The sequence below is a fragment of the Lemur catta genome, unplaced genomic scaffold, assembly GCF_020740605.2.
Source record: "Lemur catta isolate mLemCat1 unplaced genomic scaffold, mLemCat1.pri scaffold_65_ctg1, whole genome shotgun sequence".
Taxonomy (NCBI): domain Eukaryota; kingdom Metazoa; phylum Chordata; class Mammalia; order Primates; family Lemuridae; genus Lemur; species Lemur catta.
The window spans coordinates 744,449-888,627 of NW_025423864.1; the positions used below are offsets into that span (position 1 = coordinate 744,449).

Sequence of the window (144,179 nt, forward strand, 5' to 3'; positions counted from 1 at the left end):
AATAATAGTAATCAATAGAAATTATAAGCCATGGACTCATTGCAAATGAAGGTCATGGGGCAGGCGACAACTCCCTCTTTTCTTGATGGCTCCACTCTTCGGAAAGACTGACACTAAATAAATCATTCATCACCTTGCCCAAGGGCTCAAAAATAAAGATGGCCTTTGTCCTGAACTGTAAAAATAGCAAAGAGGAAATGTGAAGGTTCAAGGTCCTCATCATTTGGTGTCCTCCAATCATTCCATCAAGTACCATGGCCCCTCTCTCTCAACTTCTGTTGCACTTTTTTTTAGGGACAGAGTCTTGCTCTATCACCCAAGCTATCATAGTCACTGCAGCCTTAAACTCCTGGGTTCAAGCGATCCTCCTACCTCAGCCTCCCGAGTAGCTAGACCTACAGGAACATGCCACCATACCCAGCTATTTTTTTTTTTATTTTTATAGAGATGGAGTTGCACTATGTTGCTCAGGCTGGTCTCAAGCTCTTGGGCTCAAGTGATCCTCTCACCTCGGCCTCCCAAAGTGCTGGAATTACAGGCATGAGCCACTGTGCCCAACCTAAATTTCTGTTGCATGTACACTCTGTGCCACTTATTGTCACAGTTAACCATTCCGTCTTTTCTTTCTCTCATGTTTTTGTCTTCCTGCCACATTCTTATGTGGAATTGCTAAAGCCAGGAACCATAGAGTATATTAACCACTCTTGGCAACTTGGCATTAGTACAATGCAAATGGGAGGTACGTTAATGCATTGAAGACACACCTACTACGTGCCAGGCACTGAGTGGGGTCCTAGAGATACAATGGTAAATGAGACACTGTCTTGTTTTCAGAGGACTGAAATCTAGTGGGATAGAGACACACAAGCAAATGGACAAGTACCATAAAATATGTGTGGGGGCTAATGGGAAACTTCCCCTTTATCCTCTGAAGGTTTGCTAAAAATCAACTGATGAAAGGCAGATGAATAGGAGAAATGGCAGACACATTTATTAGCATGCACGGAGGAAATTAGAGTGATTACTCCACCATGCAATGGGGTACAGATAGCTTTATCTTAGGGAAAAGGGAGATGGGAAGTGTGGATGATTTTAGGGGAGTAATAAATTATCTTTAGGAGGATTCAATGGGCTTGAAGAACATACAATGGCCTGAGACCCACAGGGAAACAAAACTGTCCTGGAGGGTGTTGACAGACTTCAGTCTTTCTTCCTGCAATATGAGTTTGGTTCATGAAAACTCAGGAAAGGGACTAGAGCTAATTATTTTCTTCTTTGGTGGGTCTGGACTTTCAGCAGAGAAGGGAACTTCAGAGAACAACTTCATCCTGTGCTTTGGGAGAGAAGGAGGATGGAGAGACTGAGAGACAGGGGATTCAGGTGGGTGGGTAGGGGGATGTGGGGTGCAGGTGTCAGAGAGACCTTGAGGTTTATTCTTCAGTTGAGCATGTCAAAGCACCATATTTTGGAGTATTGGTTTCTGGGCCCAACATGTGGTAGGTGCAATTGGAGCCAAAATTAGGGGTCCTGAGAACACACTTGGAGGAACTTGAGCTGTTCATTAAAAGTCCAGGATGAGCTCCTGGATGAAGTGACTTCTAATCTGCAGTCTGAAGAGGGATGGGACTTAGCACAGTACATAAGGGTGGAGGGGGAACAGAAAAGTTTTCCAGACCATGTTAATGGCATCCCCAGAGGTGAGAAAGACTAGAGAGCACACTAAAAGGACAATAAATATTAATAAGTCCCTCAGTATATTTGGAGTTTCTAACAGTGGTGGTGTGATTTATGTATCTGTGGATACATATTATATATTAATAAAATTAAACAAGTTTCAGCATCAACTCTATTCAAATTTTTCTTTTTATTAAAGTACTTTTTAAAAAAAACCAAACATCTTGTTCATATAATAAGTGGAGGGACTACAGGGAGTTTTACTGAGGCAATTGTATTTAATGCTCTTAACTCCTTCTAGGATATATTCCAAAATAGCATAGAATGACCTATCTTCAAAAATGTTTAGTGATCTAGATTCCTTCCTGCAATTCTGTTGAAAGCAAAGAAGTCAAAATAACCTGACTTGCAATGGGATTTGCTACTCAATCTTTGAAGTTATCAGAAATTTTTATGAGAGATGTAATGTACAAGCAGGCAATGGCCAGACCATATATGACAGTAGAACTCTGACCCACAGCTTCTACAGCAACTAGTCCAGGATGCCAACCAAACCACCACCTCTGCAGCAATTGCTCAATGGTAAGTGACTACCAGCTTCCCTATCCCCTCTCCACGCCCCTCTACTGAGTGCTACCATCTACCTTCTCATAGCAGGCTCCTCCTTGTGTTCACATCCTACCATAAATGTCATTTCTTCAGAGGAGCTTCTTTGACCACCCTCTCTTAAGTAGCTACCTAGTCCATTATAGATTCTCAGCATGGCATGCTCTACTGTCTGACATTTCCCCTTCCTCTGCTTCCTTCCCTCTTTTCCTCATTATTTCTCTTTTCATCTCTTCCCAAATGAATGTCAACTTCATGACCACTGGAACCATTTTATCTGAAAACTTAGAACAGTGCTCAGTCCATAGTTTGACACTGAATGTATATTTGCTGAATAAATAAATAGGAGGAAAAAAGAGAATGTCAAGAAGTTGAGGACATTCTTACCTGGTGGCTTGTGAATTTCTCTGTGAAGTAGGAGGCTAAGTTACCTATTGAGACTAAAAGTAGAGTTTTGTAAGGGGTGTGAATGGAAGACAGTGATGAAAAAAAGAGCATAGATTAATTATGGAGAGCAATTAGACCCCAGCATACTAAAGATACAGTGAATGGATGAATGAGAGCATGTCATTCAGCTGTCATTATTTTGAAATGGGTTTCTGAGAAATTGAGCTATGTTTAGTCACATGGTATCTTTGGTAGATGGAATGATAGCCCTGAAAGATGTCCATAATCTAATCCCCAGAACCTGTGAGCATGTTACTTTATATGATGGACCCTTTTGTAGAAATGAGTAAAGTTTAAGGATCTTGAGATGGGAAGATTATCTTGGTTTATCTAGGCAGACTGAATGCAATCAAAAGGGTATTTATTAGTGAAAATGGAGACAGGAAAGTCAGAGTGAAAAAAGGAGATCTGAAGACAAAAGCAGTGGTCAGAATGAAGGAAGGGAGGAACCACAAGCCAAGGACTACAGGTGGCTTTTAGAATCCAGAAAAGGTAAGGACACGAATTCTTCCCTAGAGCCCCAAGAAAGAACACAGCCCTGTGACACCTTGATTTTACGACTTCTGATCTCTAGAACTGTAAGATAATACCTTTGTGCATTTTAAGGCACTAAGTTTGTGTTGACTTATTTCAGTGGCAATAAGAAATTAATACACCTTCAGTTCTATGTAGACTGTACTTCTTTCTCAAACTGTAATGTGCAATGCTGTGGGACCTTGTTAAAATGCAGCCCCTGATTCAGTAGTTTTGTGGTGGTGAGGACTGAGATTCTGCATATTTAACAATTTCCCAGGTGAGACCAGTCCTGTTGGTCCACAAACCACACTTGAAAGAGGAAAGATCTAGATGGTACTGTCAAGACAAATGAGAGAAATAGTCATCATGGGCATACAGCATGTATGTCTTTTGTCTGTGTAGTTCTTGCAAGTTTATAAATTATTTTTGCATTTTATAAACATGGAAATGCAGTAAGGAAGATATTGATATTTCCTTTCCCTGCCAAGGATAAGGATATTCAGAAAGGGTAAGTGATCAGCCTAGGCTGCACAGATGGTCATTATATTAGGCTTATGACAAAAATCAGGCCTTAAGCTCAAGTTTTTGTTTCCAAATTCTTTTAATTTTACAAAGTTAATGTTTGAAATCAAGATCTGGTGTCAATGAATTCGGAAGCATCAGCGTTACTCAAGGATGGGAAGTACAAAGTACCTGCCATTAAAGGACCAACAGAGACAACTTCCTGTTTCCTGAGTGGACTTTGGCTCAGGGTTTGATGAAACCAAGAGCTTTCTCCCCTTAGGGTGGCTGTTTCTCCTTGTTTCCTTGATGGGGAATCTTTCAAAAAGCCAGAAAGGTATCACAAAGTGGCTTACAGGTGCTGGAACATCTCATTCTCTTCTCCCTCCCCCATCCGTAGAGTTCACGTACAACGTGACCCCTCTTGGATCCAGGTCAGGATGAAAGCAATTATATTTGACAAACCGTATGCATACCCTGGTGAAGGATGCCCTGTCACCAAGGGGCTAGAAGATTCCTATGAATTTTTCTACAGCATTTATCAACATGGCATTGAAACAATTCTCCCAGGGAATATTCTGCCATGTAAAACTAACATCAAGTAGTTTTATGAACCACCTCAAACAACCAAATCAACACACCTGTGATCTGTCTTTCCCCATCCAGGTGAGTAAGGCAGGAAAAATCCAAAGAAAAGAGGATTCTATAAGATTTGATTTGGCACACAAAATGAAGAAAACTTCAACAAGCCTAAACAAAAAAGAGGGTGAAGAGATTAATTCTGAAAGATGACTGAGGAAGCTGAAATAGGTCATTGGATCATTCACTTGTGCATCAGATGCTGTGACCTCTCTTCCACGAGGGAAGAAATCTGGTCCTCCTTGTATACTCTGGAATTTGACATCAATTTCTGTAGCTGCTTAAGGATTGTGCATCAGATGTGCTACTTAGTAGCTTTCAGGAACCAGGGACTAATTATACCATATTCTATTTTCTATTTTAGAAGATAACTAACTTTTAAATGAAATGGCCAAGAACCTTCTCATAATCCCTTCGTAGCGGGCACTCTCTTTGTTTTTAACTTTATATGAAGTAATGTTTATGAATAAAGCTTATTTTGTCTTAAAAAAAAAGAAAGGACCAATAGGAACTCCTGTGGAATTTAACTGACATAAGAATGGATGGAAAACAGAGATAAACTGTTACATGAGTTTTGCATTTTGAGACTTGACCAAAATGGGAATCATGTTTCAGATCATCTTGGACATGCACGTGAGACAATTTGCTTTGATCCAGCTAACTTGATAGTGAATAAGTATAAATTTGAGACTTTTTGTCACTCTACTATCTCTCTTTTCCCTGATACTTTGTATTGTGTTCAGTCAGCATGTATCGAGCACCTACTGTGTGCCAAGGCACCATGCCAGATATGACAAAAGCGAATACAAATAAGATGTTGTCCCTGCGGTCTGGGATTTCACTGGATGGTAGAAAGGAGAAATAAATACAAAAAAAGCAAAAGTAAATTTTTATATATACTATTCTAGAAAAACTTTGAAAGATTGGAGGAAGGGTTTATTAATTCTAGAAAAAGAGGATTTAAATATGAGGGGTTATGTTTTATATTGTATCAGGGGCAATGTTGTATATACCAAAAAGTCTATTGAGATTTGTGAAAAATTAATGTTCAATTTATTAAAGTCACGAATTCAAAGATCCTAATTCTTCCTGAAGTGTTAAAGTCCTTAATATGATACAGCATTTTTATTCTATTTTGAGAAATTGTTCACTGTCACTTCTAGGGAGCCTGTTATTAATGCTAAATCTGGCCTCATTTATAATCTTTATGCCTTTAAACCTTAAACTGCATTTGCAAATTTAATATATTCCATTTCCTTCAAAAGCATTTTGATCTAGTAAACAAAACCTCCCTGAATACTCAGTAATTCTTATAAATGTAATAAATTGAATTTACAAATACAGTGAAATTTAAGTTCACATAAATGTTCCAAGTCAGGAAGATTTCATCTTAAAATCACAAGTCTAAATCAATTGCTCCATCTCTGATTTTAGAGTTACAAAGCTGAAGTTCTAGTAGACAATTTATTTTACACATAAGAAAGAAATTTATGAATATTTTTTAACATAAAAGTATTAATCGTATGGTCTTGATTTTCCTAAACATTTAGCATCTTCCTGAAGCTGAGAAGATGCTTACTCACTAAGAAAGACAGTTACATATGTCAAGGTAGAGTAGACCAAACTTATAATAAAACATTGGGCATTAACTTTAACAAAGCCTATATGTTATTTATTCTCTCAGTTAATTGTTAAATAAACTACATGTGGTTCTGATTCCTTAGTCCCCATCTATTCTGTTGTCATTCAAATGCCTCAAATTGATGAACTACTCTGTATATGATGTTATATAGATGTCTGGTTAGCTATACTGCAAATTCACAACTGCAATCAAGATTCTCATGCCCAACACAAAAAACAAGATACCAGCACCTTTTCCCAATAGTCCCTTTTTTTTTTTTTTTTTTTTTTGAGACAGAGTCTCACTCTGTCACCCTGGCTAGAGTACAGTGGTGTCATCATAGCTCACTGCAACCCCAAACTCCTGGGTTTAAGTGATCCTCCTGCCTCAGCCTTCTAAGTAGCTGGAACTACAGGCACAGGCCATGATACCCGGCTGATTTTTCCATTTTTAATAGAGACAAGGTCTTGCTCTTGCTCAGGCTGGTCTTGAACTTTTGAGCTCAGGAGATCCTGCCACCTTGGCCTCCCAGAGTGCTAGGATCACAGGCATGAGCCACCACGCCCAGCCCCCAGTAGTCTCTTAATGGGACATTTTCCTAGGTTTGCTAATGAGCAAGGCCGGAAGCCTAAATTTGAAGTCCTTCTGAGGATAATCCATTCAACATAGACATTCATTCTTTTTGTTTTCTAATGCTGCTGTAATAAATTACCACAAATTTAGTGGTAATAAATTACCACAAATTTAAAACAACATGCCTTACAGATCTGGAGGTCAGACGTGTTAAAACCAGAGTGTCAGGAGGGCTCTGTCCTTTCTGGAGGCTCCATGGGAGCCTTTGTTTCCCTGCCTTTCCCAGCCTTGGCAGGCTACCCACAGTCCTTGGCTCATGGCCCCTTTCTCATAGCGCCCTGCCTTCTGCTTCTGTCTTTGCATCTTTTACTCAGACTCTTCTGCCTCCCTTTCAATTATAAGGACCCTTGTGATTACACTGAGCTCACCTGGGTTGTCCAAGCCACTCTCCCCATCTCAAGGTCAGCTGATTAGCAACCTAAATTCCCCACTGCCGTGTAACATAGTTATTAATATTCACAGGTGCTGGGGATTAGGACACTGACATCTTTGGGGGCTGTCATTCTGCCTTCCAGTGTGGGCCCATGTAACCATGACAGACCCTGTGACCCTCCTATGCTGGCCACAGCTGGTTGGGTCAGGGCGGAACTAGAAATTGGTGGCACAGTCTGTAGTTGGAATGAGTCGGACATTGCTGAGTGCTCGGAGTGTAAAGTCATGTAAACCTGGCCTTGCTCAGCCATTTTGGGCCATATACACACTGTTTAGTAAACAGAGAAAGCAGGACATGGCAGATACAAAGAGAGGTAGAGGCAAGAGACAGAGCAGAGACAGAGGAAGCAGCTGCCTGCTGATGTCTGGGTCACGGGATAGAGCCCAGGGTCCTTTGTTTCCTGTCCACAGAGCTCCATGCACATATGTACCATATCCTTGGATGAAAACCCTTTTGCCTGGACCCTGAGTGGATTTTGGCTCCTCCTAAGTACATGTTCCCTGTCTCAGACTATTTATACATATGCAAAGGAATTAATCATTGATTACGGAATTGGGAAATAGAAAACAGTTAAAACTTGGGTTCGAATTGAGTTTCCCGCTCTGCAATTTTCTTTCCAATGTATCTTTCAGACCAGTGATAAGGGGGTAAAAGACTCATGAAGAAGAGCTTCCTTGCTGAAGACTGAGGTGTCTGATGCTCCCTGTCCCTCCCACTGGCAGTTAATACATTTTTGGTTCATTTTTGCAGCTTAGCAATTTAAAACAAAAAACAAAACATTTTATTCTCTTTAGCTCATCTCTTTTGAAAAAGAAAAATTAAGGTTTTTGGGGCCAAGGGATATTTGAAATTTCTAGTGTGTACAGTAGCTGGCCAGTTCCTGTGAATAAAACATGACAATTAAATCCCGACTAGAGGCCCTTTCCTTCCTCATCTTGCCCAGCGAGACAAGCTCATTCCTGAGCTGCCGCACCCTACGTGACCTCGGAACATTCATCCCTGGAACCACTTTGGTTTTGCTTTTGGACCGGAGAGGTGAGTTGGATTTGGACACACAGACTGATGCTGCAGAGTGACAGGATTTAGGCCATTTCCCATCAGGAAATCACTGCCTCTGAGCTGAGGCTTAAAGTGAGAACTATTGATTTTTTAAATGATACTTTTTAATAAAGGGTTTTGTGGAGATATAATGTACAAATCGTACATTCACCTGTTTTAATTTAGTAATTTTTAGTATATTTATAGAGTTGCGTAACCATCACCACCATCTCATTTTAGACTATTTCCACCCCAGCCCCCCAAACTAAACTCATGTCCATTTACACTCACTTTTCCATTCCTACCCCCCGCCCTGGGCCACCCCTTGTCCACTCTCTGTCTCTATTCATTTGCCTTTTCTGGGCATTTCATATAAACGGAATCATAAAAGATAGGGAGATAGGGTCATTTTTTGTCTTTTTCCTTTTTTACTTCACATAATGTCTTTGAGGTTTATCCATGTGGCAGCATGTATCAGTATTCCCTTTTTATTGAGAAATAGTACCCCATTGCACAGATATACCACATTTGGTTTATCCATTCACTAAAATTATGGATTTTTATTATTAGATCATGCCCAGAAAATGAATTTTGAGGAATGTGCCAGAGATAGTCAGATTTGGGGTATCCAGTATGGATGTATGTTTCCCTTTGTTATATTTGGGGATTCTCAGATAAGCATTCCTTCCCTGCAGTGGACTCAAGGTGGAGCTCAGCTTGAATCTTGTAGTTAGGGGTCCTGGGTACACTGACTCAGGACGATCTTTCGTAGCTCACCTCTCTGAGGCTGTGGTAGTGAAATCATCATTTAAAGGCAGGAAAATCCCGGAGCAATCAGAACAATGCTTACCCCTTGGCATTCATCTGAGGATGGCATCAGTAGAGGGTCTCTGCTGACAAGGCGACAGTTCCTTACACTCAGCAACAAAGCTTGAGAATGTCTAGCTCCTCACGCCCGGCAGGCTTCCTTTGGGTTTGGTGAATTAACAATTCTGCCTTTCTGCATTTCCAGGGTGCCTTGGTTATAAGAGGCCTGGAAATATTTGGGTTATGTAACTGGCTCTTATTTCCTCTGCTTCACATTCATTGAGCAGCTAATATGCGCCAGGCCATTTGCATACATTGTCTATGGCCTTGCAATGATCTTGTAGTGTAGCTGCTATTATATTTATTTTTCAAATGGGGAAATGGAACCTCACAGAGATTATGGGAAGAGGAGCCCACCTGTTCAGTCTGAAGGTGCTCCCAGGGTGATTTCGTGCGCCTCTGTTACTATACTCCATACCATTGCTTGCCTCACACCCTAGCTACATAAATAGTTGCTAGGATCAGACAGTCCTTAAAAGGTATTAAATAATTAATATTCCATTCTGTTATATTGAAAATAGGTGATAAATGGAAATATAAAATATTAAGAGACTACCCAGGATCTTCGATGCTGTGAAAATAGGGGAATAGATTCCGAGGCATAGAACTACCTTACCATTTGCTCTTATCGATAAACTACTTGGCTTCCTAACTTTGATTCCCACTTTTTTCTCTGCCCAAATATTTGTCACACGTTTTGCTTGCATGAATCCTTCTCACCTCCGTTTCTTAACATGAATATCAGGGTCTCCAAGAGGCTTCCTCTGACCACCCTCATTAAAGTAGGTTATTCCCTTTCTTAGAGCATCCATTCTTACCCTCCAAAGCCTTGATCACAATTTGTAATGATGTGTTTATTTATTGTCTTGTTCATTGTCTGTCTTGGCCTTGGCCAGTTGTACTCCAAGTTCCCTGAGGACAGGGAGCAAGTGTGTTTTGATCACCCATATAACCACTTGCTAGCGTAGTATTTAGTACTTAAATAATCTCAATGGATCATGAACCAAATCAGCAGTAAAACAAAGAGGTTGGGCTTTAAGCAGTGCCTTCTAAGCCCCCTCTCAAGTTCTTCAAATACCGAAAGGAATCGCCACTTTGTGGAAGTTAAGATAACACATCTTACAGACCAGCAGGTTGTTGGGTACAAAGGGATTGAGGTGTACCCTGCCCACTTCATCCCTGCAGCTGAGACTAACTGAGTTGGAAGCTCTCTAACCTATCACTGCATGAGGCCTGTAAAGCTATGGCCTCTATGGAGAGAAGTTAGCATATCCTGGGTCTTTCTCCCGAGGACCCCAGAGTCAACAACTCTAAAAGGTCCAAAGAAGGAACATTTTAAACTGTAAAAGAAACAACCCACTGTTCAACCACTCTTTTTGTTTTCTTTTTCCTTTTTATTTCAGAGTATTATGGAGGTACTAACGCTTTAGTGACATAAATTGCCCAAGCGTGCCCATCCCCCAAACAGCATGCACCGCACCCGTTAGGTGTGAGTTTACCCATCCCCTGCGCCCCCTCCCACCTGCCTGACACACTATGAATGTTACTTCCATATGTGCACAAAAGTTTTGATCGAAGAGTACTGATTTGATGGTGAGTACATGTTCAACCACTCTTTTTATTTTATTGTCATTTTTAAATCTTGTATTTATATCTTCCTCGGATGAAGTTCAGGAGCTTTTGTGGGGCAGAGGAAGAAATGGCTAGAATATATTTCCTTGGCTAGGAAGCATCTAGAAGACTAGATGAGCATTAAAGCACTAAAGTGCTGTAGCAATCTTAAATGCATTACCCTGAGTGAAGAAAGGCAGACTTCCAAATCAGTTTTCTTATCCTGCCGTCCTAATCTCTGAGAGAGGAAATGTTTTAAAGTGTTGTCATAGGTACTGATAAATTAATTCCAGTAAGTGAATAATGCAATCACTTTTCCCTGAAACTCTGGAGATGGATGTTTCTATACTATTAAGAGAAATACTAGTTAGGTTACGTACAGTAAAATTGTCCAACAAATTTTTTTCTAAAATACACACCACATCTGAATTTCCTACTTGAAACATTTTACTGACCATATACACCAAGGCACACAGCTTCAAGATACTATCCAAAATCTCTGGTGTGGCTGGCAGAGTCCTGAGTGATCTGATGTCTGTTTACATCTTGAGTGTCATCTCTTGACTCAATCTGTCTTGAATTCCAGGCTTCCAGCCTGTCTGGAGTACTTTTTGGGCTTATTTTCTCTCAACTATGCACCTTTCCTCACATTTTCCCTCAGCTCGATGCATTCCCAACCTTTTTATCTGGTTAACTAATACTTGCATCTGAGTTTAGAAGTCACTTGCATCCAAGACATCTCTTGACACTGGTGTCCCCAGCTCCTTGCACAAAACAGACACTCATACATGTTTATGGGTTAAGGCAAAATGGGAGTGTTGACTATGCCAAATGCTTCAGGACACAAGCAAGTTGAGGACTGAAAAATGTCCCTTCGCTGAAAAAGAGTAGTGGTAAAGACTAAGGGAAATGTTAAGGAAGGAAGTAGAAAGGAGAGACTCCATTGAGATTAATTATAATTAATGAAGACATTTTAATAGCTCCAAGCTAGGAAGACATTTCTGTCATTTGAGAAACCTTATGCTTTGAGTTTAAAATTGGAATTTTCCCTTTGTTTCCAAATGGAAAAATAAAATATATTTTCAAAAGTATAGATACAGCATGGGGCAGGGGGTGGGGAAGGGAGTGAGAGTGCACAAGCAACAGAGATCTCTCTGCAAGGTAGGGAGAACTAATCATGCCCCATCTGCAGAGGGAAGCCAAGCCAGGCTCCCTACCAGAGATGTGGGGCTTCTCACCTACCAGGGAGAGTCAACTGGAAACAGCTGCAGTGGATACCAGATGATGTGGCCAACACAGACCAGCACGTGTATGGTGGCAGGAGAAAGCAGACCAACCTGGGCCAGCCGACTTCTTGGCCCAAGTCTCTATCTGCAATATCTCCAATGTCACTGCCACGCAGGAGCTCAGTGCCACCAGAAAAGGCTGGTTCTGGACTAGGAATGGGTGGACATGATAGAAAAATTACTAGATAGAGAGGGAAGAGGAAAAAGAGTGTGAGCACCCTCTCAAGACAACTCTGCAAAACACAGCTCCAAAGCACAGGAGAAAAACATCAAGAAGAAAGAAAAAATCAACCCAATAAATGGCAAAATGAATTCACCTTCAAAAAATGCAAATAATAACACAAACTTCAAATAATTTAATAATTCTATTTAGTATCTACAAAGAAACTTGAAATATATAATTCACTGAGATAGAAAAAATTATAAGCTAAATGAATTCTAGGTGGATACAAATTAAGAGAAAACAATTTGGAAGATGGGACTAAAGGAATTTAAGAAGAGTGTGCAGCAGAGAGAAACAATATTTTTAAATGTGTTAGAGAAGTTAAAAGAGATACAGGAAAGATGGAGAGACTCCAATTTAAGAGGCATCCCATAAGGAGAAACTAAAGGAAATTGTAGAGAAGCCAGATAACAATAGCTTGAAGAAACAATGTTGAGAATTTTCTAGGATTGAAAAAAGACATACTCTCTGTTTAAACATGTGTGACAAGTGCCAGGCCAGATGAGTATCAATAAATTTGCACCTACAAAGGTCAAAGTGAATCTCTAGTTAGGAAAACACAAAATATCAAAACGTCCTGAAAGAAAGGACACATCACCTACAATAAAATTAGTTACCCCAAAGCAGGCTTTATTTCAGCAGCAATATATGTTAGAAAATAGTAGTGTCTTCAAATTGTGGAAGGGAAAAAGTGAATCGACCATTCTACCAAGTTGAAGTATCATTCATATGGGAGGGGAGAGAGAGAATTTCAGACGTATGAAAACTACACCAGTTTACTACCCCAAAACCTTACTGAACAGTCTGCTAAGGGCACATGTCAGCAAGGAAAATAGATGCCAAGTGAAGGATTGTGATATAAGAAATCACAGACAGCAAAGAAGTTCATGAAATAAATCAACTCTAGATTGTAAACAATGGCAACTACAATTTTTGTGTTTACACAGGGAACTAAAATTTTAGATAACAACATGGGTGAGAGAAATTCAGGGAATAATTCAAACATGCTAAGAGGCTTGCCCTATTCCCTTCATTCATTCAATTCAACAAATGTTCATGCACTCCAGGAACTATTGTAGGCTTTGGGAGTGATGGACAAACAGAAAATACCCCATCCTTGTGGAATTTACATTCTAATGGGAGAGATGAAAAGTGAACAAACAATGATGTAAAATAATACCAGGAAATATGATATTTAAGTAGAGTCAAACCAGAATGCTATCGAGAGTGGAAGTGGGTGCTACCATGCCTGGAAAACCTCCATAAATTGATACAGTACCCAGATGAACTCTGGTTGCCCTCCATATACATAGTAGGTGAGCTTTTAAGTGTTAAGAAGAAAAGAAGACAAAAGATAGTGATAAAGAATATGTTTAGCACAATGAGATACCACTTAACTCTGGTGAGAATGGCCTTTATCAAAAAATCCCAAAACAACACATGTTGGCGTGGATGCGAAGAGACAGGAACACTCATACACTGCTGGTGGGAATGCAAACTAGTGCAACCCCTGTGGAAAGCATTATGGAGATACCTTAAACAGATTCAAGTAGACCTACCATTCGATCCAGCATTCCCATTATTGGGCATATACCCAGAAGAACAAAAGTCATTCTACAACAAAGACACCTGTACCCGAATGTTTATAGCAGCACAATTCACAATCACAAAGATGTGGAAACAACCCAAGTGCCCATCAATCCATGAATGGATTAGTAAACTGTGGTATATGTATACAATGGAGTATTACTCAGCTATAAGAAATAACGGTGATATGACATCTCTTTGGTTCTCCTGGAGAGAGCTGGAACCCACTATATTAAGTGATGTATCCAAAGAATGGAAAAACAAGCATCACATGTACTCACCAGAAAATTGGTTTCCCTGATCATCACCTACCTGCACATCGGGGAAGGATACCAATTGCATATCAGACTGAGACGGGGGGGGGGTGGGGGGAGGGGATGGGTGTATGCCTACATGATGAGTGCGTTGTGCACCGTCTGGGGAATGGTCATGCTTGAAGGTGCTGACTCGGGGAGGTGGGGGGTGGGGGGAGGGGATGGAGGTATGACTACATGGTGAGTGCCAGGCACAGTCTGGAGAATGGACATGCTTGAGGCTCTGACTCAGGGGGATGGGCGGGACACGGACAGTGTATATAACCTGAGCTTTTGTACCCCCATGAAGAGCTGAAATTAAAAAAATAAAAGAATATGTTTAGGCTTTGTTACAAGAATATGAAAGTAAATATAAATTAAAATTTTAGGGCTATTCATTAAAAGAACAAAAATAAAACAGAAGGAATTAAAAAAAAATAACCTTATCAATCCAATTAAAGGCCAGAAAGTTAAGGAAAAGCAAAGCAAAACAAAGTATGGTAAAAAGAGAAGTGATTGTGGGTGGTGGACGGAAGAATTTGGGGGGAAGAAAGGAATTGTTACTCACAAGCTCTGAAAATCCTGTGCAATCATTCCTCGAGTTACGCTAGCTTGTCATTGTCATCGCCACTTCCCAGACAATTAGCGAACTCAGACTTTTCGAGGTTGCATTTTTTTTTAAATTTTTGGTTCCCATAAAACACATCTTAGTTATATAATCAAAAGCAATAGAAAGAGGTTTAATGTTTTAAAATAGTGTGAGAAAGGGGGCATTTACCCCTTCTCCTCTCAGAAATCATTCCCAAGCAACAAGGAACAAAAATGCATCATCTTTGATTCATCTTTGATTAAAATGAGAGGTATCGAAAACCCAAACCACAAAATATATAGAAGATCTTCCAAATGTGGGGGTTGGGGGAAAGCAGAGAAAGGATACTGGGATTCTCATGGAGACACGTCTCAGAAAAAGCCGGCAGAGTCTCCTTCTCCGAGGTGAAGCCATACCCCTAGGTGACATCTCAAACTCCTATGTTTGCAATAATGGACCTGGTACACCAATTGGTATTAGAAACTTCCCTGAATGTGGTTTATTATATTTTTAAGGCCAAAAGGATTGCCTACATGAGAAATCAGACAGACAAGTCATATTTGCAGGAAGATGTGTATCCATAAGACTAGGGTAAGGGAAGAGAGGCTGAATCAGAGTAGTCAAGGCCAGATGTGCTCACCACCCTGCTTCATAATGAAACATTTAATAGCTGCATACACAGCCCTACTCTCTCCCCAACACACACAACTTCATATAGCTGGTGAACATAATGCTGCTACCAAACCAACAAAGATTATTCAAGAAAGAATACTATCGGCCAACTTACTGAAAAATAGCAATGTGAAAATACTAAACATGATGTTAGCAAACATCAGAAAGATCATGAAGCAGAGGGCATTATCCTGGAAGACTAGGATGATCATTTGTGTTTGGCCTTGAATATGATAACATACATGCATTTGAAAATATACATGTGTTGGGAAAAATTATATGACTTCCTGTGAATGCTAAAAAATCATTTAAGTATCTTTTGAAGAAAAGGTCTGTATAATATGGATACGTCCTTAAATGATCAAATACCTCAAGATAAAGTTGACCTGGGGCATAATGGGGAAGCATTAGAAGTGATCCCATTAAAAATCAGGACCAAGACCAGGATGTCTACTTTCACCATTGGTATTTATCACTGTTCTGGTGATGAGAAAACAAAAAAAGGTATACAATTGAAAGGGAAAGGGTAAAGTAATTTTTATTTGCTATTTATTAGACTATCTACTCAGAAAATTGAAAATAATCAACCAAACAACTGTTGGAGACAATAATAGAAGTTGTAAGTTGACTAGGCCAAAAATTAATATACAGAAATCAAGAACTTTCATGTATACAAACAATATCCAGTGGAAAGATTAGAAAAGTACCCCCATTGAACACAGCAACCAAAAAAGATAAATAACACAGAATAAATTTCATAAGAAATATAAAGATCTATATGAAAATAATTGAGATAGAAAGGAACTGACAATGTCAGTACTCCCTAAACAAATGTATACATTTAATGCAATCCAAATAAAAATACCAACGGAACGTTTTTTCTTTTCTTTTCTGTTTTTTTTTTTTTTTTGAGGAGAGTGAGAACTAAAGAAGCTGACTTCAAAGTTCCTACATAAAAATAAATAAGAACAGTCAGAAAAATTGGAGGGAAAAAGACTAGTTGAAAAAGGAACTGGCCCAACCATGTATTAAACATATTAGGAAGTGACAACAAGTAGCAAAATATTGGAAATGTCTAAATAATGAAATAATATTTGGACTTTACAAGAGAAAGAGTAAAGGGCACTTTACTGATATAGAAGATGTACAACATTTTGTTAAGGGGAATAGAATCCATGGAAAAGCTTGTATCTTTGTCATTTTTGTATGGAAAAAAAAATCAAGAAGCAAAACAGTAGGTATAGTGAGCTCCCATATAGATAAAAATGGGGGCAATGTGAGTGTTGAATTTCCAGAAATTAACAAAACTAGACCATCTCTGGAGGCATTCACCAGTCACTGGTATCAGTTGCTTCTGCAGAAGAGAAAGTGGGAAAATTTGACATGGGAAGAGAGAATTTTTCACTATTACTTCCTTTGATTCTTTTGGATTTTGTACAATGTGAAACATAAGTCAATATAGAAATATGTTCCAGTTGACTTTTGGGAATTTATCTCATTTTAAATATCAAATATGACATCTGTCTGGTCAATTCTGTTGAACCAAGGAGACAATATGCTTAAGCACATTACCGTAGCAACCCTATCAGATGTCCTCCCCAAGGAAGACCAGGACATTCTCACCCTAGACCACTGCGCAGAGCTATTTAGGAAGGGTGGCAAGCCAACCATGTTTATCTAAAAATGAAAAAAAAAAATCAGGGTGGTCTGTAGGCCGCTGGTCATATTTGTTCCTATGGTGGTCTGATTATTTTAGTAACATTTGGCTTTGTATTTCACAATAGGCCCATATGGTACTACTTATGCAAAACTTCCTTTCACCTCAATTTTGGAGTTGCTCCACATCACCCTCATTGACTACATAAATCTTTCTGATTTACAGCTATACTCCTATCATACATTCTAAGGTTTTCTAGAGATTAACATCACTTTCTAATCCATGCAATGGACCATAGGACCAATTTACACTTTACAGGTTAATCAACAGCAAGAATTATTATTTGTTTGTTTTAGGCTTGTGGAGTCAGAACCCATCAATATACTTACACCATGTCCCAGCAAGCGATATGGTTATGGGCTCAATCTAAATATGGCCCCACAGCAATTATTTTATGTCCACATATTTTGCTTTATAAGTGATGTCTGTAATTTGTCAGCATATTCATAAATTAGCAAGCTCATATTTTCCAAGTAAGGAGTGAGAATCAAAAATTTGAATATTTAGCTTACAGAATTCCAGGATAGAGCTAGAAATAGACTCCATCCACAGAGTGCCTTCCAGCACATGGAAAATCAGACGTGTGGTGCCTATGGTAACACAAATTGTATATTCTTTGGTTCTTCAAATAAAACAAAAATTAAAATATATCTATATATACACACACACACACAAACACGCACACATCATGGCAAAAACAAAAACAGAAAGCAAGAAACTCCAGATGTAAATATTTGGATAACTCTCAAACCATTTTTGCTAAAGTTTCAAACATAAAATGTAAAGTTTCCAGCTTTGATTAGACACCCCATTCATAATTTGGTATCCAGGACCTCCTTCCCATAAATGAGCAATTCCATCTTGTTAAATAGCTATGGTCTTGTTAGAGGAAGAAGGTCCTGGCAGCAGAATGTGACAGATGAAGGTGGTAGCTCGAGACTTTATGTGTGCCTAGTTGATTAAACATGCTCTTTCCCTTCAGGAATGAGTCAGGGGTGGGATTCAGGCCACCAGTACTTCATCAGAAAGAAGTAGCATTGCCCAAAGAGCAGAGCAAGGTGGGTCACCACTAGGGAGGTGAGGAGGAGCTGAAATTCTCTGTGGCAGCAGAGACGCCCGGGGGGGAGGAGGGGAGGCTCAGAAGCACTGTGTACAGCAAGAGAAAGACCGTGACATGAAGCATTGGAAGGTCCCACTTTTATGTCATGCAGTGGGCAGACATGGCCTGAGGACTGCTATTCATGTCTTCTGATGTTCCCTCTTCTTTCCATTATTTAATTTTGTTTTAAATTTGACACATAATAATTGTATATATTCATGGAGTACACAGATGTCACAGCACATCTGATGTATAGTGATCAGGATTAGGATAGGATAATTAACATATCCATCATCTCAAACATTTAGCATTTCCTTGTGTTGGGAATTCAGTGGCCTCCTTCTAGCTATTTGAAACTATATAATATATTATTGTTAATTTCCTATTCTTTTAAAGGAGTGTTTTCTAAGGTTACTTTGCCCTCTATTCCTCTATTCTCCCTCTCTGTTAGAATTGTCATATATGTTCATGGATTTAGTTGCTATCTTTTTGCTCCTATACCAGTTTCTCTAGAACTAGCTTCTCACTCAAATTCCAGTTCCATGTCTTCAAATGAGGGAAAAGATTTTCATATTGTTTCACTATCACTGCAGACCCAACATCTATGAAGACCCACATTAGTACAATATCTTCTGATACCAGATCCTCACTCACATTGGGTTCCCCATGTCTTGCACTAACATGTCTTTTTCATCACCGTATTCTGCAAATATTTCACATATTTGTCTCCTCCTTTCAGATACAATGCTATTACCTAGTCTGGCCCTAATGTTCAGCTTACATCCTTGCAAGAGAGCCCCTGGGCTGGCCTATCTGGATCTGATTCTGCTCCGTCCAATCACCTTCCATTTTGGGGCTAGGGTAACCCTTGATCGGATCTGTCAATGGTTTTCTATTTCCTACACAATCAAGTGGAACTTCTCAGCTTCTCTTTCAAGGCCCTCCATATTCGTTACTCTCTCTGTCTACTCCTTCCTCCCATTTCCACCCTGGCCCCTGACCCCTAACACACACAGAAAGGTGGCTATTATGGTGCTGTGCCCAGACATCTTCTTTAGGCCTGATGCACCCATTGCATTGCACCCTGAGCCCCGCTGAAAATAAGGGCTGGATCCCTCACCGGGAGTTGTCCTTAGTGAAGGGAAATCCATGCCCCCTCCTGAGATGGCCTGTGGGCAGTGACTGACTGATGTGGGTTACAAAGGCTGACCCCGTTGCTTCAATGTGGGACAACTCTAAAATGCCATCCAGGTCCAGAACTCCCCATAAGATCAGACAAGACCTCAGTTGTGACCAGATTGTTTTTCCTGCTGCACAATTCTGTTTTCCTCACACCCTTATGGGTCTCTGTTCTGCAATATTCCCCCATAAACCTGCTGACAACCCTTTCTCAGAGTTTGGGAAACCAGTCTAAGACAGGCAGGTCCAGGAGCAGCCCGAGGAAGGACACTCCAACCAGATGTGGAGATGGCTCACTCGCTGGCCAGCCCCTGGCAGGCTGTCGCAGTATATGTTAAAACTTCACCCGGGGCTAAACTAGGATGGGATGATGGTGGGGAGGACTCACTGACTGGTGCAATATCTTTGGTGTTTTAAAATTATGAGGGACAGAGTGAGCATAAGGACTTTGGGATTGGATACCTATTTCCAAGTGGCACTGGTTTGTTGAAGAGATAATAAAAGACTCAGGGTAATTAATCAATCATCAATTCAGGTGGAGCGTGAAAGCCACAGATAGGGTCTCTTTGGCAGCATTTAGTCAGGCCCTAGTCTCCTGCAGTCAGAGAAGGACTCAGTTATAAAAGGGGTGCTGTTTCAGAGAAAGTTGGATTCTCATCTCCAGCAAGTCTCCTGTGCCAAGGTTAGAACCCTAATAGGGAAGGAGTAGAAGCCCTGAAATTGGGAGGGAATACCCAAGTAGTTGCACTTGAGACTCCAAAATCCCAAATTTCCTTGAACCCACTTAGGCCTGTTGTTAAGCTCTCCCTCTACTGCGGCTGTGTGGGGTGGGCTAAGGAAGGAGAGGGGGTGTACAGTGAAGTTGCAGCAGGAGCCAGGAGAAGCAGCAGGAGAATGTGTCCTGGGTCTGCAGGATCAAGGAAGGGGAGCAGGACATTCAGTTGGATAAGGGATACTTATCACCGTGGGAGCACTCTCCTGTGATTATCACTGTGGCACATCCCCCAGGGATGGTGGTAATAAGCTGCTAGGATGATTCTTGGAGGGCCACAAATGCTATGATCTACACTCAATGAAACAGAAATGCAAAACTTTCGTGACGCATGGTAGATAAAAGGATCCAAAGGCTCAGAGAAGTGGGCATGCTAAAGTGCATTTGCTATGTAAAGCTAAACAAAACAAAAACAAAAAAACCCCACTAGCCAACTATGTTCTAGTAAAGTCTCTGTTTCCCAAAGCAATGACGCCTGTGCTCCTGAGAAGGGCAGCAGCATTAGTGAGCAGCTCAGTAGTGCTGTCATCTGTCGGCCAGGGACAACTGTAGGAAGAGATGCTGTTATAAAACTAGGCTCCCTGATGGACACGAGAGTAGCAAGATCTCAAAATAATATAAGCCAGGTAGCGATGCTCAGCTTCCAGAAGTAATGTGAGCACAGGTGTTGCAAAACGTGATAGGACTGTAATGGCTTCCAGTGAAAGGACTGTTGGAGATGTGAACAGAACATGGTGTTCCTGGAGACAAGATAGACACGGGGTCAACAAGGGTATTGCTTAATTTACACAGTCAAAAGAAACCAATAACGGATAATCAGAAGCAGAGGGCAGCAGGTCAATAAAAAGCACAATCTCTTGCCTAGTTTCCAGATCAGACTTGGATTCCACTGGCTGAAGGAGTGGGTGATTCCTACAACCTTGCAATAACAGGGCAAATCTATTAATTTATTATTTTCCCACTCCTTAATCAGGGAACTTAGGACCACTTATTCAGATCAATATGCTTTGGAGAAAAGAATACTCAAGACTTTTGAGAATTACTGAACACCAGGTCTGAACTGACACTAATAACCTGGTGCCCCAGTGAACCACCATGGCTCCCTGCTAATTTGGGGACCCACAGGGCTGCTAGAGTCCTAGCTAAAGTCTGGCTCTCAGTGGGCTCACCGGTCCATGGACCATCCTGGTGATTCTTCCCCCGATTTCTAATTTCCAAACACATGATTGGAAGGGACAGTCTTGGCAGTTTGAAGAACCCTCATATTGACTCTTGGAGTTGTTAAGTAAGAAATACTGCAGTAGTGAGGAACATGTGGAAGCTTCCAAAGCTGCTCCTCACCACAGCAAAATGAGTAAATCAGAAAAACAATGCTGAACTACAGAAGGAATGGAGGAAATTAACAAAACTCTCAAAGACTTTAATATTGTAGCCCCTGTCATATTTTGCTGGCTCTGACAAAAATCAAATGGAACATGGCAGGAGATACTGTAGCTACAGTATTCAATGTGTTCTTTTTGTTAGAGCAGATTAAAACAACCTCCAGAACTTGATCTGGAAAATGTGAGGGTTTTTGCCGTACCTATAGGAAGGAGAACTAGATGCACTCTGCATTCCCATGGGATGAACAAGTTTATGTTTACGGTCTTGCCCCAGCCTAGGTAAGTTCTTACACCTGAGGGACCTGGATTTTATGGACATTCTGTAAAACACTACCCTGATTCACCATATGATTATCAGATGAGACCAGATGAGAGATATGGGGTATGTTGGAGGTCTTGGCAATTGCACACTCTATACACCTTAGCAAGTGGCTGATAAAACTTATAAAGATTCAGGGGTATTCTGATTCTGGGCAAGATGGAGTAGACACATTTTCTCTATTCCTCCCACTAAAATCTCTAGGCATTGTATATATACATATATAAAACAAACATAAGAAGATCCTAAAAGGTGGAGAAAAGGATGCAGACCAGGTAGGAAACTCAGGATTCAAGGAACAATACGGCAGTAAGTTCCCTGGTTTTGTTTGTTTTGCCCCATATTCTAGACTGAATACTGGAGAAGCCAGAAACACAAATGAATACAAAGGACAACAATAAAAACTGCATGGTTTCCTGTATTTGGCTTTTGGTCAAGTGGATAGGCTGCCTGCTGTGCATGAGGCCTAGTGGCTGTGGAACTGGGCAGAGAGGGAAGCAAGGTTGGAGATTAAGTAGGATTCAGAAGATAACATGATAATCAATAAGTTTTAATTGCATTATTTATGATTTGGTCTTACTGCTATCTCCTATGCAGACATTAATAATCAGTGGTGCTAGATTAATCATTAGGTAAGCTTTCAAGGAATACATACATTCTATGTTGTTTGAGCAATAGCAAAAATTCACTTTCCTCAACTTTATAAATTAAAAGTTAGTCAGCCAACTTCAAAAATAAGCGAATTAGAATCCCAAAGTGGACTATTCTGTCCCATTTACTAATTGAGATGAATTATTTATTAGTAAGTTAAATTTAATTCGTTTGAAGTCCACACAGTGAATCAACCATATGCAATGTTCTTAAGGTTTTTATTTTTTATTGATAATTGAGTTACTTGAATGGCAGATAAGTCAATTAGTAGAAAAATGGAGACATTGTGAAACTAACAAGTACTTAAATTAAGAAATGTTGAAACCCGTGAGAAGTCAATGAGGAAAGGAACAAAACTGAGGACACATTCTGGCTTGTTGAAGAGACGGGTGCGGTGTGCACCGGCTGCTAAACGGAAGAGGAGCGTAACAGTGCAGACGTCTATTTGCAGGAATTTCCCAAGGCTTCCTTGTTCAGTGTTCCTTATTCAGAGAGCACAGCGAGAATATTCTGTCTTCAGGCGGCGGGAGATCTGGAAGAGCCCTGGAGGCTCCCAAGGACCAGGCTTGAGAGCCCCACCCACCACCTCTGCTCCTTGGATGCCTGATTCTGACTCTCGTTGCTGATGCCGGCACCCAAAGGAGACGGGGTGACAGCTGGCTAGGGCTTGAACTCACTGTGTCAGACAAAAGCGCTCTGAACGCACGGGGCTCCTTCACTGTTCATTGCAACAAGTTCAGAATTCCACTTTCATGGCACGTAACACCGGGATCACATATAACCCTAAAGTACCTTTATTTGTTCTATAATTTAATAGTATACCTATAAAATAATTACATTATACTTACAGCTTTTCTTCATTTATAAAGAGAACAAAAAAACCAATTAAATACAATTTGAGCCATCAGAAGGTAAACTTTGTCCACACAACAGCCTCCAGAGGGAGCCTCACACTGCAGCATACCATATTGCTCTCATTGCTACACCCACGGCTGGGTTTAACAGAGAGTGTGCTCATGTTTGCGTTCTGCAAATTCTCAGCTTCGTCTTCCCCCTATCTGGGTGGGTTCTGTGTTAGTAACATGATAGGGGCTGGCTTTGCAGTTGGGGCAGACACTCCCCTCCAGTCCCCTCCTACTGCACCCCCTTAGCCTCCAGTCTGATCACGTGTTACGTGATCACACTGCCTCCCTCGCAGTGCTCCTGCTGCGCATTCTGCCACGGAGTCTGACTTGGGGTTTTCCGCTAAATGCAAAAATCAATTCTGCCCTTGGACACCCTCTCTACTTTTTCTCTCCATTCCCAGGTTCCAGCCCTTCAAGATTTCTTATTTCTGCCTCCTTGTTTCAGGCTGTGTTTACCCATTTACGAGGCCAAGCGCTTTCCAACAGCACAGGCTGCTCGGGTCTCATGGTGTTACAGAAGGGACAGGAAAGAGCCTTGCAGTGCAGAGACCTGAAATAGATCCACCAACACACCCATGCCCAATCGTGCTCTCTGGGTGAGTGTCTCTAGATCTACTGCCACTGCCTAGTGTCAGGAAGCTTCAGTCCCCAGAGACGCTGGGAGAGGGTCTCTCTCACATACTAGGGAACCGCTCCCTTGGCAGGAGCCCCCTTGGCTAGGGAGACACCAGGGAAAAGTTTGCAAAGCATGCTGACTCCCAGCAGGGGCATCTCGGTCACATTAGTCAGATTCCATACACACTACTCACAGGGAAGCCTTCCTAGGACATTTTAGCAAAGGGACCCAAAGAAAGTATCATTTTGCTGGAAAATAAACTATCTCTACTTTTTTATATCAAGAGTCCACAACACGGAAACTTCAACAATCCCTTATTAAAGTGAAAGGGACCTTGGTACAGTCTATACTTTGAAAAGGAAGAGAGTTGTTTTCTGCAGGACAGTTCAACTAGATTGCTATTCTACATATTATAGTCCACCCTTCCTCCTATACCACAAAGTGACCTGACTCCTTATATTGTTAAATATCTCTTTCTTTTAACAGGATTTTTTTTTTTTTTTTTTTTGCTTAGTGTCATGGCAGTGAAAATAGCAGGCCTTCTCACCCCGCGTGGGCAGGCTTTTGAGTTTTGGGTTAAAACGACTCCCCTCCCGACACCCATCTGTCCCAACCCGATTTCTACATTGTGCTGCAATGCTTTAGTAGCTTCCGTGACGTAATATTCAAAGTCAAATCCGATTCCTCCCATCTCCCTGCCCGATCTAAACTAGGTGCATGGCAGTGAACTGCTGACCAGGCATTATTTCTGAGTTAAAAACATCTCTGGGTAGATCATCACCTGCTGTTCTCCTTACTCAGAATTGTGCTGCAAAGCCAGAGGCAAAACATGTGAAACAATATATGGATAGGTCTATAATACTTTTTTTTTAAACAGCTCTTTACAATATAGGTCAATTATAAAACCAGCGTTAATACATAGACTTTTGTGCGTGATAATATTCTAACTGCAGCGGTAATAGCATGCACACCAGAGTTCGTCTTCAGTCCACAAAGGGGTTGGGGGGGACAGTGAGGAAGAAGGGGTGATGGTGGCTCAGGGTGGGGGAGGGTGTGGCCTGCTGTGAGCAAGGTCCCCAGGGAAGGCCACTTCGGGATCCAAGTGGCTCAAGTTGTCTTCTTGGTATCAGGTTTGCGAAGAGACCCCCTGTCCATGGACATCTTCATGTGACTTGTCCACAGCCGCGTGACAGTGGAGGCCCAGGGCAGCCTCCGGATCACAGAGGGAGCACGCCCAGCCCAGCCAGAGGTCCAGGGACCCGCAGGAGAGGTCTGGGGACAGCTCAGCAGAGTGACGCATCCTTCGCCCTCCGCTGCCCGCGGGAGGGGGCGGGCCGGAGTGTCGGGGGAGGCCAGGGAACTACTCGCTTTTCCACACGGTGGAAACATCACTGCCGGACTGGCAGCGCATCACCTGCAAGGTCACTCCGACGGCTGGGTGGCGGGTGGCGGTGGTTTTCCAGCCTTTTCCTTCGGGCCTGATCCACAACCCGGTTCCGGAGGCTCTGGTGGGGCCGGGGTCGGTCAGGGACACATCGGCAAAGCTCCACTTGCGGTGGGTCCATGTGCTGGACAAGGACACCGTCAGCCCCAAGAGACGTGCTTGCCGCTGCGGGGGTGGGGACACCAGGCAGCGCGTGAGTGGGCTCGGAGGACAGGGACGGGGACAGGGACGGGGACGGGGACGGGGGCGGCGCGACCCGCGGCGGGGGGCGCGTGCAGAGCGGCCTGCGCCCTCGGGGACGCTCACTGCTTGGCCCAGTCGCTCGGGTTCACGGGGACGCACCTGCGCTGCTTCACCTTCTGGAGTTTTCTGAGTCGGAAGGGCGGGTCCAGGCCGGGGCACTCAGCTCCGCGAGGAGGGAGGTGACGCGCTGGGCCTGGCAGAAGGCGCAGGACGGGAAGGACTCCTCCTCCTCCACGTGCCGCGGGATGTTAGGAGTCGCCCTGGCCCGGCAGAGCGGGGGAGGACGGCGGCTGCCCCAGCCCTGCTCGCCACCGCCTGCCGCAGTGGCTGCGTCCTGCACCAGTCACTCTTGAGGTACTTGCTCTCGGTGACCACCAGGGCCTCCTGGCTGGAGGCCAGCACCTCCTGATCCGGTGCTGCCATCGCTCCGAGTTGTCGCTGCTGCCGTCCTTGGAAGGAGAGGGGATGGCGCCCGCCGGCCGGTTCTCCCGGGCTCCCGCCACCCTCGCCAGCACGGCCACCAGGAACAAGGACAGGAGAAGCCTCCGAACATCCTGCAACCAGAAGAATAGTCAGAGGGGTTGGTTGGGATGGACGATGGAGTGCGCGATCCGCGGTTTTCCTTTTAGTGCTGTAGAGTTGTTTTATTTCGAGAGGTGACAGGCGGGGCGGGGCTGACTACTGGTTGCCCAGCGGCAGGTGGAGGCGAGAAGTGACTAAATAGTACATTTGTGTACTGCTGTTGATGGCACCCAGATAATGCCCCAAGACAAGGAGAGGGACAAAATGGTCAGCAAGTAATTTATAATACAGTTAGGAAACACACACATGTTGAACAATCACAGAATTGCAAAGCAAATGCTGTCAAGAGATAGCTCGAGCCAGTTTGCAGAAGTACCAATAATAGTTAATAACCAACATTTACTGTGTTTTAGTATGTTCTAGGTGATAGATATTTCATTTGATCCTAAAAACAGCCTGAAGTGGGAGGTGGTATTATTATCCTTACTCTATAATGAAGGAAACTGAGGCCCACAGAGGTTGAGTTATTTGCCCAAGGTCACACGACCACTGAGCAATGGCCCAGGATTTAAAGCCAGGCATTTACCTCCAGAGCCATCAAAATTAACCACTAGACATGGATATGATTAGAAAAATTAATAAGTAAAAAGTAGAAGGAAGGTGGGTGTGGTTCGCAAGTTTCTTAAAGACCAGTATTCAGGCTAGAAATGGACACAGACTAGGAAAATTGTTGCGTCTCTGCTTAGCATGACTTATAAATAATATATAACATTTAGCACGGGACATCTGCACACAGATATTCAAATCATTCAAATGAGTCATAAATTAGATTCTCATAGTGAAAACCAATTCCTGGTAGTGAACAGAGACATTTTCCAGGTTGCATTAAAACTGTCTGATGCCAATGCAAAGCTTGCTTACAGGAATGTATTATATTTTCAGTCTTTGTGTTAGGACACTATCACACAAGTTCAACGGGGATGGGAATCGCAGAGCAATGAGTCTTACTCTGTCTGAAATGTGTCTTGTAGGAGGCAAACCGAGGTCTGACTAAAGGGAAAGATGGACTTCAAAGTTTAATTCCCACTTTCAATGTTTGTAGTTTCTTGAGTGGCCTCAAGGCACACTAGCAGTTACCCAGCAACAGAGATGACAACCGTCTCGTCTCACAGCTGTAGCTCCCGACACAGCTGTTGTCATCAGCACCGTCTTCATGTTTATTCACTCCCTCTCTGCGTATTTACCACTTACAGAGCTGAATAAACTCCCATTCCTTTTACATACACCCCCTAAAGTGGACATGCAACAATAATCTCCCTATATGTCACTATATAGTTATAATAGCGAATATTAGTTATAATATTATATTAATCAGCCCAAAGTATAGAGAATGACTAAAATTTAATATTAAGCATGTTGAATTCCTCAAATTGTTAATAAATGTCATAAATTTATCCATGCTAATGTTAGTAGCACATATTTATTAGTTCTCAAAGCACATCAGACACTGATAGCTTCCCTTCTTGTATGAACCTATTTAATTATCAGAGTTCTATGAAGTAGGTTCTACTGTTTTCTGCATTTTATGGATGAGGACTGGTTATGCGATCTTGGCAATGAGAGATTGCCAAGATCATATAACCAGTAGTATGTAAAATACTTAAATCCAGGCATCCTGGCTGTGAAATCTGAGCTGCGGGTGAGCACCGCTGCCTCTTGGCTAAAAACAGCAGCAATGGCCTAGGTTCGCACAGTCGTGGTCCTGCCAGCAACAACATCTGAATCGCCTGCGGTGCTTTAGAATGCAGACTCCAGGGTCCACCCCAAAGCATTCTGAATCAGTAGGTTGGGTGAGATCTGAGATCCGTATTTTTAAGAATTGTCTCAGGTAACTTTGATGAACACCAGTGACCCCAAATGACAGTAAGGGTGCAAAGCAAAAGCATTGGGTCTGCCTGGAGAGGGAACAGGAAGAGCATAGAAAGTGACAACTAAGCGGGTCCCTTAAAATCCTAATGGGATTCCTTAGGATGATGACACTGGCGAAAGCACGGGAGTTAGGTCACAGAGATGACAATGGGCAGTTGAGAGCAGAGAGCGGGGACAAAAAGAAAGTTTTTTTTCTCTCTCTCTTTTTTTTTTTTAAAACAGTTTGTCCAACACAATTATTGCACTTTTAAGGCCTAGTTTTTAGAAGGCTCTTCTCATTCCTCCTTAGTTCCACACACGAGGTGTCATATGAAAATGGCCACGCTTCCAGCTGGCTCATGGCAAGTGTCGAGTATTGGACACGCTCAGCTTACACAGCTTATTATATTTGCGGAATGACTTGTGATCTCAGTAGCCTCTTAAAAAGAAAGTATTTTGGTTCCATTTTAATGATTTCCAAAATTATTAACATCCTGGGTAAACACAACCAAGAGTTTGCGAGTCCCAGCCAGGAAAGATTGACAGAGTCAGCCGGGTCCTCAAATCCTGGTTCCAGGAACAGCTTCCCACGCGGGGTGGACGGGCTCAGAAATGCGTGCGGCCACTCAGCAGGTCCGCCTCGTCGTCGGAGAGAACGTGCTCAGACTCATTTGGGACCAAAGCTCCTATAGTCAACAGTAGTAGATGCGGCGGTTTAACAACATGCGTCCTTTGAACGCTTTCAAACTTTTCAAAGCATCACCTTTAAAAGTTGTGTCTCCCAGGAACCTAAGAAGAAAAGCAAACCTCCAATTTTCAGGAAAGGGAAGAGAGGCTGCTGAAATCTAGATGACTGGGACCACCTCAGGCTCTTCTATCCTTTCCTGTGTCTCCTTTCTTTCCTCCTTCACACCCAGCAGCAGTAACGTGGCATCTCAGTGTCCAAACAGGCAAACAGGCCAGAGGCGTTCTGCCCTGGTGTCCATGAGGCTGCAGCCTCTTTTCTTCAGGGCGTTAAAGCAATGAAGCCAAGCTCCTCCTCTGCCGGCCCTTGGTGGCGTAGGGTTCCTGGGGGAGAGAACAAACGTGCATGCCTCTGTCTCCAGTTCACCAACTGTCCCTGTGTGCATACGTCACCGGGCCCCTCCAGGACCTGAATTTAGTACTTTAGCATCCTGCTCTGTCCTGAATCACTTTGCTACTCAGAAAAATGGTTGGCGTACAATTAACTTCTCAAGAATGTTGTGACAACTGCCAGGAACGACAGCATGAGGATACTTCATTTTACCCTCACATCTTGTAGTTGGCTTCTAGCAGAAGAAACTCATAAATAAATGCTGTTGGTTTTATGAACCATCCTTCTGGCCTGGCGATGTTGTCACTTGGCAAGGGGTGTCAGGACTGTGAATGCTGATGGCCTGAGCAGACTGGGTTGGCCAAAGCTGGTGGTGCAGAGAGAGAGGCGGTGGAAGTGTTTTTCTCTTAAGTGAACGCCCTTGGGCCTGGCCATGGTAGATACCAGAACAGGGGCTGCAGAGGCCAAAGCAGTCGAGTATCTAGGCAGCTAAAGCATCCCAGGGCCCTTCTATCAGCCCTTCTTAGAAGTGTCAAGACCTGAAGAGGGTTCTGCCAACAGGAGCTTGAGCAATACAGTTTCCTGATTTCTAGGAAAGGCTACAGCAGTGCTGAGTCATCCTTCCTGACAGGTGAACGCAAGTGACCAAAGGCCAAGGGTACAGCTAAGCTGATGAGCTCCCTCCCAGGGTGACCTTACTGAGTTGTAGAAGTCAGGTCAAGGCAGTACGGGGCTATGCAGGAATGGGGATCGGGATGGGGCTGAGACATTTTCTGTGACCTAAGAATTCCCGGGCATCCTTGGAAGGTTGAAGGGAGGCTCCCAGGGCTGAATATTGATAGGCACACCTGGCATAAACTTGCTGTCACCACCAAAGTGAAGAAAGACTCAAACAGAAACCTCCAAAGCAAAATCCCCAACAATGTTAAACTTCAGAGATTATTTTTACGAGTTCTAATACTGCCACAGCCTCCGCTACTAAAGATACTGCATTGATGATTTGGGTTCTTAGACTGGGACAGTAATGGTCTATCTGCCCAAATAACTCTCTAGAAAAAGATCCGGATGTTCCCTGGCCCCAGCATCACCCTTGTAGCCTAAGATGGCTTGTCTGCTGAAACCAGTTACCTCTAGAAACCATAAACTGAGGCAAACCATGGCCCATGGATCAAACCCAACCTGAGGTCTGTTTTTGTAAATAAAGCTGTATTGGAACATAGCCACACCCCTTCATTTATGTTTTGTCCAAGGCTGCCTTGTCTCAAAAGCAGAGTGGGTGAGTAGTGGAGACAGTGACCTAACACCTGCAGTCTAAAATATGGACTTTCTGTCCATTTACAGAAAACCAGTGCCAAGTCCTGCTCCAGACTTTTTCTATCTGATTTAGTCATCACCTTCCCTTTACTGCTGGGCTCTTTTGCCAGAACAGGAGCGTTCAATTTTAACATGTATAACTATGAAATATTTCAAATGTAGAGCAAGACAGAGAATATAACACACCCTATGTACTCAACAGCAAGATGAAAACAGTGTTGATAGTTCTCATTTTTATTTTGCAATCTTTCAATTTTGCAAAAAAATAATATAGAGACTGTTAAAATATCATTCTGTTCTCATCACTTCTCATACCCTCCGTGACATGACCAGCATCCTAAAGTCAGTCTATATCATCCCTGTTGATGTTTTCAGTGTGTATGTTTTGTGTATGAGAGTCTGTTTGTATGTGTGTAATTCATTTTTTCCTAAACAGTACCACACTCTTCTTTTGCAACTTTTCTTTTTTTTTTTTTTTTTGAGACAGAGTGTCACTCTGTTGCCCAGGCTAGAGTCAGTGTCATGGCGTCAGCCTCGCTCACAGCAACCTCAAACTCCTGGGCTTAAGCGATCCTACTGCCTCAGCCTCCCGAGTTGCTGGGACTACAGGCATGTGCCATCATGCCCGGCTAATTTTTTTCTATATATATATTTTTAGCTGTCCATATAGTTTCTTTCTATTTTTTTAGTAGAGACGGGGTCTCGCTCTTGCTCAGGCTGGTCTCGAACTCCTGAGCTCACACAATCCGCCCGCCTCGGCCTCCCAAGTGCTAGGATTACAGGCTTGAGCCACCGCGCCCGGCCCTTTTGCAACTTTTCTATCCAAAAAGAATGTGTTTGAGATCATCTGCACATGGATATTTGTAGGAGTCTCTACTGTCCACTGCTGAATATGAAACACAGTCAATCCATTCATCTTCCTGAGGAACAGTTGGGTTCCTTCTACTTTTTCACTATTGCTAATAGGCCTGCACTGAATATTTCTGTATGTGTTTATTTATGTCCATCTGTTAAGAGTTATTCTAGAGGAAACACCAAGAAGTGGAAATGCCGGGTCATAGGATCTGTATCACTTGAGCTTGACTAAGTTTTGTCAAGTTGCTTTCCGAGTGCTTGTACCAGCCTCCTCTGCCCTGGGTAACATGTGAGTCCCTGCTACAGCACATACGTCTAACACTCGGTGTTACCAGATTTATTACTCTTTGCCTACCTGAAACATTTGAAATGGCATCTTATGATTATTTTAATTCGCGTCTCTCTGATTACATGGGGTTGTATATTAAGCTCAAATGCAGCCATCTTGTGACTGAAAAAGAATGATTGCAACTTATTCTGAATGAGAGAAATTAAAATATTAGGAAAGGAAAAATAAGAAGTTCTAACAGTAAATCTTCTGAACTGTCATAAAAAGAATAGGAAGTGGCTCACAATTTCAAAGCAGAGAGATCAGGGGATCCCAAATGACTCAGAAGTTTGAAATCCAAATGGATTCATTGACTTTTCCAAGTGGCATTTTCTGAATGGAACATTGACTATCATTTTGTTCCAGGAGAAGCTTCATTTCATCTGGAAAAATTATATTATTATTATTTTTTTAAAGAACGTTTTCCATTTCCAAAGAAGAAATGATATTATCATTATTTACTTTGACTCTGGATAGCCAGTGTATCATTAGGGAATTTATAATCGAAGTTCTAAGTCTTTGAAGGAATGGTTGGGATAAGTTCAAGATAGGAAATATAACACTGTGGCAAGATTGTGGCAAAGCCTTAAATTAAATAAGGAAATGGATGGGAAAGGTCTTTGAAAGCTGTGGGTTTACCCACATATAGGTTGTTTCTCTCTAGGTCACATCCACTGGGGAATTGGAGGGAGAACATGGTTTCTGGGCCCTGAGCTGGCCATGCCGTGACCCTATGTGGCTCACTCCCAGGCTTCTCCGGGTTCCCCCATGTAGAATGGTGTTAATGGCACTTGCCACCCGCTGTCTTGTGTTGCTGTCATGAGGAATGTGGCACTGAAATCAAGTCATAATCCAAGAACTCTCTGAGCAAAAAGAACCATGAGTTTTATTTGAAGGGAAGGAAGAAATTATGAGCCACCCATTAAAGATTTTATAGCCACTGACATTGTTCTCTGCAGCCATTAGGCAGCACCTAACTTTTTTTCAAATAAAGATTTTAGACTGTTGCCCAAGTCACCAATGATACTGCAGGGATTCTGCACTCTCCAGTCCCCTTCCTCCACCTTTCTAGAACAGCACTGTGTGTTCAAGGAAAGCTATGATAGCAGGCTTCCCCTTTCCTGGGAGCAGAGAATAGATTTTCTGTCTATGTATATATAATAGGCCTGTCTAAATGATTTGTGCAAAATCAAAAACATTCTGCCCATGTACTCCATCAATTTTTCCTGTTCACTCTTACTTCCGGCTACTTCATTATTCTCATTGTGTGACAGTTCATAGGCATGGTGGCAAAGCCCATAATAAAGTCTGACAAAACTATGCACTGTCATCCCTTTGTTCTTCCTCTAGAATTCAAGAGAAAATATCTTTTTCCTCTTTCAATCTCAGTCTTTCAACCTCTTTTCTTGATTTTTCTTTCTCTGTTCTCCTCTTAAAGATGAATCTTCCTCAAGGATTTCTCATAACCCTGTCTTCTCATTGCTGGTATTTCTACCAAGAATTCTATTCATGCCTATGACTTCACCTACCAGCACTCTGCTCATGACTCCCAGACCCTATACTCAACTGCCTAGCAAACATTCCCCAAATGTCCCACAGGCACCCCAAATTCTGTATGTTCCAAATCTCGCCATAATTTCCCACACATCTGCTCCTCCTCTGATGGATCCTGTCTCAATGAAGAGTACAACATTTATCCTTTCACCTAAGCCAGAGAGCTGAGAGTTCAGGCAGACTCTGTTAATTTACTACCTGAGAGTCAATATCCCATTTTTCCTTTCCAACAGAACCACAATTTTGTCCAGGTATTGAGTTTCAAGTTCTTCATAGACTTTTCTACACACAATGCAGTTGAAAGTTGGTTGGTCCAACCCAATTGATCATCCTACTCTTCTTGTAAGTGATTGATTCAGGCATGGGCAATAATGCAACTGTGATGTAAGATCCAGTCTCCTGGGAAAGGGTTTTATTCCCCGACAAGAAGAGACACACCAGGAGAAATGGCTGTTCTGGTTTTGATTGTGTTTATGCAAGGATTGTGTTTATGCAAGGATTGGATGACTGAGGCTATGGCAGCCTCCATAAGGGTGGGCACATGGGATGAAAGTCAAATCTTTGCAGGGTAGACCCCAAATGGAAAGCAACTGGGTTCTTGAGTATGTTTTTAAGCCATTGAACTAAGCATTCCTGGAACTGCTTACCCTTGGACTTCATGTTTGTGAGTTAAACTCATTAGTATTTAAAGCACTTTTGTTGAGTTACTGGAGAGTATCCTAGCTTATCTTCTAACATATTAAATCCATCAACAAGACCTCATTGTCTTCCCTGCCTCATTTTTTTTTTTTTGGAGACAGAGTCTCCCTCTGTCACCTGGGCTAGAGTGGTGGTGTCGTCATAGCTCACAGCAACCTCAAAATACTGGGCTGAAGTGATCCTCCTGCCTCAGCCTCCAGAGTAGCTGGAACTACAGGCACACACCACCATACCTGGCTAATTTTTTTCTATTTTTTTTTTTTTGTAGTATAGACAGGGTCTCACTCTTGCTCAGGCTGGTCTCGAACTCCTGACCCCCAGTGATCCTCTTGCCTCAGCCTCTCAGAGTGCTAGGATTACAGGCATGAGCCACCACATCTGACCCCTGCCTGAAATGTTTCTCTGACCACTGTTAGTCATTTAGGTTTCATTCCAATGCTGTTTCCTTTGTGAAACCTGCATGTTTCCTCTGCCCCTCACTTTTGCCATCGACATACCTGACTGCCTTGCTGTAGCCAGTGGACGCCGTGTAGCCACTGGGAGCCATGTAGCTCCATGTAGCTCCACATAGGGAGCTGTGTTTGCTCCCTACTGTGGTGTCAGAAATTGGAAGACACCGGTATTCAATCTTTGTTTAAAGTGATTTATGGTGGGTCTAGAGAATAGTTTTGAACGTTTATTTTTTTATTTTTATTTTTTTGAGACACAGTCTTGCTCTGTTGCCGGGGCTAAAGTGCCGTGGCATCAGCCTAGCTCACGGCAACCTCAAACTCCTGGGCTCAAGCGATCCTCCTGCCTCAGCCTCCCAAGTAGCTGGGACTACAGGCATGTGCCACCATGCCCAGCTAATATTTTCTATATATTTTTTAGTTGTCTGGTTAATTTCTTTCTATTTTTAGTAGAGACGGGGTCTCGCTCTTGCTCAGGCTGGTCTCGAACTCCTGACCTTGAGCGAGCCTCCTGCCTTGGCCTCCCAGAGTGCTAGGATTACAGGCATGAGCCACCGTGCCTGGCCTAGTTTTGAATGTTTATTAAGGTATGAATGAATGAAAGACTGGATGATTGAATATGTTTTACCTACACTGGCAGAGATGTGATTTTTTTTTTATTTTTAAAAACTATCAATAAGAGCTTAAAACTGGGTTAACTTTTCAGTAGGTGTGATACTTTCAGTAGGTGTGAGCCTTTCATCATAATGATTTAATACACATCTAGGCTCAAAATCCGAAGTAAACATAAGGATTAAAAATGGAATATTTGAAAAAATCAAATGAACCATTGCGTATGATTCAGCAACAATAATTTTTGCAGGTCCTTATCTTCCTTCTCTTCCCCAGGTTGTCTGCTCCTCTTTATTTCTTCAACCACCAACTCAATACTCTTTCCTATCTCTCATCTTAACTAGGCCAGCAATTCTCTGTGGTAAATGGTCTTCAAACTAGCATACGTCTATCCCTGGGGGTTACAGACAGGCTTTCCAAGGAGTGTGTGTTCAAGTGTAGTATTAGAGGAATCAGTGTATAAACCCTCAACCTCTGTGTGTTCCTTCGCTTCCAAGAGATCAGCTAGGGAAGGTGCCCACCATGGGACAAACAGGTTCTCCTTTCCTGCCTCGTTCGTGTTCTCTTCTTTCGCTTTACAAAAGAGAGGGGCAGCTGCCATCCCACCCACTCTTATGGGGGTGTACAGCCTGAGATACGACAAAGGCTTTAGGGTGCAAAGCAAAGGGACAATTCTAAGCATTGTTACCCTCACTAAAAAGTAAATGACAAATAAATCTTTTTGCTAGTCATTTCTAATAATTTGCTTTAAATCAAAATTGAAAAAGAATCTAATTACATTCACAGGTGATATCTCATCAATGATCTATATGTGATTTTTCACATGTAAGTTTGAAGGATTTTAAGAAATCAAGACATTGCTCTTAGGAAAACACATTTCTATGCCTATAATCCCAGTGCTTTGGAAAGCCAAGGTGGGAGGATCGCTTGAGGCCAGGAGTTCAAGACCAGCCTGGCAACATAGTGAGACCCCTGTCTCTACAAAAAACTGAAAAAAAAAAAAAAAAAAAAAAAAAAAAAGGTCAGGTGTGATGACACACACCTGTAGTCCTAAGTATTGGGGAGGCTGAGGCAGAAGGCTTGTTTCAGCCCAGGTGTTTGAGGCTGCAGTGAGCATTATCGCACCAGTGCATCCAGTGTGGAAGACAGAGTGAGACCCTGTCCTAAAAAATCAAAAAAAGAAAGAAAGAAAAAAGACAACACATTTCATTACAATTTACTTATGTGAATACATCTCCTTAGTATATATTACATATGTAATTATATATTAATGTATATAAAATATAATATATTAATAAAATACACTATGTATATTATATAATCATATACACACAGAGAGTAAAGAATTTCTGCTGAACCCTGCCTCTTTCTAGGAATAAGTAGTATTCCTCTATGAAAGCATAAATAACAATAAAATATCTCCATTCATGAGGCATCTTTTTTTTTTTTTTTTTTTTGAGACAGAGTCTCGCTCTGTTGCCCAGGCTAGAGTGAGTGCCGTGACATCAGCCTAGCTCACAGCAACCTCAAACTCCTGGGCTTAAGCGATCCTACTGCCTCAGCCTCCCGGGTAGCTGGGACTACGGGCATGCGCCATCATGCCCGGCTAATTTTTTTTTTCTATATATGTTTTAGTTGGCCAGATAATTTCTTTCTATTTTTAGTAGAGACAGGGTCTCACTCTTGCTCAGGCTGGTCTCGAACTCCTGACCTTGAGTGATCCACCCACCTTGGCCTCCCAGAGTGCTAGGATTACAGGCGTGAGCCACCGCGCCCAGCCGAGGCATCTTTTTAAGAGAGGAAAATAATTGAAATTTACCTTTTTTGTGTTTAATAATTATTTATCAACTTTGTGACATCCACTTATGCTATTTTGATCAAATACTGTTGTTCACTCTAATGAGTAATCAATCCCAGGAAACACATAAAGCTGGCCACAGAATTCAAATTAAAATTTACATGCACACTTTTTGTCATAGTAAAGAATGAGGAGAAATAAAAGACTTTCCAGTACAAAACCTACTAGGAAAAACTTCTGTGGTTGGAACTAGTGTGAAATATGAATTTAAGGAGAAAAAGATACAATGTAAAATTTCCTTTAAAGGAGTATTTCTACATTTTTTTTAAATGTACAGCAGTGGGCATAAAATAGCCATGGTATTTAGATTCCTCTGGAAACATTAAAAAATGTTGTCACCATTTTATTTTAAAACATCCAGTTTGCAATATTTTTTAAATAATATATCCACTGCAAATTTTAGATGTCAATTGAAAAGTTTGTGAGAGGTCATAGATTTAGAATTAAAAATGTTTGCAGAACAGTCCACTGAAGTATATTAGAGTACATTATTATATTATATTATTATTTGCAAGCATGAGGATTGCATTAATGATGCTGTACAAGAAGAATAAGTCACTCTTGAGTTCTCTGATAGATAAAAATTTTATGTCCACGTGTAAATGTTATGAAGAAAGACCTCAGGCTTCATTCCTCTCCTAATCACCACTCACTTCTTGAATTCTGCAACCTCTCTTTCCTGACAGTTTTTCAAAACACTCTGTTGGCTAATGGGTCCATAGAGGACTGGAAAGACCCATATTAAGTAATTTAATTGAAACAAGAAGTCTGCTTTGGTCGCTGTTAAGTCTTATGCACCCTACTTTTTTCAAGTTAACTCCTATTGACAACTGATGTAGAATTCAGACAAATTAGAGGGCAAATTCAAGGCTCTCGACCAAGGAAAACAAACATAATCAGAGAAAACCAGGAGACTTAAAACATGCCAGTGGATATGGAGTTATGGAAAAAGTGAAGAAAAAGTGTTGAAAACATATTACAAATGAAAACCAATACCAAAACCATTCTCCATTTATGGGCCTGTAACAGGCAGCAGTTTTATTAAAGTTGTGTGCATGAATCGACCCATTCATTCATTCATTCTACATGTTCCATGCATTTTCCTGGGGGTTGAGATACAAAGAGGAATAAGACGTTGATTTCATTCATAAATAAACAGAAAGGGACAATAACCCTGATTATAGGAAAATAGTTAATTGCTCTTTGAGTAACCCATGAAAGAAATGGTGTGGGTCTGAGCTAAGGGGTGGTGGGAATAGAAATGGATGCAACATTTTAGATATTTGGGCTTTAATGTGTTGAAATAATTGAATGGACACAGGATGTGGAATGGGGAGAAATCTAGGTACCTGCTTCAGGCAACTGGGTGACGGGTCTGGGGCTGGTTTTCACCAGCTTAGGGAAGATCAGAGGAAGAGCTGGTTGTTGGGGACAGGCAGTTTCTATGGCACAAGGAAAGAAAGACGTCTCGGAGACAGCTGTGTGGGGTAATAAGATCACTCAGCGTTTGGGTAAGAAAAGTGTGTGAGTGAAACTCTGAGGACCACCAGCTTCTCAAGGGAGAAAGGAAAGGAAACTGACAAAGGCAGACAAGGAAAAGCAGGAACAGCAAAGGCTGGAAGAAGGCAGGTGGGGAAAAGACAGAAAAGTCTTTACTGCATGGATAGGAGTCACCTTGGGGGAAGAATCTCCCCTGGGTGGGGGTGAGTGGGAACAAGAAGACAGTGAGGGAGAAGTGAAGATACTGTGTACTAAATCCTGTTTGTTATGCTTTAAACCATTGCTGATAAACTGTAATTCATCTAGCCTTCCAAATATTTAAGGATCTGCTGAGTGAAGTAAATGGAATCATGAGGAGAGGATAAAATGTATTTTCTGAACTTCAACATCAGGAGCCCAAAATACCCTGAAAAGCTAAACGTAATGAGGCACGTACCAAGCTGGTGCCTGGGTTTGAGGCTCCCTCTACTTTTTCCAAGATTTCCCTTGTTTGTCAGATAATTAATCTTTTCCCAAAATACCTAACTTACTACTCCTCTGTGATGGAAAATTCCATCAGGGTAGAGACCAAGTCTGTTTTGTTCATCACCATTTCCCTGGAACTCAGCACAGACCCCAGCACATAGTAGATGACCAATAAATAGTTATTGAATAAATGAAAGAATATCTAATGTTTCAGAGAAATGACAGAAGCTATATTTGAGAAGGGGAAAGCCTGGGAGATTAGAGGAATCATTCCTTTGCCTTTTATTTGGGAAATAAAGCAAATTTAAGTGTACCATTCATCCAGCAAATATTTACTGAGTGAACATGTGCTCGTAATGTTGGGTGTCCATTCTGCCTTTTATAACTCCGTTTAGGTCTTTCCTTGGATCAGCCTAACTGCACAAGGATTGGCACATTTTCCCATAGAGCGAGTTCTAGTAATAATATCTATTATTTGTACGCAACACAAATTCAATAAAGGCTTTCTTTTTCTTTTATTAATATAAGCGGACCTCAACCTTCCTTATAGACAAGACACACCTGGGAACTTGTTAAAAATGCAGAACCCAGGTCCACACACTGTGGAAATTCCGATACTCAAGATCTGAGCTGGAACATGAGAAATGACATGTTTAGCAAGCACCCCATACTCTAAAAAACAAAGCCTAAATTATTTGTCTAGAATATAATTATCTAGGCTCTGGTCCATTGCCCAGGGCACACTTCATTAATTATATCCTCATTAATAAGGACCAGAGACTAATGCAGTCATATGTAGCAATCAGCGTTAACGTTAATTGAAATTTAGATCTGATGTCTCTCCTTTCTTTGAGCAGTTTTCCCATGTTTAGCATAGAGGACTTCATTAATGATTTGTGACAGGAAGATGTGAGGGAGATGATTTGCAAGTAATTGTGACGTGTGTTTCCACTTAGGATGCCTTTCTTCCCAAGCCTGCGCGCTGTGGCTTCCGAGCTCTGTGGACGGCATTGCAGGGAGAGGGCCCCAGCTCACTGCGACTCAGCCATAGCGAAGGTTGACATTCACTTCTGTGCAGTGATAAGTCTGCCCAGGAACCTGCTCATTTGATTCTCATGACCTCTTTGCACCCTCTCCTTTCCAATTTTCCACGAAGTTTGGATCTCTTTCAGTCAATGTGCATTGAGCAGGAGGTTGAAAAGTTGAAGAGAATCTACAGGCAGTATCTATTATGGCGGAAGGGGTCATAGAAGGAATTCTGCGTGTTCGACATAAAGAAAATTATATGTATTTGGTGGAAGTCCCGGGGATGGGAAGGATGCAGTGTCAAGGGACCACGATTCCTCAGAGTTGCAGCCAAATATTTGAAGGGCTGTCATGTGGAAGCCACAGTTAAGCCCCCCTGGGCTACTCCAGAGCCAAGCTAGGGCCAACAAACAGACAGGCAGGGAGAAGTATTCTTACTCAATATGTGAATTTTTAAAAATAACAACTATAGCCCTTTAAAAGGCGAATGGTTAATTTTCCTGACTTTTATACAGATTCTAGTTATCAGCCCTTTATTGGATGTGTAGCATGGAAATATTTTCTCCCATTATGTAGGTTGTCTATTTGCTTTAATGATTGTTTCTTTCCTTGGCTGTGCAGAAGCTTTTTAATTTGATCAGGTCACACTTAGTTATTTTTGTTGTTGCTGTGATTGTCTTTGGGGTCTTGTTCATACATTCTTTGTGTAGGCCGATATATAAAAGAGTGTTTCCAATATTTTCTTCTAAAATTCTTTGTGGTTTCATGTCTTAGGTTTAAGCTTGCTACCGATCATGAGTTGATTTTTGTGAGAGGTAAGATCCTGTTTCAGTCTTCTACATGTGGCTATCCAGTTTTCCCAGCACCATTTATTGAATAGGGATTCTTTTCCCCAATGTATGTTTTTGTCTGCTTTGTCAAAGGTCAGACTGCTATATGAGGATGATTTCATATCTTGGGATTAAAAAGTGGGCAAAGGACATAAACAGAAACTATTCAAAAGAAGACAGACTAATGGCCAACAAACATATGAAAAATTGCTTAACATCTCTAATCATCAGGGAAATGCAAATCAAAACCACAATGAGATATCACTTAACTCCAATGAGAATGACTTTTATCAAAAAGTCCCAAAACAACAAATGTTGGCCTGGATACAGGGAGATAGGAACACTCATACACTGCTGGTGGGACAGCAAACTAGTGCAACCTCTGTGGAAAGCAATATGGAGACACCTCAAAAAAACAAAAGTAGAACTATTAATACTATTTAATCCAACAATCCCACTACTGGTATTTACTCAAAGGAAGAAAAGACATTCTATAATAAAGACATCTACCCCTAAATGTTTATAGCTGCACAATTCACAATTGCAAAGATGTGGAAACAATCCAAGTGCCCACCAATACATGAGTGGATTAATAAAATGTGGTCTATGTATACCATGGAGTACTACTCAGCCATAAAAAATGATGAACTACCTACTCTATTATCATGGATGGAGCTGGAGGAGATTCTTCTAAGTGAAGTATCACAAAAATGGAAAAACAAGCCCCACATGTACTCACCATTAAATTGGCACCAATTGATCAACATTTATGGGCACATACGGAAGTAACATTCATCAGGTGTCAGGCAGGTGGGAGGGGTGAGGAGGGGATGGGTAAATCACACTTAATGGGTGCAGTGCACGCTTTCTGGGGGATGGGCATGCTTGTAGCTCTGACTTGGGCAATGCAAAGGCAATATACATAACCAAAGTGTGTGTACCCCCATAATATTCTGAAACTTAAATTTTAAAAATTTAAACATAAAATCAAATAAATTTAAAACACACACACACACACACACACACACACACACACAGAAGATGAACAGTATCCAGAATGCATAACTCCACAGAGACATTGCAGATTGGTAGTTGGTGGGGGCTGGGGGTGGAGGGAGGAAGGGGCAATGACTCATTTTAATGAGTACACGGTTGCTTTTAGGGGGCAATAAAAATGTTTTGGAACTAGATAGAACTGGTAGTTGCAAAACTTTGTGAAGGTACTGAAGGCCACTGAATTGTGCCCTTAAAATGGTTAATTTTATGTTGTGTGAATTTCACCTCAATTAAAAGAAATGAATTAGCAGAGGAATTATTTGAAATGGAGATTTAAAAAAATTCTACTTGATTTAAAACTATTTGATGAGTGAATTCAGTTCGTGGTTAAGTCTAAATCAACAAAAATCAAACATTATTCTCATAAACAAAAAAGTGCATGGATTGATTCATAGCCTATTAGGCTCATTATCTCTGAGAAAATATGTCAATGAAGGTTTTGTGATTATTCTTCAAGGAGAGAAAAAAGAGACATCTGCATTGGGTGGAAAGTGGCACTATAGTATGATCCAAGTGAATTTGCTTTTCTTTAAAAAAAACTTAATCTGTTTTCCTTAAAATAATTTCAATTTTGTTACAAAATTTCTGTTGCTATTTGTAGAACATTTGGAGAGAAATCAGAAAACATTAATGAGAAATATAAACAACTTTCAATGACTATACAATGTAACACATATGTGTGTTCAGAGTACTTAACTATTCTTTTCCTTAGGTTGCTTCTAATCTTCAATTTTATAAGGAATACTGCTATGAAACTTGTGTACATGTTCATTTTACATTATTGCAATAAGATAGGTAACTAGAAGTAGAATTAGTTTGTCACCAAGAGACCTTTGAACTCTAATATTTAGTCAGTTTGAGTATAGTTGGCCCTTTATATCCATGGGTTCTATGTCAGTGGATTCAACCAACGGCTTATCAAAAATATTTGGGGAAAAATGCTAAACAATAAAAAATAATACAATAAAAATAATGCAAAAAATACAATATAACAACTATTTATGTGGCCTTTACCTTGTATTAGGTATTATAAGTGATATAGAGATGACAGAGTATACAGAAGGATGTACACAGGTTTTATGCAAATGTACGCCATTTTATATTAGAGACTTGAGCATCTGTGGATTTTGGTATCTGCAGGGGGTCCTGGAACCAATTGCCCTTGGATCCTTAGGGGCGACTGTATCTGTTTGGGAAATCAAGTGTCCGTGGTCCAGGGAAAGACGGATGAGGAAGCCGCTGCAGCCCCTAATAAGAATGAGTGTGGAAACTGACACTTCAAAACTCCTGACCCAGCGGAGGAGCCAGCAAACCAGACGGAAGTTGAGCAGCGGCAGAGAAAAGAGCATTGATCAGCTTTCCATCTTCTCAGGACACCTATCCAACCATTTCATGGTGATCTTTGCTCAGGCAAATGGTTTTTAAGCATAATAGATTTTTGCTGAAGACCCAGTTGCTGTTTCAATGCAAGGGAACAGTGAGAGGCAAAGGAAGGTTATGTGAGGTTGGTTCTTCTCAACATAAATACAGAGAAGAATTTGCTGGTGCAGAATGAAGAACACATGTGAATAGAGCATTAGGATGAAAACCTCTGACGGTGTGTGAAATAGATACCTACTAGTTAGGGAAACGTCTTAGCATCAAATAGGATAATATCCTTCAATATTAATACAAAATTATAAAATGTAAAGAAATGATTTGTTTGGATAACTTAGGAACAAGGTAGTGGAATAATTCTGGAGGTAATAACTACACCTGTTTTCCTACTACTAAGGCCCTTTTCCTCCTTTCACAGCTGCTATTAATCTTGATCAGAGTTTCCCAAAGGGAGGTTCCCTGACTAATAGCATCAACATCACCTGGGAGGAAATGCAAATGTTTGCACCCTCCCTCCTACTCCACTACCCAGACCTACTGAATTAGAAACTCTGAGAAGGAGATAGGGTGCTTTGGAGCCCAGCAATCTGGTTTTTAACAAGCCCTCACAATAATTCTGGGTTTTTGTACATGAGCTTTCTGTTACATGACACATAGACAGAGAACTTTAATGATAAGACTTTAATAATTCAATACAATTTGCTCTCCATTAAATGAAATACATTTTTACTTCCCTGAGACATTGATTTTAAAGAAAAATGATAAAAGCAATATAACATCTGAGATCCTACATGTTTTAAGCACTATATATAAAAAAGTCTTAAAAATCATTCCATATAAAATTTTCATGTAACACACATTCATAGTTCAGTTTATTGGTAGGAATTTGTTAAAAATTTCCCTTAAAATTTGAAAAGTTAATGGCCTCATATTAGTAGACATTTAATATTCTCTATAATCCCAATCACTGTTCCTGAGCTCTCCATTTTAAAGTACTCCACTTCAGCACTTCCAACTAGACATAAATTAATTCGTTCTCAACAAATACTTATTGTGAACCTACCATGTGCCAGGTATGTTGCAGGCACTAGGAATACAGCAGAGATGGCCCCACCTTTCCTAGAAGTTACATTCTAATAATGGTATACAGATAATAAAATCGTAAATGACATAAAAGTAAGATATTTTCAGGTAGCAGGAAGTACTATGAAGAACATAAAACAAGATAATGGGAGAGACAATGATTTGGGCTAGGAAGTCATTAGATTGAGAGGTTGGGGGCACCTTTCTAAGGAGGAGGATACAACCTGAGACCCCAATAGCAAGAAGGGATGATTTCTTGGAAGAGGGAACAGGTAGCATAGGGATGAACCGGGATGGGGACAAACTTGTCCAGCCCTTAGAAGACAAAGGCCAATGTGGCTAGAGCCTAGTGGACTAGCAGGACAGTACCAAGAGATGAGAATGAGGCAGATGGAGACCAGTTCATGAATGGCCCACTGAGCTATGATAAAGTGTTTGAATTCTATTGAATTCTATTGTATGTTTAGTGAGAAGCCATTACAGGGTTTAAAGTAGCAAATTGACATGATCTAATTTTATGTCTCGAAAACTTAGAACAGTTACTGCTTTACAGAGAAAGGAAGGTATACTGGTAAGAATGGAAGTGGAAGACCATTTAGGAGGCTATTGGAATAATCTATAAATGAAAAGTCATGGTGGATTGGGCTAGGGTGAGAACAGTGGGGAAGAAGAGAGGAAAATGCCTTTAGGACACTTTTCAGGGATAAAAGAACAGGATGAATATTCCATTAGATGTGAGAGTGAAGCAAAGTTTTTGAAGTAAGAAAGACTAGAGGAACAGGGAGTTTGGGGTAGAAATCAAGGATTTAATTTTGGCCACATTAAGTTTGAGATGTCTATCAGATATCCAAGTGGAAAACTCAGGTAAGTTGTTGAATATAAGTCTAAAGTTGAGGTGAGAGCGAGATGTAAACATCGGGTGAGCAACAATGTTTAAAGTTAGGGATGCAGATGAACATATTTAGACAGAACTGGAGAAGAACGAGAGCTAAGGACACAGCTCTGGGGCCCTCCAACCTTAGAGTCACACAGAGAAGGAGGAACCAGAAGAGAAGAATGAGAAGAAACAGCCAGAAGTGAATAGGTTAAACGAGGAGGGAGTGGTGTCACATAAGCCAAGAGAAGAAGGTGTTAGAGGAAAGACTGGGCAGCTGTTTGGAATGTGATTGAGATCAAGTAGGCGGAGAGACAAAATGGCTGAGGGATCTAGCAACACGGAGGTCACGGTGGACTTATCAAGAGTGACTTCAGTGATGTTCAACAAGGAAGCCATTCTCAACGAGGATGAGGAGAGAACAAGAGGCATGGAAGTAGGAACAGTAACTCAGTAACTATAAGCGACACTTTTTTGGAAATTTTGCTGCAGACTGAAAGGGTAGCAGGAAGGGGGAGGGGAGCAGACGGTGAGGTTAGGGAAGGGGTGTGGATTATTTCAGCGCAAGTCCTGCAGTTGTGCTGTTAATCTTGTTTTTCAATGAAACAACAACAGATGATTCCAACGAATCCTATAAGTCCTCAAACATATCATATTCTCCCCAGTCTAATCAATTGGATCATAACTTCCTCCACTCACAGTCTTGAGTATTTTACTAAATGATTGTTATTAAATGGCCGTGTTAGTCCAGCACCTTTTTGCCTCACTATCCCTCTCCATGGTTTAAAATATTAATCTGTTACTGTCCTCCCTGTTAATGAGGCCGAAATACATCAGAATTAGATAACATCTCAGAAGTGCTGTAAGTCTCCTGGAAGTACCCTGTATCAGTGAGGCTTTTATTATTTTTTCCTCATTCACTCATTTCCTTTCTCTCTCTGGGAGGGCACTTTTGAGATTACATGAGGTTGGAATTTATGAGTTAAACAACACAAATACTTAACACAGTACTAGCACTTAAGGAAAAAGGGGTAGGGATCATTGGAAAATATTGTAAATTTTGGGACTAACAATTTGGTTTTGTGGGCTTTCTTCCTGAGGCTGTGTTCCAGAGAGGGCAATAAAGGGTAAAACTCGTTAGTGCATCATTATCTTTTGTCTGAAGGAAACAATGTGTGGTTTCTGGGCAGCCCACTTGGTGTTTGCATTGGTCCTGGAAACATTTCAAAACAAATATATTGTTTGAACAATTCCCCTTCTTGAACATGAAAAGACCACCACTAAACCACAGAGTTGATGCTAAATTACTAGATGATGACTCCTCTGGCTCCTAAAGGTTTCTAGATCTCAGTCATTGAACTCATGGATTTTTCTAATGTGAAAGATCTAAGCCTTTATGGTAGATCTCCCATGCAGTCCGCCACCCCATGCCACCCCCCACCCCCCGTATGCTCCATGGACTTCTGAGAAGTTTGGTTTGCAATCAAGGTCATTGAGCTCTCTCCACCCCTATTTTTCCCCTAAGAGATGGGGTCTTGCTATGTTGCCCAGGTTGGCCTTGAACTCTTGGACTTAAGTGGTCCTCCCCCCAGACCTCCTTGACTAGCTGGGACTATAGGCATGTGCCACTGTGCCTGGCTTAACCCTGACTTCTAATAGCAATTCTGTAGGAACTGCAAAATAGTCTTAGATCAAATCTGCAAATTCACAGTTATGAGTAACCATATAATTCATTAATAGATTTGATAATGAAAATCCAGTCTGATTTCTCTTTATCAAAATGAAGCATTAAATGGATGTTGGCGATTTTATTTGTAATCTGTTATTCTCTAACCTTACGTACCTTCCATGGCTTCCTTGGTGATTTCATTGGACTCTTTTTCTTTTTTTTGTTTCTTTTTTTGATTGGTGATAATCAGAAGAGCATTTATGAGGAAACCGTAAAACCACATTTGGGGCCATCTGGGAAGAAAACTCCTTTCATAAGGAATTCCAGTAAGTATAATGCCATATATGGTGTCTCTCCAAAAGAGTATTATTTGATTTGTTGCTTCTTGTAATCAGTTGTCTAGATTTAAACAACAACAGAAATAATTACCTATCTCCTGGTTTGTATTATTGCCCAATTATGAGAAAGTTCCGGGGTTGTACTGTCAGAGACCTAGAAAACTCTAAGTGCCAGAAGAGTCATCGTATAGTAACAGAGCCTTGATTCTGAGCCTGAATTGTGGGTTTTAATTTTTGTTATTATTATTATTCTACAATCCAATGATGCATTAATAACATATATTAGAAGATGGTAGTCAGGCAGGGTGATTTTGAGTGTGAGCCCTGGAGCTAGATCACCTGGGCTCTAGCCCCGTTTCAGATACTTACTATTATACTAATGAACACGTTAGCAAGTTTTTAAACCTCTTTGTGCCAGGATTTTCTCATATATTAATTGGGGAAAAGAATACCACCTGCTCATGATGTTATGGTGAGGATTAAATAATATAAATCTTCCAGAATAAGTAGGTTTGTCAATAAATATTTGTCAAAAAAATGAAGTCCCATTTTTCAGATAAGAAAACTGAGCTTCCACCACTATTAAGAGCCAGGATTCAAACTTATAACTTTCTGACTAGAAGTTTCTTGCTTTTTTCCTAATATATCACAATCACTTCCCTTTACCTTTTTATAGTTTAACAATTTCCTTTCCTATTGCATCATTTTAAGTATCTAAGGAAAACTGTAAACTAAATAATATTTAAAAATTGACACAATCCATTGTTGGGTCATCTTGAAATTCTTAGTAAATTTTGTGCAAAGAGACCCACACTTTTGGTTGTCACTGAGTCCTACAAATTATAGAGATGATCCTTCATGTAATCTTATTTATTTGGAAGGTTTATCTCACAGACTTCCTGGCCCTCTAGATTGGAATTATATTAGTGATGCTAGGATAAGCCATAGCATAGATTCTTACTTCTTTTTGGGCTAAGAGACTACATAGGCTAATATTTTAAGGAAATGAATAGTATAAACAATGAACAATGAATGACAGACAATGGAGACTCGGAAGGTGGGGGAGGAGGAGGGTGGATGATGAGAAAATACAATACCCTAAAGCAATCTACACATGTAACAAAATTGCACTTGTGCCCCATAAATTTATATAAATAAAAAGAAAATGAGCACTAAAATTCTCTTAAATCCATTCATCAGACCATACTTATTTAAGAGTTTACTATATGCTCAAAGAAGTGGTTCCCAAATTAATTGCGCACGTCATGGCACATGTGCACAAGCACAGAGATGGGAACACGCAAATCAAAGGGCTCCTGGGGGTCCATACATGAGCACGTTCAAGCCTCAAGGCCAAGAATTCTGGGGCTTGGCTCCAGGCCTCTCCTGGCCATCCCTGATTTCTGAGGCACATTTATAATGTCTGGCATGTGGATTAGCAAACCCTTCAATAAATTCAAGAGACATTCCATGATTTTCAAAACAATTATGAATGTGTTGAAAATAACAAAAATTCTGAAATGTGACATTATAGCTAGGAACACCCATAGTGCCAGCCAAAAATAGGAATCCTACTATATAGACTCACAACGTACCCTCAGCTTGCAAAAGCCCAAATCCTATGTGGCATCAATAAAATGCATTTTGGAGATGCTGAGAAAGTGAGGATGCTACTTTACAAAGCACCAACTTTCACCAGCAATGTTACCTCTATTCAGTTTCACAGTAAGGACAAAATTTTGTAATGCCTGCAAATCATGCCCGTTAAACTCGTTTCACAGCAGCCAAAGAGTTGGTTTTCACGTATCTAAAGATATCAATTTCTCCCAACTAAACTGGGGTATCATTGACCTACTTGTGCTCTGGGAAGGCACGTATATTCTTGGAAGGGCAAGGGAATAAAGAGATGCCGGTGTAGAAGCAAAAATCACAAAATCACAAATTTGGATAAAAATTTGCATGCATGGTTTGGCACTGCTAAACATTGCAAATTGGAAAACAAAAACTCTCAAAGTATGTATGGTCTTTACAAATGACAGCTTGCTTATATTTCTTGATGAATTTATTTCTTGACAGAAGGTCAGTTAATTCTAAAGACCAGTGTTCTTATGGGTTTTCAGGGTGCATTAAATTTTTGTTCTTATTGAGAGTATGCTGCTTTTTCCAGGTTTCCTGAATTTAGGGAAGGAATAAAGCTGATTGTCAGCTTCAAGATACATCGTCTTGGTGGAAGCCAAATATTAGGAATTGATTCATTTTTATATGTGTTAGGCTGAAAGCTCATAACTATGTGAAGGAATCTTACAATGGTTCTTTTAAAAAGCTGATATTTTTGGAAGGTGAAGATTCACTCCCTAAATTTTCTAACTGTACAATTCACATACTAGTTTAAGGAAAAACAAAGATTAATGATAACGTATGGGGCTACTTGCTTGCACAGTGAATGGTCGTAGATTGGGGGTAATTGGTATTTATTCTCACCCTGTCCATGATAATACAGGTAGCTCCGTGCTGATGTCACTGTTTGGAGACAGGGAGGGACAATAACTGAAATTTCAAAGAAAACCCTGAAATGAAGAGGAAAAGATTATTAGAGAAAGAGCCCATACTAAAATGAAAGAGGAAGTATAGAGCACAGACTCCTGAAATGACTCTGCCAGGCAAAGCCATGAGGAACACTCTGGGCAAAGCCCCACCTTGATCACAATGACTTTGGCTTGTGGCACATTCAAGGACCCAGTGAATGCTCTATCTTGGCAAAGCAGTTTTGGCGCAGTAGTAACTAAGAAGGATAGTAGAGATTTAATGGTAAATACATTCTACAGCCTTTCTGTTAATATTAACATCCAGTGGGGAAACAGAACAGGAACCACTAATAATGAAAATGTACAGTAAATTTATGAAATGATTCCAGGGAAATCTTTAGAAGTCCTTAGAGAAAGTCACCAGTGTCAGCAGTAAAAGGCACCTCTATGCTATCAGTTCCTTTTATAAGAATGTTTGTCCTTGGCCCTGAGAAAACATTGGCTTACACGTGTATAACTTCTAGTAATTTAGGTTACAATTCTCTCCAGTGTTTGCTGGGACCAAAGCCTGTTTGGTCAGATACAATACATCAAAATTCCACGCCCCTATTTTACTCTATTGTTTGGAGGACCTTTCCAGGAAAGAACACTTCTTCCATGTTGAAACAACTCGTGTATAAATAGATGTCTTGAGCTTTTCAAAAGAACAAGGAGCCATAGGGAAGAAACAAAACAAACAAGTAAAATCAAAGATTGTTCTTTACACCTCCTAAAAGACTTCTTTGTAAAGAGATTCAACAATGACTTTAAAAAAAAAGTAGATGATAATGCTACTTATTTATTTTTGCATGAATAGTGTATGTACATATAGGAACATAATTCAACAATTAGGAAATGGAATACAGTGAGGAGTTTCTAGCCCTCCCTAACCCTTGGCCCAATGGGTATATGATATAATCAGTTTGTGATCATCGTTCTAAAGCAGAGTTTCTCAACCTTAGCACCGTGAACATTTTGGGCTGGACAATTCTATGCTGCAGGGAGCTGTCCTGCATATCATATTAATAGAATGTTCAGTAGCATCCTGGCTTCTACCCATCAGATACTAGTATCAGTCCCTCCCTCTCTCCCCAGATACCACACCAAAAATGTTCCCCACACATTCGCAAATGTCCTTCAGGGAGACATTTAACAATGTATCTAAAGAAAACTCTGTAAGGGTACATAAAGAGTATTCTCACTGTTTGGGGGAACTGCACAGTCATTCATTAAGTGAGTTCTGAAAATGTATTTAGCTGGTAACTTATTGATGATTCTTTATATATGTTTGCATTATTTGCAGTTCCAAGCAGGGTTGCAATAAAAAATTTTATACATAGGTGTCGCGCCGCACTCGCCTGCAAGGACGACACAACAAACTGGAGTTCTTCCAACAGCAGTTTAATGAGGCATCTAGTCTAGTTACATGGCGAGAGACCCCGAACAGGAAGGACAGTGGGCTTATATACCATGGCAGGTAGTCGTGGCGGGAAGTGATTGGTAGAGGGCCCTGACAAGGCTCCCAGCAATGATTCTATTGGCTATGTGCTCACCCGTAATCAGAGACCGCTCCCAACAGCTCCCCCTTTTGTTTTGCAACACAAGCTTTGGGGACTCCAACCTCAAGGTCTGGATCCAGGGGGTGGAGTCCCTGAAGCAGGTGCAAAGGCCACCGTCTCCCGTGCAATGAGCAGAGACTCTGGGAGGTGCAACGGCTGGTAAGGGGGTGACACGCCACAATCTGGTGCAATGGGGAAACCCCTCAGAGTGCATGGACCATGTCACGCTGTGCAAGAGGGGAGGCGGTCTTGACCTTCGGAGCGTAACATTTGTAGCCAGATGCCAGGGGATTGACCACACTCGAGGGCGGCTAGGGCTTGGGTAACCACCACTCGGTCCCTGCGGCGCTGTGCACGAATGCGCAGGAACCCCCAGATCACGAAACCTGCTCCCAGGATCCCCATGAACCCTAGGGACCCCAGGCCAGCCCAGTCCTGAAGTCCTCGGACTATTGACTGAAATGTAGGAAAGAGACCATTGGTCACTGTCAAGTCCAGGCGTGTGGAGTTAATGTGGGTGATCTCCAATTGCAACTGCCGGGTCAAGGCGGTAAATTGACTAGACCAGTGTCCTGTCAACATAGCAGATAATTGACGAGACTTGTTGGCCGCGGCGGAAGCATTATCAAACGGTACCGCGGTAATGCATAGTCCTGTGAAACGCCATTCGCAGCCCAGCTGTGCCAGCTGCCATAAGGCATCTATTTGCTCCTGGACCAAGTCCACACGTTGGTTCAGTATCATGATACCACCCTTCAGATGCGCGTTGATGGCGGATTGTGTGTCCAGAGCTGTAGCCACAGATGCCGATAGGTTGTTCAGCGTCTGTGCTGTCTGAACAGAGCCTACCGCTGCAGCCGTAGCGGCTGCCAGTGCGGCAGTCACTGCCAATGTGGAAATTACAGCTGCAGTAACGCCAAAATCTCTTCGCTGTCGGAAAAGGGTCAAGAAGCTAGGAGCCTCCACCGGCCAAGGAATATGCCAAGGCATACGGGCAACAATTGCCATGGACTGGCTGGAGGCATTCCAGCAACGGGCATAGGAGCAGTTTGCCATGGAGCAATTGAGAACACCAGGACCAGAGGAAGTAGCAGTGATCCAGATAAAAGGGGGCCAGAGGCAAACAGGTGTGGAGGGGAAAGACAGATTACGCTGCTGAATAGCGTGGACCGACGTCTCAAATGTTGAGGAGGAGTTCCATGTAAGATTGGCAAGGCCCAAAGAGGCATTAGTAGCGAACAGCCGGGGGAAGATCTGGGCATCATGGGTCACCGGCATCGGTCTCAGGAACACCGACAGGATGGCCCAGCGCCGGTCCGTCGTCACTGATGCGGCCAGCAGCAGAAAGGTCAGGAGCAGCAGCATCCCCGGCAGCGGACGCCCCATCATCTGCATCCTCCACATCCGCCAACCGCTGCACTCGCCGCGTTAAGCGTGCCGGGACCCACACTGGATCAGGAGTGTCCTGCGGGAAAACACAGACAGCTCCCCTGGACCGGCTCACAACCGGATCCGGGCCTTTCCATTTGTTAAGCAGGACATCCTTCCACAAGACCTGCTCTGATAAAGGGGAACCGGGGTTGGCGTGGCGGTCTGCAGCAGAGCGCCCCTGATCATCCAGCAAAAGAAAATTTAAAGTGAACAAGGTGAGAGAGAGCACAGGCTTAGGGGTACGTAAGCCCAAAGGGCTTGTCCCCGTCTCCCCCTTTTGTTTTTTGAGATAGGCCTTTAAGGTGCCATGGGCACGCTCTATGATACCCTGGGCCTGGGGGTTGTAGGGAAGGCCCGTGCGGTGCTCCACGCCTAGGCATGTGCAGAATTGATGAAAAGCTTGTGAGGTATAGGCAGGGCCATTGTCAGTTTTGATAACCTGAGGTTTACCCCAGGCAGCCCAAGCCTCTAAGCAGTGGGTGATGACATGACTTACCTTTTCACCTGTCAAGGGAGTGGCATGAATTATGCCAGAGCAGGTATCAACAGAAACATGGACATAAGAAAGAGTGCCAAAGGAGGAGTAATGAGTGACGTCCATTTGCCACAAGTGGAGTGGCCGAAGACCACGAGGATTGACACCTACATGAGGTGCTGGACGAAAAGGTGCACAGGCCGCGCACTGCAGCACAATATCGCGTGCGGCTGCCCGCGAGAGGCCAAATTTGAGACGTAACGTCAGTGAAGGAGTATGGTATAGAGAATGAAATTGGCGAGCTGCCTCCAACGGAGAGCCAACCCAATAAGCGTGAGTGGCATGATCCGTCAGGGCATTGCCACGCGCCATGGGGCCCGGCAAAAGAGAATGGGCCCGAATGTGCGTTATAAAAAATGGGGACCGGTGCGAATGGATGGCAGCATGGATAGCACAGAATAAGGAGAACACCGTGCTGCGAGAGTTAAGAGAATGGGCTGTTTCCAAGTGACGGACAGCCTGAACAACATAAGCAGAATCAGAGATTATATTAAGGGGCTCTGGCACGGTTCGGAGAACCAATTCAACGATAGCACATTCAACGTGCTGGGGAGAAGAGTAAGCGAAGCGGGCCGTAAACACCTGATCATTGATTACATAGCTACCGGTGCCTGTGGATGACCTGTCAGTATAAACAATGGTAGCCCCAATTAGAGGCTCAGGGGAAGTCAGATGAGGAAAGATAAGCTGATTGCGAAGTGCAAACTGAAGAAGGGGATGTTTAGGGTAATGGTTATCTATGTCTCCTGGGAAGATACAACAGAGTACTGCCCAAGAATTTAAGGAAGAGCAAAGGACTTGAGTCTGGGACTTGGTGTATGGGCAATGAATAACTGTAGGGTAAATACCGAAGTGGGAAAGGGACAATGAAAGCCCAGATAAGGCCAAATCCGCAACCTGAGTAGGATAATGTTCTATAGCACGCCGCGGAGAAGCATGTGAATGAATCCACAGCAAAGGCCCGTCCTGCCAGAGTACTGCCGTGGGCGCCATGGGAGAGGGCAAGAGGCACAAGGAAAAGGGGCGGTCCGGTTGGATGCGGACCAACTGAGCTTGCTGAAGAGCTTCCTCGACCTTAGCGAGAGCCTGCCGAGCCTCAAAGGTGAACGAACGGGGGGACAGTATATCAGGGTCACCCTCCAATATTTGAAACAAGTCACTTCGGAAGTGTCCTTAGTGGCGAGGATGGCAGCCGCCAAGCCCGCATTGGTGGGAGGGCCTCCAATTTCTCTGCAAGCTTTTAACCATGCACTGAGGCCCTTTCCCTTCCAAGGGGCAATAGCATGACGACACTCTCTCGTGCACTGCTTGAAAACCAACTGTTCCACTAATGGCATAGCCGAGTCGGCATCGCCGAAAATCCTTGCAGCGCATTCCACCATCTGAGCCACAAAGTCGGAAAACGGTTCTGCAGGGCCTTGGATGACCTTGGTTAAATTACCTGCAACTTCCCCGCGATTAGGCAGTTGTTGCCAGGCTCTTATAGCCAATTGATTAATCTGGCCATAGACCTGAATGGGAAAATTAAGCTGATTATTCTGCCAACGACCCTGTCCTAAGAGCATATCGGCATCCCACGCAGGCTGGCCCTGCTGCGCGTTCTGCCGAGCTTGATTAATACAGGCTTCTTGATATATGGATTTCCAATCTAAATATTGCCCCATGGATAGACAGGCCCGCGCGGTACCAGCCCAATCACTGGGGGTCATGGCATGCGCACTTAGCCGTTCCAGTAGGCCACGGGTGTAAGCGGCATTGCACCCATAAGCCTTGACAGCTTCAGCCAAAGCTTTTAGTTGCTTGTAATCTAGGTGTTCGTGAAAGCGATGTTGATTAGCGTCCTCAAAGACGGGGAAAGCAAACTCCCTCTGTATCTTCTTTCTAGCTCGGGGAGGCACAAACGAGGTTCCGCCCTCCATATTTAGAGGGGCGGATCCCGCAACGGGAAAAGGAGGGGCAGTAGCGTACGGGGGCGGGCGATTAGGCTCCGCCTCATATCTAGCCGCCGCCTCCTCCAGCTCCGCCTTCTCCTGCGGAGACAGCCCCTCCTCCACCTCGCGAGAACGCGAACGGGAAGAAGAGCGAGACGATGAAGAAGAACAGGAAGAAGAAGGACGAGAGGAAGAAGAGGATGCCGACATGTGGAGGGAGGCCATTTTGAGAGCCACCTCCTCCATGTCCCTTTCAGGCGGCGGGCGTCCCCGCCGTTCCTGTTTACCCGCGGACTTACGTTTCCTTTCCGGCCTTTTCCTCGGCCGCCCCGGCCGAGCCGGACCCACTTTGCCTCTCTCAGACATACTATCTTGATAATCACTGAGTACTTGCTGACCTTCCCGGACCGGACCGCTGCAACGGTCGTCCTCTAAACAGGCGCGCACCAGTGCCCACACAGGGAGAACACACTCCCAAAGGGGACCAGACTCTCGGGCACGGCGAAGGTCCTGCTCTAGCTTATCCCAACTCGGAATCGTTAAAGACCCCGAGTGGAGAAACCATGGGGCCACCCGGTCCACGTCCTGCACAAAATGGCGCAGGACACGGTCAGGGATAACTAGGAGAGTTCCCCATGGGGTAGGTCACAAGCACCCGGTGCCGGCGTCAGAAGAGGGCAGGGGTCCAAAATAAAACCGCCCCAGCTGCTGTGGTTCTGAACTCACCTCCAAAGAGGTCGTCTCCGCCGGTGCGAGAAGTTCCCGGGTTTCGGCACCACTTGTCGCGCCGCACTCGCCTGCAAGGACGACGCAACAAACTGGAGTTCTTCCAACAGCAGTTTAATGAGGCATCTAGTCTAGTTACATGGCGAGAGACCCCGAACAGGAAGGACAGTGGGCTTATATACCATTGCAGGTAGTCGTGGCGGGAAGTGATTGGTAGAGGGCCCTGACAAGGCTCCCAGCAATGATTCTATTGGCTATGTGCTCACCCGTAATCAGAGACCGCTCCCAACACATAGGTCTTTTAAATATAAATATGCAAAATTTTAACTTTATTATAAACTCCTGGAAGAAAAACTGCTAGGTGAAGGGCTGTGTGTTTGTAATTCTGACAGGTATTTCCAAACAGTTTTCTTTAAAGAACATACAAATTTACTTTCTCAGCAACAATATATTCTTGCCAACAGAGTGTGATGTTAACATTTGGATTTTTGCCAATCTCATAGGTAAAAATTGGTAGCTCAGTGTTTTTTTTTAATTTTCATTCCCACATTAAGAGGTTAAGTAACTTTTCATTTGTTTAAGATCTTATATATCTTTTTATGAAATGTCTATTTGTATCTTTTACTCTTTTAGACTGATTTTTAGAAGCCATTTAACTATTATGCTCTGTGTCTATTACATGCATTACTATATTTTTTTATCCAGTTCATTGTATTTTGATTTGATTTGCTTATGGAACAGGATAACGAGTTCATAAAAAACATGGTGTATGAGTGTCATGTGTGTGGTGTGTGGTGTATGAGTGTCATGTGTGTGGTGTGTGTGGTGTGTGGTGTGTGGTGTATGAGTGTCATGTGTGTGGTGTGTGGTGTGTGTGGTGTGTGGTGTATGAGTGTCATGTGTGTGGTGTGTGATGTGTGACTGTGTGGCGAGTGCAGTGTGCGGGGTGTGTAGTGTGTGGTGTATGAGTGTCATGTGTGTGGTGTGTGGCATGTGACTGTGTGGTGAGTGCGGTGTGCGGGGTGTGTGACTGTGTGGTGTGTGGTGTCATGTGTGCGGTGTGTAGTGTGTGGTGTATGAGTGTCATGTGTGTGGTGCGTGGCGTGTGACTGTGTGGCGAGTGCAGTGTGCGGGGTGTGTAGTGTGTGGTGTATGAGTGTGGTGTGTGGTGTGTGGTGTGTGTGATGTGTGGTGTATGAGTGTCATGTGTGTGGTGTGTGGTGAGTGTCATGTGTGTGGGGTGTGTGACTGTGTGGTGTATGAGTGTCATGTGTGCGGTGTGTGGTGCGTGGCGTCTGACTGCGTGGCGAGCGCGGTGTGCGGGGTGTGACATCCGTCGCCCACAGGCGCAGCCCTGTCCCTGCCGAGCAGGCGCCGCGTCTCTGGGGCCGCAGAGCCGCGGCCCGCGGGAGCGAGGAGGAGCCGAGCAGCGGCGCGAGCTGGGACTTCGCATCTGACACGGGAGGACCCGGTCCGTGGGCGCGTGGTGGGGACACTGCGAGTCCCGGGACTTTTCCGGGGACTTGCTGTGGGGCGGTTGGAGCCGCGAGGCCCTGGAGCTCGGGCTGTCCTGGGACAGCAGGGCTGGTCCCGTGCTGAGGACGCGGGGCGCCCTGGCGGTGCGGCTCGGTCGCAGGGGGCACGTGGCCCTCGGCCGCCCGGGCGCTGGGACCCCGCCCCGCCTCCCCGCGGCTCGGGCCGCAGCCGCCGCCCAGGTGCAGCCGCCGGGCGTCCCCGCGCGCCCCTCGCCCGCCCGCGACTTCCTGGTTTGCGGAAGGTGCCGTGGCGCCGGCGCAGGAACTGCGAGGCCGGCTGCGGGGGCTGCGGGGGCGGGGGCGGCGGAGAGGGGCCGGCCACGCCGCTGCTGTCGCGGAGGCTTTGGGGGGTGGGGGGCGGGCAGGCGCCGGGGGCGCAGCGGACGTGGGCCCGCCGCCACCGCCACCGCCGCGGCCGTGAGGAGCCCCCTGCCCGGCGGCGCGACCCCGGCGCCCGGGGCAGCGGCTTCCAGGCCGGCGGGTCGGCGCTGCCAGGGCGCGGCGGTGGGAGCGCCGGTGTCGCCGCGTCGGGGGGGGGGAGGGGCGGCCGCGGCGCCGCCCGCTGAGGGGACCGGCCCGTCCCAGGTGTGTCCGGCGGGACGGTCGCTGCCCTGTGAGGCTCCGGGAGGGAGGAGCGTTGAGGTGGAGCGGTCGCTATTTGAAGCGCTTTCTGAGCATCCAGGTCACCGTGTCTTTCTGACTTGCATTGACCAGTGTGTCTCGCTGTTCCTTCTGCAGTTTCTTCTCGTTAACTTGGCCTCTGACGTTTGTGGACGAGGCGCCGGGTCTGCACGGTGCCCGCAAATGCCACGCGACTAGACGGCACTTTGTGTGTGCGCTACAGTATCCGTCAGTGGCTATGTTACTTCAGGAGATTGGGTAAAAAGCGGTTTAATAACGATGGTGACTTTGTTTCTAGGTGTCTCGGAGGCGTGAGCTGCGCATTTCCCTCCTGAAACTCCGGGGAGAATCCCCCTCCCCGCCGCCTCCCGCCGCCCGCGCCCCGTGAGCTCGTGTGTTCCCGTCACTGGGAACGGCCTTTCGGATCTCACAGAAGCATGACTGAACCAATGTTTAACTTTTACCCCTAAGAGAGGTACTAAAGGGCATTAGGCAAATAGGAAAATTGTGTCATTTGGAACTGTTTTCATTGTTTGACATCTGGTGGAAAGGGGGAGTAAGTCCACCCGGGAGGCTGCAGAAGGAATCAGAGTTGAGATTTTTTCCCACTGAAACCGGTTAATGGTGGGAGGGCTGAGGAAATGTGTATCTGTGAATTAATTTATATGGCTTGTCACTTTCTATGTTTCTAGATCATGTCTTGTAACAAAAATTTTCTAAAAATCAGTATTTATTTAGAAGTCAGAGCTGGCTTTATTTTCTTGAAGGAGGTACGTGTTAAAAACAGCCAATGTGTAATACAGAGACACTAAAGTCTCGTCAGCAGGAATAACTGAAAGATGGTAACACTTTGGACTTGTGGTATCAGACTAGGCCTATTTTTTTACCCTCTGATGGAAAGAGAGATAAAACAGAACTCTGTTTTGAAAAAAAAGTGTCTTAATAGATTTCAATTTACAATTTGAAATTTAACCAATGAATAGGTTAAACGTGTGGCAAGTTAGTAAAAACAGTAAGTTCTGACTGATGCAAATCAGCCTTACAGTTTGTAGCGGGAAAATTTAATCTGGGGGCTGATGTCCAGTTTCCCCAATGATAATTGGTATGAAAGAAGTCTTTTTTTGTTATCTTTCGAGTCTCTGAATAGTTTGCTACTTTAAACATGCCTAAGTACCGTAAATACATCTCAAGGAAAGTATATGCAAAGTATCCCATTCGTGGACCTTTACAAATGTCCTATGGTGATCTATCAATAGAACGTGGCAGGTGGAGCCAGGTATTCGTCATTTACACTCAGATTGCAAGTCCTTGGAAGAAAGGCTGAGAGCTTGTGTTAAGCTCCATTGGCAGGATCTAAAAACACTTAGGGACACACTGGCCTTCCAATTTTGGATGCAATAAGATAAAAGCGATGATTTGCATTTATACAGCACTTGATTTATAATGTAATTGCCCATATATTATTTGACTTGTAATACAATTATTCTGTGAAGTGGACAAGGCACTTTATTTTTTTTTTAAGGTAAGAAAATAGTCTCAGAGGTTAAATGCTTTGCCCCAAGTCTCAGATCTCAGCTCCTAAATATCAGTAATCTTAAATTTCTAATCTGAGAAACATTTTCATTGTTATTTCTGCTATACTGTAGTCATATAGTTACATTTAATATGTAGAGGTAAGAACAAGATTAGTCTTAGAATTAAGAAAATACAAGCTTTATGGAGATGCTTATTTGTTATAGGAAATAAATATAACAAAGTTTTTTTTTTTTTTTTAGGGCCAATCCAGAAAGAACCTTTGACTTGGTATTGAAAGTGAAATGTCATGGCTCTGAAAATGAAGGTATGTGTGTTCTGTAAATTCTTCAAATAACTGATTGAGTCTGTCAAAGCAAGTGTTAACATTGTGGAGTACTGGAACATGATAGTATCAGAAAATAATAGTACTAAATGTGTATTCTGCATTGAGTGTCTCAGGTTTCTGGTAGTAACATAGATGCTAGGTCTTTGCCTTGGGGATATAGAAATCATGAATGTTATCTGTGCAGCTTGAATTTCAGGTGTGTGTTAAGCCCATATAACTTACAACTCAACTTTACCATGATTCATTGATAAAGTTACTGTTAGTTTTGGGAAAGGGTTTGTCTTTTCATTTTCTTTCATTTGTGTTTGAAAATTTAGCATCTTTTTAAAAACATTAAGGCAGATTCTCTGCCAGTATCAACGGAAGCTACACCAATTCCCTTCTAATGTTTCTGGAATGCAGAATGTAGACTGAGTAGCACCTTGGGCTGGATTTACTTCAGTGGCATAGCACTTTCAGAGAGAGAGAAACAATGGCGTCACATTACTTGGAAGGGTTTCAGTTGTCAGTTCTGTATGATTTCCTGAAAATATGAGAGTATAGTACTTTAATATCATGATTGTTATAATTTCCCCCCACATTTGCTATATTGTACATGTGCATGTGTATGTGTGGGCATGGGTAGCAGACAAGAATGAAGAATGTCTCCTTGCTTATTCTTCTAATATTTCTTTGCATGGTGCATCTTCATGGATATCTCCAGTGTAGGACCTTCCTTGTAGTGCACTCAGATCCTGGACAGCATGATGGTTAAGTGTGGGGTTTTGTGGAGACTAGTGGGCTATCCTAAAGCCTTGGTGGAAAGTTTACTGACACTCTTATCTCCAGAAACCAGCCAGCAATTATCTTCTCTTAAGCAGTTTAGAGCTGTACACCTTAAAATAGAGGAGCCCCACCCAGCTGTGGTGAAATGGGCACAGCTAATTTTAGGTAGGAAGTCACCACATTTCTGGCTCCACCAGCCCTGCCTGCTGCACCTCTGGCCTATTTGAACTGCTGCTGTTGTCAGGTATGTCCACGGGCAGAGAGTGATCCTAAGTTGCAGGGAACATTCTCTGATTAAAGAAGTTATTTTGTGTTGTCCTACATGGAGTAAAGTTTGTCCATTTGCATTCTTTCCAGGCCCAATGAAGTCCTCTTTGCAGAATGGGTACTCAAATGGATATATTATTTTTTCAGTTCCAGTTTAAATCTATTCTGTAGTGTATTTGTTATGAATTAATCTTGAAAATAATCATAGCATTACCTAAGGTGTGTGGAATAATGCTCACCTGATGTTGTTGGTAAAATAGGCTAAATTCATTTGGAAAATGTGGATTTTCCATAACTTTAAATTCATGCTAAAGTGATCTTGAAAGATAGATCAGTCTGCCTTATATAACATTCAATCTATGCACGAGTAAGAGAGGTTGTTACCTTTTCATAAAGACTTGTGAGTGGTTTACTCCCTCCTTCCTCCCTTCACCGGTTCCTACTGTTCATGAACTGGTCATTCCAGTTTGTATCTTCTATTCCTGCCATGCTTTTATTACTGTCTTTCTGCTGTTACTGTTTAAATCACTAGTTTTTAGAAACATCTTCATGTGTATTTTAAGTTTATCCAGCTTAGTAAAATTTGAAATATAATAAATGATTAAAGTAAGCAATTTTGGTTTCTCTAGGTTGCGATTAATACATTCTATATGGCTAATTGGCACAAAATTCTAAAGATTTTTTTTAAAAGCTAAACTCACCCATGCAAAAACCAGTACCCTTTCTTCTTTTGAAGAAGGACTTAAGTAGTATGATAACTAATATTTTAGTGTCTAACAAGTTACAACTTTTTGTGCCCTAAAAGTAATGCTATCTGTAAGAGTAAAAGTAAAATTTTATGTTGAATTGAGTGTTTATGTAATGTTTTCTCAATTTTCTGTTTTATCGCTAAATCTTAAATGGATAAAGTGCAGAAATTATTTAAAAAGTTATTGGAATATTCCTATTTAACTGTCAGTACTTATTTTTATTTTTATTTTTTTTTGAGACAGGGTCTTGCTCTGTCGCCCAGGCTAAAGTGCAGTGGCATCATCATAGCTCACTGCAACCTCAAACTCCTGGGCTCAAGTGATCCTCGTGCCTCAGCCTCCTGAGTAGCTGGGACTACAGATGCGTGCTACCACACCCGGGTAATTTTTCTGTTTTTTGTAGAGATGAGGTCTCATGCATGCTCAGGCTCATCTCGAACTCCTGGCCTCAACCACTCTTCCTGTCTTGGCCTCCCAAAGTGCTAGATGTGAGCTACTATACCCAGCCCTTAGACTGTTATTTTCATCTGCATTCAAAGCTGGGTCACTGTGTCCAAGTTTAAGCCACAGGACAGGCAAGAGAAATACTTAAGGGAAGAAATTTCTTAGGCAAGGTAGGGGAAAATTTGATACGTCACTTTCCTTGCTAAGAACTTAGTCACACAGTGATACTACTTAGGTATAAGGGAGATTGGAAAATGTCATCTTTAACTTTATGACCGAGTGCTGAGGGAAAAGGGAAAAAACATTTAAGTAGATCAACCATCATTTGGCCACTCATGCCTGTACTGAATCGGCATCTTGTATGATTTTAGGAGCTCACCCCAGTCCAAGCAGCTTGGACACGTTATTGGCCCAAACTTGTTTTTTGTTCTTCCTTTTGTTTTTCATCCTTCACCTCTGATGCAAACCCTTACTTATCTAATTTCTAAACTTAAGCTGCTGTACGTATCAATGGATTTAAAAAGAGACAGCAGGGAAGAATGGTGGGAATGGAGTTACTCTTTGTGCTAATTCTAGCTCAGCTGGCCAAAAATGGCCAGTTACATTTGTAGTAGAAAAGCACTTAAAACTGTGAACAAGCTTCATAAAAGTGTCACATATTAGCTAAAAATTAGTTCTTACAGGAAAAACCTTGACTGGCCTCCATCATGCCATAGCATTCTCTTTTGTAGCCTTCCGTTATGTTTCTCCCATATTTTCTTCTTCCTTTTCTTCCCTTGTGCTTCATTTATTCTCAGAATGATTTATTTCTAACATTAAGCTTTCTTAAATTTTTAGAAGTTGGAAAGTTAATATATTTTATCATAAGCCAGATCAAATTTAAATTTTTAAAGGAAGCATTGAAATTCTTGATTTTTGGTTTGTTGGAGGAAGTGACTATACAGAAGTACTTTCAAATAAGAATGTTTTGTTATAAAGCATTCTTGTTTCCAAAGTTAAGTTACTCTATAAAATAATTTTTCTATTAACTATGATAGTAGTCTAATGCTGATGGATGTATTAATATATAGTATATTTATGAGTATATATGCATACTTACTGATGGAAATTTGGAAAATAAAGACATGCATATACAAGAAAATATAAATCATGCCTAATCCCATATTCTAGAAATTACCATTGGTAAATGTTTCCTTCATGTCTTGAACGTACATACAATATTGATTTTTAAGAGTCATGGTTAATTGGTTGTCTCTTTTCCATCATTTTACTTAGGCATAATTCATGGACAGAAAAGATATTTAATGATAGGCATGATAGATCTATTTAATCTTAGGTTTTGTACCATTCTGTTAACTATTATACATATATAGATTTAACTAAATTTATTTTCTTATATTTTTCTGTTTTATCAAATGTTCCTTTTAATTTTGTTAAATTTTGTATACATTTTTTTTCTACAGAAGTAGGAATGAAATATTTAACATTTCCTGCCAGTCATTGCTTATGCATTTTGTTCCAAAGTCCTCAATTTAAATGGTGTTCTTTGCCAGGCTTAGATTTTCATGTGACTTTTTTTTTTTTGAGACAGAGTCTCACTTTGTTGCCCGGGCTAGAGTGAGTGCCGTGGCATCAGCCTAGCTCACAGCAACCTCAAACTCCTGGGCTTAAGCGATCCTACTGCCTCAGCCTCCCGAGTAGCTGGGACTACAGGCGTGTGCCAACATGCCCAGCTAATTTTTTCTATATATACTTTTTTTTTTAGTTGTCCAGATAATTTATTTCTATTTCTAGTAGAGACGGGGTCTTGCTCAGACTGGTCTCGAACTCCTGACCTCGAGCAATCCACCTGCCTCGGCCTCCCAGAGGGCTAGGATTACAGGTGTGAGCCACCGCGCCCGGCCAATTTTCATGTGACTCTTAAAAGAATAGCACATACTTCTCCAAATCAGACATCTGCTATGTATAAGCATTGATTTTTTTTTCCTCATAAGAATAAATTTATTTCTTTTGTGAAGTTTGTTGGTCATGACCTATTGAAGTTGTCAGGCTAATCATCATTATAGGTTAAAAAAGGGCATGTTTATATTTCTCCTAAAATTTGGGGAATCAATTTATATTACTGTATGAACTATGTAACCCATGATTTATTCTTGAATTCTGAATACTATAGTCAGTGGTTGCACTCTTACCTCTCATGAATTCCTATCCATTGTAGCCTTTTGAACTATTCTGATTATTCTGCACAGTTTATTTTTTACATTATTCATGTTAAATATTATGGACAATTTTGAAAAAAGGAAAAAGATTCTTTTTATACCAATAACATAAAAATATCTATTTTTGTGCATTTTGTTTCAGATTTCACTATGAGCTTATTTAATATGATTATAATCATATATAATAAGTTTTCACTTAATAATTTTCAGCATTAGTTGTTTCCATGGATGTGAATTATAAGGTTATATTTTAAAAACTGTAGTCCTCCCCATAATCATTGTAAATATTCATGAACTCACCCATAACTTAACATACTTAAGGGAATTGTTTTTCTACTGACATCATATGACCAAATTTAAATTTGTTTAATGTGTTTAACATTTTACAGGTTAAAAAAATTTACAAATAGTTTTTATAAGTATGATTTGTTTTATGTATGACTTTACTTCTGTTTTAAAGCTTTAATTGAATATCTGCTTTTGGTTTACTATTTGTCTTTTGTTCAATATTAAAAACTTGTAAAATATATAAATATTAAGGGATGTGAAAAGATATGACAGTTTTCTTTTGACTTCTGCATTTTAACCAGTTCCTTCAGCGATAAACACAATAGTAAACTTTCTAACGAGAAATATCTAATATAAAAACTGCAAATAAAAAATGGTCTATTGTAATATTTTTGAATGTATCCTTTAGTTAGATTTTTAAGTGCAGGAGATTAGAATGTCATAAATAAGCCTGTGCATTATTTTAAGAGAGCGTATAGAGGAAGGGGTTGTATGTTAGTAAAATACATTTACTGACCCATGTGTGAATTGGTGACCAAGATTGTTAAAGCATTGAGTTCTAAAGGTTTTTCTCTTATCTTTATGTGCAACAATGGAAAGTTTTACCGTGTGGTCACATAACATCTTCATCAGGTTCTCAACAGGATACCTTAGTTAATTTTCAGCTGAGTGCTTGACAGGATTTTCTCTGGCTAGCTGGTTGGGTGAGAGTCTAGACACCGAGAGGCCAGGCTTTCGTTTCCTCACAATCTCATCATTGTGCGTGTTGAGTAGGAGCAGCTTCCTCTGATGTAGGGCTCCAGGCACAAACAAGGAAGACAAAAGACACAGCTTTTGTTCTCCAAGAGAGGAGCTAATCCGACTGCTGCACACTGTGAAAAATTATAAAGAGAGGAAAAAAAACTTTCCTGGAAGGTGAAGGGTTAACAGTTTAACCTCTGACTGCAAAATAAGCCAGTAAGAGGGGAAAAGTGTTGGGTAAGGTAGAAGAGCAGGAGGAGAAACACTCATCGAGGTCTGTGTGTTGTGTTTATGAAAACAGGTCAAGCAGATGACTGTCAGCGATGGATACTTGAGTTCTGATAGTACATATGTATTTCCAACTGTGTCTTTTGACTTACAGTACTTAAACATATATTTAAACTTCTTAATTTGGAAAGTATATGTTGCAGACCACACTATAAATGCAGGAAACAATAGATATGTAATGTTTGTCTTTTGCTCTTTTTCCCTAATTAAAAAGCTGCATTACGGACTTTTGTCAAGGTATGAATATTTATTTCATTATACGAGAATAAAATCTGGATCCTTTTTATTCATTTTTCCCCAGTTTCCTTATTTAATATGATCGTGTATCTCTGCAGAAATAGAAAAGTTGAGTAGAGCACGTCTCTGGTACATATTAAGACTCCTATTTGGTCTGTGGCATTTTGGTGCCTATTCTGTTAGTACATACAGGTCTTCAGGTGGTCAGTGTTGTTATGAAATAGTATACAAGTCCGGGTAGGAAATGGTTGTAGTTCTAGTGTAAAAAGAATTTGGAGATTTCTGTCTGATCTTATATTGATATTAGTTATCAATACTGAGAATTTAGTTATAATCCATTTAGAACTGATGGAAGTTAAGGTGCTAATCCCTGTGTCACCTGCTGGCTTGGACCTATCGATCTGGACCAATTGCTTCTCCTTCTGTCAATCAGATATCAGTCTTGAACAATAATTAAGGTTTTCTGCACTTGGGCTCTTTGCTTGGCTGTGTTAGTGTATGTAACTTATTCCTGAGAGTAACCACGTGTAGACGTGGGTGAGCAGCTGCTTGTGTTGTATTGTTTGCGGCTGTTCTAAGGTGCAGGATGCTGTGGTGTCATCTTGTGATGACTCTCCTCTTGCTCTGACTCCCTTTGGTAGTATGAGGTGCTTGTTCCCGTGGTTGCCTCGTTTCACTTTTACTCTGAAAAACAGAAAAGGAGAAAGAGGGGGAGAAACAGAGGCTAGAGATTGTGCTGGCTATCCAGTGATAAAGAGGTATGGGCGAAGAAAAAGGGTAGAAAGTAGAAGGTGGCAGTGAGCTGAAGGAAAGAGACAAGAGGTGAAACACGTGAAATGTACACGTTAGGTCGGAGTGGGCGGTGAGCTACTGTGCAGCGCTCTAAGTTTTCAGCTAATAAATAGTTGATGAAAATTTGATAAGGAATCATTCCTTAAGACAGAAGTACGCAAGGATGGTGTAAAACAAGTGACCAGACTTAGGAAGGTCCTGGGGGTGGAATGAGGTAGATTTATGTGAAGATAAAGAAAAAATAACAGCCAGTCATTTTGCCTCATGCATTATCTCCATTCACCATGGCCAAATGTCTGCATCTGTGTCTTAGCATTTTCCCCCTTTTGCCTGACAGTACTGAATATGATGACAGTTAATGACGTAAGGCTTCCGAAGTGTCAGGCACTGTTCTAGGCAATGTGTGTATGTAGGCTCACATGGTATTCATGAAATGTTTAATTATTTTTCCCAATATAAAATTAGGTGATTTTTTTTTTCATAAAAATTCTAGCTTTTCTTGAAAAATCACAGTGTCTGTCAACACTGGGCCCACTTTCCACGTGGCTGGAGCTGGATGATGCTGCCTTCTTGAGAAGGGGTCTGGGGTCTCTTTTTTACTGCATCCTCGTGTTGTTTCCTGCAGGCTCACTGCACTGATTTACACCACCTGCATCTATATGTGTGGGTACACCTGTGTGCTCTAAAGGCATTTCACCTTGAAATCTTTTTCTCCCTTCTACCTATAAAGAGGGAATATATTTATGTAACAAATAAATAATTATACCTTGACTTTTTCATAGGTTTTAAAGAAGATCTTAATTTTTTAAAAGCTTATGCGACATTTAGACATGATTTTATGCTGTTTTCTAAATTCTTTGTGTTATGCCTGTGCTTCTCCACATGGAGTCTGGGGGGCTGTGGGGATCCTCTGGAGTCCTTTGGGGGTTCTGTGAGGTCAGAACTATTTTCATGATAATCCTGATATGTTATTAGCCTTTTTTACTCCCATTTTCACAAGTAGGTGGTGGACTTTTCTATAGGATTTGGGATGAAGTTATTGCTCCAATGACTGATGAAGTGTGTACTTGGGACAGTAAACATCATTTGCAGTAACTCACCTAAACAGTAGTTCTTTGATGACCTCAGTGATATTTAAGAGTAAAAATAATTCCTGAGACCAAAAAGTTTGAGAACTTGTGTTCAACGTTACGGAGGCTAACTAAAACACATCAGCAGCCAATGTCCAAGGACAATTCTGCATAATTACTATTTATTCTATGTAATTACTGTTTAATTGACCATTTATTTCTTGAAGCGTGGTGCTTTCTTAATTAGTGATGGCTTTACCCTGTTCATTTGCTTGTTATCTTTAGTGAAAACATATAAGGGTGGAACACTTGACTCTCTTTGATATCAACAAGTATTTGATTCATTATATTGCCTTTAAATCAGAATTGATCAGACATATTAAAGTAGGCTAGCTACTTAAACTAAGCACGTTGATATAAGTATATTAATGTCATGAGATTTACTCTGAAAAAAGTGATATGATAGGGAAGAATTTTATATGCATTATATATTTCCATTGGCTGGAAGGAATGAAAAATAAATTCCATGAAAAAAATTGGAAAGACTGCTTTTATGAAGTATACAGAAAAAATAATAAACATGATTTCTGCCTTCAGGATCTTTATTTAAGTGAGGAAATATAAAATAGTTAAGTAGAAGTGTAAGGCAGTATAACATATTTCAAAATAACTGGCTTAGATGATATGTATTGCCTGGAAGTGAGACCGTCCGTGAGGTTGCAGTGTTTTGGGAAGGCCTCACAGCAATGGTCCAGAATAGTGCAAAGAATTTGGAGATACAGATAAAAGTGAACATAGTATTTGAGGAAGGGGGTACAGCATGTATTGAAGTATGAGTAAATCCTTGGAATTTGTCATTTTATGTACGTGAAAGACTGGATGCCTGGATTGAATAGAAAATTTATATTGGAATGTAGAGGGAAATAAATTTTAGGTAGGATGGAATTGGGTCAGAAGTGCCAAGTTTGCTACATTGACTGGTCTTAATATGTAGAGTTATTTATTGTGTTAAAATTTGAATATTCTACTTGAGGTATTAAATACCAACATAGATTGAGGAATTGGGTTTTCTCAGTGTAAGCAGTGAGAAGCCACTGAATATTTTTCTTTGAACAGGGGCATAATAACATTATTTTAGGCTGGGTGTGGGGTGGTTCATACCTATAATCTCAGCACCCTGGGAGGCCAAGGCAGGAGGATGGCTTGAGCCCAGGAGTTCAAGGCTCTAGTTAGCTATGATTGTGCCAGTGCACTTCAGCCTGGGCAACAGAGCGAGACCCTGTTTCTAAAAAGCAAGACAAAGGACAACACTATTTTAAGGAATTAATTTAGTGGCAGTGGGATGAGAAGAGCTAAGTGTCAGCCAGACTAGTTAGTAAGAATTTAGAGTAGGGTTAGAATATGACAGAAGAGGAATGGATGAGAACTACATTTCAAAGGAAGAACTAACATGATTAGCAGCCGATTAGATGTAGAGGATGAAGAAGGTGTGTTAAGGCTGATTCTGAGATTTTCAGCTTTGGTGCCTGGGTTTCATTAGTAGAGTGAGAAGGGTATGATCAGTTTAGACACTAAGGGAATGGTGTAATGAAGTCATTGGAAAAATTTGGCTTAAGATACGAAATTTTGCTTTATGCTTATGAACATCTATAAAAAACACTAATGTTTTACATGTGGAATTATGTATTATGTTGTAGTTTTGAGTCTAGTTTGAAACACCTGAAGCTTGAAAAAAGGCTGAAATTTTTTTTTTTTTTCCAGAAAGATTGAGGTAGTTGTTCCCAGCCAACGCTACACATTAGAATCACCTGGGGAGTTTTAAACAAAAATTAATTGCAGACATTTAGTATGGTATGGGATAGGGTAAAGAGGCCACCTTTTTCTTTTTTAAATGATGTTCCTTAGGCAATTTAATGAACAGAAAGGGTTGAGAACTGCCACATTTATGTAGAGGAAATAATTTGTGAGATACGGGAAATAGAGTTTCAGTAACAGCTTTTGGGTTTGTTTTAAATTACATGTGGTGATGTTCCAGCTTTTCAACAAGAGAGAAAAGAGTTAAGTTCTCTTGTGAGAGATTTAGTTGGACATGGGGAAGAATTTTTATTTATTTTTTAAAAATTTTTATTGATTTGTGGGGTACGTGTGTAGATTTGTTACATGGACATATTGCATAGTGGTGAAGTCTGGGCTTTTTATGTCACCTTCACCTAGTGAGTGTACTTAGTACCCATTAGGTAATTTCTCATCTCCCACCCCTCTCCCACCTCCCACCTTCCACCCCCCTGCCCCTCCGAGTCTCCAGTGTCTGTTCTACTGGGAAGAACTTTTTAAGACTGGTCAAGTGAGGCCATGGGAGTGGAGAAGGGACAAAGGAATCTGTAACTGGTTGTGATCAATTAGTTGTAAATACCACTGCACTCAGACCATCCTACTGGGAAGAACTTTGAACCATTAGATTTATTGGACACTGCAGGAGGGAAACTTGGGAGGTTCGTGGTAGTGTGTGTGCGGAGTGTAAATGGATACACCCAGTTTGGTGTAATGTGAAGGAGCCGGACACGCAGGGAGAGGGAACAAGGCCTCTTGTGACCCCTCTAGCCTGTAATCTCCAGTACGTGGTTATTTTCATAGGTAAACTCATGTGACAAATAATCCGTGTGAAATTGTGTTTGCTCTTGCAGTCTGTGTATTATAGAAGTAGAATTCAGTCTAGTTGGCCTCAAAACCAGATCACTGTTTTCTATTCTCAATACCTAGCAAGGTCTTTCTAATATAATACCCAGTAACTTGATATTATGTGTTTTAGGAAAAATGAGTGAAAATTACTCTAGGAGTTAATAATTGGTAAGCATGTTCAGACTAACAGCTTTCTGTCCCTACAAGGAAATGATTCTTTTTGCCAATATCAGTGTTATATTTACCAATCATAATATTGACCTCAAAGGTTAATGGTATAAACTCATTATTAGTTAAGGAAGATGCTATCAGGGAAGATTTTAGAATTAAAAAAATGCTTAATTAGTAACAGAGTGAAATATTTGTTCACATCTCTACTTCTTTCATAGTATAGCAAGAGAGACCTGAAATATAATACCTGGGTTATGCTTGTTTTGCTTATCATTATACTTTGTCATTAACAAGTTTCTTAATTTTATCATAGATATTTTAAAAGTGTTGCCCACAAGTCCATAGGCATCACTAACTTGAGGGTGGAGATGACACATTGAAATTCAGACTCAGTTGTTGCAGCTTGATGACCTTTATCTGAGCGCCTTCTGGGTCTTAGTCCAGTTTGAGGTGTTCACTTTGGTTCCTATGTCCGTGGTCCCCCAGGGGCGTCTCACAGGTGGAGGAATCGCTCGTCTCCCTCAGCTGCTGTGCCTCATGCCTGTCCCTGCAGTCGTCTCCGTATGACTGACGCAGTCGTCTCTCCAGACCTTGCTTGGTGCTCCACCAGGATGATGCTGGTGACGCTGGCTGGTGCTGGCAGGGACGCGTGCCATCACCTTCGAGCACTGTTTGAAGTGCACCCTGTGTCACTGCTACTGCTCTTGTCACCTGGGCTGCCATTCGTGATGGTGTTGCGGGTCCTTTGTACTTTCAGCGCCACTTGATCCTTCACAGCCCGGACTGTGAGTCCAGTCCCTGCGGAGTAGGGAGGCAGCTTCTTATGGTCTGTGTTGAAGTTCTGCAGACCTAAAGCTCATTAGTCATTCTATGAAACACTTTCCACAGTGCCCGCTTGCTGACAAGGTCCCTGAGTTAGATCAGGTTCATAAACACCCGCTGTAATCCACTGGGAGAGTTTCCCTCTGACTCATAGGCCTCTATTGCTCTTGGGATGAATTCTGTCTCAGGAGGGTGGATCATCTTATAAATCTTATATTATTTGCTGTCTTCCCTGCTATTTCACCACAGATTGTCAATATATGTCTGAATTCTAGTCCTAGTATCTATAAGGTGAAAGTTCTTTTCCCAGGATGTTCATTTAAAATATTATTTGAATTATTCAGTAGCCTCATACCTGGGCTCATTATTTTGTCACTTTTCAGTTTATGCTCAACACAGAAGCCAGAGTGATCCTGTTGAAATATGTGAGACCATGTTACCTCTCTGCTCAAACTGTTCTGTGGCTTCCTTTCCCAGAGTTCAAGGCAAGTTCTTCTTTATGACTCTTAAGGTTCTTTATGTTCTCCTTGTTTCCTCTTATCTTTCTGGCTTCATCTAGTCTCCTTTTTTCATTTAATACTGTATTTTGTACATTTTTTTTCATATGAGCAAATGTAATTTTTTCAAGACTGTAATCTTTTTCAGGGCTGTACAGTATGTCATAGAATAATAATAATATAACCATTTTCATATTGATGGACATTTAAGGTTATTTCTAAAACTTTGTCAATTGCAAACAGTGCTTCAATAAACATTGTTGTATATATTGGTCTGCATACATGAAATATATGATTTCTTGCATTTTACACTTTCCTTAGGGAGAATTATTCTTTTTTCCTGCTGTTACAATCTTTAGACACTCCTTTAGTGAGAATCTGTTCTTGGTGCATGTTTTAGTTTTTGTCTTTCTGAAAATATCTTTATTTTGCCTACATTTCTGTTTACACGGTTTTAAATGACAAGGATACTTTCTTAAAGGTTTTGAATATATTATTCCACTGTCTTCTGGCTTCCATTGCTGCTATTGAGAAGTCTGCTGTCAGTGTAATAACGTGTCTATTTTTCTAGTTATCTCTTTTCTCTGTAGGATACTTTTAAAGTTATCGACATCATTTTGTGCTTTGCAACTTCGTTATCAGGCCTCAAATGTCTTTCTTGAGCTCTAGCTTGGGCTTGTTGTGCTTTCTGAATCTGAAGCTTATGTTGTTTGCCAGTTTTGGAAAAATCAGTCTTTATTTCTTCTAATATTATTTTCTTCCCTCCCCCATTACACACACTCCATTCTCTTTGGTCTGATTTTTTAGAACTCTAAATAGATCTGTGTTGTTATTTTGGTCCCCATTTTTCTTAACCTCCTTTAGGTTTCTCACTGTTTTTATCCTTGTGCCTCATTCTGTTTACTATCTTTTGTGTCTGATTTATTTCACTATTTCTCTTCTCAATTTTATAAGATTTGCTATTTATTCTATCCATTGAGCTTTTAATTTCAAAAATTATATTTTTGAAGTTCTAGTTTTCAAAATCTGTCTTTAAAAATCTCTTATTGTTTGCTCATACTTGGAATCCTTATTTTCTTTTTTAAACATTTTAGATATTTTTATTATATATGTTGTTTCAGATAACTTTAATATCAAAAGCCTTTGAGGCAGGAGCAAAACAAAATATTTTAATTCTGTTTCTGATGGGTTATAATCACAGGTGTTTAGATTTTCTATAGTAATTTTGAATTGCAAATTTATGTTTGGCAAGACCTGAGTTGAGTATTTCTTCTTCCAGAGGATATTTATATTTGCCTCTGTCCTGTGCCTGATATGAGATCTCTCTGGGATTACAAAATTAATTCCTAGGCTTTGTAGATAAAAAGATAAGTAGTTATTGCATTTACAGTAAATTTCTTAGTGAATTTATTTGTTGAGTCTTAAGTATATTCTACATTTAATTTGATCCTAACTTGGATGTATTCTGAAAGAAATGTGACACATGGCTTAATTTGGTTCTTTAATATTTTGTTTTATTGTATTTTCATTTTAAAATATTTTTAGTAATTCTTAATGTAGCTTACAAATATTTTCATCTTAGTAAACTTTGAGTCATTTTAATAGTAGGTATGATTCTACTCATAAATTTTAGCTTATTTCCAAATTATTGAAACTGTGTGTTATATCTAGGAGTGCCAGGAGTCTGTTGCACTTCAAACTATCTTTATGTCATATGGGAAAAGCCTTCACTAAGTTTGCATTTCTACACAGAATTATTTTTTGGTGTAATATGAAAATTAAATGTTATGAATAAAATGAAACTGTTTTATGAGAGGGTCAGTTAATTTTACATTTCTGAAGTTTCACGCTAAGGCTGTGTTTCTTTAAAATGTTTTAGTTCAAAGAGTTAAATATAAGGGATATTGTGAATAAAAATACATGTTGTCTTTTTGTTTAATCACATACTTGTAGGAAGAATTATTAAAAAACACTGTCTCATGCTAAATTAAAACATGGCCTCTTGTCTTCCTTCCTCTTTAAGGGAATCATAATAAAAGCTATTGCTTTAGGATAGGATGCACATCTTAACTGACTAAAAGGTGTATCAGGTTTTGTATGACAGATCGTCTTTCTGCAGGCAACCTATTAACTTCTTTTTCCCCTGTGTTCTTATAAAAACTTAGTGTTGGCTTTTTATGATTGATATCTGAAAAATGTCAAAACATTGATTCTCAGTTGGAAGTTCCTTGTCATAGATTAATCAAAATTGAACATCTGTGGAACAGCATTTCTTTCCCTTTTTTGTTGTTGATTTTTTTTTTTAACTCTCATGAAGGGCCCTTGGGACAGATGGCCCCTTACTGTTGGTTTGATTACCATGATCACCCACAGCTTCAGAGGAGTGCCAAGAAAAGAAATTGCTTTCTTTGTCAAGGTGTTTTCAATTCAATTCTCACCCATTAGCCCTGTTTGGTTAAGTTTGGAATTACTCTATCAGGTGATTGATGAGAGTTTTCATTTTATTATAATAGGTCTTATTTAAAAGGAGTGGAAGTAGTAAAATGATATATCTAACACGGTATGGATTATATGAGATTCTTAGAAGTTTCATTTTCATTACCTTAGTTAGAATTTGCTAATCTATGAGCAAAAAGAGCTTCCTTATTTTGAGTTGTGATGCTAATTTTAGGTTATTCTGGGGAGAAATATTTAGAACGACTAGAATTATCCATTAAGTTGTTTCTATGGTTTGCATTTCAAAAGCACCAAAATTATTTTACAGTAGTAGAAGCAGTTTGATTTTCCAGATGACTCTTTAGAATGAAGATAATCACAATGGGATCATTACATTAGATTTTATTTCTATCACTGCTTATGTACATTTTTAGGATGGTGAACAAATGGACAAATTTCCAAATTTGCTTGCTTTTAAATGTGTACATCATATAAAGCAACAAATAGAAGTGTGATCTCTATTTTTGCAACTGGTTATAAAGTAAAAGATCTTGAAATAATGTTTTCATTTCTATAAGGTTTTTGTGCATGTAAGTCAAACTTAACATGATTATATGAAGAATTATTTTAATTCCAGATTGAGAGGATATTAATTTTAATACTATTAATATTCTTTACAAGGTTTCTTCACATACAGATTTCCAAGTATTGTTCAGAGGAAGTCTGTAAGATTTAGGCCATTGTTTTACAAAAAAAAATTTAAATACTTGTTTTGCTGAAAATATCTTCTTGTAGATAATTAAGTGTGAATGTACTTTAAACTAGTGTCCAGTGAATGACCATTAAAGTCAAAGGTAACCAACCAGAGCAAACTGGGTTTACTTGTGTGGTGCTGTACGTGCAGCGGCGTGTTTCAGAGAGGATGTCCTGCTAGAAGCCGGGATACCTGGATTCCAGTCTTGGCTTCGATAGTTACTAGCTCCAGAACCGCAGGATGAAATATAACTTTCCTAAGTCCGAGTGGTAAAAAGTACCTTTAAGGTCCTTTCTCATTCAGAAAATTCTAAGATTCTATCCATATATAATGAAACTTTTCACCTAAATGTACATCAGGGAAGGATACCAATTGGATATCAGACTGGGATGGGGGGTGGGGGGAGGGGATGGGTGTATGCCTACATGATGAGTGCGTTGCACACCCTCTGGGGAATGGTCATGCTTGAAGGTGCAGACCCGGGGAGGTGGGGGGGGGGAGGGGATGGAGGTATGACTACATGATGAGTGCCAGGTGCACTGTCTGGAGAATGAGAACGGACGCGCTTGGGACTCTGACTCGGGGGGATGGGTGGGACATGGAAAATGTATATAACCTAAACTTATGTACCCCCATGATGAGCTGAAATAAAAAAAAAAATATAAAAAAATAAAAAAAATAAAAAAAAAATAAATATTTATCTTGCCATCAGAATTGTAAACAGAAAAATTAGTCAAACTTTATAAGTTAATGGATATCTATATACCTATATATATGGATGTCTATATATCTATACCTATGTATCCATTTACTTATAGAGTTCAAGCCTATATATGTATACACATATATACACACATATGTAAATGGAAATAAATTAAAAGAGAATTAAAAAAAAATAATGAAACTTTTTGTGAAAATACAAAATAAACAAAAGCCTTAAATTTTTTTACATTCACAGATACACCTACTGTGCATTTACCCTTCTGTTGTTCAAATTGGAACTTAATTGCTTAAATTCTACAAAGCAAAGCATTCTAAGAAACCACAGCAAAAAATATTTCCTCACGTATCTGACATGGAAAGGTACAGACAGATGTCTGTCTTGTTTAGATATGGACTGTCAATGTGTCTGTATGTGGCGTACGTACATAGAGGAAATGAATAGCCAGTATATCTTTATGTTCACATAACTAAAGTTCTCCATCAATTATATAGGTCCAGTGTCATAAAACACTCAATTTTGAAATAAAATTCTTTTCTTTGGGATATGGAAGTAGAATTATCCTATTAGTAGACTTACTAGCACAGAAAGGGTTTTAAAAACATTTTGGTAGTGTTTTTCTTTCTAAAAATATTTCCTGCTGTAATTGCTCTGGGTGGTGTTTCTTCTTGGCCCTGTGAAGATCTACCTATTGTCAAATAAAAAAATATGTAATAAAGAGAATTTTTAATTATTTATTGCCATATTAGAAAGAATATTTACAATCAGGAAGTATTAAATTCCTTAACATGTGACACATAATGGTAATCGTTGTGAGAGATACATGATCTGTGCTATTAGCTCTCAAAGTCTGGTGCTTAGACGAGTAGTGTCAGTATCACCTGGGAACATGTTAGAAATGCGTTTTCTCAGACCAGCCTCAGAAGTTCTGTGAGTAGGACTCAACAGTGTGGATGTGTAGACATTTCTGTTGCACGCTAAAGTTTGAGAACTGCTGAACTAGACCTTTAAAAGGATACTAAAATTCTATATTCTCATCTGCATGTTAGCTTTAAAATAATTTGTACACACATCTGATTATGTTTTATCAAGATTATTTTTAGTCTGAATTTAAGATTTTTCAGCAATGAATTTGTTTTTGTTTTCACTATTGCTTGTAGTCTTAACGTTTGTAATGTTGTGCAGTCTGTAATATTGTGTTTTTTTTATTACTGCTTTGTCAGAATGAGTGATATTTTTCCATCAATGCTGTAAATCTGTGTTTTGCTGGGGTACATGCAAGGAAAAATGGCATGGTGTTGGTTCTCTGGCTTTCTGGTTTCGCCAAGGTCATTTGTGGCCCTAAATGATTGAGATACTTCCTGAAATCCTTTTTTGCAATCAGGCTGAATATAAAATTACAATGATTAGTGGGTTTGAAAACTACTTTGCAGATGTAATAAAAATTATAATTTTAACTGTAGTTATTAAACTTCGTGCTTTTCAGGCTTTTTCATATACTAGCACATGTAGAAAATGATAGTTACATAGGATACTTGGATAAGCAGATGAGACACTGTTCTTTTAAAATCAACTTAGAGAAGTGGAGAAGGAAGTTGATTCGCTATTTTTCAATACCTGCGTCTGATCACAGACGGAAAGCATTGTGTTACTCATAGGTAGAAGACCAGAAGTTAAGCTGCCTAATTTCATAATTCTACTTATGCTTCCATTTATTTATTTCATCTTATTTCTCAATCCTACAGTCTTCATATATATGTAGTATACCTTCAACTGAAAATAGCTGTTTTAAAATGTATTTGCATGTTTTGGTGGCAGAGAGCTTCCTACTAAACAAAAAAAATGAGCAACTTTTACACAAAACTCTTATTTTTGTACCACAACAGATTTACTTAGATTTATGGCTTTCTCTTCTGTTTTTCCTGTAACAATGGCACACGTCCTCCAGCTTCTGTCTAAGGCTCGTCTCACCGTCCTGACCAGGATTCCAGCCCTGGCTGTGTTCTCAGGGATCTTAGGCTCTTTCTTTCTCTGGTGCTCTGCTAGCTCATCACTTCCTGTCAGCCTTTAAACATGTGCAAGTCTGTGCCCGTCTGAAATTAAAACACAACAAATCTGTCACACTTAACCTTTCTACCCACCTTTACTTTCTTCTGCCTTTTATAGCCTTTCTTAAATAAATTGCCTCCATACAGTCTCTCTTTCCTCACACTCTTTCCATAATCTTAAATCTGCATCCTTCTTCCTGCCTTTTAATTGAAGCCCATCTGACTGTGGCTGTATGTCTTTAAATACAGTTGCAGTTCTTCAGTTGTCACTTTTCAATGTTTGCAGCATTTTTGAGGATTTCTTTTAGATGCACTCTGTTCCCTTGACTTCGTGACAACACACACTCCAGCTGCATTCACCATACCTTTCTGGTGGTTCTTCCTCACCTGGTTTGTGCCATGTCTGCTTCAGTGGCTTTCCTTGCCAATCCAGCTTCATCTCTTGACGTTGTCTCCCTCCCAATCTACATTCTAGATATATTAGATTTTTTTTCAGTTTCTAAAATGTGTTCTGTTTTCTTGTAACCTCCAAGACTTCACGCATATTGGTTCTCCACTCAGTAGCATTTTCCCTTGCCCACTGTATGGCACAAATCATCATTTTCTTATCTAACCTGAGTGTCAATTTTCCTGTCCTTTCCTTCTGAAGTCCTGTAGTGGCTCTCTAATTTAGGTTAGATTTCCTTTTTATGTGCTCCTGCAGCATCCTATGCAGCTAGTACCATAAAATTTTACTGTATTATATGTTTTGATGCTCCTCTTTTCTATGAGTGGTAAGGACTCTGCTTTGTTCACCATTGTATCCCTACAGGTGAAAGAACAAAAATCACACATTTTCTTTAATGATTTCTGCTCATTTATGTTTAGAAGACCTCATTCCTTCATTAGTCGTGTTTTTTGACATTATTAAGCCAGTGACTTTTCAAGTTGAGTTGAAGAGTTTCTGCCTGATAACCGTGCCTGAGACAATGCTTTGAACAACTAGGTTTCTTCCATGGGTGTCGTAGGTCAGTGCCCGGCAGGGACTTTTCCCGTTTCTTTAGTACCGCATAGCTTTTTCAATGAAACAAATTGAACTTAAGTTAAATGTGCCACAAAAATGTATAAATTATTGGAAATTATTTAAAGTAAGTATTCTTTACATCTCAATTAAGAAAGCTCCAGGCTCTGACATTAGCTAGCTGTATGGCTAAGACAAACTCCTCATTGTTTTGACTTTAATTTCCTCACACTAAAGTTCTGATTCTACAATGTAGGTAAATCAAGTACAGAAAGCTATAATCATGCAAAACACTAATAGGATACATTCTACCTTTTCAAAAGTAGTCTCTGATTTGCAATTTTACAAATGTGTGATTTTAAAGATATTGTATATTTCATCATTGAATTCTACAGAATTAAATAAATATTATTCACTTATGAAAATTACAAACTTCTTCCTGCATAATTTTATAGTGAAGTAGAATCACATTAGTATTCTAAGTAATTTTAACTTTTGTTTTTAATTAAGGGCCAGAAAATGTGAAATATCTGATTGGGAAAGAAAAGAATATACTGCTGAATTTATCTTACTTTACATTTTAAAAAACCCTTAATGGATTTGGAATCTTTGTGATGGTGGCACACAAATCATACTTTAAATATTCACCTTCCAAATTTACTAATTTAATAAAAATTTGTATTTTTTTTTACTACACTGTAACATTTCTTATTAAAATAAGAAATATTTATGTCAAAATGAAGTTATATATTTTTATCGTTACTTGGTTTCTAGATTGTTGGCAGCAAAGTTTTTTTTTAAATTAAGATATGGAGTCTCTTTTGAATTACTAGTAGACGTTAGCAAGAAGGAAACGCAGTGTGTATCAGTCATCACTGGCAGCGATTATTCCCACCAGCGGTTCTCATCCTTTCACTCATAAAATCAGCATAAAATTGACCTAATATTGCCAGATCAGATTGAGTATCTGGAAAGTAATCCTCAGGGAACAGAAAATTCGGTCTTTGTGCATAAAGTTGTAGAATCGGATTATTTTTTTCAGAGCTCTTTTGTTTCTTCCTTTGCAGTACTTCTGAAAAGTTGCCACAAAGATGCATCAGATGTGCTCTAAATCTAATCACATAGGCAGGAACCAAGTTAATCCATCTCAAAATATGGATGCACATGATTATAATAAAGTTTTGAGTGCTGAAGGATAAAATTCATTTAATGAGAAGAAAAGGATATTTTCCACTTCGTGATGAAACCAGTAGATGCTATTTTCATGTATTTACTTGTTTTCCCTGTGTGGAAAAGCAGAGTGTACAGAAAAAACTGGTGGAGTAATAGATGAGGAAAAGCGAGACAGGAAAACACACTTAGGTAAATGCTGCAAACAGTACAGGCAGACGGTAAGGGCTGCACAGCAACGTGTAAGAAACTTGTCACAAACATTTTCTCAAATGAGAACTACAAAGTTGAGTTGTTTAGAAGGGTTGTTTGAAATATTCACAGTGAAACCTCTTAATTCCATTGTTTATGAGAACATTATGTAACATTTCTGCATTATGATTTGTTTACGTGGCTATTAGTTATTGTAGTAATTTATCAAGGTAGTAACTTTTGTTTCCTATTTGATGGAGATTCCATCATATACTTTTGTCTTATGAGATTTAGATCTTAGCATCTACCATTTTGCTAAAATTGCCACATATGTATATTTTTTCCAACTGGGAACATAGTTATCCACAGGACATTAATGTTTGAGTATTTTATGGTGATGAATAATGCATTTCAAATTTATTTTAGAAATGGAAACATTTTGTTTTACATGAGGACATAATCATTTAATATTACCTTTATAAGTTTGTAATACATTATTTTCATATAAGATGTTTTAAATGATTTATTTATGTTAACTTATATGGGAACTTTTTACTCCTTAATAAGTAAAAAGTTTAATTCTAGAAAGCATGCTTTTTTTTAAGTTAAAATATTTGAAAAATATTCTGTTAAATAAAAACACAGGAGGAAGTAGCTCATGCTAAAAATGTTGCTAGACATTTATTAAAGTTTGGAATTAAAACTTTTGAAATTATACATCCTTAAATAATATTTCTTAAAAAGCAATATGGAGTAGTAGAAATAAACTGTAGATTTCCATTGGTTGAGTACCTGGAGTGTGGATCTTTGGTCCACCAGGGCCTTTTCCTTGGAGTGGAGTTCGAACCCTGTCATATAGGTTGTACTTGTTGTTCATATTTTATCTTGGGCTTTCAAAGGTTTTTGTCAGAAGTAATAATCTATTATTAAACACTATCCTTTTAAGAGACATTTAAAGTATTCAGAAGTTTTTGACAAAATTAAAAAATAAGTGTATGACCAACATATTTATTAGTGATTATTACAACTAAAACTTCACTTTCTTATGCTAAACAGAAGAGAAGTATTGTGAGAAATAAAGAAAACAAAAAGCTGATGTGAATATTTATAAAGCAATATTGATTTATATAAATTACCAAATTACTAGCTATATTAGAAAAATTTCTCTGAACTGTCCTGCAAATACCAACTGTATTTTAAATAAGCTGCCTTATACCTGCCTGCCAACTCACCTATTACTGCAAAGTCTAGGACTCTTAAAGCCAATATGAAGCAAACATTATTACAATTTTTGTAAATTTTTATTGGGGATTTTAAATGGAAATTTAAGCTGTATATTTTAGACTAGTCCCTGAGGGCTATAATGTATGTGATTACATGTTTACCACATTTAAAATTTTCTTTTCAAATTAAAACCAATATTTTTGTAAGCATAGTTAAAATTGAAAATTCAAAGTTCAGAATCTTTATGACATGTAAATAAAAAAGTGAGTTGCTAAAAGAAATACAGTAATGGTTTTTGATGGCCTAAGTTACTAATTTCATTTGTTGTATTCCAAAGGTCATTAAAACCCTTAAAAGTTCAACATATTTAACTCAATCAAGGAAAAGAAGTGAACCTCATCAACTGTAAATGTCTCAAGAGAAATTTAAAAATTATAATTAAAGTAGCTTTGACAATTTTAAGAGTATTTAACCAGGACTGTTGCTTTAAATGTGTTCTTTTGCCTCTGTTTAAGGATGTGTGTCAATTATTTACAGATCCTGTGGTTTTGTGGAAATTCCCAGAGGACTTTGGAGACCAGGTTGGAACCACATAATTTTTTGTAAAAAATTTAAAATTGAAATATTACAATTACTCCTACTCTTGCTGCTGCAGCAGCTGCTACTACACTACACATAAGTAGCTATAATTATTTTCTCTTGATCAACTATGAGGAAAAATCTTTGTCAGGTAATTCTAACATTTCTGTCAACTTGATGTTGGAATCTATTGATTATCTTTTTTCTTTCATTTTGAGATCTTCCTAGTTCTTGGTATAATAAGGGATTTTCAACTGAAACGTGGACATTTTTGTATTACATTACAAGACTTGGATCTTTTTTAGCTCTTTTAATTGGCTTCCTTTCTTGGGTACTACCTCATCACCAGCAGGTGGGGGTAGAAGTCCAGATTCCTCACTCGGCCTCCACTGACAGGTGAGAGGGATTCTTGTTACTGCTGGGTGGGGATGAACATGTTCTAGTGCCCTTCCCCGTGGTCTCCCCTGACACAGTAGCAGGGGCAGAAGAGCTCACTACCCAGTCAGCAGAAAGCCCCAGCACCCTACTTGGTCTTCTCTGACACCCCCTCTGTGGGAGTGTTGGTGTGCCTTGTTAGCCTTGCCAGGGTGGAAGTTTAGGCTCCCCATTTGGCCTTTACTGGTGTGGGCCATAGTTTTTGCTGTGATGCTTGGGTAGAGGAGAGTGGTTATTGTGTAAGAGTTTTCTCTCTTGTTCAGCTGCCCCTTTCCTGGTCCTGTAGCTTCTAGAGAGAGCAGGCTTTTGTTGGGACTTTTTTCATCTGTACCCATTGGCATTTCTCGGTTACCAGCTTGTTCTCCTTCAAGTCTGAGATATATGAGGCAAAAGGAAAACCCAGGGAACTCACCACCATAGCATCCCTCAGGCTGTGAAGTCCCTGGCCCGTCTGCCTTTTTCTCTCTCCCATGCAGCGTCATCTTTTTATGTATATGTGCAATCCGCCACATCTCTTACGCTCTCTTTCACATGTTCTGTCTTCAACTCTCTATAATATATAAACACACACACATATATAGTATCTAGGGTTTTTAGTTGTACTTAATGAGTGAAACAGGGAAAACTACTTATCCATCGTCCTGGAAGCAGAAGTCCACCTTGGCTTTAAGGGTAGTTTTTGTACATCAAATGGTACATTAGGTTGTTTTCATGCCCCCCATCCCCCAGCCTGTGCATATAGGACCCCATTGCTTCTGACCTTTGGAGTCTAGACACCGAGTTTCTTTGTGGGGAATTTTTCCTTTTTTTTTTTAAATTGCTTTTACAGCCTTTGTCTTTGGTCTGCAGTTTCACAATTACGTATTTATGTATGGATTCTTATTTATTCACATGATTCAATGTTATTTTTTATTCTAACAATCCTTTAATTTTCATTCAATAAAATTTTCACCCGTTAATTCTTTTAATGTTGTCTCTCTACCCCCATTCTCCTATTTCTTTTTTTAATTCCAAAATGCCTTTTAGACCCTTTCCTTCAATCCTCCCCATCTCTTAAGTTCTCTATCATATGTTCTATCTTGAACTCTCTATACTGGTGCCTGGTAATTTCCTCCAGTTTCTATTCTAATTCACTACTTCTCTCTTCAGTCTTGCCCACTTTGCTTTCTAACATATCCATTGAGTAATTTTAATTACTGTAATTTTTATTTGTAGATATTCTAGATTCTATTAATAGAAATCTATTAATTCTTTCAAGACATCCTATTCTTTTTTTTTTAGGATTCACTTCCTTTTTTATGGTATTGATCATATTGAAGATACTTTATCAGGTTGTTCTTTTTTGTGTGTTTTGCTTTGTTTTGAGACAAGGTCTTTGTCTCCCAAGCTGAAGTGTGGTGCCACTATCGTAGCTCACTGCATCCCCAAACTTCTGGTCTCGAGCAGTCCTCCTGCCTCAGGCTCCCCAGTAGCTGGGTCTACAGGTGCGAGTCTACAAGTGTGCACCACTGTGCCTAGCTAATTTTTTTTATTTTTTGTAGAACAAGGTCTTGCTGTGTTGCCCAGGCTGGTCTCAAACTCCCGGCCTCAAGCGACCCTCCTGCCTCAGCCTCTGAAATTGCTGGCATTACAGGTGTGAACCAGCACACCCAGCCTATCGAGTTGTTCTTTTATTGAAATCTTGAAGGACTAAAGTATAGTCTGGCTGATTCACTCCTGGTGGCTTGTTTCCTTGAGTGTTTTGTGGTCTTACGTTTATTTTTGAAGCAGCGGTGCGTGTGGGGATTGTGTGTGTTGGGTGAGGATATGTCCTTCCAGAGTGATCTGCATTTGCTTCTTCTGGGCATCTCAGTGATACTCCTTTCTAGAGCCACCTTTATTTTTGCTAATTTCCTAACTTGGGGGTTCATTGTCCACATGGTTATTTAAATTTGAATCCCAAGCCTACTTGTGGTACCAGCCCATAATTAATTTTCAAAGGGGAATGTTTATCCCATTCTGCTGAGAGAGCAGGCAGAGTCAGGGAAGATTCCTTGCCTGCCTGAGCTAGTGAGTGTGCTTTTGTTTTTCATCTCACCCTTTCACTTCTGGCCTAACCCTGAAGAAAACTCAGATTCAGTTCCGTACTCTCTCTGTCACGTTGACACCAGCTCTTGTCCCATCCCAAACAGACACTAAAGCCAATCTCAGTCTAGCAGCCCCCACCCAAGGCCCTCATTTCTTTTTTCAGTTTCTTCTCTGTTCTAAGCGTCTGAAGATTTCCTAAAAGCTCAGCTATGCATTTTTAAAGTATGATATACTTTATCTAGCATTTTTATGTATTAATATTTGATCCCAAAAGGTTTTCAAACCAAAAGATTTTATATTTACTCTAAATAATTATCTTTTTGTTTGCTTATTAGTTTTTATTTTTAATTATTATGGATATATAATAAGCAGTTGCACATATTTATGGGATACATGTGATATTTTGATACAAACATATAATGTGTAACATTTGAGCTACAACTGCAGTCTCCATCCCCTGGGCCATGGACTGGTACTGGAATGTGGCCTGTCACTAACCAGGCTACACAGCAGGAGGTGATTGGCTGGAGGAAGAGCCAGCAAAGCTCCATCTGTATTTGCAGCAGCCAACCATCACTGCCCAGTGCCCGCATCACCGCCTGAGCTCCATGACATATTTGTAAATATGGTAATTATATATCTTTTGTCCAGCAAGGTACAGTTCAATAGATATATTACCCTTTGGCTAGTTGAGACTATGATGCAAGCTGGATAGTAATAATAATAGAGTATATTTAAGCAAAATTACCATAGCAGAAAATGATGATTTTTTTTTTATGAGACAGAGTCTTGCTCTGTCACCCAGGCTAGAGTGCTGTAGCATCAGCCTAGCTCACAGCAACCTCAAACTCCTGGGCTTAAGAAATCTCCTGCCTCAGCCTCCCAGGAAGCTGGGACTACAGGCTTACACCAGGACACTTGGCTTATTTTTTCTATTTTTAGTAGAGATGGGGTCTCACTCTTGCTCAGGCTGGTCTCCAACTCTTGAGCTCAAGTGATCCTCCCACCTCAGCCTCCCAGAGTGCTAGGATTACAGGCATGAGCCACCACACCTGGCCTGGAACAAATATTTCTTAAAGTCCATGCTTAGCTATATGAATAGTTTAAGTTCCAGGATTACACGGATTTGTGAAATTCATTTTTCTGTGTACCTATGTACAGAAACATTTGAATCTTTAAACTGTGTTATACATTGTTCTTTTTCTCTCTTAAGACATGCTATTGCCTACATGTTGCCAGCTTCTTGACCTGGTTTTCTTCTTCTCTTTACAACTTATACAATGTATTGGGCTTTATTTCTTAAATAGAAGAGGGTCTTGAACAAAACTCAGAAATTCCAATATTTGGGCTGGGCACAGTGCCTCACGCCTGTAATCCTAACACTCTGGGAGGCTGAGGCGGGAGGATCGCTTGAGGTCAGGAGTTCGAGACCAGCCTGAGCAAGAGCTAGAACCCCATCTATACTAAAAATAGAAAGAAATTATCTGGACAGCTAAAAATATATATATAGAAAAAAATTAGCCAGGCATGGTGGCACATGCCTGTAGTCCCAGCTACTCAGGAGGCTGAGGCAGGAGGGTCGCTTAAGCCCAGGAGTTTGAGGTTGCTGTGACCTAGGCTGACACCACGGCACTCACTCTAGCTGGGCAACAGAGCGAGACTCTGTCTCAAAAAAAAAAAAAAAAAGAAATTCCAATATTCTTGTTAGTCTGACGAGCTTGACCATTTTCCCTTCAATTTCTTGGGTTGTAAAAGTACTCAATGAAAATGATTAAGCCTGGCATGCATTATTTATTTGTTTGTTTATTTTTATTATGGCAAAATATAGGTAACATAAAATATACATTTTATGTGTACAGTTCATTGGCATTAAGTACAGTCACATTGTTGTACAGATGTCACCACCATCCACCTCTAGAGCTTTTTCATCTTCCAAACTGCTGCTCATCCCCATTAGGCAGCAGTTTTCCACTCTCCCTCCTCCTGCTCCTGGCAACCACAGTTCTTCTTTGTGTCTCTGTGAGTTTGACTCTCATTTAAGTATTTGTCCTTTTGTGACTGGCTTATTTCACTTAGCACAGTGTCTTCAGGGTTCATCCATGTTGTAGCATGTGTCAGAATTTCTTTCCTTTTTAGGGCTGAATAATACTCTGTTGTGTGGATATACCACATTTTGTTTATCCATTCATCCTGCTGACATAATCCTAACAGCACTATTCTTTGAGTTCAATTGCCTGTAACCATCTGAATATCATGAGAAGTTGAATAGGGTTCACCTCTGAGTGATGATGAATATAGTTCTTAAGAAACAGGCAGGGCTCAGTGGCTTATGCCTGAAATCTCAGCACTTTGGGAGGCCAAGGCAGGAGGATTGCTTGAGGTCAGGAGTTCAAGAACAGCCTGAACATCATAGCAAGAGCCCACCCCCATCCCCTACAAAAAATAAAAAAAATATTAGCCAGGTGTGATGGCATGCACCTGTAATCCCAGCTTCTTAGGAGGCTGAGGCAGAAGGATCACTTGAACCCAGGAATTTGAGGTTGCAGTGAACCCACTGCATTCTAGCCTGGGCAGCAGAGCCAGACACTGTCCCAGAGTGACAGGGCTGGGCCAAATGTCAGGAAAGAAACAGACTATTGGAGCTTAATGTGGGGAGGGAAGGTAGCCAAGGTTAGGGAGTGTTTGATCTGGAAAAGGAGGAGCGAACAAGGGAGCCAGGACTACGGAGCAGGATGTTCCAGGCCACACAACGAGCTGGGCAGCAGTGGGGCTTGGTGGTGGTGAGTCAGGATCGTGGGTGAGGGCTGGGCTCGGCAGTGGAGTGAAAGGGAGAGGGAGTTGGTGTTCTCCTAAACACTTCGGTTACTGTGCTAAGCAGAACGCAAGTTCTTTGCTAACCAGAAAAAGTGAAGTGACTCACCAAGGAAGGTTAAGTCTCCAGTGGCCTGGCACAGTGGGCGGGGGGACAGCCTGAGCACAGGGCTGGCTTTGAGGACTTGGGCTGCCCTGGAGAAGGACTAAGGCCCGCGAGGCAGTGGGGTAGCTGCCAGGCGACCGCAGCGTGGGGGCAGAGGCCTGGCGGTGGTTGGGTGCGGAGGGTGCAGGTGACAGGGGAAGGCGTGCCTGGAGCAGGATGTGTGGGGTGTGAGGGATGGGACTTGGCCGGAGATCGAACGTGGAGGTGGACAAAAAGGAGTCGAGGATAAACGTGGGGGTGATTTGCTGTGGAGCCTGGGCGGGCAGTGATGCCCCTTCCTAGGCCAGCATGGGCCTGGAGGGAGGGACCAAAAGGAATTCTGTCTTGTAAATGTGAAGTCTGCCGTGTTTATCAGGCAGTCTCATGGCCGTGTGGGGGCATCAGTGGGGTCTTAGTGAAGCAGTCTGAGCTGGAGACAAAATTGGAGTCGAATGTCACCAGGAAAGAGAGGCCAGGACCCACGCAGTGGAGCTGCAGTCCCCACAGGGCAGATTGAGAGGGTCCGGCGCTGGGGTGGCGGTGGCCGGCAGGTGCGAGACCCGGAGATGGCGAGCCGCAAAGGCGGGGTGGACGAGGACAGGAGTGCCCACTAGTTTTGGGCACACGGAGCTGGGGGACCTCGGGAGGCTGCTGCGGAGAGTGTCAGAGACGGACCCAGGGGGGGCGCAGCAGAGAAGGCGGCGGAGGCAGGGCTGAGGACTGCGGGCGGCCGGAGGGAGAGTCGCCGACAGGACCGCCAGCATGTTTTTGGTTGGTGTTTTAGGATGGTAGGTGCCAGGGCCACCTCTATTTTGCTGATAGGAAAAAGATATAGCAAAGGGGGAGAGATGGGTAATGCGGGGAGAAAGCGTGTTACTGAGAGAGAACAGTCCCGCGAGTGTGCGCAGGGCACGGGGCTGGGGATCGGTCTCCTGTCTGGTGATGGGCAGCGGTGACCGTGGATCCTGGCCGGGAGACGAGGCGGTTCCCATCTGAGGACATCCCTGTTCCCTAGAAGAGGCGGAGGGGACTCTGGGGAGCCCGCCTGGGCTTGGCGGTGGCTCTTCTGCCTGCAGATGCCTCGCCCTCCTCAGGAGTCTCAGGGCGAGGTCCACTCGTGGCTGCTTTGGCCCTGAGAGAGCGTCCTCCTGTCCCAGGCCGGCCTCCCCACCTCCTGTCATTCCTGTGACCTGGTTTCAGACAGCACAGCTCCCCACACGTGTGTTCAGTGTCTTTCAAACGTTTCTATATTAGAACAACGTCTGCCCTGTGTTGTGGTTCACAAAGCAAACGTGGGTGTTTTTGTGGGAAGATGGTATTTAGTAGTGAGGGTCTCAGCTGGTTGGAAGTAAAGCCAGTGTCACTCTTCCAGGTCCGTGACAAGAAATTACTACAGAGGCGCAGCCGGGGTGCTCCTTGTCTGCGACATCACCAGGTGATGCCAGCTCCCAGGGTAGAGGAGGCCGCCCAGCACCGCGTCTGCAGCCCGGCCCTGGCAAGGCGCCCTGTGTGCTGTGTGTGCCGTGTGCTGTGGGTGCCCGGGCAGGCAGTGAGGCTGTCACCCAGGTGTCGGGCAGGCGGTGCGGCCGTCACCCAGGTGCCCGGGGCAGGCGGTGCAGCCGTCACCCAGGAAGCCCCTTACTTCCATCTGGATCTGAGAGGTCTTGGAACGAGCCCCCACCACTACTTTACCACGTAGAGAAACATGTTTACAAGGTTTTAGGTAGATAAAGCAATTTTTCATGTTTCATTACATTTCTTAACATGATGCCTGGACACTTTCCTCAAGGTTCACGAAGCTTTCTGTGTGGTGAGTTCTTAGAAGTGAGTTACTCTGGGTGGAGATTGCCTGGGTTCCAGTCCTGGTCCCGTTACCAGCTGGTAACAGGTGCTTCAGCCGCCTGGACCTTGGTTCCCTGGTCCGTAGATGAAGGTGATAATAATCATGTCATCCTCGTGAGGTTATTGGAGGTTTAAATTAAGTTAACGTGAAACATTTATATTGTAGCTATTAGCTACCTATGGCAATTTAAATGAAATTAAATAAAGTAAAAAATTTAGTTCCTCAGTTGCACTGGCCACGTTTCAAGTGCTCAGGGTCCACGTGTGGCTGGTGCCTGCTGTGTTGGACAGTGCAGGTTAGAGAACATTCCTGCCCTGAAGAAATTCCGTCAGATAACCCTGACCTCAGTGTTTGCCAGCACAGACCTAGAAAGGTGTCGTCTAAACGGTATCATCAGGGGTTCCTTCCAGGTGGGAACCAGTTCAGTGAGGAGACATCACCCGGCTGCTTCCCTGCTCCAGGCCATGTCCTCGGAGCTGGGTGCTCTACGAGAAGGCAGGCAGCTCCCGGCCCAGCCCGCGCTGCGCTTGCCCGGTGAGAGGCTCAGATGTGAAGTCATCAATCAGGGTATCAAAGTGTCATGGTCAGAAATTTGTCCTTAGACACATGAGAGCTGGAAACAGCAGGTTTGAGAGTGGGTCCTGGAGTCGGCAAGGTCCTGGCTTTACCACTGGCTGCTGTGTGACTTTAGGCAACTTAATTAATCTCTCTGGGCCTCAGGTTTCTCATGGAAAAGGGGGGGAAATAGCAGTCCATCACAGAGTCCTTATAAAGCGTCAGTGTGATAAATTCCTACAAAACAACCCTGCCAGCATGTTGCAGGGTTGACTCGGTGGCAGCCATCAGCTGTCATCTTGCTCACCAGTCAATGTCTGGACTGTGCCTGGCACATACTAAGAGCTCAACAGATATTCATAAAAAAAAGGAAGGAAATTCTGTTTCCTTTTGCTTGAGCAAACAAAAAACAACAAACTCTCTGGCTTATTGTCTCATTTTTCTGGAAACAAAATGAAAGAGACCCTGGGAGTGTGTCATGTACTTGGTGCATTCAGGTTATGTGAGTTACCTTAAAGGTGTTGTTGCCATTACCTCAAAACGTTGAAAAGCAGTGTGAGTAGTGAGAATGACTAGAAAGAGTTGCTAGCTTTATAAAATGCATGTATTATTTTCACAATCTTATATTACGCAGCCGAGAAACCTACAATGCGCTTACTAATTGGTTAACAGATGCCAGAACGCTAGCGAGTCAGAACATTGTGATCATCCTCTGTGGAAACAAGAAGGACCTGGATGCAGATCGCGAAGTTACGTTCATAGAAGCCTCCAGATTTGCTCAAGAAAATGGCAAGTGACCTTTTATCTCTTACTGTTTTTCAAATGGCAAATTTGGGGGGTAACAACATTTCTTTGAGTTTAAAACATCTATTGCAGTTTCAAGGTTATATTTAGGAAATGTAGAATTTGAGATTGTTTTTACTATAAATTTAGACTTATTTAGTGTATTTTCAGTATATTACATTCTGCCTACAAAAGTTACTATGATGATAAAAGCAAATCTATTAACATTCATATGACTTTTTAGTATTAGATCTTTGAATATTAGAGATCTTGGGTTAAAGTGAAATTTATTTATATATATGCGGGGGGGGGGGCAATGGACACACACACACACACACACACACACGTCTCTCTCTGTTGCCCAGGCTGGAGTGCAGTGGCGTAATCATAGCTCACTACAACCTCAAACTCCTGGGCTCAAGCAATCTTTCTGCCTCAGCCTCCTGAGTAGCTGGGACTACAGGCATGCGCCACCACACCTGGCTAGTTTTTTGTTTCTATTTTTAGTTGTTCAGCTTAATTTCTTTCTATTTTTAGTAGAGACGGGGTCTCACTCTTGCTCAGGCTGGTTTTGAACTCCTGAGCTCAAGCAATCCTCCCACCTCGGCCTCCCAGAGTGCTAGGATTACAGGTGTGAGCCACTGTGCCTGGCCAAAATTCAGACATTTTAAATAACTTTAAGTTTTAGAACCAATCAAGAACTACAATATCCTAATATCGGTGTTTGATGGGATTCTAGGACTACTGTATTACATTCTTGGAAACTGACTAGTTTCTTGCTAAGAAAATAAACATGAGAGAAACACATAAGCCAGAATCATGACAGTTTTCAAAGATCTGTTTAGAAATACAGAAGCTAAGAATGTTAAAAGCACAAAAGGAATTTTCATGTGACTGAAATGTCCACATCTTTACAAGTGAGGACACAAGAGGCTGGAGAGGTCGTGGTTTGCCTGGAGAGCAGCGAAACAGGCCTGTCTGAGGACTGGCAGTCCCTCTGCTGGGTAAAAGGAGCGCTCATTCCTATAGGCCTTTCCACGGGCAGAGTGACAAATTGTGATACAGTCCCCTAGAAAGTACAAAGACGTGTAGATTGTACTTGTGGTAACATACAGATTGTTTGAAGAAGGAAATTGCTGCTTTTGGCAGAGCCGTGCAGCCGGTGCCTTCTCCCGCTGGGCAGTCGTGCCGGCTGCAGAAGCCTCGTTGTTCCTTCCATCTCTCAAGTGGATTAAGTGCTAACACAAGATGGCAGCTGCTTTTCAGAAAAAGTTAGAATGCTTCTAACATCAACTGACACATATTGATTTTGTATTTACAGAATTACATAGTTTTATGTCATATTTTGTCTGCTGTTCTAAGAATGCTAAATGGGCTCCTAGTAAGTGAAAATTATGATTCATCTTCTAAATGTGGTGTTGTATTTTGTTTGATATCAATTTCAGAGCTGATGTTTTTGGAGACAAGTACGCTGATGAGAGAATGTGGAAGAGGCTTTTGTACAGTGTGCAAGAAAAATACTTAACAAAATTGAATAAGGTAAAAGCCTTTCCATTAATAAACTTTTCATCTGCGTGTTTTTACTCTCTAGCTCAGTAATATCACCTTTTAATATTTTCAGGAGCAATTTGGTCAAAGAATATTCTCTCTGCACCTGCCAACCTAAAACCGCCACTTACGGGTTTGCAGGTCACATCCCGTGGCTGCGGTGAAAGCTGCCCTTTGGCCAGGATGGTTTCCACAGCGATGAAAGGGACGGGAGACCAGCTCGACGGGGGGGGGGCAGTCAAGGTTTCAGCCAGTGTTTGCTCTTAGAGCCACAGTCTCCCTGGGCTCCTTCGCTTAAAGGAGGAGGAACAGGCCTTTGTCCACTCTCTGTCAGCAACATGCCGGTTCTGTTGGGCCTGGGCCACATGTAACGGCATGATGAGCGCATCCTGGAATGTTGGCAGTTGCAGATGGGGCGTCATGGAGCTGTGCAGTCAGGAGTCATTTTATTTCTGAAGCTAACTGAGCATGCCTCGATTGTAACATGCCTCGTTGTTATATTTGTTGCTTTGGTAAAAATAACTTGAAATAACTCTAATGTGGGCAACTGATGAAATACTATGTAGTTGTCCCTTACTAGAGTTTTTATTTAAATATTACCGAACATATTTGGGTATTCACTTTTTAATCATTCAAATATCTGAGTGCCTATTCTTTGCCAAGTGCTAGGATACAAAAATTAATCACAATTCTTGCCCTCAAGAAACCATCTTTCAAGGGAGACAATCAAAAGATAATGATAATCCTGTGAGGCTGATGCAGCGATTGAGAGATGCACAGGTCCCTGGCATAACAGAGAAGCGGGGCCTGCCCCACCCCGTGTCTCGGGGGGCCTCCAGGAGGAGGTGATGGCTGAGCTCAAACTTTCAAAGTATAAGTAAGAGTGAGCCAGCAAGGGAGTGAGGGGGAGGGAGTGGCAGGAGAGAAGGTTGAAGAAAGGCAGGAGCCAGCCAGTGGCCCTAATCGAGGATCTGGAACTTTTTCCTGTAGGTTACGGATTCTCAGTGCTGGCTGGGTGCTAGAGTCGCTGGGATGCATGGGAAACTGTAATCCCAGGCCCCACCTCTAGGGACGCCAACTTCACTGGGCTGAAGTGTGGTTTAAGCATCAGGCTTTTTACATGTTCTCTCCTGTGATTCTAATGCTCGGCCAAGACTGAGAATCACTTCAGTGGCGGGGTGGGGTCAGCTGGTGAGTGACGTGGTCAGGTTGTGACTTGACATCAGTCATGTAGCAGGTGGTTATGTTGAGGACAGATTGAAGGGAGGATAAGGCTAGGGGCCAGGATATCAGTTAAGGCATTTTTGAGTAATGCGAGTAAAAAATGACTGATTAAAGCTCAACAGGGGCCGGGCGTGGTGGCTCATGCCTGTAATCCCAGCACTCTGGGAGGCCAAGGCGGGAGGATCATTTGAGCTCAGGAGTTCGAGACCGGCCTGAGGAAGAGTGAGACCCCGTCTCTACTAAAAAAAAAAAAAAATAGAAATTAGCTGAACAACTAAAAATATAGAGAAAAAAAGATTAGCAGGGCATGATGGCGCATGCCTGTAGTCCCAGGAGTTTGAGGTCGCTGTGAGCTAGGCTGACGCCACGGCACTCTAGCCCGGGCAACAGAGCGAGACTCTGCCTCAAAAAAAAAAAAAAAAAAACAGGGAGGAGGCGTCCCTGCCGTCTTCATTGCGGGCCCAGCCTGCTGGGAGGGTCTCCACAGGAAGAAACGTAACTAGACAAAAGAAAGTTCATGTCAAGAAGGCACAGCAACTAGGCACACGATGCCCCAGATATAAACCTACCTTTGCAGACATTTCAGAAAAACTGCTGCACATTCAGCAAACATGTTGCAGGATCCATTGAAGAGCCGCCTGGGGCCGTGGGGTCACCCAGGGTTATGGGTCCCTGTGTGCTGTGTGTACTGCCTGCACCTGACAGGGTGTCTGGGGGGATCTCTTCCTCCTTAGCTCCTCACTTGTCAGTGCACTTTGCACTGCCCTGTGACCTCTGTCTCTCTCTCTGTCTTTGTCTCTCTCTGTCTGTCACCCCCATGGCCAAGGCAGCCGAGCTGTGCCCAAAGCAGAGGAGGGGGTGTCCTGCCTCCTTTGCGAAGGGAGGCCACACGCCATTGGACCCCCCCTTGTGCTTCCCATCAGGCCCCACGGGGTGCTCAGGGGTCTCACCCCTCCTGCCTTCATCTTTGGTTCTTCCTCTCCCCAGTGGGCCCAGTGAGCTGCAGGAGGATGCAGGGACTGCAGGGCTGTCACAGGCACTGACGGAGCAGGGTTTCCCTCCTGGTGGTGCTGACCTGTCTGACTGCCGAGAGCCGATCAGAAGCGCCGCCTCCCTGTCTGCCGAGCCTGAGGTCCAGTCTGTTCTGGATGGAGCAGGTGAGTCCTCCCGTGATGAAGCTGGTCAGTCTCACTGGCATCCCAGGTGGCCTCACTGTGCTCAGTCCTCTGCCTGGGCTGAGCAATGTCCCTGCAGGCTGACTCAGGAGACCCTGTTGGTTCCCGTCAGGTGCTTGGGCAGAGTTTCCTGCACAGAGGGGAGGTGGGTCTGAGAGCTTTGCCGTCTTCCCAGCACCTGGCCGTGTCTCTGCCAGCCTGGCCCCCACTGCCCTGTGCAGGCCGCAGATGCACAGGCAGGTCCCAGCCCCTGCAGCATGTGCACAGCAGGGTCTGCCCGAGTCTCCCCTGTGAGTGGCATCTCATGTCCCCTGCATGTCCTGGGCGGGGCCTCCACTCTGCAGGTGGAGCTGCAGCTCCATGAGACCCATTGGCAATCAACCAGGGGCTCCAAGGTCCTTGTCTCTCCCGCCCTGTCCCCAGGGTCTCTGCTCTCACCTTGGCTGTCCTGGGGCCCTTGGAAAGCTCCAGGCTCAGTCGCACAACCACCCCGCCAGGCCTGGGCTCCCGTGAGGAGGACGGGAGATGCTCAGACACAGGTCTCAGAAGGGAGCTGAGTGTGGGAGGGGACGGCCCTGCCAGGCATCACTAATCACGGGCCAGGAGAGGCCAGTTCTCCTCTGCAGTGGGGTCACAATCACAGAAGGCCACCTCCTGCGTGGCCTCCCTGCGATAGTGTGAACCGTGTGTGTGTGCAGTGCCCAGCCGGGCCCGGCAGCGGTGGCACAGGCGGTCTGCCCCGCCCACCCTCCCCCTGCAGGGAGAGCCCCGGCAGACACAGCACGAATGTCACCTAAATGACACGTGGATGTTTTAGCAAGGATTTTCTCCACGTAGCCATGCAACACCAGGCACGGAAGTCGGGAGTGTGACGGACGCTGTCCCTCGCCCTGTGCTGGGACAGCATCTCCGTCTCCGCAGCGTGGGTTGCGCAGGCTCCGCCCGGAGGGAGGAGGCTCTGGGCAGCAGCAGGAACGTGCCACATGCCCAGCCGTGCTGTAACCGTCCGCTGTGGGACCAGGCTGGGGAGACCTGGCTCTGCAGCCATTCAGGGGAGGGCGGGAAGAGGGTCCACGCAGCTCAGGGCCACCAGCAAGACCAGGCTGCGTGGACAGCCCCTCGGTCTGCGTCTGCAGTGGTGCAAATGGAACATCCCCGCGGGAGGACAAGACTCCCCGGGGCAAGGGTGGGTTAGGGACACCTGTCTAACAGTCTATGGAGGAGGGTCCGGAATCCGTGAGGGCCACACGGCTGGACACAGGAGAAACCTGACAATGATCACCCTTGACATTCGACACCATAGTGTGGTGACGCCCAGCTCAAATATTTGAATGACCTAAGGGAGCCGAGGGGAGATGAGCTTTGTGACAATCATGAGGCTAAATAAGTAAAAACGTGAAGGAGCCTTCAGGGCGTCAGGAGTTGGCCACATTCCCAGGAAGGTTCCAGACCACCACGACCGTGCAGGGAGGGAAAGGCAGGTGGGGAGGGAGTGAGTTCACCTCCAGGGACAGTAGAGAAGGGACCAGGTGACGTGCTGGGTCCTGGGGGAGATTCCTGCCTCAGTGCCCTTCAGTCCTGCTGAGTGTGCGACGCTCGTCCCTGGGCTTCACAGTTCCTTCCACAGACAGGCGTGTTGGGGGGAGATGTTTCCCCAGGAGCCCAGCAGGAACTCTCACCAGCTCTTAGTGAGTGTCCCACTGGAATGATGGTTCGCGGTGGCAAACTGTGCCTTCAGTCACTATGGGGGCCACCAGGCCGAGGGAGGAGCCTGTGCACAAAGACCTGGATGCTGGAAGGTCCCTGGTGCAGGGCTGGGGGGGACAGCCTGACCCCAGGGGACGATCTGCACAAGGACAATTTGGGGGGAAGTGATGTTGGGTGAGAATGTTGGGCCACAGTGAGCAGGACCACAAGGTGGGGGGGGGTGACGTGCGTCGTGTCGTGGGCCGTGGAGAGGAAGGTCTTGGAGGCAGAGCAGGACGTGGTGAGAGGACTGTGGGGGCTGAGCCCGGTGAGGGACTGACAGTGTGGAGGTGGCAGCATCAGGGTCCCAGTCGGGAGGACACTGGGGAATCCAGGCGGTGATGATGAGAGTCTGACACAGTGTGAGCTCTCAGGAAGGTGACACAGAACACTTGGGGGTATCTAAGTTTGAGTGTCTTCCCCTTTTGCCAGCAGAACCAGGGAGCCCCTCGGCTTCTTGCCATTTTCTCATGAAGCCACCAGAGGGCAGTGTGGGACTGCTTATGACAATGCCATTGTTCCACTTCAATACTTTTTTTACAGGTTAGCATTCAGAATGACTTCTACTGTCTTAGAGAATTTTTTAAAAAATGTTTACTTGCTATTATGCTTTAAATCATTTGGAAATAATGAAAACTTCGTAGAAGAAACAAATATAAGTTTATCCCACTGACTGGAAGATCTCTTTACACATGTAGACATGTAAAATTATCAATCAATGAGTCAAGGTGGATCTTAACCAAACAAAATATTAAAAATTAACTGAATATGGATAAAATAATTAAATTTAAGAACTAAAACTAAAGGTCTTAGAAGAAAATGTAGGGGGAAATCTTTATGACCTTGGATTTGACAGTTTTGTAAACATGTCACCAAAAGCTTTAGCAGTAAAAGAAGAAAGAAAAAAACAGATAAATGGGGCGCCAACAAAATTAAAAACTTTACTGTCTCAAAAGACATTCACAAGAGATTGTAAAGACAGCTCATGGGATAGCAGAAAATACTGGCAAATGATAAACCTATTAAGGATTTTATACCCAGAAAATATAATGAACTCTTATAATTCAAGTACAGAAACACAAACATCCAACTAAAATGGGCAAAGGAATTATATAGACATTTCTCCAAACAAGATACATGAATTGCAAAGAAGCACATGGTAGATGGTCAACAGCATTAGATATAAGGGAAACGTGGAAGAACCCAACAATGAGACCCCAGTCCATACCACTAGGACGGCTATAATTAAACAGCATCAATAGTTGCGTGAGTGCTTGATTGAGGTCAAAGCCTGGATGAATCCTCTGTGACGTGGGGCTTTGCCTCTGGGCTCTTGGCTCTGCACATATTTCATCTTCATTGGAATCATTACTTTTCTCTTTCTTCTCACACTCATTGCTTCTTCCTCTTCCTCCTCACGACAGCACCTTCCCTTAATGGCTTGGGACATGCTTCCCACCCAAATTGGTCTCACACTGACCATGGCATGGTTCCCACTGTCTCCCGTGGGGGCTGCCCTCGTGGTCTCAGGCTCCTCGGGGTCCTCTGTGCTGAGCTGACTTCTGCCAGTCCCGACTGCTTTCACCTCACCTGGATGGTTTAAGGGAAAGTCCAGGACTGCAGAGAACCAGAACCAATCTCTGCCCGGGCTATCTCCAAGGGGGAGAAAATCAGAGGGATGTTTCTAAAACAATGACCCACATGAGAGCTAAGGTTCCCCAGCAATTAAATCAGAGGGAGAAACCTAAAGGAGAATGGAGGAGCTGAAAGCCAGGCTGGGGAAGTGGGGTTCCCACTTGTGTCCCCTACCAGGTGGGACACCTTATGTGGAAAAGGGGACAGTTCCCAAAGGAAGGCCACCATGGACATGGGACGTGGTCTGCTCTAGCTGAGTTGTTCCTGTGGCTATCAGAGTTCTGGGGACCTTTTCCCAGGATGTGCATTTAATGGTGGCCTTTTTTCTTACGTGAGAATCTCTAGGGATATTTCTCTGAAATAGATTCCTGGGCCTTATCTCCAGAGATGTTTTAACAAGTGTCCCAGTGACTCACATGCATGTTCTTTAGCTCTGTGTCTAGTAAAGTCCGGGATGCCTTTCAGATTCATGTTATTCTATTTAACCATCCCAAACCCTAGTGGTGACTGCTGCCCTATTTTCCACATGAGGATTATAGCCTCAAAGAGGGTAGAGAAATTCTCCTTTGAAGCATCCCTGGCCTGCGAGAAGCTGCATTTGAATCTCAGATCTGCTGAGCCGACGCTGTGCTGTTGTTGCTTCCGCACTGACCCAGGATGGAATTTGGCTGGGACGGTGGTTGGGATGAGAAGTCTTTGGTAAAAGTGAATGACTCTTAGTGAGGGGGAATGATTCACTTGATTAGTACTGACTGTTTACCGTAGCAGGTGCTTGTGGGGACACTGGAGACCTGTCATCACCAGGGCGGACAGAGTCCCTGGTCTGCTGAAGATCATCTTCCTACTGAAGAGATTATAGATAATCACCTAATATACTTCTTTTGTGATTCTGTTACATATAATTTATCCTTTGTGTTTCTTTGTCACCTGAGACCAGTCATTGATTGAAAACTGAGTATAAATAATAGAACTGGATCAGGCATAGTGGATCCAGCCTGTAATTTCAGCACTTTGGGAGGTCTAGGAGACAGATCACTTGAGGCCAAGAGTTCAAGACCAGCCTGGGCAACATAATACCACAGCATTTCTACAAATAATATTAACAATAATAATAATAAATGAGCTCTGGGTACTGGTGGGCACCCGTTGTCATAACTACTCAGGAAGCTGATGCAGGAGGATCCCTTGAGCCCAGGAGTCTGGGGCTGCCGTGAGCTGTGTTCATGGCCCTGCACGCCAGCCTGGACGACACAGCAAGACCCTCTTCTTAAAGAACAAAATATAGGGCTAAGAACTATAGAACTGTGATAAAAGATATGTCCCAGGATGGAGACATCTGAGATGTTTTAACAGTGGAAATAGCCATGTTGGATCCCAAATCCCAGAAACAGAGATGTGAGTTCCTGGTGGTAGAGCTCGGTGCTTTGGACAGGGAAGCTGAGGCCCAGGCTTGTGAGGTGGCCCTGCTGCCAGCAAGGGGTGAGGGAGCTGGGGAGAATCTCTTAGTCCTTCTGGGCCTCAGTTTCCCCATCAGGAAGTGAAGGTTCCAACTGCACCTCTCCCAGGGACCTTCCTGCCGGGTTTGCTCTGAGTCTCTGTGGGCAAAGCTGTGGTAAAGGTGCCCTGCGACCCGCAGTGGAGACCTGACCTTGGTCCCTACTGTGACTATCTCCTGCAGGGCCCTGAGCTGAGGCCACACCCTGAGAACTCAGAACTGAGGGAGCAGATGGAGGAAGGGGAGCCGGCAGGTTGGGGGATGAGAATGACCGAAACAAGGACACGGGAACGGTGGTGCAGGTGGACACACACGGGGTGAGAATGAGGACAAATTGGGTTTAGAGATCAGGAGTCACTGAGAGACGCCTGTCATCACCCAAACCCTCCAGGGCCAGCCTGGACAGAGCAGTGGGGATGGGAGAGGAGCTCAGGGCACTGGAGTCCTAGGCACCTGGCCAAGGACACCCACAGGCTGGACTCAGAGCTGGTTCACACTGAGGGAAGCACCAACCCCAAGAGGAGGAAGAAGTGACCGTGAGACCCTGCCCAGCTCCAGCAGCCTCGTCCTTGGGGCTGCCCTGGCAGTGGACGCCCTCCAGGTCAGGGTGGGCTGAGCAGGAGAAGGGTGGACATGCTGCTCTAGGCCAGTGACCCGGGGACAGGGGACCCTTGCACATGAAGTAGTGACACTTGGCTATTCTCTGTGCCTTTCAGTTGAGAAAGGTCTGGTGGCAGCCCAGGGAACGGGCGGAGAGGTCACAGACACGTCATCCCCATGACGCAGTGAACAGGAAGGGAATTCCTGAGAGCAGTCCCGGTGTCACCAGACCCCCACAGGGGACTGTCCCTGAGTTCTGATACTGTAGGGCAGGGGTCTCTCTACAGAAGGAGACGTGCAGCTCCCTGGCAGGAAGGAGGGTGTCTCTCACAGAACACTCAGGGAAGGAGTGTAGACGGGGTGCTGGAGTCAGAAACCACTTTTATTCAGTCACTGACGACCACTGCGGGGAGCCCCCTGGTGCCGGGCCTGAGTGGGAACCGTGAACACGGAGTTGGTGAAACTGTCCCAGCATCCACGGAGCTCTCAGACCGGTAGGCCGTGCATCGCGGCAAGTGTGGTCACGGTGAGGGAGGGTCCCATGGGGTGTGGGGGTGACCTCAGTGGCTGTCCTGGTCCCCCTTCTGTTTGTTTCCAACAGCTGGTGGGCCCTGGGTGACAACACTCCTGACCTCCCGGGACACCACCAGCATCTGCCTCCAGGTCGTGTCAAGGTCAACAGAGCCAAGGTCTCCAGGGGGAGCTGCTGACTCCGTCATGGCCACCTGGAGACACCATGAGGCCAGTTTAGTGGGACCCTTAAGTCCATGTCTGCCAGAAAGGTGACGCTGGTCCCTGTTCTGGTGGATAATTACATGTTTCCATACCTTCCTAATCTCCCATCGCATCAAAATTAATTAAACGATGACTCTATTTTTAGAATTTCAATAGCTCATAATTTACTCTCAGATCTCGCAGTAAAGAACGAGTGTGGAGGGAATAAAGCTGCTTCCGTGTTTGCAGGGGACACGCAGGGACTGGGGCTGGACTGGCTTTCTGCATTCACAGGCTCGGGGAACATCGTGACTCTTGTGCTCAGAGACACAGAAATGTCCCACACCCTTGTTTCACTGTCTGTCCACCCTGTCCCTGTCTGAAAAATCCGACATCTGTGCTCACCTAGGGACGCTGAGCTAAGTCAGTTGAGCTCAGCGAGGGCAGTTCCTGATCCCTGTGGGTAGTGTCCTGTGCTCGTCACACTGGGGGGCAGAGGACAGGAGCTCCGGTCCCCACTGAAAGGAGCTGAGAGTTGTCTGCTCTGAATTCAGCCAGGGGTGTGTGTAGGTGGGGAATCAACAGCTCACCCCCTCGCTCCCCTGCTGATGAGGAAGAGGATGATGAGGAGCAGTGACGGCCCTGGGCTTTATGCACCTCCTCCTGATTCATGCCCACAGCATGTGGAGAACGTCCTGCAGGGAGGGTCCAAGCTTCCTTTGTCACAGTTGACTGTCACACATCCTCAGCATGGGTCCTCTCCATGTGTGTACGTCACAGATCATATCTAGATTGTAGCAGTAAGAAGAGAAGCAGCGCAGTGACGGACTGGAAATCCTTGCACGATGTCTGGTCAGGCAACGGGTCTCTACAAAGGTCAAGAACCTGCTCAGAAAGTGACGCTTTGCGGAACACACGGATGAGCCGGGTCCAGTGTCCTGTGGTGGGAGACACCTGACTGCATCTCGCAGCACCTGGTGACTTCAGGAGCAAAAACACTCTCCACTTGCCCCAAATGGTGGCCCTGTACACCAGATCAGAAGGTCTTTAATGCAGCAAATAAGCTGGGAAAATGGCTCTGCTTCTACGGCCAAGGAATGACATGGGTCTCCTGGGGATGACACAGCAGGAAGCAGATGGAACTTAGCACAGTGGCCACAATACAGCACATGAACTGGCTGCCTGCTGTGGAGCTGTGAGTGAGCTGCTTAGAGAAACAGAAATATTATCTTTTCAAAAACTGTGTTTGGTTGAAATGGGGACCCAGTGGCCACTGGGGCTTAACATACATCTCATAACTGACATCATCCACAGTGTAGTGTGGGGGTGTTTTAGGGTGGAGGGAGACACTGTCAAACGTGGCCGAGCAGTCCTCCTTCCTTCACTCTGACATGAACGCTCGGGGCCCACGATGACATGAGTTCCTCCCTCAACTCAGGCAGGTCCAGCAGGTGAACTGCAGAGACCTGGGCCACAGGGCGTCTCCCAGGTGTCAGGCTCACCAGACCTGGGTGGGACTGGAAGCCAAGAATGTGAGGAGGTGGCGCAGGGGTCCCTCTCCCCTGCCTGCCTGTCCCTCTCAGCTCAGCCTCACCTGCTGTGTCCCTAAACCACATTGCATGTGGGCACCATGGAGGCTCATCACCCCAGCCAGAGTCATGACCTTGACCTTCCCATGTTCAGTTAGTGGAACACAACCACAGCTCAACCGTTTCAGGTCAACACACAGAGCTACAGAACAAGGTTTCATAAAGGTGCTCTGGATCCTTGTCCTGTGCAGCATGTGAATGAAATGACCAAAAATGTAAAACCTGCCATGAGGTTGACAAGTCTTTTCAATAGAGATGGTCACGTCATGTATTCAAGCACCTGCACATGAACTAGTTTAATCACTGTGATGGCTGGGAAAGGGAACACAAGGAAGTAGAAAGAAATCCATTAGCAGCAAATATGAAGTTTAATGTTCAGTGAGAGGAAGTAACAACCCAAAGCACCCCACACACGGGAGGACATAGGTGGTGGGAGGTCACACGTGACGCAGGTACAAGGAGAGACACAGCCCCCTGTGAGACGACTGAAGCCAACGTAACCCTGGAATGCAGCAGGGACACTCAGACAGGACAGAATTTTGTTCTATACTTTCTAATGGATTTGGAGGGATGGGAGAAGATGCAAAGAAGAAAGTCACGAGAGATTTACATTTTTACATCGCAAAAGTTTGACGTTATTTAATTTAGGAAAAGTCGTAAGATCTGTTTTCATGGTAAAGAAATGGTTGGGTGACTACACAACCATGAAGGAAATAAAACTGGGGGGGAAACTGTTCCTACCTAGATATTTCCATACAGACATGGGAATGGACAAGAGGAAACGTGCTGAGATTTACTGAGAAATGAAGGGGTCTGTGGCATGAGCACGTGTCTACACCACTCTGGAGCATGGCTGCTCAGGGGGTGTCCCCATCAGTGGTGTCCCCTTTAGGCCAGACCACCTGGCTTGTGCATCGGCATGGCCCAGGCACCTGGGGGGCAGGGCTCCTAACATTCCGTGCACCCGCACAGAATTCTGTTATGGCGACTGAAGACCATTACGTGGCTTGCTGAGCTCCACTGGCTCACTTTTCTTGGGCTCTGAGCTATAGTCAGTGACTTCAGCTCTGAGCTCCGGTGTCCTGAGCCTGATTGACTACAAAGTGAAGGACTGTTGAGTGCTGTGGGGTGTGGATCACGTTTTTCCAATAGTAAGTGAAGAAGTCCAGTGTTGGTCCTCCCTCAGTCCTGATGAAACCTATTGGATTTGATTTGTTGTTCACCCACCGTGTGTTTGGGTTTCTTCTCCCCAGTCCCAGGCTGTGCCTCTCCTGCCACAGCGGCCAGCATGGCAGGGTCCCTCTGCTCTCTGTCCAGGCAGAGGGCACAGATGGACATCTGGGAACAAAACAGGGAACTGCGCTCCCAGCTGGTGGAGGCTAAACAGCAGGTTCTGGACCTCAGGGAGAAACTGAACATTTCCGAATCAACTGCTTTCTCCCTGGCCAACCAGCTGCAGAAATACAGTAAGTTCTGTAGGTTCACCATGTTCAGTGACAGATGGTTGTGTGTATTCTCTCTGAGGAAATAAAGTTTCTAGACTTGGTGCTTCTCTTCCCTTTATCAAAATAAATTTCATCCTGCTATATTCCCAAGAAGGGAAAAGGGGGTATTTTAACCCTGTTTTTCTGAGGATGGAGAAACTGAGGCACACAGAGTTTGGCCATGATTCCAGGTGAGGAGTAGGGTGGGGCATGAGGTAAAATTTCAGTTATTTATTTCTGCAGCTTCCAAGGAAGTGCCTGTGATTTGGGCACAAGCTACACCTGTTTTTCTTAGGAGCCTGTGTACTGCACAAAATCCTGCAGTCACATAACGTCACTGTGGTTGTAATTTCTGGGACTGATGAGCTTCCGTTCAATTGTGGTGAGGCCCAACAGGAAAGCACTGAGCTGCCCCCTGGGGAAGGTTGGGATGGACACAGCCCCTGCTTCAGAGGAGCTTCCAGAGGAGCGTGCTCCTAATGGCAGTTGTGACAATCCTTAGTGACCCTGTCCAGGGGGCTGACCCTGGTGGGAGAGAAGCTCTGCATCCTGGGACACCAGTTCTACTTTGAGTCCAAGAAAGTGATTTGAAACTTAGCTGGAAGGTAGATGGTGCTTCTGGTTATGTCAGGGACACTTTCCCACCTCTGTGTGTCCCCTGAGCTGGGGAACCTTCAGGGACACAGGACAGCCAGCAGGTGCACGTGGACCATGATGGCCTGATCTAGCAGATGTTGGCCCACGTGTGAACAAGGGACGAGGAGGACAGCAGCAGCCCCTGTGACAAGCAAAGCAGTGTGTGGGATGGGCCCCCACCCCCACCCCAGTGCGCCTGGCCACTGCCAGCCCTTGTCCTGCCCAGAAAGAGAAGCCTGAGCGACTGAGGGGTCCTGGGAGCAGGGCACGCGCACAGCAGCAGGATTGGAAGGAACCTCGCAACTCTGAGGCTGAGCTTGCATCCTTTTCCTCCAAATTATTTTCCAATAAATGAGAGGATTATTTTTAATCAAAAGGAATTAAAGAGAAGATTAAAAATTGAAGCCTGTTATGGAGGTGAAGAGATGAGTTCTGGGAAAGGACAAACTGTGTTTTATTAACACCTTTCCATCTAATCATAACATAAGCATGTGAAATACTGTGAAGAGGAAGAACATGGAAGAAGGCTGAAGACCACGTGTACAGCAGGGACCCTGGGAATGTCTCCAGGCACCAATGCAAGTTGTTTGTCTATGGTGTGCCTCAGTTTCCTCCTCTGTTTACATGGTGCTATTGTATCACCTATTAATTGGAGTTGCAATGATACATTCATTAATTCCTGTGTCGCTTTTACAGCAGAGCCTGACAAGAGGAGCCACTGTGAGCTCGCAGGTCTCTCACTTCCAGTGTGACCCGAGCCTCACTAGCGTGTGGGAATTTTCTCTCGGGTCCTCGGGAAATGCCTGGTGTCTCCCACAGGCGCATCCGGATGCGATTTCCACCTGTGAGAGGCTGGTGCACTCTTTGCATTCCCAGCACGAGGGACCCACAAATCGTGGGGTCCTCAGGGCCTTCCTAGCTGTGCAGGTGTCACTGCATCGTGCCCAGTTCAGTGATTTCCGTCACAGGCTGCAGCTTGGTCACGAGGCCCGTGATCAGAGTCAGACCTTGGGGGAGAGAACTCTGACTGTCCTAAATCCCAATTCGATTTTTGCCAAGTACCTTTATGTGCCTTTCAGCTTCTCCTTCCTCATCTTGCAATAGGAATTCTCAATGCCATGGAGACGGGAGGGTGAGAATTAAAGGTGTAGAAATCCCCACATAAGACCTGGGACTGCGGACACTTTGGTCCCTTGGAGGGACCCTGCCACCTCCCCTGTGGGCAGTGGCCACAGCTTCCCACTGAGGCCAGCGTGTGTATCTTTCTCAGAGTGTGGCAAGTTCAGGGATGTCCTGGAGTCCGTGCTGGGGGTGAGGCTGGACTTCTGGGAGGAGGAGTGGGCAGAGATGCCGACCCTGGAGGACGAGCTCAGGTAAGGCTGCTGTGTGTGGGGCAGACAGGGGGACGTGTGAGTCTCTGATGTGGGCAGCTCAGCTGGGACATCTAAGAGCCCACCTTGCCAGGGCAATGGCAGGAATGCACGAGGCCGGCATGTTTTTCACAGATATTAATAAAACAAGATGAAAACAAAACTAAGGATGTATTCTGGCCCACAACTGTGACTCAGAGCCAGGTTTTCTCCTTCCAAACAAGAAGTTGTTAGGGTGAAAGTCACGTAACATAAAGGTAACCAAAGGACAGTGACAACTCAGCAGCATTGAGTGTAGTCACACTGCGCATTCAGGTGATGGAAACACTAAAAGCCCCGACTCCACACTGTGCGATATATCCCTGTGACAACACTGCACTTGGACCCGTCACAGACATACAATTAAAACTTTACAGTGTTGTGCAGTCATCGTCCCATTCACTCTGAATCACACTCACCCTGACTGAATGTGGCTTCTGAGACTGTTACCCAAAGAACATTGTCCCCTTGGCCTGGTTATCCTCTGTCTTTCATGCTTTCAACTGGCCCCAGCTGGAGCTGGCACATTGCTTCCTGTGGCTGCGTGTCCAGTCACAGCAGAACGTGCTGGGTGTGTCTTCACGTGGAAAAGGCCTTGGCCACAGTGAGGGACTGAGGGACACCGTTGTGAAGCCGATTCAGGAAGACACCTGGCTCCTCTACAGAAGGAAACAGGAAGGGAGCATCAAGGATCTCACAGGGACACTCTGTGATGCACGGGAGGCTTTCCCTGCACATTCTTCTCTCTCTTTGCCACAAGCAGGTCACCAAATACGTGCTAGAATTGCACTTGGAAGGCTTCCTGGGGACACCTTCACAGAACTGTCTGCTACTGTGCATATACTCTATTGTCAACTGTGCCTTTTCATATTTGCTTTTGTTCCCACCATAGGGAAGCCAACAGGCTCATTGACCAGCAGGCCCGAGAGCTGACCCGATTGAGGCAGGTGTTGCGAGAGGGGAGAGATGGCTCATTTCTCCTCAAGCAGCACCTGCAGGCCATCCTCCTCCAGGACAATCCTGACAGCTGCCAGGGCCAGGACCTCCGTGAGCACCTGACAGAGGGGCACAGGCTGGCAGAGCACCTCGCCCGCACGCTCAGCCCAGGTGAGTGGCCACAGGCCCTCAGGACTCTGAGCTGCTCCCAGGTGCCAGCTCGCAAGACACTCCACTCACAATGTGGCTCTTCACCCAGCTGTCCTGGTTTGCACATCACATTTATGGCCAAGACAGGATCAGGGCTGGCCAGCGGGAGCAGAGGACAGAATACTCAGGGTGGAGGTCCCAATGTCCCCACTCTGTCCTTCCTCCTGATGCACCGTGGCCTTGAACTTATCAATTCTTTTTTCATGGGTTTTGCTTTTGTGTGTTGTGTCCAAGGACCCAAATCTAGGTGACCAATCCCAAGGATTTGTTCTGTAAAATTGCATTCAGTCAAAAGGCCACACTCAAGGATCTGGAAAGACACATGTGGCCCCAAGGTTCCCCACTCCTCAGTGGACCTTATACATATGTAATTAGCTTCATACTTAAGAATGTCTTTTTTGAGCTACCTTAAATCGCATTGTGTATTAATTTGAAATTCCAGCTCTTCATTGCTGATATTTAACTCATCAATTGATTGCATATATTAGCTCTGTATCCTGCAACCTTGCTACCAATGGCTTATTCATTCCAGAAGCATTTTGTTGGTGCCCTCATTGCTAATTCTTTGGGATTTTTTAATATAGACATTAGCTTTTATTTCCTTTCTTTGTCTTATTGAAACAATTAGACCTTCCAGTGTGATGCTCAGTAGGAGTACACTTCTGAGGGTTTGGGCACTTCTGTGACTGCAACTGCCTATTGTTTTATTTCTCAAATTTCTGCAGACTCATACTCCAGCAATTGGTCAATTATGCTTTAGGTTTTCTTACCATAGAAACGGTCCACATGTAGAGATATCTGCTGGTGTTTGTAGGGGTAGTGTGGAGCTACTCAATGTCTGACTGGACATTTCTGAATTTCTATGCAGAAAACCACAAAGATCAGGAGGAGGAGAAGGAAGAAGAACCACCAGCCCCCAGGTAGCAATGAGCAAGCACGGCCTGGAGGAGGGTGGGTAAAATATGGGAGGGCCCAGTTGCACTGGTCAAGGTGTCAAAGTAGCCACAAATTTCACAGCAAAGGTGCGTGAAAACTGTTTGTTCTTTGATGACATTCTCACAACCAGTGAAAAATTCCTTCCATTAACAAGGTTGTTCACTGTCTTCAAAGCATTTCCCATTAACTAGGAGAAAAAGTCAGTCTTAAGAATTTCTACAATCACAGATTCTACCTGTTCTCCCTCCCATGGCTGAACTCAGTATGAGATGCCCATCTGCTTTCTGTGTGGTTGGCCTTCAAATGTTGGAAGTGACTCCGTAGCAGGGGATATGAGCAGACTGAAATATTTGCACCATGTCACCGTATTGCTAGACAGGGTCCTAGAAGGCACAAGAGCTCCTGACCTACACTGTCAGGAGCCTGTGCCCACTGTGCTGCTGCGGGAACAGTCAACACGGTCCACGCAGGAGGCTGAGCCACTGCGTGGTTCTCTGTGTGTGCTGTCTGCCAACACGGTACCAAGGGGACAGTGTCCCCTTCCTCACCATCTCCTTACGTGGCCAGTGCACAGAGCACTTGCTCCTCTCTCACTCCTGCCCTCGAGGCTCCCACATTCTTCCTTTATCATAACAGGATAGCTTTCTTTCTCTTCAAAATGAAAGCCCCTTGCACTCTGTGGCCAGTCCTTCATGCCTGTCACCAGCACCGCCTTGGATCTGGTGTCCAGTCCCTCTTGGTTTGGTCCTATTCTTTATCCCACGAGGTTGAGCAGTGTGGAGCAGGAGGAGAAGGTGAATGGAGTCCTGCAGAGCCAGTTGGGTGAAGGCCACCTGACTTCTGCCAGTCACCGTGACCTGTGTGACACCGACCAGCCTCCCTGCACCGGTGCCATCCTGTTTGATGAGCAGGGAGTCTCCAGGGCACTGGATGCAGCTAGTGAGTGCTCTGTTATAAGGGAACGACTCCACATTGTCCTGTGGGTAGGCTCCGTGCCTGCTGGGCTCCATGGCAGGTTCAGGGTGGTGAACACAGGGCTCACAGAGTAGGGAGACTGAAGAAATTGTGACAAACCACAGCCACCACTGACGCATGTGCACACAGGTGTCTGCAGGAGTCCATTCTTTGCAGATGGGATGTCTGTTGTCTCCTGCAATGTCCTTTCTAAATGCTGATCTGAACAGCGTACTCTGAGCATTAGTGACTGTCTGACTGGGTGGATATTCTTGCCTATGTCTTTGGAGATAGTGTTGACTCCTCAACTCTAGACCATGGTCTCTCTCTTCTCTATGTTGACCTGTCCTTGATAAATGGCCGTCTATCCACCAGAATACAAACACCTCTTGAATGAGTCTGGAATTATCCCTGAAAACAGGGCAGGGCCCTTGACACCCTCCGTATCCTTGAATGAAAAGTATCCTGTTCTCTAAGTAGCAGCAAAGATCTTTCCTATTTGAGGGTATGGAGATTGCACCCATCACCTGATCTCAGTGGATCATCCCATCTGTACCCATAGCAACCACAGCAGCTGATGGACTAAAGACGGCATCTTGTAGCCACATGTCTAGAGCCACTAGGCAGGCTCTTCCTGTTCACTGGGAAAATATGTTTCATTGTTTGCCCAGACACAGGACAGAGGACAGTGTGACACTAATGGACCAATTCAGGGACAGTCTGCCCAGGGACTCAGAACAGGAAGCCTAGCCGCTTCTCAGAAGACATAGCCTGAGGCCTTCTGGAATATTCTCCAGGGAAAACTGATCTCACACCAGCAGTACTTTCCTCCATGCATTACACAGGCCCCTGGGTTTGTGTTGACCATGAGGCAAGTACCTGTGGTGACTGGTCCTGTCTGACTGTATTTGCAGCAACTCGAGGTGACAGCAACACACAGGAAGGACAAGAGCCCATGGAGACCGGGTGAGTGTGACAGTCATGAGCTATGAGCGCCACAGCACCCCCTGGAGATCTCGCTCCAGGGAGCAGCAGAGGGTGCAGCCTAGATCCCCTCACCCGGCCTGCCTGGCAAGATGCGTCTGTCGACCTGGTGGTTCTTACACTGGTTTCCACTTCCCACCAATTTCTCCAGTTTAATAAGCTGGAGTCCTGTGACCCGAGGTGAGCTAAGCAGTCTCAGGTGTCCCTGCACTCAGGGTGACCACCTCCCTCTCCCATGGGAGGTGACCGGGAGGACAGGCGCAGCTTCTCTCTGCAAGGGTGGCCTTAGGTTGTTGGCAGGGATTCCACAGCAGGTAGTATACGGAGACAAGAAAGAAAAAGAAAAATGTCACATCATTTCCCAGTACTGAGAGAACAAGGCCTAGAAGGCCCGAGATCTCCTAAAGGCCACGCTGCCTCAGGTGCGTCTATTCCCTGCAGCTGGGCAGGGAGAGCGGGACTCAAACGCACAGCAGCTGCGGCATGTGCTGCGGGTCGCTGCGCTGCATGTCCTGATTGCCCCGTGCAGGGGAGGGCGGTGTCTGTCCTCATCACTGTGCCCTGTGGCCGGTGCACTGAGCGCCTGCCACTACCTCAGACCCCACGGCAGCCGCCCTGAGCCGCAGTCCGAGGAGGGCTGTCTTCCTGTTTCAGGGGTGGCCTCGCCGCCTCTGGGACCTCTGCCTGTGTCCCCTGATCAGGACCAGCCGGGGATGCCGCGGTGCCCGATCTCTCTCAGCTTAACCTACTCTCCTGTGCACCCCCAGGCTCAGCGGGGAGGAGGAGGAGGCGAATCCCACCCAGCAGACCTCACTTCATGAGCAGCGTGTCACCCTCTCCAGTGGCCAGGACCTCTCTGAGTCCCGCTGCCCTTCCCGCTGTCCTGCTGCCCGATGCAGGAGATGACTGCGCCTGCCCGGGTCCAGCTGGTGAGTGTGTCTGGTATAAAGTAGATGAGTCCCAGTGTCCTCCCAGGGAGCCTCCACGTTCTCTGTGCCCCGCACCTGTCACCAGGTAGAGAGATGCCAGCAGACTCTGGAAACACACTGATGTGGATGAGGGTGGCCGCCTGAGCGTTAGGCATAGACGTCAGGGGTGTCAGGCAGCCAGGTGACTCCCAAATCCCAGGCCAAACACTTACCCAGGGGACACAACGACAAGGTCACAGTGGGCACCACAGAGCTAGGCAGAGTGGGGAGACTGCAGAAACTGTCACCGACTCTCAGCCACCGCTGATGGCCATGCACGGCAGGGGTCTGCACGAGCCCGTTCTTTCATGTTGGGACTTGGGACCTGTCCTGCAGGGTCTGATAATTGTTACAAAAGCACCAGTGACTGTCCCAGTAGGTTGGTGTCTTGCCTGTGTCTGTGCAAATGGTACCGTAGTTCCTGGATTCCAGGCACAATCTCTCTATCCACTCTAATTCAACTGCTCCTTGCCCAGGGTGTGTCGGAATACCAGAGGAAATACACCTGTCATGGCCACATGTGGAGTTGTCCTTGATATCAAGAGAGACGGGACACATAGCTGGAGAAATCCAGAAAAAACCCGTGCAAGTGTCCTGTGACCTTGAGACCGAAATATAACTTTTCCCAGTAAGTTCAGAGCTCACCATGACAACGATCCGCCATGTTGGGGGCATTTTACAAGATGGATCAATACGTGGTCCCTCCCTACTTCGTCAACGTCTGCAGACGAGATGGGCACAGCTCTCTAAGGGTGTCCGAGGTCACACGGGTCATCTGTCTCCAGGCACAGATGGGCCCAGCGTGTGTCACGGTGGGAATGGCACTATTTAATGTCTGGACATTTCTCAATTTGTTTGCAGAGAACTATGAAGAGGAGGAAGACAAAGAAGATCTAGAATCACTGGCCTCCAGGTGACAATGAATTATCAGGGGCTAGAAGCAAGAGTACGACATGCCAGGGCAGGGTGGTGTCTAAGGACAGAATGTGAGGCCAAAGTCACCAAGATTTCACGCTCGAGGCAAACCCAGCCCACTGGTTGTACTGATGCCTTCACTGCCCCAGAGGTGGCAGAGCCTTGCAGCAAGGGTGTCACCTCCCCCATGGTCCGTCTCCTTCGTGGCCCTAGTAGCGTGAGTCTGACCAAGGGAACTGACCAGTCTCAGGGTGTCTTGCCCTTGGATAGATCACGTGGTCTACTGCGTGAGGCTGAGACCAGCAGGGTGTGCCTGTCTGCTGTCCACACTGTGGCCTTGGGTCATTGACAGGAATGTCCTCGCAAACAGTCTCCCCATGGCACAAGTTTGGAACAGCAGACCTAGAACACACAAGATCTCAGAGAGTCTATAGGGCCTCAGGCCCCATGTTCCCTGCACTGCTGCATGTGAAATTCACCGTCATCTGTCCCCAGGGTTGACCCAAGGTTATGGGTCCCTGTGTGCTGTGGGTCCTGCCTGCACCTGACAGGGCATCTGGGGTCTCTTCCTCCTTAGCTCCTCATCTTGTCAGTGCACTTTGCACTGCCATGTGGTCTCTGTCTCTTTCTCTCTTTCTCTCTGTCTCTCTGTCTCTGTTTCTCGCCCCCATGGCCAAGGCAGCCGAGCTGTGCCCAAGGCCGAGGAGGGGGTGTCCTGCCTCCTTTGCGAAGGGAGGCCACACGCCATTGAACCCCCCCTTGTGCTTCCCATCAGGCCCTGCGGGGTGCTCAGGGGTCTCACCCCTCCTGCCTTCATCTTTGGTTCTTCCTCTCCCCAGTGTGCCCAGTGAGCTGCAGGAGGACGCAGGGACCACAGGGCTGTCACAGGCACTGACGGAGCAGGGTTTCCCTCCTGGTGGTGCTGACCTGTCTGACTGCCGAGAGCTGATCAGAAGTGCCACCTCCCTGTCTGCCGAGCCTGAGGCCGAGTCTGTTCTGGATGGAGCGGGTGAGTCCTCCCGTGAGAAAGCTGGTCAGTCTCACTGGCGTCCCAGGTGGCCTCGCTCTGCTCAGTCCTCTGCCTGGGCTGAGTGATGTCCCTGCAGGCTGACCCTGGAGACATCGTTGGTTCCTGTCGGGTGCTTGGGCAGAATTTTCTGAACAGAGGGGAGGTGGGTCTGGGAGCTTTGCCATCTGCCCAGTGCCTGGCCGTGTCTCCACCAGCCTGGGCACCTGGGATCTTTGCTTCCCCAGGCTCACACCTGACTGGTGACATCTCCTTTATATACTCAATGTGTTGCCAGAGTCACTGGGTGGTCTCACTGACCCGCAGGGACATCAGAAATGGGTGTTCTGGGAGGACGTAGCAGAGAGAGCACTAGGATTGTTCCCACTGAAGCCTCTTCTCCTTTCAACTCCCACGCAGGAGGCCTGTCCCCAAGGGCCTTGGAGTGGAGACTTGAGCCCCTGCGTGTCACAGGTGCAAGCTGCAAACACACAGCTGCAGCCAAGCGCCCTGGTGACTGACTGTCTGCAGCTCCAGCTGGACCAGCAGTGGGGTCGTGGCTGTGGCTTTGCCACATGGAGCCTCCCCTGCGACCCCTGGATCCTCGCAGCCAGCGCTGACTCTGGGCACCAGTGGCTGCTCCTCCCAGGTGGGCAGGACAGGGGAGCAGGAGGCTCTGATGTTGGGGTTGCTGTCACCGTGCAGGGGTGGAGAGGACTTTGGGGCCCAATTGTTCAATGAAAGCTGTGACCATGTCATGTCTAGTCCTTATATCTTTCGGTGATTTATCACTTACATAGTGATTTCACATGGATTTTTTTTAACAGTGTTGATCCTGGGCCCACAGGTCAATTTGCTCACATATCCAGGTTTTATTCCGTTTCTTTAATCTTCTTTTTGAAGCAAAGCACAACCTTTTTTTAGAAACTGTCCAAATCAGTCTCCCCTGTGACTGCCCCTCTAGTTCATCACCTGCAGGCATGGCAGGGCCATGTCCTCAGTTTCCTTCTCAGAAGGACCCACTTTGCTCAGACTGTCTTAACACAGCCCTCCCAGGCCCCACATCCTGTCCTGCCCCTCCTTGCTCTCTGTCCCCTCTATCTCCTCCTGGAGCCTGTGGCCTGGGCCTCCTCTGTCAGGCCATGCCGTCATCTGAGAGGTGACAAGCCCCAGGTACCCAGGATGAGACGAGAGTCACGAGAGGTCAGGAGCCCCCGGCTGGCCCCATGGGGAGGGCTCCTGAGAAGTGCCCAGTGCTCACAGGATGCGAATCCCAGACCCCTGTCCTGGTAACTTGTATCATCTGAGCCTCTGCCCTTCCCTCTGGTCTGTCTTCTAGTTCTTGGATTCCCAGGAGCCCAGCCAAGACTCCCTGCACTGGCCCAGACGGTCTCTCCCCTGCTCGCTGGCCCGAGTGCCCTGAAACCGAGGATGAGCGAGAGAAAGTTGCTGTTCAGCAAGTGGAGAGTCACGTGCAGTTTCTCAGGCCTGCAGCTGCGGGTGCAGAGGTAACCCCACCTGCGGTCTCACACACACACACTCCTGCTGCTCTCTGTGCAAGCAGACAGCTCCTCTCCCGCTGCTCTTTCTCTGCCACGTGTGTTCCCTCCAACAGCCGCTGTAACCTCCGTCTGGTCTCGATGGTCAAGTTGATCATTGACTTTGCAAGGCCAGCCAGGTCCCTGGAATGCGCCTGCCAGGACTCAAGAGTTTTCCTTCTTTTCCATCCTTGGCGACCTGTAGCTCCCTAGGAGCAGCCCCTGCTGTGACTCCCTCCAACCTCTGAATGAGAACAGTTAAAAGTGAGCACATTTATTGCTCATGGCAAAAAGTAACTTAGAACCTGGTCCCAGGCAGGAGACCTGCAGTGGCCTTGTCAGCTTTGTGTTCAGCCCCAGAGGTGCAGGGCTGTGTGATGAGGGTGGCGTTTGCAGGGACTCAGTGTCCAGGCACTGTGGACTCATTTGAGCCAACATTAGCTGAAGGACACTGAAGGGACCCTAAAGTGACGTCAGTGCAGAAGTAGTTGCACAGGGCGGGACATCAATCCTCATAGACCATGGGGTCCTTAAGCATCTGCTCTCTGTCCATTTCCTTCCCGTTTCTACCTCCACAAGTCCAGGCAAGAGTCCCTGCTCTCTCTGTGCAATTCCATTTGGAACCTCTCCTTCTTCCTTTCTTTGCCGACCCTCTCTAGGAAAATACTATTGCTGTTTCTAAATCCTGATCCCTGTCCCAGCCAGCGTGACCCACAGCCTGCAGTGGCTTGTTCATTTCTCCATTGGACCCTTTCTCTCCTCCTTCCAAACAGTGTGGAAAGGGCCTCAGGCCGGGGTTCTAGTTCCGGGGTTGTCAGCAACAGGTCACGTGGCTTTAGTGGAGTCTCAGCCCTTCGGCACCACGCTCTCCTCGTCAGTCCAAGGGGGACGGGACGTGGAGGAGTCCGAGGTCCCTGCTGGCTCTCACAGCCGGGCTCTTCCCACAGCCGCCCCCCCCCTCCCTGAAAGTCTGGGTCGTGGGGGTATAAGAGGGCCTGTTACTCTGCCAGGGGCCCCTCCCCCTGCAGTGTCTGTCTCTGAGTCTGGTGGGTGACACTGAGCATGTCCCCCACCAGGAGGCGTGAAAAGCCATCACTTTTCTGCAAACAAGGGAAGAAAGTGGCTGATAGAACCAGGTCCTGGTTGGGCGGGGACAGGGTCCCTATATCCTGCCCCTCAGGGTGACCTTAAGTTCAGGGAGGTTTCCTTCTCCCCTGTGGCTGTCACTGTCCACTTCAGCCCAGCCTCCTGCAGGAGCCCAGTGTGGCCCTGGGTCCGTCCCCCTCAGCCACCCCTCCCGACTCAGCCACCAGTAGGACCTCACAGACTCTCACTGGATTTTTTTTTCTTTTTGCAGATACCAAGTACTGCTGGAACTATGAAAAAACTAAAAGTGTTTCAGAAAAAGTACCATTTCTACCTGAAAAAAAAAAAAAACTATAACAGTTGACATGGATAATATTCAGAATAAATATTTTAATTTCCCTATTTATTTCTGTACAGTACCCTTTCCCATATTTTACCCTGTATTTATCATAAAGAGAAAGCATAATATTTTATGTTAAAATATTTTCTTTGACCTCAAATAAAGTTATTTAAAATAAATTAAAATGTGCTCGTGAGCCTATTGTGCTAGTCCCTGTCACCCCCGTCCTAGCTTATTCCAGCTGCTGCGACAAAACCCATGAACCGGGGGCTTATGAGCAAATGAAATTCGTTCTCTTCCAGGTCGGAGGCTGACAGGTCCAAGGGGCACCAGCAGGCTCGCTGTCTGACGAGGACCCCTTTCCTGATTCGTCCATGGCCCTTTCTCTTTGTGTCCCCACGTGCTAGAAGGCAGCTCTCTGGGGTCTTCTATGTGGGCCCTCATCCCATTCAAGAGGGCTCTGCCCTTAGGAACGAATCATTCCCTAAAGGTCCCATCTTCTATTGATATTACCATGACACTGCAGGTTAGGATTTCAATGTAAGAAATGGGGGGACCTGGGCCTTCTGACCATAGCACCCCCGTGTGGCATCCTGAGATGGAGGGGGAGCCAGAGGGGGATGGGCAGGGAGGGTTTGGGCCTAGGAGGGGGGAGGAGGAGGAGGAAGGGGAATGTGAGCTGAACAACAGGTGATTCTCTTCCCTGGCCCCAGCATGGCAGCCCCTCTCTCTAGGTCACCCCTGGATCCCACTCTCTGCTCACAGCTCACCCTGGTCCCTCCCCCTGCAGCCTCTGTCTTCTCACAAGAGCAGCATCTCACCCCGCCTCCTTTCCGTGATTCTGGGGACTCTTCCATGGGGACTCCCCAGGCTTAGGGCACATTCTACATGATGCACAGAACTGTCCCTTTGCACCACCCACCTCCCCAGACCCCCACTGGCCACACCCTCACCTTGTGGTTCTGGAGAGTCCAAAGCACAAGAATGTCCCCCATGAAAGGGACATGCAGCCTGGAGCCCTTGAGGTCACGCCATCCCACTGCTGAGCCTGACTCCAGCCGCAGATGTATTGGTTTATATTCTGGAGATGAGAAATCTGACATGGGTCTCACTGCACTAAAATCAAAGTGTCAGCAGGGCTGTGTTGCTTTCTGGAATCTCTGCAGGGGGATTCTGTTTTCTCGCCTTGAATTTGGGTACCCAAAATGCCTGCCTTTGCACAAGATGGAGAAACATTTTCCATACGGCTTTTTTTAAAAAATCATTTCCTGTCAATCAGCTGGAGGTGTAGTAGCCATTCGGCGTGCGCTGGTTGTCACTGTGAAGAGTTTCCCCTGAGGACGTGTGTTCTTACAGTCCCAGCTTAAAGCACAGATAGAACCTGGACACTCTAGTGTATCCCTCAGTACACAAACGTTTGGAGATATCCCGTGCATCAATCTCTCTGACAGATGCGGGATAATAGTTTGCGCTTCAAGACAAGAACCAAATTGTTATGTAGCTGGTGGAAAAGAGTCACGTGCTTCAGGAGCAAATAGAAAAACTGACATCTTACCATGAAGATCAGAAAGGCTGACTGTCATTTGCTCTCCAATTTGTCATGGACTTAGACCATACAAAACCCGGCTGGCCAGTCCAGGGCTCCATTTTGCATCTGCTCACGTGTCTGGAGAGGTGCTCGGTAGGAGCTTAGAACTCTGTGATGTCTGAGATGTCATCAACCACAGCAATAACAACTGCAATAGTTAGATTGGCTTGACTCATTTATTCATCAAAAGTTATTGGTAAAAGAAAAAAACAAAAACCAAACAGAACCGCCTCCCCCAAAGTCATCCAGAGTCTCCAAACTTCTTCCTCCCACTCTGATCCTCCTCTCCTGTGTGCTTCCCTCTCTTGGATCCTCTTGGGCTCCCAATGGTCATTCGGAAATGAAATGTCAGGCCAGAGCACAAAGTCAGGAGGCCCGCACACGGGTTATTATTGCACATTAATGATCTAAAACCAGACACACCCACACACAGTCACTGATAAGTGGATTTTCAATGCGCTTAATTTACCTACACAATTTACCTCCTTGTAAAGGAAACCCGTATACACTGGTGGAGGGAATGTAAAGTAGTACAGCCACTATGGAAAGCACAACGGAGATTTCTCAAAAAACTAAAAATGGAATTATCATTTGATCCAGCAATGTCACTACTGGGTACCTCCCCACAGGAAAAGGAATCAATGTGTCATAGGGACGCCTGCTCGCGCACGCTTATTGCAGCGCTGTTCACAGCAGCGAGGACATGGAACCAACCTAAGTGTCCATCAGTGAATGAGTGGATGGAGAAAATGTGGTGTGTGTGTACACAACACAATACTACTCAGTCATAAAGAGAAGGAAATCATGTCATTTGCAGCAACATGGATGGAACTGGAAGTCATTATGTTAAGTGAAATAAGCCAGGCACAAAAAGACAAATATTATGTGTTCTCACTTATAGGCGGGAGATAAAAATTTTGAATACCTGGAGGTAGTGAGTAGAAAAATAGATAACAAACTCCAAGCATTGGAGGGGGATGGGGAAGGATGAAGAGAAGTGAGTTAAAGGGTACTAACGTAAAGTAAGATAGAAGGCATAAATTCAGTGTTTGATGGCAGATTAGGATGACTGTACTCAACAAAAGTGTACTGTCCTTGGATGACACACACCCTGAATACCCTGACTGGACTATTACATGTTATGTACATGACACAAAATTTCTCATGTACCCCATAACTTTGAACAAATAAAAAACCTACCTTCTTTGTCACTTTATTTCAGTCTAAGGGGTGGGAATGAGAGCAGGGTCATTATGTGAGTAGTTCTTACTTTTGTGACAACCCTGAATAATTTTTATGGTGGGGCCCGTGTGCCCAAGTGCCTACCCAAAGTTAGACAGTCCACTGCGGCCTGGCCACATGGTTAATTGGCCCAAATCTCCGATTCAGCCCCCCTTTCTTTAACCTTGCCCCTTGTCTAAATCGCCTGACCTTCACCCCCAAAACTGATCAGGTCCTGCTGAAAGCCAAGTGTTTCTATTTCAAAGTGGAAAAAGTTAAAGGTGATCAATCATTAATTAGGCTAATAATTATTTAGGTAAAACAATACAAATGTTCCTTATGAAAATGTTGGTAGAGAAGACTAGGGAAAAGAGCGAGTTGATAGGTGGAGAAAATATTTTGGTAAACACTGTACTATCTGAAATTTATGAACCACCTTTGCTTATGGGGCATGAAAAACATTTCATCCATTGCCCTAACCTGCCTAAATCTTCTTTCAACCAAGCTGTGATATAAATGAATGAATGAATGCATCATCCCTTCTAACCCCACACGACACATGCTGGGCATGTATAAGATCGGTTGCTATTATCCTTATATAGTGGAGAGAGAAACAAAGAGACTAATTTGCTAAGGGACTTTGCCTGAGGAGGTGGCAGAACCATTACTCCTTGAGGATATTTTTTCAGCCTTAATTTCCCCTCTCCCTTTCTGCTCCTGTACGGAGAGGATACAGAAGAGCCCCTTACAACCCCCAGTAGGGGGTTAGTGCTGGTTCAGTTGCCTATTTCTGAATAACAAGCCACCCCAATGTGTAGTGGCTTCGAGCAGCAGCTATTTATTCCTTCTTGTGCTCCTGTGGGTAGACCAGGCTCTGCCAGGCAGTTCTTTTGCCCCATGTGTACATGTGTGGTTGAGGGATGTGCAGCGGGGAGTCTGACTCTGGGGGACCCTTTGTAGGCTTCCACCTTTAGATCTCCCTGTCTGGGGCTCCGTGCCTGTGCACCCCCATCTTCAGCAGTCTAGGCTGACTTTCCTTGCAGCGTGGAGACTAGCCAGACCTCACCGGGGAGTGTGCCAAGAGAGACAGCTCCGGTGTGCGAGGGCTTCCCAAGCCTCTGTTTGCATCCCACTTGGCAATGTCCGTGGGGCAAAGCAAGCCCAGAGACAATGTTTGCGGGTGGGGGAAGGCGTTGCACAGGTGCATGAGCACGGGGAGGTGGTTTGCTTGGGGCCTGCCGACTAGATTAATGTGAGACCGGGAGGTGGGGGCTGTTAGGGCTGACACAGTCCATTGCTCGTGTCTATTTTGGGTAAAGAGAGGTGGAGCACGTACGCTATTGTGTAGGTGGAGAACACAACCGGTTTAGCAGCCAGGGATGCTGGTGGTAAAACGTACAGTAGTGGCAGTAACCTATACTATTTTTGCCAGTGTCTGACTATGCACAGGATGAGACAAGATGTTGCCTAGACTCTCCGCTGGGTCCTGCTGCGCTGGGGAGGGAGGGCGCTTACACTGAGGGGAATGGTGCCTGCTCATGCACAGAGGCAGCCGGCTGAGCTAGAGGCTGGATGTCCCTTTGATGGCAGACTTATGTTGTTTCCCCCTGTTCGCTTTTCTAGCAAAATTAACAGAATTCAGGCTGCATTTGGACAATGGGAACAATGTAGAGCACAGGGTACAGGAGGCCATTTTTAAAACCTTGTGATAAATTTATTACGATTATCAGCGTGGCCCTCCGTAGCGGTGTTCCAGCAGAACTGCAGCTCCTCTGAGCCACTTCCCAAAGCACCAGAATGGGTTCCCAGAATGTGATTTCATTCCCCACTCTGTCCCTCTCCCTCCCCAAAGGCATTTTCCTGGGTAGTTGTGCCCCAGGATCCCATAAGACACTCTCTGATTTTGACTTCCATTGTTCTTCTGACATGCACTGTCTGTCCATACTTTTGAGACATTTCCTTTTCTCTTGCATACAATTTGTGATATGCCCACATGTGGGATTTCAACGAGGGTGGTTGCTCTAGGGCAGCGTGTGTTGGCAATGCCACCAGGAGGGGCTGCATGGAACAGAGCTGAGAGGACTGCCCGGCATCACCAGGGTCCCAGGAACCCTGAATCCTCACCCTGCCTTTGCCAGGACCCGCTGTGCACATTTAGAGGATGAGTTTAATTTCTCTGGCTTTGAATTTTTTCAACCTCACCAGGAGCTGAAACCAACAAATCTCTACTGTCTCTTCTCTATAATTTTAAGATAATCAAAATTCTCTTCACTGTTGGTTGACCTTTACCGGCTTAGGATTTTTTATTTTAACCAAATTCAATACGAGGTTAAGAAATTCATAGTTCTCACCAAACTCCAATAAAGAAAGTTATGTCTTGAGACCACTGGGCTGGGCGTGAGTCTGGAGGCCCGACCTGGGCGAGCCCATGTCCTCCTGGCCAGCGGCCCGTCAGCAGCGTCCGCGCAGAGACGAGGAAAGAAGAGGCAGCTCTGGTGCCTAAGAGCGTGGCAGGCCAAGTCCCTCGCAAATAAAGGGTTTCCAGGAGGATACAAAACCTCTCACTTCCTGACACACGGGCAGTTCAGTGAGTGAAATCCTTGCTAATCCAAACCCTGTTAATGTGGAAAAGAAATTAAAAAAGAAAGGAGAGAAGAGAAATGAAGATGATTTAAATAGTACAAAACAGAGAAAATAATGAAGCTGATTAAAGTGAGTTTGTGCCATGAGAGTTTGTTGGTTTTTATCTGTATCAAGAAAAGATTTTATTATGCCGCTGTGTGTGCATGTGATGGTCACTGCACAGAATTCTTGCCTCCCAGGGACTCACCCTGCTGCTCCTGGAAAGTCGCCTAGAGACAAGAATGTGCTTCTCCTTGCAGCGGGAGCTCTGCTGAGGCTTCCCAGTTTAATCAGTTTCTCTGCTGGAGCCAGAGTTATCTCTTACTGACTCAGTAACAATTAACTTTTTAACATAAGCATAGCCTTCAACCACAAATATACCACAGTTTCAACACGTGATGTGTCAGCCCTTGAGTACTTGTTGACTAGGGACTTTTATCTTGCCAGGCCTCCCAAGAGCTTAACAATTCAGTGCATAACAAATATCAGAAAATTTATTACTGTGCATTTGGCTTTTGTGTATGGCGAGTAAAGAATGGGTCATGGGAATGGCACGTCTCAGAGTAAGTTACATCTGGAAACCACCATTAACAGCCATTTATTTTTATACTTTCTAATCGTAAAATTAATATATTCTCATTAGAAGAATATTGGGAAAACTAGAAAGGAGAAAAACAATCACAGTTCCCTTATCCAATGGCAGAGACTATTATATTTCAGTATTTTCACCCCAGCATTTGCTTTTGTGCAATTATACCTCCTCCTCACTGTTCCCCCCCCCCTACTTATTGTTAGGCATTGTTACTTATTCTATGTGTGTTACCCAGATAAAGCTGGGTCGTTCTGTCCTGCTCTTTGTGACTTTGATAAAACCAACTCCAAACTTCTCTTCCTACATCCTATGGGAAGTTCAGGGACCTCCTCAGGATTTCTGGCTTGGACTTCTCACTTCTACTGAAATGTCAGTTTCAACTTTTTGTCTTGTGAATATTTTTTAATCTTTCACACTACTTTGATCCAAGTGAGGGACTAGACGCGTCTCCGCAGTTCTCTTTGTGTGTGAACATCTGTCTCCTCATTGCTCTTTAGAGCAGGAACAATGTGGTTTTGGGAATTGACTCCAGATCCAGCCTAAGCCAGTCAGATAATTCCATTCTTCTGCTAGGAATTATTTTAGGAACCCAGGTTTAAGCCAATCAGTGTGTGGCATTTCCCTGGTGACAGTTCCTAGTTCAGGGACAAGTGCATATACTAAATGATTCCAATCAGAATGAAGAGGGGAGTTTAATTTCACAGTTAGATAAGAGACTTTCTCTCCCACTTGTCGTGACTATTGTCTCAGTTGGCAGCTCCCTGCATCTGTAAGAATAAAGGTCTCCAAAGGAGGAGGACAGAGTGCGAGAATCGCAAAGCCCAAACTTCTGCATCTCCACTGCCGTGAGCCAACAAAATCCTTTATCGCTTAAGCCCTATTGAGACAAACTTTCTGTTACTTGCTGCCAAAAGCATATTAACTCTTATGTAATCTTTCCTTTTCTGTCCCTATGCCCAGCAATATTCACACAAGTTAGCTAGGTACTAGAAATTTTCTCGAGCTGGGGGTTTATATCTCAGAACCATAAAGCACAAAATTTGACATTGAATATTGGATCTAACACTGTTCTGTAGTCATTTCTGTCCACATTTTTGGTTATTTCCTAAGATGGAAGTCAGTTGATGATTTCAAGCGATTTTTGCTTCAAAGCGCCCGCTGACGACGGTGTGGAGAGGAGATGCCGGGGGTGTTGCGGGGCAGGATCCGGACATGGAGAAGCTGCATGTGGAAAAGCCCTGTCGGGCCACAGTCCTGGAGACAAGACGCAGAGGGAGCGGTGAGCCTGTAGGCGCGTGTGGCTCGGAGTCCCCAGGGGCCACAAGCTCCGAGTGGCTGTCTGTCCACAGGGAAAGGAGCTGGGGGAGATGGCTTTATTTCATGTTGCGGCCTTACTATATTCCAGATACCCCGGGAAGCTTGGGGACAAAGATTGCAGATTTCCTATCGCCCCTGCTCTGGAGAGGTTCATGGCTGAGGTGAGCGGCAGGCACCCGGCAGAGCAAGGGCGGAGCTGAGCCGTCAGGTGTGTGATCTCCGGGCCACCCAGGACCCCGGTCAGTCACAACCAGGGTCAGCAGCCGCCCCGTGTGTTAAAACCCCTTCGGCCCTGGTGTCACGTGGGGTTTTTCTGAGTCCTGTTTGCTCTGCTTAAGATCCACGTTTATCCCGGGTTAAAATCATTCTGAGATGAGTCAGGGCCACCCCCGACGCCCCACCCTGGCTTGTCTGCAGTAGGTCCAGGTAGACATCCGCTGTGCTGTCACTTTCCTGCTTAACGCCCTTCGGTGACGCCCTTCCTCCCCCTCACCCCACACAACCATGTGGGTAGGTCGGTGGGTTCAAGTGTTTTGTGTGGCTCCTCCCTGACCCTGGAATTCTGCAGACCCCACCCCTCTCTCCGCTTCCCCCCCTGTGACCCCTCGGGCCAACCCTGCGCCCCCTGGCTGTCCCCAGGGCACTCGCCACCGCGGGCAGGCCCTGGGCTCTCGTGCTGGCGGAAGTGACCTGCGCCTGTCTGGCGACCCTCTGTGTTTCTTCTGCACAAATCACATCCCACCGGCTGTGCTCGCTGTGGCGTGTTTGCGTGCTTGAGCTACTGTTCCAGGCAACGAATATCTTTTTTATCCGCACCCGTGACTGTGCGCTGGGCTGGGTGGGGGACAGAAACAGAGAGTAAGGGAGGGATAACTAGAACGCCTGTGAGGGAGAAGAATGCGACACACAGCAGGGGACAGAGCCTGTGCACTTGGAGAAACAATGGAGTGAAGGACAGACCCGGTGCCAGAAGCAGGAGAAAAGCAAAGGGAGAAGAGGGAGCTGAGCAGAGAGGAAGGGCGGGGACGGGGAGGCTGCGGCCGCCAGAAGCAGAAGTCGCCCGCGCGGGGAGATGCTGCAGACTGAGAGCGGGGGTTAAGGAGTGACAGGAGCAGAGGGGGACCCAGAGCAGGCAAGGAGCTCAGCAGGCTGAGGGAGGCCGAGTTCAGGGGACGGCAGAGCAGGGGAAGAGGGACCGGGACAGGGAAAGCGCAGGGGGACAGAGACAGGGAAGAGAGAGGCAGAAACACACGGAGTTAGCGGACAATTCAAACTTGGGAAGAAGGAATGACAGGAAGTGGGACAGACACTGCAACAGAGCGGGGGCCGGACACCCCGTAGGAGAAAGAGAACGATGAGCAGACGCGGGGAGTGGGAAAACGCAGAAATGGAGAAAGAGGGAGCGAAGGAGAGAGAGACATATAAGGAGAGAAAAAGAAAAAGAAACGAACTGGACAACGTACACGTGGACTCCAGCAAGACTCAGACAAGGCCTGAGAGACCAGATCCCCAGGGGTGAGGAGTCCACATCTTTGCAGGGCACTGAGCAGAGGCTGTGTCACCATGAAGCTCTGGGGACATCACGCGGGTGCTGAGATGTGTGCCATCCAGCCCATGGACACGGGGACAGGAAAGACCCTACACCGAGCTTCTCTTTCACCCCAACTACTGAAGAGGGGCTTGGGCTGTGTATCCCTGGTGGGGGAGTGACCGTCTCCAACACTGGAAATGATAACTGATGACCGTGGAGCTCACTGTGGGAAGGACCGGTTTAGTGTTACCCTCTGTCCTGCTAGGGGCCTCCAGGACTTCTCTCCTGAGCTGCACCCCGACTGACAGGAAAGGTGCCCCTGGGCATGTTTTAGAGACCAGAAAACAGAGGCTGGAGACTAAAAACTTTACCCACGGTGACGCGGATTATCAGTGGGAGAGTGAGATTCTAAAATAAGATCTACTGAACTCTCAAATGTATGCTTTTTCCAGGGGTAAATAAAATGTGAAGCTGGATAAGAAGAGAACCTCAAAAACAATTTGAGAAGTAAGAATAGAATAAGTAAGGAAAGATGAAGCTTGGACCAGATGGGTCTCTGACTAAGGATTTGTATCAGTAGGGAACAGAAGCCACCTTTATGTCTGTTACTCGGAAAGGGATTGAATACAGGGAATTACACGCTCACACAATCGTTAGGAGGTTTGGAGGGGTGAGTATCAGCCCAGGGTTCCAGGAATGACTCTCAGCACTTCACAGAATGGACTCACTTTTAGGCAGCCATTGGAGCCAGAACTTTAATCCCCAAATCAGGAGTTTGCTGCCACCTCCCAAACTGCCTCTCAACTCCTCAAAGTGGGAGAATTAACACTGGAACACACAGTCTTAAAGCTGCTTCTGCTTCGACTGCCTCTAAAATCCCAGGAACTTAGAGAGTGCTAGCTGCAGGGGACTCCAGGCAATGCAGTTTTTAGTCTTCCAGACTCTCCTGTATGGGAAGACCCTCCGGAAGGATGTAGCCAGCCAGTCAGCCCCACCCACCACCGGCCGGTCCCAGGTACTCGGGTAAACAGATGAGGGCATTTGTATTTATTCCAGAGGCAAAACCTGCTGACTGTCTGCCATGATTTCTCTCAAATTCTTCCTTTTTGTGCCATTTTAAAGTTATTCTGCTTATATAGGGGAGAAACCTGCTCTTCTGTTCCTCAAGTGCTTTCTTTGGAAATTAAGATCCTTCTTTTATAGCAAAAAGGCTATGTCCTGGGCTTGCAGTCTGGTGCAAGGTCTTGGGAAGCCGGGAAGAGTCAGGGTTGGTGAGGCCCTAGACAGCCGGACCCAGCTGAGCCCTAGCGCAGGTGGGCCGTGGCCACGGGAGACGCCATCAGGCCAAGGGGAGGCTCCAGCATCTGCACTTGGGTCTTGGAGGTTGTTCCTGGAAGACCTTTACACAGCTTTCTGGCCTCTCCTCTTCACTCCACATTTTGCCAGGATCCCTGGAGGAGAAATGACTTCCTTTCCATGTTCCATGAAGTGACTTTGTCACAAGCAACTCTTGCCAGCCCTCCTCCCCATCTCCAATGCCCCCAGGGCTCACAGGACCAAGGTCCCCCATGGCCTGTCTATCCCTGGTAAGTGTCAATCATATTGTACAAACAATTGACAAACATGGGACATTTTATCAGACCCCATTTCCTTATTTCCAGTAGTATAAGAAAATTGAAGTCAAGGCTAGTTTCTGCATAGACAGGATGAACTTTAGGCAGGTGGATTTTGTCAGGCTCCATCTCACGAGGCTAAGCTTTCTCTGGACCCTGCTTCACAGAGGCCCTGAGCAGGGGAGAATGCAGTTACTGGGACGGAGGGAGCAATCCCTCCCATACATTTGCAATCCCTAAAGGTTTGTAACCTATTAGGCTGTGGTTGTGCTGAGAATAAAACACAGTTTCAGTTCCATATAGAGCTGGCAAAACATTCAGGAAGCACAGTTTTCCAAGAGCTGAACTAATTATGCAACTGCGGCACAGCTCAGTTTGAGCTTCCTGTGGTCGTGGAGAAATGGACCGTAAGAAGCAGAATATTTTGTGACGGTTGGGGGCTGGCAGCAGAGTGGGCAGCTCACAGGAGGTGGGTCGTGACCCTTTAGCACAATCTGCTGAACAGGCTACATGAGCAACACAAAGACAGTCTCCACTGGCCTGTTAATCATGAGATGATTCTGGCTGGACTTGCATCTGCAGATACTTTCGAGAGGGATGTGGGAGCTGGGAGATCTGTGGCTCCAAAAGTTTACAAGAGCAGAAGACTCTCTGCCTGTGTGATCCATAGACGGGGCATGCAGGACGCAGCCGACGATGGGCAGAGCTGACAAAGGGGGGAGCAGGTGCAGAGTCACCGAATGATAGGCCACCTACAGCCTGTGACTTTGTCAACAAGATTGAAACTATAAAACAGTTTTGCATTGAAATTGCTCACTTTCAGACTGGTTTGGGTTTAACTGTAAAGGATAAACCTTGTTCCTGCTCTTTTGTGCATCAGAGATTTAGTTCGGGTCTAAATACCTTTGCTAGTACAGTCTCCCTAAAGGGACACAGTGTAAGAGTGGTCAGAGGTCAGACAGAAAAATCTCAAACTCATGGCTCTGCTACTTAATTGCGGTAGAACTAGGACAGGTTACTCAACTTCTCTAGGCTATAGTTTCCTCAATGAAAAAAAAAAATCCTTCCTTAAAGGACAACTGTGAGAATAAGACAAAGTAAGGAACCAGGCAGGAGTTCTAGATAAGAAAATCTCTCATGCTAATAGTTGCTATGGTTACCAGACTTCTGAAAACCCGCCAGATACTGGGAATTCAGAGGCCCAGGGCTGGCTAAGGTATGGGATCAGGAGTTCAGCTCAACATAGTTTTAGAGTTCTAGCCAGGCATGGGATACAGTCAACAGGTGAAGTTCTACTGCTTCGGCTGAGACTCTGAGCTCTTCAGTAAGGAGCTCAAGGGGTGAATTCTGGAGCAGGGGTACCTCCTTTTCTCCACATTGCTTCCTTCTCGGGTCTCTCTCTCTCTTTCTCTCTGTCTCCTTCCCTCTCTCTCTCTCTCTCTCTCCCCCCACATACATATAGGTCTTTGCTTGTTAACAGTACAGTTGACCCTTGAACAATGCTAGGGGTAGGGGCACCAGCACTCCCCACACACAGTCAGAAATTCATGTGTAACTTTTGATGCCCCCAAAACAACTGATAGCCTACTGTTAACTAGAAGCCTTACTGATAACATAGGTGATTAACTATTTTGCATGTTATATGTATTATATACTGTATTCTTACAATTAAGTAAGCTAGAGAAAAGAAAATGTTATTAATAAAATCATAAGGAGGGGAAAATATGTTTAGTATTCATTCAGTGGGAGTGGATCATCCTAAGGTCTGCATCCTCATGGCTTCACACTGAGCAGGCTGAGGAGGAAGAAGAGGAAGGTGAATCTTGCTGTCTCAGTGGTGGCAGAGGTGGAAGGAAATCTGCATGTGAGTGGTTCCTTGCAGTTCAGACCTGTGTTGTTCACGGGTCAACTATAATCCGATCCAATCCTACCATCTTTATTCCCTTCCAGGTGTACCAGGCGCCATCACTGTGTGAACTTGTATTTGAGCGTGGTGTGTATGGGGGACTTGTCCTCGCTGTGTCAGTTCTCCAGGAAGTACACAGCGAGATGGGGTAAAGAGAATGGAAGGCTCGTGGTGGGAGTAACGTGTGGGGAAGATAAAGGGGAGACAGTAGTCTGGAGAGGGTGACCGCAGGTGGTGACACATATGGGACACTCTTTATCAATCCAAGGGGAAGCTCCAGAGCCAGCTGCCCTTCAAGGCAGCCCTACGGTGGGCAGGAGTAGCCAGGCCTGCGTACCCTGCCCTGCTCGGTGACTGGCTGGGGCTGCCTGGACGAGCGTGGCCTCGGCTCGCGTGGCTGCCCGGCAGCTGTCCGCTCCCTGAGCTCGTCCCACCGCACCGCACGCTCCTCCCCAGAGGGAGACAGGGCGCCCCTGACTGAGTGAGTCTTAGACCTGAGAGCTCCACGTGCTCACAGCTCCGTAGTGAAGACCATGACTCTGTCACAGCCTCTCAGTGCTCAGCAGTGTTTAAAATGATTCTCTTTAAGCCTCAAGACAACTTCAGAGATAATTTTTATTTTCTACATTTGAAAGGTGAGAAAACATAAGAGGTTAAGTTACTTTTTCCAAGTTCAACCGAAGGCTAGAAATAGCAGAGCCAGGGGATTTGAAGGTATGCAATGAAACAATCGTCCACGTAGAGTAGAAACTTGTCTTATATTCTTACAAAAATAGAGGGCACGCATTCAGCTTACCTAGAGAATGTAGGGATTTTGCCCTGGTCACAGTGGGGGGAGCAGGTGGGAGGAGAAGGGGGAGACAGGCTTTTGGACTAATCACGTGAATATGTGACAGAGGTCAGGACAACGTCTGGCTGTAGAAGGACAGTTCATAACCGCTGCCTCCAGAATGTTGACCTGGACAGTCCACTCATATTAACATTCAGAAAGTAAGCACAGAGGAAAAGTATATGGTTGAGAGGGAGTGAGAGCGATTGCTCTAAAAGAAAAAAGATGGACTACATTTTGAAATAAAACTGGTAAAATTATTATCTGCAGAGTTAACAGTAATAAATAAGATGACAAGAATTAGAACCCAAAACTTTAAAAACAACTTTGAGTGTCAAAAATATCTTCTCCAGATGCCTTATTTAATATGAATTTGCTGATCAGTTCGATTACCTTTCTGCAGTCAGTTGGGGCGTATTTCTACAGATAATGAAGATGAAAACAATGAGTCTTCGTACGTCAGCCAGGATCTGCCCCACCGGACTTGTGGGACACGTTGCAGCCTCTGCCTCCATTCCCGATCCAGGTGGACAGGCCCAATTCTACCTCCAGGTTAGTTGGGCTTGCACTTGGGTTTCAAAAAGTGATAAAAATTTATAGTTCACTTTGAATTTGATAAGATTCTGGATAGTGTCTTCAGAATTCCATTTCATTAGCCTGTCCAAGGACTTCCAGATTCTCAACAGTCCTTACCAAACCAGGAACTGAAAGGCCAGCCCTTTTTTCATACATTTACAGAGCAAACAGAACCCGTGTCGGTTTATCAACGAGACGGGAAAGGAAGTTTCTCTCTCAGGAAGCTCAAGGCGGAATTTTGATAGATCCTTAGAGTGCAAAGGGTGGTCATTAAAATTTTAATCTCTTCACACGATTTCATACAGCTTTACATACACACCCAATACTGAGAACCCACAGACACCGTGATCTCTTTCTTCCCAGTGGAGGGTATTTGTTTAAACCTCCTTCCCAGAAGAGCTGGGTTGCTGGACTGGCTGGGGCTGCCTGGGCTCGCGTGGCTGCCCGGCAGCTGTCCACTCCCTGAGCTCATCCCGCCGCACTGCACGCTCCTCCCCAGAGCGAGATAGGGTCGCCCCTGACAGTGCTCAGGCCCCAGGGAAAGAGGGACAATGTGGCAATGGACGAGCTGAGCAGTGCTTCTCAGCGCCTCAGAACTCAAGGTTGATTTGAAAGATGGCTTCCGATCTGGGGTTGTCGTGCAATATTTGTGACATACTTATACTAAAAAAATATTGGTTGTCTGTCTGAAATTCAAATTTTTTACTTTGCATTTTATCTAAACATCATCTGTATTTACTTACATTTTGAAAGTCTGCATCGTCTCTGGCAGCCCTGCTCTAAGCACGGTCTCCAGAGCTGCAGAGCAGAGCTAAGGTGCCCATTTATTAATGTATGAGCTAGACAGTAAGGCAGAGTCCAGTAACCAAGCCATGGGGTCAGCTGGAGAGAACAAACAATGACAGATTAAAGGAAGAGATTTTGAGTTGTCGGAAGCAATAGAAGTTATTGACTGATCGGAACATGCACTGTGCAATATGATGGCATTTGATGAAGGTAGGACAGTTGCTAGAAAGGAGTGTCTAAGAGGTAGTACTGTTATTACTCCTATTTTTATTTTATTTTGTATATTTTTTAAGCCAGTCGATACTCTATTGAATGGGTGAAGAAACTGAGGCACTCGGAGAGCGGGTGACCCACCCCTGGAAACACCGGCTGTGGAGTGAGGGTTTGAACCGTAGTCCGCCTCCTGCTGCTGCGCCTTGCAGCCTTGGTTCTCTCTTCAGGACAGCTTTGCTCTTTTATTTACTTATAAAAATTTTAGGTGCTTAAGGACATCAGAAACTCCCTTCTGAAGACAATTCCTCCATGCACAGGTTAGGGACGATCCGAAAAGCCAGACTTATCAGATTCTCCTTTAATATTTGTTGATTAATAAAAGAAAGATATTGTTTTAGAAGAGGACGTTTTAAATAATAGTAATATGTGGCATGTTGGTTGTCTAAAAAAGCCAGAATTCATGAGTACTCTCCTATTAGTTGCAACGTCTTGTATTTCAGGAGCATCTGACTTCTAATCTATTCATGGGTTCATTAAGACCCTGGTTGAGCACGTGTGTGTCAAGCCCTGCACGAGACACTGGACGTGGTCATGGAAAGGTGCCGTGTGCATAGTCCCTGCTTTCTGGGAACCTGTCGTTCTCTTCCTGCCTTTTGTGTAGGGCTGGATTTTTCCTTTGTCCCTCCAGAGCCCACCAACCCTGTTATGTGGCCCAGAAGACCAGCCTCTTCCCCTGTCATCTTCTGAGATCTCTGCTTTTCGCTGGGCTTGGTCCGTAGCAGGGTGGAGAGAGGCTGAGCTTTCCTGCCTGTGCACTCTCTCAGAGACATTCGCTCCCCCTCTGGAGCCTCTGGTTCTGTCGGCAGCCCCTCTCCACAGCCAGAGCCCTGAGTTCTGGTAAGTGTCCCCGTCTCCCGGTCCCCAACAGGCTTAGAGGTGATAAGGGCCTCTGCTTGTCGCTTATCTCCGGGGTTTTGCTACAGGTTGTTGGTCTCCTTAATCCTGTCCTGGCTTTTCTAGATAGTCTGTCAACTTAAGTATTTTTGGCGACCCCTTTGAGTGCATCATCTCTTTCCCTGGGACCCTGACTAATGCGAGCATGGCAATCCCTCCTATGGCTACTGCTTTGCAGATTGTCCATAAATTCTGACCAAAACAATAAATAAATTTGATCCAAAGACAAAAACACTGAAGCAACGAAATACGCTTAGGAGAAAGTAAAACTACAGGCCAGGAGTAGTAGCTCATGCCTGTAATCCTAGCACTCTGGGAGACACAGATGGGAGGATCACTTGAGGTCAGGAGTTCGAGACCCCATCTTTACCCAAAATAGAAAAAATTATCCAGGCATGGTGGCACATGCCTGTAGTCCCCAGCTACTTGGGAGGCTCAGAGAGGAGGATCGTTGAGCCCAGGATTTTGAGGTTGCAGTGAGCTGTGATGATGCCACTGCAGTTTACCCAGGGTGATAGACTGAGACTCTGTCTCCAAAAAAAAAAAAAAAAAAAAAGAAAAGAAAAGAAAGAAAGAAAGAAAGAAAGAAAGAAAGAAAGAAAGAAAGAAACTAAAACTGCAATTGACATGCATGCTGACTGCGCACCAAGGAAAAGAGAGGCCGGCAGTGTCAGTACAGTGGACCCATGAACAACATGGGGGTTGGGGGTACTGACCCCATGCAGTTGAAAGTCCACGTATAACTTTTGACTCTCCCAGAATTTAACTACTAGTAGCCTACTGTTGCCTGGAAGCCTAACCAATGACATAAACAGTCAATTAGCACATATTTTGTGTGCTATATGCATTATGTACTGTGTTCTTACAGTAAAGTAAGCTAGAGAAAAGAAAATATTATTAAGAAAATCAGAGCCTGGTGCAGTGTTGTGCACCTGTGGTCCCAGCTACTCGGAGACTGAGGCGGGAGGATCGCTTGAGCACAGGGTTCGGAGGTTACAGTGAGCTACGACTGTGCCACTGCACTCCAGCCTGGGCAACGGAGCAAGAACTCATTTCTAAAAAAAAATATTACTAAGAAAATGATAAGGAAGAGAAAATATATTCACTGTGGAAGAGGTGGAGGTGGAAGAAGAGGCAGGAGAGGCAGGTACAGTCAGGGTAAGTTTTATCGAGAAGAATCTGTGTAGAAGCGGAGCCACGCGGTTCAGGCTTGTACTGTTCAGGCTGCTTGTGTTGCACTGGTCAGCTACGCAGTGTGTTCCCGTTGCACTGACCAGGGCCCGCCCCACAAGGACTCGTGTGCATGATTTATCAACGCATCACGTACTCGCGTAGCCATGCAGAGAGCATCCCCTGCTAAACCACACGGTGCACACATTTTTGTAAATGTATCTTTTATATGCACGTATGCATTATCCACATCTCACATAAAGAAGAGCTAAAAGAACTGATTAGGTTTAGCAAGGAAGAAAGCCACTACCCAAGACAAATGACTGCTGTGTTACTCAGACATTTCTCAGAGGACCAAGCATGTTTTGAGCTGCACTAAGAGATCTCATAAGGAATAAAGAAGGATGTTCTGGGGAAGAAGATTCTGCTTCTGTGGAAGGGAAAACTTTGTAACAGTGTGAGGTCCCAGAATAATTTTCCAGTTTAGCTATGTGCTGTTTGTTCATAAGAATCACTTTGGATTTTGGTCGCATAATATATTCGATACTTAAAAGGAAATTCTATGAGCTCAATTACATGGCATAAGTAGCTTTTTAAAAAGGTTTGCTGGGTGGTCCCTGATAGCCTCTCGTAACGTAAGGCTTGCTTTTTTTTGTTTTTTATTTTTTTTGGTCATCTGTTAAGAGACTTAATGGGAAACAGCATCTCACTAGAAATGCATAGGAGTTAATAGTCTTTTGCATATTACGTGTTTGTGATATTAAACAAAAAATAACGTACAGTGTGTTCACATATATAAAAGTGGCGGAACACTGCCTGGCTTATAGCAACTGCTATGTAAGTGCCTGCTGGTATTATTGTTGTTGTCGTTGTTCTACTTTGATGACATCTTGTCACATCACAGTTCTAGTTCCAGCGGGTCAAGCGTCACTCCTCCAGCAGTGGCTGCGCTGCACCTGCCAACAGCACGGCCACCCCCAGCCTTTCCCTTCCCAGGGGTGGTATGTATTGGCTGTCACTACCCCCATCCCTGTGGGAAGTCACATCTGGTCTCTACTTCTACAAAGACCCCGAAAAGATGGAAAAGGAAGGGCAGGACACTGCTGAAAAGGCGGTGACCAAGCAGGAGCTTCAGAGCATGGCCTGCCCGGCTCTCGAGTTTCTGCCCATCCGCCAGGCCCGGCTGCCGGTGCAGTGGGGCCAGCTGCAGCTCCGCCACCTGGGCCGCGACGGGGTGCAAGTAGCCCCAGACGGCCACACGGGATTCTCCCACAGAAGCTGCCTCCTGGGCAGATGACGGAGATGAGACTGAGGGGAAATCACCATCAGTCTCTGAATAAAAACAGAGTGCGACTCTGTGTCGGGCAATCACAGTGTGCCCTCGATCCCACGCAACCGCCGGTTACAAACACTGTCACCAGTAACTTTAAACTAGACCCGACTGTTCAAGCTATAAATTAGTTGTTAAAGCTTAGTTATTTAATAATTAAGTCAGACATTTCTAATTTTGTACTTTTTTATTTCCTCAAAATGTTTTCAAGTTGTTGTAAAATTCTGATTAACTTCTTGGTCATTTTCACAGAGCATAAGGCTTATTTTTATTTTTGGTTCATGTCAAAAGGTAACTAATATTAATTTGTCATTGCACTTATCATTTTTAGATACATAACTCATTGCAGTGGAAAAGACCTGAGAGATTTCTTTCTTTTTTTTTTTTTTTTTGAAACAGAGTTTCGCTCTGTTGCATGGGCTAGAGTGCCGTGGCGTCAGCCTAGCTCACAGCAACCTCAGACTCCTGGGCTCGAGCGATCCTCCTGCCTCAGCCTCCTGAGTAGCTGGGACTACAGACATGCGCCACCATGCCCGGCTAATTTTTTTCTATATATATTGTTTAGTAGGCCAGATAATTTCTTTCTATTTTTTTTAGTAGAGACGGGGTCTCGCTCTTGCTCAGGCTGGTCTTGAACTCCTGACCTTGAGTGATCCACCTGCCTCAGCCTCCCAGAGTGGTAGGATTACAGGCGTGAGCCACCGCGCCCGGCCGAGATTTCTAAATAGAAGAAAACTCTGAGGTCGTCCCTCCCATATTGTAGAAACATTGCTTCTTTTAGATATGAATCCATATTTTTATCAGTTTGAAAGCAAAATATGATGTAATTGCCCACCTTTGACATGACTTTAACCAGGAAGCTTGTCCCTTTTTTAAGTCTTGAAAAAGTTCATCCATAGCAAGAAATCCTTCAAGAATAAAAATAAAACATCACTTTATTTGGGTTCAATTCAACCAGTACTTGTTGATCATTTATTATGTATTAGGCACAATTCTGGGCTCTGTAAATTCAGAGATGACTGAAGTGGCCCTGTCCTTAAGAAGTTCACTATTTCTTCCTGAAATGGGAAGCTAGACAAGGCATTCTAGAACAACGTGGGGAGTTCTTTAGCTGAAGCCTGGTATACAGAGTTCTGACAGAGCCCCAAAGGAGCCTGATGATTCCTTCTGAAGGGAGCTTGGTCTTATTTGGTTACATGCCTGTCCCCTTTAAGAGACTAGACTCTGCTTGAGGACAAGGACCATGTATTCATTGCTCTTTATTCCTACTGAAAGTACAGGGCTCAACTTATCTTTTTCATAGAAAAGAAAGAAAGAGACGGAGAAAGAGAGAGAGAGAGAGAAGTAGAAAGGAAGGAAGGAAGGATGTTATTTGCTAAATTGTGTATTCCCAAAATTCATATGTTGAAGTCCTAACCCCAGGTATCTCAGAATGTGACTCTATTTGGGAATAGAATCCTTAAAGAGGTAATTAATATGAAAGAGGTCACAAAGGTGGGCCCTAATCCAATATGACTGATGTCCTAATAGGAAAAGGCAATCAGAACACAGATGGACACAGACACACACAGAGGGATGACCATGTGAAGACACAGGGAAGATGGACATTTACAGGCCAAGGAGACAGACAGACCTCAGAAGAAACCAAGCCTGCTAACATCTTGATCTCAAACTTCTAGCCTCCAGTACTGTGATACAATAAATTCTTGTTGTTTAATCCATTTGGTCCATGATATTGGTTATGGCAGCTCTAGTAAACTAATACAGAAAGAAGGAAAATAAGAGGTGATTCTTGAGTCAAACACCAAAGAGCAAATATGATTTTTCCAAACTGGAAAAGGAAAAAGGAATGATTAATTCTGTCCAGAATAGGAAAAGAATCAAGATTTCACAGAAGAGATGACATTTGAGCCAAGCATTGAGGGGTTGCCAGAATCTGTCACTTGGAGAAGGAGAAAAGAGGTTAAAGCATAAGAGGAAGAGGGATCTTTTCACAAAGAACCACACGCACTTGGAAAATGGGCCCAGCAGGCTGTCTGGGCTGTGAGTTTGAGGTGCAGGGGTAACGGGAGATGAGTTGGGCAAGTAGATTGAAACCGGACTGTGGAAGACCAATGGTCGACCACGAAGGGAGTTCGCATAGTAGAAAGAATTGATCAGGTCTTTAGATTAGAGACAGACACCAGGAAGGGAGGAAGGGAAGGGTGAAGAGAGAGCAGGAAGTTAAATAGCGTCTGTCATAATGGTGCAGACAGAAGGGTAGGAGGTTCTGAAGTGGACAGGGAGCCATAGAATTGAAAAGTTGAAAGTCAGTGTAACATTGTGGGTAGAACCTCTACAAGTGATTGACCACAGCAGAAGCTGTGTCCAAAAATAATACTAAGATTCTGAGTTGGTAAAGAGAAGAGGACTATACCAGGGTCAGAAATACAAAGTCGGGAGCAGGTCTTGGCTATGGTTGATGGGAGGTGATGATTTGATTTGAGATGAGATGTATGACAAAATCAATGTGTGTTGCAGTAATTAGGAGAGATCTAGAAGGGAGAGCTTCACCCTGTGACAGGGGGATTTAATGGTATCTGGCCCCCCATCAAGCCACGGAGGCCACATCACATCAGAGCAGACCTCCCATGTCTGGCTGTGTCCCAGGCTGAGTTGTAAACCACTAATGGACACACTGTGCCTTCTGTGGCCCCAACCCTGCTGACTTCTGCCCTTGAGTTCCCACATATCACATTTGGCTGTCATCTCTTCTTACAACGATCCTTTCCCTGAGAAAGAATAGGCTCTGTAATGTGTAGTAACAAACACCCCCAAATCTCAATGGCTCAAAACAACGATGCTTCATTTCTTGTTCACATGACATGTCCATGTCATCATTGTCCTTCCTCTGGGTCCTGGCCATGGAGCCACTGTTCACAGTCATCATGGCACAGGGAAGAGAAAGCTTGGCAAAGCCTCCAGGGCACTTGAAACTTCCATCCCAGGGAGGCCCAAGGGGAAAGAGGCACCTGCCTGTGTGGACGCAGTCCAGATGGTGCGTGTGAGGAGGCGGCCTTGACCTCCCAGCCCTCACAGTTGCTATGCCCTTCCCATGTTCCTTCCCAGGAGCATGGAAGCCCTCCGCAGCAGAGAACCCTGGCACATGCTACACTGACCCAGTGATCAAGGCGAAGGCGTCAGTGATCAGCTATGTTGGGAGTGTGACCCGAGAGGCCGTGACAAGAAGGCATCTGACCTCTGTGGTCTCCCCCACAGACCCGCAGCCTTCGTCTACTCACGGGGACATCAGACTGAGCACATTCTACAACGCGCTTGCCCGGGACGCCTCAAAGCTGCCTAGGTCACCAAAACAAGGAAAGCCTGAGAAACTGTCATGGAACAGAGGAGGCTAAGAAGAGATGACAGCCAAATGTGATATGCAAGGGGCTCTGTGGAATCCTGGAGAGAAAATGGACATAAGGTGAAAACTAGTGAAATCATTCAGATAACGTGTGGAATTTAGTTAATAGTGATGCTAAGTAAGGTCGGTCCCTTAAGTATGACAAAGGTAGCCTGGTAATGTAAGATGTTACCGCAGAGGGACTGGGAAAGGGGTGTGTGGGAACTCTATGTACTGTTCTTGAACCTTCTCCGTAAGTCAAAAGTATTCTTAAGAAAAAAATAGAGATGGCCGGGCACGGTGGCTCACGCCTGTAATCCTAGCACTCTGGGAGGCCGAGGTGGGAGGATCGCTCAAGGTCAGGAGTTCGAGAGCAGCCTGAGCAAGAGAGAGACCCCGTCTCTACTAAAAATAGAAAGAAATGATCTGGACAGCTAAAAATATATATTGAAAAAAATTAGCCAGGAATGGTGGCACATGCCTGTAGTCCCAGCTACTCGGGAGACTGAGGCAGTAGGATCGCTTGAGCCCAGGAGTTTGAGGTTGCTGTGAGTGAGGCTGACGCCATGGCACTCTAGCCCGGCTGACAGAGCAAGACTCTGTCTCAAAAAAAAAAAAAAAAAGAAAAAAAAAAGAAGAACAGGGTCTATATAAATTAAACACAGGTCAAAAGACAGTGTGATTATCAGCGCAGTCTGTATTTAGTTTAGAAAATAAAATGAATGAAACAAATCCCTTCTATAATAATAGAACATGCCTAGTTTGTAACGCTGTATGTATATAAATAATTCTTTAATATGGAAAATCTGCTTCAAAGAACCTTTTACCTTAAGGAATTTTTCCCACCAATGATCCGCTTCTGCCGATGGTGCAGTAACCTCAGCCCACAGACAGACGCCAGGGGCCCTGAAGGAGGAAGGTCAGGAGTTAGACCCTCGCTGCTGATGGAGGGGTAAAGGCACAATAAGTGTTGTACTCCCCTGATGCTTCCTCCTCTATGTCAAAATCCCTTTCTCTGCAAATTGTAGGATAACTTTTCCTATAATGAAGATAAAAAGTGTCCTCATTCGACCAAATGGTAGCAAGTTGCAAACACATGGGAAATTTTATGAGGTTTTAGCTCCAAGGGGTTTTAGGGCTTCTGAGTCGTGTGACCCCGTCTAGTGCCTTGTCCTGGTCGTGTCCTGCTGCCAACTATAGAAGCTGTCCCGGAGTTCAGGAATGTCAAACAAAATAAGAGAATGGCAAAGGCAGTAAGGGTCTAAATGACTCACTTTCCAAATACACCACTGTTCCAAGCCACAGATGAATATGTAACTCAAAGGAGCAAACATTCCCAGGCTAGAATTCCGATCTGAATTTACGTTTACTCGGGGTATTAACGTATGAAAAGGGTTTGCTAAGCCAATTTAAGTGGTCAACTGTATTGATGGGTAATACAGTCAAACTTCCCCAGGTAACAGACTTCTGTCAGGAACATACAAAAAAGAGTTCAATGAAAATGACATGCAAGGTGGTGTAAAAAAGAAGGGCAAATCTAACAGATATGACCAATTTTTAAAATAATTTTAGAAAGCAAGAGAATGTATATAGAGGTACTTTGCTTCTTTGGTTAAGTACGTGTGGATCAGGCACAGATACGCACTGTCTTTCCATTTGCGTAAGGACAGAAGGGTGGGCATCTTGCCAAGAACACGAGACCTCATGGGGACTAATGGTCCCCCATGATACTCAGGTAGAGGAGAGCCCAGTGGGGAATTAGCAGTCGTTATTTCTTGATGGAGAAAGAGGTCCGACAATGTGTGCCAAGATGACTAATTTGCCAAATGATCTCAGAGGCATGCTGTCAAATTGTAACTTCAGCTCTTAGAATATGAGTCCTCTAGATGACACTGCATATTATAGGATATTAGAAAAAAAACATAAGTTTCCAATAGTGCTCCAAGTTGGCTAAATGTATATGATGCCAAGAAAAGGAATGATGTAACAGTGAGCAAGCAAAACCTGAAGTTGACATCACTCTGAGACAAAGCACCAGATTGCAAGAGAATAAAATGTATTTAAACCCACAAACTGTTATAAAAAATAAATAAAAAGCAAAATGAAGTTCATTTATAAAAGGACCCCATCAGATGACCAATGACCAATGACTTGAGTTTGAATCACCTTATAGAAGTCACCAGTCAAGAGTGTGAATATCAAATCAATCGGTTCCTGAGCCAGTTTCTGTAATCTAGCTAGTGTAGCAAGAAATCTTTTTACTTGAGGTCTGGCAACATTGTTATAACCATGGAAAGGAGTCAAAATAAGTATTGCCACAACTCCAGAAAGGCATAAAAACAAACACATAAACAATGAAGAAACAAACCTACGGTAGCTCATCTTTTAGAATAGGTTTACATAGAAGTGTAGTAAAATATTTCACAGTTATTGAATTTTTATATTTTATAACTACTTCAGGGATTTGACATAATCCAAAGAATCAGTTATATTCAATTTGTAAGTGTAGTTTAAATTATTGAAGGGAACTTAATAATCAGAATGTAGAGAAAACTGTCTTACCAATTCCTATGTGTATGTATATGTATATGTAAAAAAATAAAGCACAAGGAGTTGTCAATGTTCTGTCTACACTCAAAAGCTCCTCAGATAGTGAAGAATCATATTAACAACATCCAGAATGCTCTAAAATGCTTAAAAGAAAAAAATGTTTTTAAACGTAAAAAAAAACCAACATCCAATTCATTTATTGCATTCATTTATTGCACTGTCTTTGGCAGTTATTAAAAGGTTTTAGAAAAGAATAATACTCAAATACTTAGATGTACCTGATCTTAACAAAAGCCAATGGCACAAAAATATGAACTTTCAATGCAGACAAAGAGATGACTGTTCTTTTCAGCAAATGTAGCAAGACCTTATCCTTACAAAAAATTATTTTAAAAAAATTAGTAGGGCGTGGTGGTGCACACCTGTAGTCCCAGTGACTTTGAGAGATTCACATGGAAGGATCGTGTAAGCCCAGAACTTGGAGGTTGCAGTGAGCTGTGATCACAGCACTGCACTCCGGCTTGGGTGACAGAGAGAGAGACCCTGTCTCAAAAAATAAAATAAAAAAAAAAATATAACAGAATAAAATAAGAGTGAAGAAGTGCCTTTGTTGGATTCATCTCTCTATTTCCATTGCTTTCCTTTTTAAGACGGAAATATCAATTCTGGATCTTCAAGGACAGCTTTATTTCATCCAAAGAAGGGAATATAGGAACCGTTAAGAATGTACAAAGGGGGTGATCCCAGGGATCACAGTTTCTGGAAATCCGCTCCTAGCCCTGAGCATGCTCTCTCTGCAAGCCCCACCTGGGCAAGTTTGCCAAGAACCACTGCTCTAAATACTACCACCAGGAGCAGGCACTGACTGCATACGTTCTTGCTGCACGGGACTTACGTCACCAAAGCCCTCCTTGGAGTAACGAGGTGGGGGTCATCATCCCGTGGCTTGCTTAGGGCCCCAGAAGGCGGCTCACCTTTCTTACTGTTACCTGACGCTTTCTTGCCAGAATAATCGCAAATAACGCCCGCATCCTCGCTGTGGCGGCAGTTGTGTCTTCCGATGTCCTGCTTGATGCAGTCAGCCAAGGACCTCTCATGTCCTGTGCACTTCACGTTGTCCACGTGGATGGGTCCTGCTCCTTCCCCAAAGTGCTCTGGCGGGGCCCCTGCAAACAGAGCCTTCTTAGGCACACGGAGAGTCAGTCCATCACGCGTCTGAGCAAATCACAGCCTGTGCCCCCGTTCCACGTTCTCTAATTTTTGCATATTAAAATTAGCCTCTGCATGTGCTAAAAACCATTTATTTCATGACTGTCAAAAAAAAAAACCCTAGCCTGTAATCCTAGCACTCTGGGAGGCCGAGGCAGGAGGATTGCTCAAGGTCAGGAGTTCAAGACCAGCCTGAGCAAGAGTGAGACCAAGACCCCGTCTCTACTAAAAAAATAGAAAGAAATGATCTGGACAGCTAAAAATATGCAGAAAAAATTAGCCGGGCATGGTGGCGTATGCCTGTCGTCCCAGCTACTTGGGAGGCTGAGGCAGGAGGATCACTTGAGCCCAGGAATCTGAGGTTGCTGTGAGCTAGGCTGATGCCACGGCACTGTACCCAGGGTGAGAAAGTGAGACTGCCTGAAAAAAAAAATTTTTAACTAAAAATAAGTAAATAATTTAACTTTAAAAAAAGAAAAAAATAGAAATGTTTAGTGATGGAAGATTCCTGTGCCCAAAAAGATGCTTCTAAAGTTTCTCTTAGAATTAAATCTTTTTTGTGTAAAACTCATTTAATGATATTAAATAATAATAAATGGTCATTGGATCAAATTTGCATTTGCATTGTATCAAATATTGTATCTTACGTGACATAAGGTTTCTCATGATAGAAAAATTTGCATAGACTCTACCTGTTACTTTGTTATAATTCTGAATCAAATCAACATGCTGCCAGTATTTTCAGCTGAATAATATAAACGAATTTTAGATAAGAAGTAACTCATTAGAACAAGCACAAAAAAGTCAGAAATGGGCACCAGTAACCACCACAAACAACGAAGCTTTCCTTACTTAAAGCCAAGCTGCCGACAGACCACAGCTGCGTCCTTGTCACTCCATCCATCGTCGCAGATGGTTCCCCACTGGCCATGGATAAAAACCTCCATGCATCCCTCCTTCTTGTTTTCTCCATACACCAGTCGGAGAGGAAAACCTAGGCCGCCATTCGAGAGCATTAGAACAGCTGAAACAAGCATGAAGCATGAGAGACTCAAACTCCTGGGCTCAAGCGATCCTCCTGCCTCAGCCTCCCGAGTAGCTGGGACTACCGGCATGCGCCACCATGCCCGGCTAATTTTTTTCCATATATATTTTTAGCTGTCCAGATCATTTCTTTCTATTTTTAGTAGAGATGGGGTCTCGCTCTTGCTCAGGCTGGTCTCGAACTCCTGAGCTCAAGCGATCCTCCCACCTCGGCCTCCCAGAGTGCTAGGATTACAGGTGTGAGCCACTGCGCCTGGCCTTTACAAAATCTTAATATAAAATATTTGGGAAAGCTAAACAATCTCTGGGTATACAGTATCTTTAATTATATATCTCAAATTGATTTCTAGCAGTTTTCTTTAATTTTTCCTGTAACATTGATATAATACACTATTTTTGGAAAATAATACTATCTCTTAGAAAAAAGACAAAATATAGCATAACTACAAATTAAAAGTCTAATTTTATACTGTAAAACTGAGTAAGAGGCAACCTCACTGGGAAAGAAATCTTTGCTAGGGCTTAACACTCTGAAGTTTAGAATCTGTGTCACGTTAAAGTGAGAAGTCCGGCCGGGCGCAGTGGCTCACACCTGTAATCCTAGCACTCTGGGAGGCCGAGGCGGGTGGATCGCTCAAGGTCAGGAGTTCAAGACCAGCCTGAGCAAGAGCGAGACCCCGTCTCTACTAAAACAATAGAAATAAATTATCTGGACAACTAAAAATATATATAGAAAAAATTAGCCAGGCATGGTGACACATGCCTGTAGTCCCAGCTACTCGGGAGGCTGAGGCAGGAGGATCGCTTGAGCCCAGGAGTTTGAGGTTGCTGTAAGCTAGGCTGACGCCACAGCACTCACTCTAGCCCAGGCAACAGAGTGAGACTCTGTCTTAAAAATAAATAAATAAATAAAAATAAAAAATAAATAAAGTGAGAAGTCCACGTATTTACCCCCCAGAAATTGCCTCTCACTCACACAGGCGCTAACTGTATTCTTACCAGAACTACTTTTACTGGCTTAGAATTTTACTTTTGAGTATTCCACCTACTGCAGACGGAAAAGAGTGTGCTAAATGGGCTAAAGCTAATTTTGAGAAGAGTTGCATTCACATTTAAAGTTCAAGTGCAGAAGTAAAAGTAAGTAGTAAAAACCTCTACTGTTTCTTTTTTCTTTTTTCTTTTTTTTTTTTTGAGACAGAGTCTCACTCTGTTGCCCGGGCTAGAGTGAGTGCCGTGGCGTCAGCCTCACTCACAGCAACCTCAGACTCCTGGGCTCAAGCGATTCTCCTGCCTCAGCCTCCTGAGTAGCTGGGACTACAGGCATGCACCACCATGCCCGGATAATTTTTCTATATATAGTTTTGACTGTCTGTATAATTTCTTTCTATGTTTTAGTAGAGACGGAGTCTCGCTCTTGCTCAGGCTGGTCTCGAACTCCTGAGCTCAAACGATCCACCCACCTGGGCTGCCCAGAGTGCTAGGATTACAGGCGTGAGCCACCGCGCCCAGCCTCTACTGTTTCTTAAGTGCTGTTATTTGTATCAGTAAACCACGATCTCCTTCTCTAGGCTTATCTTTTCAATATAAAGTATTTTTTAGTAAGTGGGAAAGTAACGATCTATTTGACTGAATAAATGGTCATATGATCATTTCCTCAAAGGATATGTCCAAAGACATAATGTTCTTTGGACAAATGACTTGAGTTAATAGACACATTACTGAGATTAGAATAGAACCAAAGAGATTCATAATAGTGATCACATATTTTATTAATCATTATCACCTTCCGCTTTTTAAATTTTTAAAAAATACTTTTAGAGTCCTAGAATTAAAAAGAGTTTCAGGTGAACTGGAAAGGTCAGTTGTCCTAACCCTCCGATGTAGTTAACAACACAGGCCTGCAGAGAACTCAGATTACACGGTATTCTGTCACCAGATGTGGTGACAGAGCACATCTGAGCTGTCACCCCAAGACCCTAATACTTCCTCTCTGGGGTCGAGAGGGTCCATTTCTAGCAAACAGCTTCCTTCTCCCCAGCCACACGCAATCATTTATCACATAATCCTGGGGGGATCAAAAGAAGAATAGAGCAAGGGACAAGGAGAAC

The 144,179-nt window shown here is 44.1% G+C and overlaps 2 protein-coding genes, 2 long non-coding RNA genes and 1 pseudogene across 19 annotated transcripts; 3 read left to right on the forward strand and 2 right to left on the reverse strand.

Annotated features, from left to right (window-relative positions):
* Positions 1–25,622: 25,622 nt before the first annotated feature.
* Positions 25,623–34,387, reverse strand: LOC123629949 (annotated as a pseudogene).
* A 23,439-nt stretch (positions 34,388–57,826) lies between these two features.
* LOC123629960 lies at positions 57,827–90,514 on the forward strand. 3 transcript variants are annotated; one of them, XR_006732459.1, is made up of 4 exons: positions 57,827–58,332; positions 59,633–59,697; positions 81,830–81,873; positions 90,362–90,514. It is a non-coding gene; the product is annotated as an uncharacterized LOC123629960 (long non-coding RNA). The 3 variants fall into 3 exon arrangements; XR_006732458.1 differs by having other exon boundaries at positions 90,400–90,514; XR_006732460.1 differs by lacking the exon at positions 81,830–81,873.
* A 1,444-nt stretch (positions 90,515–91,958) lies between these two features.
* On the forward strand, positions 91,959–108,040 carry LOC123629958 (putative neuroblastoma breakpoint family member 5). Of its 10 annotated transcripts, XM_045539309.1 has the most exons (6): positions 91,959–92,049; positions 94,270–94,439; positions 103,490–103,702; positions 105,627–105,729; positions 106,658–106,872; positions 107,780–108,040. In XM_045539309.1, exons 3-6 carry the CDS (start codon positions 103,525–103,527, stop codon positions 107,833–107,835), a joined length of 552 nt encoding a protein of 183 aa, XP_045395265.1. In that variant the 5' UTR covers positions 91,959–92,049; positions 94,270–94,439; positions 103,490–103,524; the 3' UTR covers positions 107,836–108,040. The 10 variants fall into 10 exon arrangements, 1 of the variants encoding a protein (XP_045395265.1); XR_006732452.1 differs by lacking the exons at positions 103,490–103,702; positions 106,658–106,872; positions 107,780–108,040 and adding exons at positions 99,517–99,650; positions 100,535–100,715 and having other exon boundaries at positions 105,627–106,649; XR_006732451.1 differs by lacking the exons at positions 103,490–103,702; positions 105,627–105,729; positions 106,658–106,872; positions 107,780–108,040 and adding exons at positions 99,517–99,650; positions 100,050–100,508.
* Positions 108,041–111,639: 3,599 nt separating this feature from the next.
* LOC123629959 (neuroblastoma breakpoint family member 4-like) lies at positions 111,640–114,576 on the forward strand. Its single transcript, XM_045539310.1, has 5 exons — positions 111,640–111,666; positions 112,508–112,677; positions 113,095–113,323; positions 114,014–114,182; positions 114,290–114,576. The coding sequence occupies exons 2-5, from the start codon at positions 112,669–112,671 to the stop codon at positions 114,423–114,425; spliced, it is 543 nt and encodes a 180-aa protein (XP_045395266.1). The 5' UTR covers positions 111,640–111,666; positions 112,508–112,668; the 3' UTR covers positions 114,426–114,576.
* Positions 114,577–128,624: 14,048 nt separating this feature from the next.
* LOC123629962 lies at positions 128,625–140,963 on the reverse strand. Of its 5 annotated transcripts, none has more exons than XR_006732465.1 (4): positions 138,096–139,992; positions 134,722–134,794; positions 130,177–130,788; positions 128,625–129,277 (listed from the first exon to the last, which is right to left on the reverse strand). It is a non-coding gene; the product is annotated as an uncharacterized LOC123629962 (long non-coding RNA). The 5 variants fall into 5 exon arrangements; XR_006732464.1 differs by lacking the exon at positions 128,625–129,277 and adding an exon at positions 129,285–129,681; XR_006732466.1 differs by lacking the exon at positions 128,625–129,277 and adding an exon at positions 140,793–140,963 and having other exon boundaries at positions 129,923–130,788; positions 138,096–138,174.
* Positions 140,964–144,179: the final 3,216 nt, after the last annotated feature.

Coding starts and splice junctions, on each gene's coding strand:
- LOC123629958 (XM_045539309.1), top strand. CDS start 103,525: ATGGCAGGGTCCCTCTGCTCTCTGTCCAGGCAGAGGGCACAGATGGAC. Junction 105,730..106,657: donor ACCCTGGAGGACGAGCTCAG/GTAAGGCTGCTG, acceptor TTCCCACCATAG/GGAAGCCAACAGGCTCATTG. Junction 106,873..107,779: donor CGCCCGCACGCTCAGCCCAG/GTGAGTGGCCAC, acceptor ATTTCTATGCAG/AAAACCACAAAGATCAGGAG.
- LOC123629959 (XM_045539310.1), top strand. Junction 113,324..114,013: donor CCAGTGGCTGCTCCTCCCAG/GTGGGCAGGACA, acceptor TCTGTCTTCTAG/TTCTTGGATTCCCAGGAGCC. Junction 114,183..114,289: donor CTGCAGCTGCGGGTGCAGAG/GTAACCCCACCT, acceptor TCCCTCCAACAG/CCGCTGTAACCTCCGTCTGG.